The sequence below is a fragment of the Uloborus diversus genome, chromosome 8 (assembly GCF_026930045.1).
Source record: "Uloborus diversus isolate 005 chromosome 8, Udiv.v.3.1, whole genome shotgun sequence".
Lineage (NCBI taxonomy): Eukaryota > Metazoa > Arthropoda > Arachnida > Araneae > Uloboridae > Uloborus > Uloborus diversus.
This window is the reverse complement of record NC_072738.1, coordinates 29,506,322-29,650,500: the sequence shown is the minus strand read 5'-3', so window position 1 is coordinate 29,650,500 and position 144,179 is coordinate 29,506,322. Positions and strand designations below refer to the sequence as shown.

The following is a 144,179-nucleotide window of genomic DNA, read 5'->3' as shown; positions in this document are numbered from 1 at the left end:
TGGGATTATAAATTTGTAACATTAAGTTGTAAAATTAATATTGGATTAACTTGTGAGGATTTTTATATTCAAAAAAGATTCTATTCAGAAAAGAGTTTCTGATTAAAAATTCCTAGGAAACGAAAAGTATATGTAAACATTGTTCAATTTTTTATTCCTCATAACGTTTTTTCTTACTAAAATATCTTGTAAATATTAACATATATAACAAATAAAATGTTTAAATTTACCTGCTTGTGTCCTTTTTTACTACCCTTGTTTTAGGTTCATTATTGGTAACCATTTATTCATAGCATTGAGGAATGAACTGCCCTATAAAACACTCTAGAAAACTACACAGAAGTGTACAGTTTTGAATACTCGTGAGACTGGGAGGACATTATGATGTCCCAAGTGAACATTTCAGAAATCTGGCAAATCTACCAGTAGGAAATCTACTCAACAAATTTATTATTGTGGGATTTTTTGAGAAATTTATTGCTTAACCGCTTTTACTTGAATAGGAATCGTACATAAAATTTTGACTCCGACTTCCATGTTTACTTGTTTATTTTGTTAATTTGCAATTTTACTATTTAAGCTGTCTGTTGTTCGTTCTTGTTACTTTTACTGGATCACTTTACACACAAAAGCCCACTACTTTGCATTAAAAAAGGAGTTCCCTGTGACTCCAAAACACCTGTATGCAGTAAACTGCTGCTTTTACACGTTAAAAGGCTGTTGATTACTATTCATTCCCAATTTTGTTTATCTCAGTACGAAAGTAAAATTTCACCCGTACCAGTCCTAATCACGTAAGCGAGATTAACCCCATTTAGTAAAATCTCATTATAGTGAATCCCAGTCAGGGTTCAAAAACATAATATTTTCAGAAATATTGAAAACATCCGATATTTTGATATATTATCGGATATTTTGATATATATATCCGATATTTTCAATTAGTGCAAACTAAAGCCCTTACAGCCCTTATTTAGTAAATGCATCTTCAATCTCTGTTATTTAGTTTCTTATATTATTGTTATAATTAGAGACGTACCGAGTACTTGGTAACTACTCGGTACTCGGCCTACTCGGCCAATTTACCGAGTACTCGGTACTCGGCCAAATTCTGATCAGATACTCTGCCAATACCGAGTAGTTGCAAAAAATTGAATATTGCCCAAGACAGATACTAAAATGTCTAAAAAAGAGCAAGCATTATATTCTGCAATCATTTACAATTAAAATTTATAAGTCAAATTTAAATTTTGAGAGTAATGCAGTTTGTAATGCTTTAATAGAATAAATCTTTATTTTAATGTCCCCAAAGTAAAGTATAGAAAATATGGAATTTTTATATTAAAAATGGATTTTTGCTACAAACAAAATTAGTTATAAAAAATATAAAAATACCTTTGCTTAAAAAAATAAAAGGAAACAAAACAACGTTAAAAGCACAATGCAGGAACACTGCAGACACGTGTTTTGGCATTACAAGGAATTCCTTTTTCAATGCACAAACTGGGAACGCGTGGATTTGAAGGTATCAGACAAAAGTCGGATTTTTTTTTCAAATGTATTTATATTCTTTAACTCGCATGTTATGCACTGAAAAAGACGTTCCTTGTAACGGGAGGGGAGGGGGGCAGAAACACGTGTCTGCAGTGTTCCTGCATATTTGTTTTATCTGCTTTTAAAAATTATTTATGTTTGGCGAACTAGAACTATGATTGGTATACAGTGAAACCCCTCCTAACAGACACCCCTCTTATGTGGACAATTTTTAATTCCCCAGTTCCAATGCAAATAACCCCCCGGGGGTTATATTATAAATATAAACCCCCGTCCTGCGGACACTTCTCTATTGCGGGCAAAAAAAATTGTCCTGTTAATGTCCGCATTAGAGGGATTTTACTGTTATTTGTTTTAATTCCAACTTGTTTAATCATACCTTTTATTTATTTATTTTTAATTTTAAAAATAATTTTTTTGTAAAATTTTTGACACAAACAAAATTGTTTATGTAATGCATGATTGAATTTCAGCAGGAATTCAGTTTTAAAAACTATTATATGGACCAGGAGGTCTATACTACTATTCCAATAAGTTCAAAATTCATCACATGTGTGTCGGTGGTTCTTCTTAAAACATAATTGGTACTTGGTAACTCGGCGGAGTAGTGAAAGGCCGAGTACTCGGTATTCGGCTACTCGGCCAAAGTGCTACTCGGTACGTCTCTAGTTATAATATATAGACTTAAAGTTAATGTTTCTTTTATTATTTATGTCTAAATACATACTTCATGTAAAAATTTATGTACTTTAAATAGTATTTTTGTATGAATGATAGTTAATTATTTGCAAAATCTGATAATTTAATCTTAAAAAATAGACTCTTACGCATAATATACATTGATATTGGCTGCACAGGGTTCATACTCAATTTCAGAAATAAATTCAAGGAGTTTTGAAGGAGTAAAATGAGATTTTGAAGGAGTACTAATGGGCTGTCATTATATGATGTCGCACTTTTTTCAGCATTTAAGCATGTTTTACTTCACTCATGAAATGTCTCAGAGATCTAATAATATTTTCACCTTCAACTTTTGTGACATAACTATGATCAATTTGAAAATCACATCTTCATGAAAAAAAAATTGAAATTACTACACTAAAACTGCCCTTATACAATTGCCCTTGGGATTAAGTTTTAGATTGAAGTATCTTAAGTTACTGTCACAGAGGAAGATTATGTGGTCTTGAACTGAAAAAGAAGGAGTTTTGAAGGAGTTAAAACCAAAATCAAGGAGTTTGAAGGGCTCTTCAAAAAAAAAAAAACCTAAATGAAGGAGTATTGGAGGAGCGTACAAACCCTGCTGTAATATTGGATGTTGAGATTTTTATTCATATGCTCTGTAAAACTAATTATTATGCTACTACTAACTAATTTACTTGTTCCCTGTAAATATCACTGAAAAACATTGTATCAACTACAATATAAACATATTATATTTATGATAGGTTAATTAATACAGCATATAAATATAGAATACTAGCTGTACCCGACGCCCGTTGCTACGCCAACAAAAAAATACATCATTATACTGATTTTCATGGCAATGATTTATAAGATGTCGCCAAGTTGCCGATGGTATACGATGCTACCAAAAAAAACTGCACAGAAAATGCGTTCAGAATGTCAAAAATACGCACAATCTATACAAATTCTTCACTCTCGACTCAAAATGGCACATATCGTTCGCTTTTTTTTTTTTTTTTTCAAAATTCATGTGACACGTGTCTAAATCGCATGTCTAAAAGTCCCGATTAGCTTACTATACCAAGGCTTCACTCGATACGCGTTTATAGAAACACGTATCAAGTGAAGCCGTGACTACACTCAAATTTTGTACTCATGCAGTTTGCAAGATCAATCAATCGCTAAAGATATCAAATAGAAAAAGTTTTAAATCCCCCCGTAGCATGAAAAGCCATAAAACAATAAAGAAAGAATTTATTTGTTCAAACTCAAGAAAAATGGCAACAGTTAACTTCTTAATTCGCGAATTAATTTCTGCAGCCGATAATTTTATTCGTATTTATCCAATGGATTGTGACTTAAATTGGAATAAAAAGGAACTATCAATCGGATTTTTTTCGAACTGGTCTATAAACATTCCCAGTACCAAAAATAACAAACGGTGAAAGATTCAGCCAAATCTGCCGGGTAGTTTTTGAGTTCATGGATGACAAACAGACAAACATTCATTTTTATATATAAAGATTATTCGTTGGTCATTTAAAATAATAAATGAATACTATTAATATAACTAGTATTATTTTGATATTGAAATCATCATATTTCAAAAAAATAAATATCGAAAATATCAAAATATCACGATATTATCAAAATAAATATCGGATATGTATCATGATATATATCGCTGAACCCTGATCCCAATGCAACAAAATATTTATTTTTAGGAAATAAATAGGCAGTCTTGTGTTAATTACTATCACATTACTTGAATGCCCATTGAAAATTCCAGTTATGATGAACAATTATTGAGGTCCCTAGAAGTTTGTTTTAACAGGATTTTAGAGTATCTATTTGTCAACATTATTTTTAAGCATGGAAAAGCAGATTTGGTGGTGAATACAGGTTTTTTATAACTATCAGGAGAAGATACAACGAAACTTCGGCAACTTGACATGCGGATAACTGGACTAAATGGTAACTTGAAATTTTCTATGGTTGGCCCAATGCTAATTTAAGCTCTTGAACTTCAATGAAACTTCGGCAACTTGACATACAGATAACTGGACTACCCAGGTAACTTGAAATTTCCTATGGTTGGCCCAGTGCTAACTTTAATAGGCTCTTGAGACACATTTTCAGGAACCCCTGTAAGTCGACATCCAATGACTATTCTAGTCCAATTTCCGCTACCAACATTCTTTCATATTGACCTTTTCTCAAAGTTTAACTTTGAGGTTTCTGTGTCAGTCAGCCCTTTACTCAAGAGCTCTTTTAGTGAATTCCATCTTTTATCCATGAGGGTCCACCACCACTCTCTGTGCTGATACGGTAGTTCTAAAAGTCTAAAATAAATGCACCCAAGGGAGTCCTTTAGAGATAGAAGCCATCATGACATGTTTGCAAACTTTTTATCATTAACAAACCTGACTGACAAGAAGCTTAAATATCTCTTTTCAAAAATTGCGGATTTATTCCTCACAAGGTATTCAAATAATAGAAGCGATTTTATTACGTACTTTCCAAAAAATGAAAAAAAAAAAAAAAAAATGGAAATTCATTCACTGGAATGAATTCTCATAATGTGAATGTCAAGCATTCATAAGTGATACAGTATTATGGAACCTCAATAGGGGGACATTCCCTTAAGTCAAGATGTTTGCATACTCTTTTGGGGTGTCGATTTATCGAGGTTCTACTGTATAGAAGTTTATTTTACAAGAGTCTCAAGTCAAGGAGAAATTTCAAAATTGAAGTTTTAAAACAACAAGTCTTTATTCACAATTAAAAGTTATAAATTTATTTTGGTTGGGGCCAGGGACCGTCAGCTCCCTCCTCAAATACACCCTTGAAAACTATGTTACGAAAGTACGTGGCTAAGGTGTATTTCTACGAAGAAAATCGAAGGACGCCTACAGGATTAAGCTAAAGAGCTCTTATGAATATAAAAGAGACATTTTGACATAAAAAGGCGAGGGGACTCCGTCCACCTGCTTATCCCTCAGATGCACCAAACATTTGTATAAAATCTTCCTTGTCCCATTTCAAGATGAATGTACCATTACAAATGATTGTACAATTTTGCATTCAAAGCATGACTACTTTTGAAGAACGTAAAATCACTATAACAAGGCAAAATATACGGGAAAATGTTTTTGGGAAAAGTAACTTACTTGTTTTGATGAATAAGTGAAGATGTCGAGCAAAAAGCAAACTGGCAAGGTACTTTAAATTCTGGCATTATATCAAACAAATATTATTCTTAAGAGAATTTGAAGCTGCTATCTTCTTTCAGTTTAACAGAAAATATTAATGATTTTTTTCAAGCGAAATAATTTATCGGTCTGTTAATAGCAAACCAACAAAATTAATTTTTTTCACTTCGAGGTGGATAATGCATACGACGCTTTTTTTGACTCGGTTACAGGTAAACAGAGATGATATTAGAAACAGCGAGCAATATATATGGAGGAAAATGATGTACTGATTAGCATAACTAACTGGAATGCTATCTACAACGTCGAAATGACCCTCCTTTATGAAATCAGTCCCTGTTCTGGTGAAAATCCCAATTTTTAAAAATTTCTCCCCAAGCTCAAAGATAACAAGTGGAAGTCAGGTTTTCTTAATATGGTTCCACTTTTTGAAAAAAAAAAAAAAGTGATTAAACTGTGTGTTTTAATGACTTATTTTCTGCACAGAGTAAATATACAGTAGTACACCATATCATTTACAGATCCGATTCGTCTGTATTAATGGAAAATTCCTCACCTCCTTGAGAGACCTTATTAATGCCATTATTTCTGAGTTGAAAAAAACTGATGGAGGGGAAATACATCAATCTTAGGCATTCTACCAAAATTATAAATTGCCAGTAATTCTCAAATTTACTAAATACTATTTTTAACGCGCATATAAACAAAAAGGATAACTGCTAATTAAGCCGTACTTTAATTAGAAAATCTTAATATTAGATTCCCACTAATCATTAAAATAGCTCATTGTTTGCACAATTAACAAAATTACTACTTTGATATTAAATTGGTCTCGATTTTTAAGCATTAAAAGTTTTTTATTTATTTATTTATTTATTTATTTTTTGGGACCAAGGCATTATTTTATTTATTTTTTGTTTTAAGTAGAATAATTGGAACTTAGCTGGGCCATTCTTTATGGTTTCTTCTAGAAGGTAAAACTTTCATTTAAGAACGAAAAAAAAAAGAAAACAAAAGGTTTCAAAATTGAAAAATATTTGCGCTCAAAAGTTATGTTTTCTAGAGAATGACTCATATGCGTGTTTATTTTGGAGAGGGCCAATATAACCAAGATTAGCTCCCCTTCCCCACTGTTTTTTTTGTAATTTCAATTTTTTTGGGGGGGGGGGAGCAAAAACGCCCGGATCTTCTCATTTTCTTCGAGGTGGGGCAGCAAGGATTTCATACTGTCACAGAGTGGGCAACCAGGAATAGTTTTAGGAGGACACTCTTAAAAAATTCTCGCTTCTGATAGGGAAGCGGGGGAGGGGGTGTCCGGGAGTTCTCACCCTGAATTTTTTGAAATTGTAATCCTAAGGAAGCAGTTTTCGACGGCATCTGGTGATGCAACGGGGAGAAAAAAATTCGTGAGCCCTTCAACGGAAATATTTTGATATTGAAATCTTAAAAGCGTCGTTACAGGTTATAGTTGTTGACGTTAGGTGAATGAAAGAAATGGGACTTTTTGAAATTGCCCCCGAACAATTTTTTAAAAAAAATAGAGCTAAATCAATCATCTCTACGTCCAATTTTTCGAAATTGAAGTTCTAAAATCGCAGTTTTAGCCTAACTTCAATGTTGTTGCGGGCAGGGTCGTTATGAAACTCTCCCAAAAAATTATTTCTCAATTGAAGTCCTAAAAATGAAGTTTTAAAGACATTCAGTGATAATAGGAGAAGAGATTTAAACGTTCTCCACCTTACATTTTTCAAAATTGTAGTTTTTTCATATTCAGATTTCATATGGGAGCAGTCGGGCCCTCGTCCGAAATTTTTTCGTAATTGAAGTCTTAAAAATGCAACAGTGGTATTTCGTAACGTTAGGGATTCAGCCATTTTTCAGAATTGAAACTCCATGAAGGCAATCTCAAACGATTTTCGATGCTGTTAGAAGACAAGGCGTTTGGTAATTGTCTCCTGGAAATGTTTCGACATTGAAGTCCTGAAAACAAGGTTTGAGGCGCTCTTTAATGTTTTTTTGGGGGGGTGGGGGGGGGGGTTGCGAAGTGTTACATTTCAAAGACGTTTTTATTTTTAAACCGACTAGAAAAAAGGAAAAAAAAAAATGGGACGGGGGGATGAAAGAAATATAGCGGAGAAGCAAATGGTCAAATTTTAGCTTCCGTGCGATTTTTGTGACACAATTATGGAAGTTACATTTTCTGAAAGGTACTGGCACGAGTAAAACGAATTTGGATGTTGCCAACCTTGAAAATATTGCAGGGGAAAGGGGGGAGGTTATAACTGTGCTGGGGGGCAAGTGGTTTTCCGTTAAATTTTTGTAATACAATTACGAGAGTTTGTTTTTCTGAAAGGTATTGGAACGAGGCAAACGAGCGTTGATGTTGCGAACTCCGAAAATGTTGCATGGGGGCAGGGGAGGCGGCGCACAGTGGAGTATTTGACTGAAAATCCTGGCCAAAACTAGTTTGAAATTTTCACCCTTCTGAAGGCGACATCCTTGTGTGCGTTTGTGCGCTGTACGGCGAAGCTATCCCACTTATAGACATTAACCTTGGTATACAAATTGTCTGAAATGTCTAATAGTACAATTTGAAACTCGATTTTTAAAATTTGAATTAGAAAATGAAATATTTAATATTTTATCCACGGTTTAGACTTTTGCATGTTTACGACCGTAAAAACGATCCTAGTAAACGTAGAAAAAAATCCAATGCATCACTAGATAGGAAAAATAATTTTCTTCAAGATTACGGTTTGTTTGAAGTTCTAACGTAATTAACCGAATTTCTAAGAATTTACAAAGGGAGGTCACTTTTTCGACTTTTTTCAATTATTCAATCCATGTAAACTAAAATTCTTGCATCCAATATTCTAGTAATGTTATGGCTCTGAAACTTTTTAAGGAAATAATATAAACACCTTACCTTCATTTACAGCGAAAACGGTGAAGTTATGTTCTTTCACTGATTTATAATGAATTTTTTTTCAATGAGTTGAAATAAAAATTTTCAATAATTTTCACTCGATCCGAAATGAATGCCACGGTTGGCTCTTTGCCAATAATGCTTAGACAAGTGATAAGTAAACATGTTCGATGCGAATTGCTGTTTTCCTTTGAAGATATGTAATTAAGTGCACTGTTCGAGGGGGGAAAAGAGCAAAAAGCGGTTAAAAAAATCCTAGTATTCTGTACAAAACACTAATTTGAAACCAAAAAAATAATCAATTTTATTCTTTTCGTTTGGTTTCAATTATTAAAACCCTGAGTTAATCATGCACAAAAAGAATTAAAGACAAGGGTTTCGGGGTTACAAAGAACCTTTTTTCTATTGAAAAAAATAAATAAATAAATGACCTAGGATATTATAACTGTAAAAACACTCGAAAATGGATATTCAAAAGCTCTTTGTTTTTGAATTGTATATATTGTACTCGTACCTTGGGTCGATCCTTAGTTTTACATCGTGTGATGTGTCCCGCTAAAAATTGTACAAACAAATTTGGAACTAAAATTTTATGTAACTTTAATTTCACAATGAGTAGGTAAAATTTCTTAAATATGGATAGCTCGCTAGCGTAGGAACGTTAGGAGACAATTACAATTGTCTCCTAACGCTAGCAAGTGTGTGTGTGTGTGTGGGGGGGGGGTATTTCCCCCCTTTTGCTACGTATAAGGGGGAAAGACCCCCTCCCCCGGCACATTATTTGCAGCAATGATCTGAAAAAATATAAATATTTATTTATTTTATCTAAAATCTATCTCAATTTTAAGGAAGAGCAAATTTTCTTAGCGAGATCACAAAATAATTTAATTTATTAACTCATTAACGTACATGAGAAAATTAACATAACTGAACGCAAACACATGTTTTAGGGGTGCAGTGAATCTCTTTAGCGATGCATAAAGGTAAGCGTTTTCGAAATTAATTGGATGATTCTCATTCCATAACTTACATCTTTACACATTGATGAAGTGGTTTCTCATAACCATGAAACTCGTGTCTGAAATTTTATTGTTGTTTGTGCGCTCAAACATGTCGATCTTTTCATTCAGTAGTACTTATGATAACTTTTTTGCAAATTTATTAAATCTTTGTAGGTAAATTCAGTTTAAAATCATGATTTGTCACAAAAAGATCGGATTATGCACTTTAAAAAAAAATCATTTTAAAAAAGGGCAGTTGTAGGCGGAAGATTTTTTTGCTGAAATTAGCACTAGAGACTTTGCCAAATACGATGCAACTTTCAAAACAGCCCGACCAAGCCCGACACCCATTTAAAAAGCTTTCTCTAGTTATAAATTAAGGCGAAAAGCCTTTAAAAATCTCACGTACCAAGTTTTCTTTATTTTTTTCACTAAAAGAAAATAAAAATATTTACTTTGATTTATAATTAGCACTAAGCCCTGACATTTCTTTATACCGTAAAATTGGTTTGGTTCAATTCCATTCATTTAGAAAGCCACAAAAAAATCTACATTGAAACGTAATAATTTAGCTGAAACGTAACAAAAAAGCAAAAATTCTTATAGAAATCTCATCTTTCACTGAGGCTATGAGCAATTGTATGTGACTCAAGTTTCCAAAACAGGTGCCGATCGATGCACCAGTTAGTCAACTATCATGGAATAAATTTTCATAAAAATCGGGTAAATTTTTAATTTTGGACTTTTGGCCAGGATTTTCAGTCAAATACTCCACTGTGCGGCGGTTATAACTGCGCTGGGGGCAAGTGGTTGTGCGTTCGATTTTTGTGATGCAGCTTCTGGAGTTAGTTTTTCTAAAAGGTATTGGCGCGAGGAAAACGAATTTAGATGTTGCCGACCCCGAAAATGGTGCAGGGAGACAGGGGCGAGGGGCCGTTTTAACTTCACTGGGGGGGGGGGGGGCAAGTGGTTTTCGTTCCATTTTTGTGATATAATTTTGGAAATTAGTTTTTCTGAAAGATATCGACGTGAAGAAAAATTAGGATGTCACCAACCCCGAATAAATAAAGATGTTCAAATTTCTAAAGGTCCTGATCGTCGAATCAAAGCCAATGCTTTAAAGCGAAAGGATTGAATCTTAATGAATATTATGTAGTAAACACACTTTGTGCGAGGTATTTACGAGCTGGAAACATTCACCTTAATTTCATAAGCTTTGTATTTTTACTGTAATGTGTGAAGATCTATATTCAATTGATTATTAGAAAAACTCAACCTGAACAATTTTTTATTTGCTTCCTGCAAAGCTGAAAGTTTCCAGTGTTTTGACTGGTTTCAAACAGTTTGATTTGTGTGATTAAAATAAAGAACCACTATTCATTACCTCATGAGAAAAAACTTCCCATAGCTCGAACCATTTAGCCCGTCTCTTGGGACTTCGAGTTATTGACGGTACTTTAATATTAGGCGCTCTAATTGTAAACAAATTTAGATATTCGACAATCGGTAAACTCTTAAACATTAATTAAAGTTATAGTATATATCATAGTATAGCTATTGGTATTACATTCAAAGCAATTTTAACGCAGGAGAAAGCACTCGGAGATTAAATTTAAATTTTGTTATCTTTCAATTTTTTTTTATGCCTATCAATCTTGCTACAGAAGCAAGTTGATTAAACAAAAAAAAAAAAAAAAAAAAAAAAAAGATGAACAAATACGTAATAAAATATATTAAATATCAAACCTGAAAATTAGGTAGCAACTGTAAACCAATAAGTGTGTGTGAACTGAAAAGCTACAACACGAGAATTGATTGAATATGACACCAAAACTCCCTGTCATAGCCATTCTGTGTGAACACAGTGCAGAAAAGCTTCCATCTTTGAAAAAATAGCTTCAACTTAAGAATAGGAATTACAATTCACAACGTACTTGCAATCCAGTAGATTTGTGATTCTTGAAAGCAGACTTTGTATCAACTTTATTTCTGTTTAGGAGGTATTCATAAATGCTTATCATTGAAATCACGGTAATGATCGACAAACGAATAAGACTCGTTTTTTTTTTCATTTCTTATTTCTGTATTTAAAGGATCAGGAAAATCAGATCCGTTGATCGACAATTTTTGAGAGTAGCAAAGCCTATTATACTCATTTCATGCATTAAAATACGCAAAAGACATGATTCTACCTAGAACTGAAAGAAAACAAAGTTGCCTGAACACTGTAAACATCAATCGTTAGCAATAGATTCGCCATCCATCTACTAAAGGATCGGTAAGGTCACAGCCATTGAAAGTTAATTTTTAACAATAACTAAGTTTGTCTTTCTCATTTAATGCATTGAAATACGCAGAAGACATTATTCTGCTTTTTAAGAAGTACAACAAAATCACTTTCGCTATGAACACCTATCTCTAGCAATGGAGATTGGCGTTTAACCGGAAATAAGACTCGCTACTTCCGGTCTACGTCAGTGGTTTGTTTGTTTATTTAGGATATTTGGTGAATACGCGGTTTACGATTTGACACCTTTATTTTATTTTACGCGGATGAGATTCAGTTTCACGCGGATGCGGCAATGCAAACAGATAACATTTTCCTCTGTTTCAAAATCCAAACCCCTAAAGATTGCAGACTACATGTACTAAATCGAACTTTGGAACCTGGAGACATCTTATGCGATTGGTTCCAAAACTCTTTCCAGAAGTAAAGTTATTAAACTCATTGGAAGAAAAGCTTTTAGAAGAGACAAAGGAGATCAAACACAACGAGGATACCGACTTCGGTGATACACAACCAAAAACGTTCACATTGAAAATTTTGAGCCATTCCTAGACAATAGAAATGATCTTTCTGATTTTTGGTGAAGGAAGATTCTATCATGGAAATGACACAAGTGATTATAGATGCGTTAATGCTCTGCAAAGAATTACAGAGAAAAATCCTTAATGACTGCCAAAAGACTATCATAGCCAGCTTTTCTTGAAAAACAAAACAAGAAATTAGTTTATGTTTTCTTTATGCATGTTGTGCATAAAAATCGATATAAGTACACATTAAACATATAATACAATTAGTCAATAGAATGAAGTATTTTTTTATCCATTTAGCTCACCCCTATTTTAACACTACTATTAGGTCTCAATTTACGCGGCATTTCCGTGGAACGTAACCTCCGCGTAAAACGAGGGTCTACTGTATCACAAAAATCGCACGGGAAACCATTTGCTCCCAGACTAATAGTAGGTGTTGGACGTAATTACTTGATCAATAGTAAGCAACTTTCAAAAGTTTTTATTTTAATGTTATTTTCAAATGCAATTCAGATTTTCCCCAACATTGGACAATCTTTAAAAAGGAAGAGGTCCAGAATCATCCACTCTACCCTCCTAAAAGGTAAACTGTAATTTCAGGTTGTCTTCGGAAACGTTTAGAAATCTCCTTACGAAATTTTTCAAAATTGAAGTCATAAAGGCACAATTTCAGACTATTTTTGGTAGTAACCTTAGTGAAAGGATGGTGGTTCGGGGATCCTCCGTCAGAAATGTTTAAAAGAAGCTGAACAAGTACAGCTCTGATCAAGTTGATACATACTTTGCACAGTTTCATCACCAAATGCACACACAATACATTAATTTAAATACCTGAAGTCTGTTACCGAGATAATTGAAAAAGATACTGATTTTTAAATGAATGAAATTTTATCTTTTATGATAAAGACTATTTAAAAGAACAAGGAAAAAAAAATACAAGGAATAAAGATTCAATTTTTATTTATTATTCGATACAAATAAAACAATATAGTTTGAACAATATTTAGACGAATGCGTACTATTTATACCTCAGTGTGAAAACTGATACGTCTATCCAATGGTGGGCGAAACTTGAAGGGAAAAAGTCTTTAAACGAAATCACATGTATTACCAGTTTGTAATCAGGGGCATATTTTTTCTGGCTGGATGCAATATCAACAAAATGTGGTCAGATCTTGAAGATCCAGAATAATTAAAAAGAAATTAGAATGCGTGCCTCTGTATCCGCAAGGAAGAAACAGGCCATCGAGATTGGGGGAAATATTGAGGTTTGTCTTTGGCATTTTACTCGCCACATGAAGGTGAAAACGGAAGCTTCCATGGCTGAGTGTTTGTGCTTGCAACGTGCGGTACTGGAGGTCGTGAATTTGATTCCCAATTGTGTGCCCTGGGTGTGATTCCCTTTCTTTGTGTTTTATATCTTCCCTGGGTTGTCTTGTCTGCTAATGAAAGAATTTGGAAAATTCGCCATCACATGTAAAAATGGAGGCGAGGCACTTAGCAAGCAATCCTCTTTAAATTGAGAGGCGAAAGCTTTCTTGTGAAATCTGAGAAGCCTCATGGTGGAATTAAATTATAACTGTTTATTTATGTTTGCACACTCAGCTGAAAGTTGAACGTTCCTTTTGCTAAAATCGAAAGTAGTCAAAACCTTTTTTTTTTTTTTTGTGAACAGGGCGAAAAATAACTTTTAGATCGTTCTAGTTCTATTGTTACTCTATTTGCATACTTCATATACTCTAAACAGCTTAGCTGGCAGAAGGATAAATTCAGATATGAAACCTTAGAAAACGCATTCGAAAAGATTTTTTCTGCCAAAGTGGGCTCGTACAAGTGTTTTTTTGACAGTGAAGCTTCAACTCAAAAAAAAAAAAAAAGTTGTTAAACAATGCTCACAGAAGTGTGATTTTTGACAGCATGTTGTAATGCATTTATGTACTCCTTAATTGAGTAGGATGGATGTCTTTGAACTATGTTCACAGAATGGATTTTGAGTTCTATGCGTTTAAGTGCCGCATAGAACTCAACCGTTGAGTAAGTTAATGCGTGTTGCACTAAATGTGAAGGCAGTCAAAACACCGTTCAAGTGTTTTAACAAGAGTATGGCTTTTCGCCAGCGTGAACTGTCATGGTCCAGAGTAAAAAAAGCTCTTGAAAATGTTTTTAAAGAACATCCACTGAATATGGTTTTTCGCACGCATGGACTCTCATATGGTTTTGCAAAGTTGAAGGCCGAGCAAATGCCATTGAGCAATGTATACAAGAATATGGTTTTTCGCCAGTATGAGTCCTCATATGTACCTTCAAGTGTGAAGCACGAAAAAATGCTTTTGAACAGACTTCACAAGGATATTTCCTTTCGCCAGTATGAACTGTCATGTGATCCTTTAAATGTGAATAAACAGCAAACGCCCTTGAACAGAACTCACAAGAATATGCTTTTTCACCGGTGTGGACTCTCAGATGTCTCTTATAGTGAGTAGAACTAGAAAATGCCTTTGAACATATTTCACAAGAATGTCGCTTCTCGCCAGTATGAACATTCATGTGCTCCTTTAAATTTGAAGCCTGAGAAAACGCCTTTGAACAGACTTCACAAGAATATGCTTTTTCACCGGTGTGGACTGTCACGTGTCTCTTCAAGACGGAGGCACGAAAAAATGCCTTGGAACAGACTTGGCAAGAATATGGCTTCTCGCCGGTGTGAGTTCTCATGTGCCTCCGTAAATCTGTACGCTGAAAATATGATGTTAAACAGAGTTTACAAGGGTATGGTTTTTCGCCAGTATGGTACCTCAAATGCTGTTTTAAGTTTGCAGGACTAGAAAATGCCTCTGAACAGAATTTACAAAGATATGGCTTTTCGCCAGTATGGACTCTTAAATGCATCTTTAAAGCTGACGGGGTAGAAAATGCTTTTGAACAATGTTCACAAGAATATGGTTTCTCGCCAGTGTGGACTCTCATGTGCTCCTTTAAATGTGAAGAAGTCGAAACTGCCTTTGAACAGACTTTACAAGAATACGGTCTTTCGCTAGTATGAACACTTAAATGTCTATTTAAAGCTGACTGAGCAGAAAATGCTTGTGAACAATGTTCACAAGAATATGGTTTCTCGCCAGTGTGGACTCTCATGTGCTCCTTTAAATGTGAAGAAGTAGAAACAGCCTTTGAACAGACTTCACAAGAATATGGCTTTTCGCCAGTATGGACTCTTAAATGTGTATTTAAAGCCGACGGCGTAGAAAATGCTTTTGAACAATGTTCACAAGAGTACTGCATTTTGCCACTGTGTGTCAAAGTTGGCGGACTGAAGAAAGGAAATCGAAAATAAATAAATAAATAAAAATGAAAATAAATTAATTAATAGTAATAACAATGGAAATAAGGTGTTTCACTTAACAATTTTTAACACTTTTTAAAACACTATGGATTTTAGAAAAAAATGGATGTGAGAGAATTGGCTAGATTCCTGAATCGGAACCTAGTAATGCGATTTCAAGAAACAAATAAGCACTCGTTGACCAAAAAGAACACTGCGATCCTGGTGATTTTGGACTGTCGTTTACGAAAGGTAGCAAACAAAACAGATCAGAAGTGAAACACCAGTACTTCTTTGTGTGCGGAGACGCCAAGCTCCTACGACCTTCTTTACGCAAGTCACAAAAATTTCAATTGGTTGGGTGTTCCGATTGCCACTTGTTGTTTTAATGAAGAAAATTAACTGTAGACCTCATCAAAAAAAAAAAAAAAAAAAAAACCATAATGCTGAATTTCTTCAAGACCATAATTTGATCAGAAAATAAAATTGGCTTCTGTGAAAATATCCAATGTTACTGCGGACTCAGGTTTATATTTCTTCAAATTTTCATTTCAAACAGTCTTGAGAGAATGCTTTTACGGAAAGTATATACTACTAATTCAGAGTTAGAAGTCTAGACATCACTGCATGATGAAGGCTGTAACACAGTTCAGATTGGTGCTGAAAAAAAGGAAAAAAAAATGGTAAGCATTAAAAAGTATTGACGGGGGGGGGGACTTAAACACATATTGTATATTTAGTGCACATAAAGAAAAATTATTTAATGGCAAAAAGAAAACAGAGCGACTTTTAAAACTTACGTGAAATAAAGATGCATCCCAAAAACGCACAAACGCAAACTTGTTCTTAGTCAATACAAGTGGTAAAATATCCAGCGATTTAGCACATCTTGTTAACAATCTTATCTTAAACTGTAAACTCGTACTTTGCTCCAAATACGATGGAACACTAAGACAAAATGGTACTTAGGACACTTAGACTTCACAAACAGAACTAAACAATAGTTTTTGAACTTGCAACTGAAAATTGATGACACATCTATTTATACTTTTGCATGGAAGTACTAGAAAAATGTAGTAAAACCTACATTTAGTTAAAAGGTTTGAAGAATCACAAAGACATAACACGCTTTGTTATGATTTCCACTTTCCAGTCATAAAGTTTTTTTTTGCATAAATGAGTATTTTATAATAATATTTATACATCAGTTTTGATGCAGCAGTGAAGTGCAATTATTCTTACAATCAAATAGTAGCATAAAAAGATAATTAAATTTAAAATGTGTGTTAAAATAATTCATTGATACAATAAAACGTAAACAATAAAATATATCAATGCTAAGTTACTTATTAACTAGAGATAATATCAGTTGTAAACATATAAAACATACATTTAAGATGAAACTATGTTGATGAAACAAAATGAAAAATTATTTTGAAAACATTAAAAAAAAAAATCGTATTTACCAAGGTTTAGATCAGATCTCTTAATATACCAATAAAACTAATAAACTTTATTGGAATGACTCTTAAATGAGTAAAATGTAGAATTAAAATTACGTCGCATCTCTCGAAACCTTTCTATACTGACTGAGAGGGGTTTACGACAAGGTGATGCTCTTTCGTGCCTCCTGTTTAACTTGGCTCTAGAAAAAGCAGTTCGAGACTCTGAATTAAATCCTAGCAGAACCATCCTACAAAGAATAGTCCAACTGCTTGCTTTTGCGGATGACATTGATATTATTGGGCGAACTAAGCAAGCTGTTGTTGAAGCTTTTATCTCTCTTGTTGAAGTAAGATGGGTCTAACCATCAATGAAAATAAAACTAAATTTATGATTGCATCAAACAGAAATGTAGATACAGACCCTTTGAAAGTAAACAACTATACATTTGAGAATGCCAAGCAGTTTAAATACCTGGGCACAATGATTTCAAGCTGCAATGACCTATATATTGAGATTAAAAACAGGCTATTCATGGCTAATAGGTGCTTCTATGGCCTTAAAAACCAATTAAATTCAAAATATATTAGCATTAAAACTAAAATAATTCTATATAAAACATTAATAAGAACTGTCGTCCTGTATGGGAGTGAATGTTGGGCTCTCAACAGGGCAGAAGAGCTTTTACTGATTTTTGAGAAAAAATTTTAAGAAAGATTTTTGGACCAATAAAACAAGATAACTATTGGAGAAGAGCTCATAACTATGAAATTTACAAAAGTATGGTGAACCTAACACCTTAAAGGTTATAAAAGCATCTCGCATTAGGTGGCTGGGCCACATATTTCGATATGCAGATGCATTCCCCACAAAAAGTCACCTTCTCCAATATTGAAGGAAAACGCCGAAGAGGGAGACCCCCTGTCAGATGGCTGGATAGGGTAGAAAAGGACTTAAAGTAGTAGGAGTGAACCGATGGAGGGCCATTGCAGGGGATAGGGTTAGGTGGGAAAGACTTCAAGAAAGGGTCTTGGCCTGCAACAGGCTGTAGCACCAGCGAAGAAGAAGATTAGATCTCATCGCAGGAAAAAATAAGGGCAACACATACATTAGGGTGTTTAAAGAATCACTGAAGCACAAATGCAAATTCGGTTTCCTTTTGACAAAATCTTTTCAGTCCTTCACCACTTTCTCCATGAAAGTATATATAAAAAACCAAAAGCTTTTTGTTGCTCGAAAGTTAATTGTACTTTTGATATTATACTTTTTCTGCTAAAATAGGATTTTGAGACGGCAATGTGCTTCACTTGTTTGCCTAACATTGACAGATGAAAATGGAAATTGATGAATGACCAATTCTAAGGATATGGGAAGACGTTCCCAAGGGGCTCTGAGACGTTCCTGTCAAAGGTGCTCACAGGGTACTAATTGTACTAAACACTTAAGATAGGTCTTGATTTATGACTCTCATTTGCAAACAGGCATGAGCCCGGACCACTGCGAATCTTAGTTCCCCCCCTTCATTCTCTCTAAGATTCGCAGCGGTCTCGGATGAGCACTGAAAAGCTTGAAGTCGTTTTCTATATTACTATTGAACTATGTTATCTTTAGATACAATAGTAAAAGGACGGATTAATTTTTTTCACTTTCAGAAAGTTAAGATTACACGATTACAAAACTAGATTACGAATTATTTTACTAAGATTACAGTTACGATTGCGCATGAAAAGCCTGATTATGATTTCGATTACGATTGTGGGAGTATCCCATCGACAGATTAGGATTATGTTTATGATTACACAAAAACGTAATCGATTACTCAGATTACGATTACGTGATCGGTAATTACTTTAAGCCTGATATAAAGCATTCTCTGAAAATTCGGAATAAAGTCTCCTCCCCCCATTCCCTTAAGTTTAGATTAAGTAACTTCATAGATAACTCAAGGTGACCTTAGTTAGACAACAAAATCCTTTCCTCTGACTTTTCCCAGCTAAAATATTCTCCCTGATTTCTTCTATGGCCAAATTTTTGACCTTCTTATGACTATTCAGTAAATTACCGCCCATTTGCAAGGGCTAAAGCAGAAATACGGCGGTGTATTTCACGTATTTCTGCTTTAGCCCTGGCAAATGGGCGGTAATTTACTGAATATCCCTTGCCTCGCTTTCAATCTTCGAGTTGAACCGAACCATTGCTTCGGTCACTCGTCTGGTCTGCTAATTCTATATTAGCTACCAGTTTGTTTCGCACTCTTGGCTTCCTTAAGAGGTTTTCCATCTCCAGCTCAGTCACTTTCCTATGCCGGGCTGATGAGTGCTAATAAGCACGAAACTGCAGTCCGCAGCTGGAAATGACTGAGCAGGCGGTGTATTTCACGTACTTTTTATGACTATATTTCTATTCTTCCCAGCTATTTTGATACACTTGGCCTTTGCCCTTTTTCAGACAAATATTAAGCATTTATGTCCCAAAACGAACGGCAATTGCATAGAATATGTGTTGAGACTGGTGTTCTGTTCGGCGTAAAACAAATTTACACGATTGGTTTGTTTTGTTTAATAACAATGAAAAATTTCTTGAAAGAAAGAAATCTTTTCTTTCTCTGGATCACCAAAGATAACTGAAACGTTTCTAATTTTTTAAGGTCTCCCCAAAGTCACCAAAGATCGTGTTAAAATAGCGATTACAAGATATCAATTTTGAAAGCTTTGAGCGATATTTAACAGCAACATTTGTCCAACATGCTCACTGCTGTTTAAAAATTTTTGATATATCGGAAATTTCCTCCCCCTCCCCCTGCCTCAGTTACAAATCCCGACAGATCTTCTACCGGTGATAGCCAAAGGGGGACAGCGTTCCATATTTTATTTTACCACAAGTGTCCCTTTGCCTTTTAACAGGACTGGATTGACATCTATTTACGCCCTAGGCCAAACTTAGAGATTACACCCCACCTCGCATATCCAAGCTCTATCGATATCGTACCCCCCCCCCCCCGCATGCCATTACCAGAGGTTTAGTGTCGTCCAGTGACAGTTGAAGATTTCGTGATACCTGATTGAGACGAAATGAGGGATGGGTTTCTTTCCTTGTTTTTCTTCGATGTTGTTCAAAAGAGGGGTGTTTAGGGGTGCTCCCCCGGGAATTTTTTGAAATTAGAAACGTGATTTTGGACCATCTAAATCTATTTAACGTGAAGTAATGGCATTCCGAAGTTAAAAGAATTGGTTCGAGGGCGCTCCTGCACAAATGTTTAGAGTTGAGTTCCTATAAACGAAATTGTTTGCTTTCTTCGATGGTGTAAGGGAGAGAATTAAGTGTTTAGGATCCTCACCAGAAATTTTTGATATTTAAGTCCTAAATGTGCTGTTGAAGATCATCTTTGATGACGTTGTGGAAAGGGATGTGGTACGTCGAGTCTCACGCGGAAACTTCTTGAAATTGATGTTTCATAAAAAAAAAAAAAAAAACAAGTTTAGATAATCTTTGAAGATAATAGTGGAAGCGGGTTCATGGAAACCTCCTCTGAAGTTTTTCTATTAAAGTTATGAAAATGTAATTTTAGGCTACCTTTGGTGACATAAAAAGAAAAGGATGGACTTAGAAAACTCCTCCCTCCCCCTATTTTGCTTTGTCCATATTCTTTTTTTTATTTTTTTAACATATGTTGTAAAACATCCTGATCCACTTTTCTTTTCCAAAAACATTAAACTGTTTTAGTTTTTCCATAATGGAATTTTCAAATTTACCTTTCAAATTTTTGTCTGTTTGAAAAACAAACGCTTTTAACACCCCCCCCCTCCAAAAAAAAACTTTTGACACTTTGGCCTGATGTGATATTTAGCAAACATATCTTTTATAATTTTTTCCTTTTTACTTAAATATAAATATCTGGGCTCTTAAATTTTTTGATGCACTTTTGTTTTTTATTCATTTTTTACCTTAGAAAAACATCTCATATATTTTTATTTACATTGTTGTGATCTTTGTGGTGAAATTTTGAATAAAAATACTCATAAAAGTAATATGTTGGAAGCAAACCCTGATAACTTAGTACATCACATACTTAGTACATCCCCTGAAGTACATCACAAGTAAAAATACATAAAATTGTGCATAATAAATTATTTATTGGGAACTTGCATGTAATGCATGTGCGTGTAAAGAATTAAAGCAGTCTATGATGAATATTTTGTACATAACAGGATATATGATTGGCAGAGGTGCCCCAAAGGAGGTCAGGGAGGTCACTGTGACATTTCCAAATTTTCCTTATTTGACAAAAAAAAAAAAAAAAATCTGACAGGAAAATTTGGAGGCAACATGTTATTTTTTTTTGTAAGGATGTTTAATTTTTCTTTTCGTTAGATGTTGGTACATGTGCATGCTCGTATTTTGTCATTCTTTAACCTTGTTTTATTCGGTAAATTAAGTTCCCCTCTCCCAAAAATTTTAACTTTGGCTGTCCCTGATGATTGGCAGTTATAAATAAGTGTGAATTAATAAATTGCGAAACACATACTGACGTAATTTAAAGACATCAAGAGAAAAATAGTTTCAGTAACAAGTTTTATAACTGAGAATTTTCTAGGTCATAGTTTTTACTAATTTTCCAGTGTGCGACTTCTAATAAGTTTTTTCACTTTTGTAAATCCAGGGGCGCCAGCCGGCAGCTAGCATACGAAGCCCTCAAACCTATGTGCTTTCTTTCTTTTTTTTTTTTTTTTGAGCAATCACGATTGCTTATTGTTCTCATTTGACCGTTTTTGGTGTCCGTGCCTTTTTCAACTTGGACCAGAAGCCAGTGCAGCACCACCGCCCACCGTCCTCTGCTGGCGGCGCGGCTGCTCCGGTCCTGAGCTATCCGCTTCTCCTGGTCGGAGGCGTCCATGTCCTACACACACGCATGTTCACACACATACACTCGCACACGCCTACGTGCATACACACAGGTCTACGCACACACACACAATTATGCACACGTAACCGCCCAGGAGGAGAGGCAGGCTTGGTGGGGACAGGAGCCGTTTCTAGAAACAATAACTCCAATGAGTAGGATCCTGTCTCAGTTCGTGATTGCGAAAAACATAATTTGAATTCAAAATTTCAGAATTCAAATTAATTTTTTTTTTTTTTTTTGCGCCCTCGAATTTGTGCGCTCTTTGAGAGTCAAAGTTGACACCCTCTTGGACGACCCACCCCGCCCCAGGAAAAAGCTATGTTTTTAAGAAATCATTGTTCAGATCAGATTATCTGCATTGACCCAAAAAGGAGTTTGACTCAATCATTAAGCCCCTTCCCTATCCTCCAACTGCTTTTTTTTTTTTTTGCCTAACGGGCTGGTTGCAATCTATTCTAGTTGAATTTTGCTTCTTCATATATACTAGCGTACCACTTTTTTTTAACAAGCTGTTTATTACTTATTTTTCTCCATGATGTGTGCCCTTTTCAGCTTGCACCTCTAGGCCAGGTCCTTGGGTGGCCTATTGGATAATACGGGCCTGCCTTTTAATATCCAGAACTCGGCTCTTTCGTTTAAAAACCTTAATAAACATGCATTTAACAAAAAATGATAATAAATAATTACTCCAAAATCTATTAGTTATTTAGTTCCCTAAAATCTATATTTTTAATATCAATTTGAATTTCAACAACATTCAAAATAGCTTCTATAATTCAATATCATTGGGCGATATAGCTGTGTTAAGAGTTGCCAACTTATTTTGGGAAATAAAAAGCAGGAAACTAATACAAAAACAGTCAGCTGAGTTTTCAGTTCAAAGTACAGTACTCTAGTTTTTTCTAAACTCAAACATACTAAAAAAACTTTAGCGTAAGTTAAAGTAACCATCACTGGCTTGGCTGTGACATTGAAATCGTGGACCTTTATGAGAGGATATGCCACTAGCTTAGTGAATGTAGCATGCAGGAGTTGAATTAACTATTTGTGTCCCGAGTTTTTTAAGCAGGTCCTGAAGTGTGTTAAAGCTTGTGTGTTGGAAGTCGCAACATTGAACTTTAAATTTTAATTACGGAAATACAATTACAGCGTTATTTGGAGAAAAACTTTTCTACTTTGACAAAAAAAAACTCTGTCTATATGCAATGAATGATACGACAGTCCTAATATGGAATCAGATAAATAAAATCTGTCCGTGAAATAGTTAAAGAAGATTTCTTATATTCGGTGACACAGAAAAATATCAACAAAATATAACACTTTATTTAAACCTCACTAAAACCAAATATACACTAATTACCTAAAACTCTTCAAACATACATAGATTTCTTCATCATTTTTCCTTCTCGAGTGTAATACCTCTCTTTGTGTAGAAAGCAATGCCTCGCCATTTTCAGGGCATAAACTGTATTATTTTTCCAACCAAACCAACTGCCATTTGCTGACTCCCTTTACAGACACAGAAAACTAATAACAGATTAAAAAACATACCTCTCAACAAAATTTGCATGAATAGTTTTTTTTTTCTTTTACTGCTGGAGTTGACTCTGAAATAATACTTAAAAGCTGAATCACCAGAAAAAAACTTTTTAACAAAATTCAAAAGGGATTTGGTTTTTCGTCACCATGGACCCTCAAATTAATTTTGATTGAGAAGGACTCAGGGTTGGCCAGATTGGACCCGATTGGGTTGGACCCAATGGGTTTTTTTTTTTTTGAAAAAACCCATTATTTAGTCCACTTCTAGGTTTTTTTTTAAATTTTCTGAGAAGTTTTTAAAAAAATTAATTTAAATACTTTCACAATTCAAACTTTTTTAGTTGCTCTTCACCACAGACAATGAACAAAAAAAAAAGAATTTTGAACTTTAATAGTATTTCTTAAGTCTTAACCGCATTAAGAAAATACTTCAAAGATTTTAAACAAATATATTTAACTGTTTTCTTTAACTGGTCAATAAATAACTCAAATTATCTTGATTTGATATTTTCACAATATTTGTAGATTGTACAGAGGAAATTACTCTAGCTAAAAGGCTTTCATGTGAATTATTTTCTGCAAACCAACACGTCACAAATCTCGAATAAACAAGGTAATTTTTTAAGAAATTAACAGGTTTTACAAACGGTTCGACAGAAAACAGAATAGGATGTACATTATTTTCATTATCTTACGAAAAAGCTTAATATTTCTTACTCTGTACACAAAAATAGAAAAACAGGCAACATAAAATTCAAAAAATGTCTTGATTAAGCTGGAATTCAGTAAAAAGGGATTTAAACTACATGAGGTTCTACGTAGTTTTTGCGTAACAAAATGAAATACAACAAAGTAAAATGCAAAAAAAAAAAAAAAATGTAGTAATTAAAAACGAACAGAAGATTTTATAACTCGAGAAGTAACTTTGCCTTAACTGTTGGTAATCATGGAAACTAAAAAATCTAAAACTTCACCATTCTTGGGTTTCGTCATCTTTTATACTTTACTTCAGAAAACACTGAATTTTCCAGCTTTTTTTACCCAAGACAATTTTTGTGCTTTGTACATAAACTTACTCTACACTATGCTACAAGTTTCCCACATTTTCCCTAAAAAAAGACAAAAAAAACCACAATTCTTTAAAAAAACCGAGCTTTAGTTGGGTTTTATTTAAAAAACCCCAAAAAACCCTGGGTCCATGGGCTTTTTCAAAAAAACCCGGGTTTTTGCCAACCCTGGAAGGACTGGGAAATAAATTCTAACAACGATCAAGGTTTTTCACCAGTGTGAACTCTGAGGTGTTGCTTAAGATTTGAAAAAAATGAAAATGCCTCCACACAGTGCTCACAGGAATACGGCTTTTCACCAGTGTGGACTCTTAAATGTCTTTTAAAAGTTGAAGGATCAGAAAATGCCTTTAAACAGAATTCACAGGAGTAAGGCTTTTCGCCACTATGGACTCGCAAATGAGCCTTTAGTCGAGAAGAACTGGTAAATGCTTTTGGACAATGGTCGCAAGAATACGGTTTTTCCCCAGTGTGAATTCTCATGTGGTTCTTTAAATGGGTAGCATAACCAAATGCTTTTGAGCAGACTTCACAAGAAAACGATTTTTCAAAATTGTGGACGACTCTAATGTGTTCATTTAACTTTGACTTTTCAGAAAATCCAATTGAGCAGTATTCACAAGGATGGGCTTTTTCACCAGTATGGACTGTTATATGTACTTTTAAAGTTGAAGAGTTGGAAAAAGCCTTTAAGCAATGTTGACAGGAGTATGGCTTTTCGCCGGTATGGACCCTCAAATGTATTTTTAATTTGGTGCGATCATAAAATAACTTGGAACAATGTTCACAAGAATATCGCTTTTCACCAGTGTGAATTTTCATGTGTCGCCATAAACATGATCTTCGAGAATAAGCCTTTGAACAACATTTACACACATGTGGCTTTTCGCCGCCATGGACTGCAACATGATACTTGAGACCTGAAGCAGTAGAAAAAGTCTTTGAACACAATTCACAGGAATAGCGCTTTGTGTGAACTTGCATGTGTCGCTCTAAAGTTGAAACTTTAGAAAATGCCTTTGAACAGACTTTACAGGAATGTGGCTTTGTGTCGCTATGGCTTCTTAAATGAATTGTTAACTGGAAAGAACTAGGAAATGACTTTGAACATAGGTCACAAGAATATTGCTTTCTTACGCAATGGCTTCCCAAATGAAGCTTTAATTGGGAAGAACTAGGAAATGACTTTGAACAACTGTCACAAGCATATGGCTTTTCTCCGGTATGGCTCCTCAAATGAAGCTTAAATTCGGAAGAACTAGGAAATGACTTTGAACAACTGTCACAAGAATATGGCTTTTCTCCGGTATGGCTCCTCAAATGAAGCTTTAATTCGGAAGAACTAGGAAATGACTTTGAACAACTGTCACAAGAATATGGCTTTTCTCCAGTATGGCTTCCCAAATGAAGCTTTAATTGGGAAGAACTAGGAAATGACTTTGAACAACTGTCACAAGCATATGGCTTTTCTCCGGTATGGCTTCTCAAATGAAGCTTTAGTTGGTGAGAAGTTCGATATAATTTTGAACAACGGTCACAAGAATACGGCTTTTCGCCAGTGTGAACTCTCAGATGTTTCTTAAAAACTGAAGGGTCAGAGAATGTCTTAAAACATAATTCACAGGAATATGGTTTTTCGCCACTATGGACTCGAAAATGAGTCTTTAGTCGAGTAGAACTGGTAAATGCTTTTGGACAATGGTCGCAAGAATATGGTTTTTCGCCAGTGTGAATTCTCATGTGGGTCTTTAAATGGGTGGCACGACCAAATGCTTTTGAACAGACTTCACAAGAATACGATTTTTCGAAATTGTGGACAGCTCTAATGTGCTTAGTTAAGTTTCCCATTTCGGAAAATGCCCTGGAACAGAATTCACAAGAATGAGCTTTTTCCCCAGTGTGAACTCGCAAATGTCTTCTAAAAGCTGAAGGGTCAGAGAATGCTTTTAAACAATATTGACAGGAGTACGGCTTTTCGCCGGTATGGACTCTCAAATGTATCTTTAACATGGTAAGATCATAAAATGACTTGGAACAATATTCACAAGAATATGGATTTTCACCAGTGTGAATTTTCATGTGTCGCCATAAACATGAGTTTTGAGAAAATGCCTTTGAACAACATTTGCACACATACGGCTTTTCGTCGCCATGGACTTGAACATGTTGCTTTAAACCAGAAGCAGTAGAAAATGTCTTTGAACACAATTCACAAGAATAGTGCTTTGCGCCAGTACGTAATGTGTGGGCTCTCGAATGACGCTTTAACTGTTTAACTTCATAAAATGTTTTTGGACATTGAGTACACGAATAGGTTTTTTCATCAGAATGGGTCTCTGTCTCTGTCTTCAAATTTCCAGTTTGAGAGAATGCCGTAGAATAATAGCTATCCGAATATGGTTTTTCCGCGGCATGAACTATTACATGAGCACTTAAATCAGAAGGAGAAGAAAATGTCTGTGAACAACACTCACAAGAATAGCGCATTTTGCCAGTGTATGGCTCTCAAAGTTTGAGAGTGAGGAAAGGACTTGGAACAAAATGAATGTAGATATAGATCCTAATATGCATCTTAAAATATGAGGCCTAAGAAAAAAATTTTGCGCTATGTTCACTGTTTTTTTTTTTTGCCACTATGGTTTCTGAAATGTGTCCATTTAATGTGAAGTGTTGGAAAAGGCTTCTAATCACTGTTTACAAATATTTTTGATAGCGAATCTAAAGAAAATGGATTGCTTTTGATCATACTTGATCTTTACATAATAAACTATTACAAAAGAACACTAAAGTGTGTTTGAACAAAATTCACAAGACTAAGGATTTCGGAAAACATGGATTTGAGACAATATCCAAAGGTGGAAAAAAAACATGAATAACACTCTTTTGACAAAACAAATTCGTACGCATTTACGGAGATGAAGAAGTGGCCCTATCGATTTCGAATTGTCATTTAGGAAACGAAATAGATCACACTGGTACTTTTACCTTAAATGTTTTCACCGACGCCTCACTTCTAAGTTCGTTTTTCAGAAAAGTGGAAATTTTCTCTTAATGTCTTGTTTGAAAGCGATTCAACAGTCATTCATCATGTTGAGGAGCCGAATAAACTGAAGCTGTCATCAAAAAACTCATAGGAAAAATTTCTTCGAGATTTTTTTGATAAGTAAACTATAAAAGCAGTTTTCCTGAATGTATTTATTCTTCAGAACTTCATTTCAATCAAATATTTATGAGAACGAGCATGCGAAAAGTGTTTCTAACAGTGTTGTGCTTCAGAATCAAAAGTTTGACATCATTGCATGTTCAAATCCAATGTAATATACTGCTGAAAAAAAAACCAAAATAATAGGTAAGAACAAAAAAAAACAAAAAAATACAATAATAACTGTAGCACACTATAAGGCAACGGCTAGCAATTTGTTTTGAACGCCTTTCCAGGGAGGCATAAAATAATAAGCATGGCACGCAGCTGTAGTCGACATATCACCTTTAATATATTTAAGAAAAAGAAAAGTAAAAATCTAATAGGAGTCAAAAACAAGAATCATCAAAGAGTCATCCCTCGGGTACTTGGGTTTGAACGCCCCCGTTAAAATCATAGATATATTTTCAATGACACCAGAGTTTGAGAAATTTTAGCACACCAAAAGCAAGCCCACCCATCGCATTAATATTTCACTAACGTTATACATTAAACATATATTTTTCTGCATTTTTGTGATTAAATGCAGTAACTTTATCAATAGGAGAGACCGGGTTTATCTCATACAGGGCAAAGTTAATGCAAAGTTTTTAATCCAAGAAAGTAAGACTTAGGCTGATGTGACCTACGCAAGCAGGATTTTTTTTTTTTCTTTGTGCACCAAAGTAAATTTTTATGGATTGCTTCCCAAGTAGCGTCAACTCATTGGATTTTGCTTGGTCGATCATTGACTCCTCCTAAACTCATCACGTAAAGCATGCTGGATATCATTGCGATCAGAATCCGAAAACCGGTTTTCGATGAGCTGTTTTTCATCGAAAAACGAAATCGTAACGATCAAATTTTCTGATTAGAATTTGCCGGTCAAAATTTCATCAGAAAAAGAGATTGTAACGATCAAATTTTCCGATGAAAATTTGCTGAGCTACATTTCATCGGAAAAAAAGATCCTAACGATCAAATTTTCCGATGAAAATTTGCCGAGCTACATTTCATCGGAAAAAGAGATCATAACGATCAAATTTTCCGATGAAAATTTGCCGAGTTACATTTCATCGGAAAAAAAGTAGGTTGTTTAAATTTTCCGATAAAAATTTTCAAAATCTAAAATTGTTGGAAATCTTCCAACTGTTAAAATAGGATAAGTTTTATTATTCGAATATCTGACTATTGATCAAATGTAAGGCTATACGGATCAACATTCAGGGTTGAGAATTGGAGGAAAAATGACAGAGACTTTGACTCCGAATCCGACTCCTGGATTTTGGAAGGGTTTACTCCGATTTGCTGCAAAATCAATTCAACTTTAACTCCACGATTTCAACCCCGATTACCTCACTGGAATTGCGAACAAAATGAGACTCCGACACTTGAATGATTTCTCCCTATCTCCAAAACAATTCCACTCCGTTCAATTTGACTCCCAAAATTACCGACTCGGTTTGCGGACAAAATGATCGACTCCGACTCTTCACTAGCCGGCGCCACAAGCATATTCACTGAATAAAATTCTCACTTTCCGTTCAGAAATCTGTCATGGCCTTGCCCCCCGATAGATGCCGCCTTAAATGATTTTCCATTTAACACATTATTTTTCTTCTTGGAAAGAGCATTACTTGTCTAGTGGTTAGCATATGAATCTCGTATTCCAGAGATCTAGGGTTCGATTCCCGGCTAAATCGACTTAAGATTGAACTCATGAATCACGTTCATCAAAAGTAAGAAATTAAAAATTAAATAAACAAGTTATTAAAAAAAATTAAAATATATTAAATAATTGTTCCAAATGACGTCATCCGAAAATACCTCTCCTGAAAGTTTTCAAGATGGCCGAAGGGTGATGTTGGTATGTCTAAGGTAGCTACTATAGGTAAACAGTGAATTGACAGTTACAGTTAGCTATAACACTGAATCATTTGAAAATTTAGAAAATTAGAATATTATTTGACCTCTTTTAAGACTTTAATTATTTTGTGCTGTAAGAAATTGTTCTTAAATTATATTTTGCTATACAACTTGTGGGATTTACTGATATCAAATTCTAACATATCTTTCCCTATCCACTGTCATCAACTCAACTAAATTGATGTAAAATACCCGGGTTTTATTTTTGAGGGTAAATATCCAAGCTACCCCCATATACTCAGGTAAATACCCAAAATGGGTATTTATTTTCCAGTGAACTCTATTCTCACAAAATACTCACATTTGTGAATAATGATATTGCAATATGAATCTAGTATATTGAATATAAAAAAAAGGTAAATATTTGAATCCATTTTACAAATTTTTCATTTATGGACCTAGAATAATAAGCCAGAAAACAAATGTTTTACAACATCAATGCATTTTTCATGCAATACTTAGTTTGCACATCTACCTTTTTTCAGTAACTGTATAGTAGTTGCCAATGTTAAAAATAACAGTTGTGGTCTATTCAAAAGGAAAGAAGGTTAAAGTTTGACTTAAAATTGGGAAGAAAGAGAATTGATAGTGGAAACCAGAGTCAATGATGGCAAGAATTAATGGGGGAATTGCGATGCTATTTCAAAAGTCTTCAAAATCATAGCAGGAACACACACACACACACAAAACCCTGTTCAAGTTTTTTTTTTTTTTTTTTTTTGAAAAACTCTTTAAAGAACCAAGAAACAAATAAAATAATGGCAAGAAGAATTGAATCTTTACTGAAATGTACCTTTCTGAAAGTAATAAATAAAACATATTAAGAGATTTTTCTCACTTGAAGAGAAAACTTTGGATCCATTCAAACATTCTTGAGTCAAACTTCTGATTTGGAATCAGACTGTCATCTGAATTGCACAAGTTATCTATTTTTAGGCTAAGAAATTCTTCACTAATAAATAATTGGCTCTTTATTTTGGTGAAAAATCTCTTTCATTCATTTCTAGTTCTTATTCCTTTTCTATTGACTCCCCTTTTCTAATGAAGCTGCTTCTAATTATAGCATAGATAGTTGAGCTTTAGATGCACAATCATTTTTTCTTTTTTATACCAAAACTTCAATAAGTCGAAATTTTTGTTCATTCTGGCATGTTTATCAAAAAGAGAAAACAACATGGTGTAAAATTTACAATGATACAACTTTCATGAGTAAAAATAGTCCATTCAGTCCATTGTGCTGACTGGTATTTTATCAACGAATTTATCTCCAATACATGTTTTTTGCTAGCACGGTTTCTAACATACCTTATGCTTCATTTGTAAAAAAACGCTTTTATACATCATCTACACACATATGACGTTTCACCAGTTTGGGTTCTGAAGTGTCTCGTTAAGTTTGAACTTAAAATGTCTTCAAGCAGTAGTCACAAGAATAGTGTTTTTCGTCAGTGTGAATTCTTGCATGCTCTTTTAAGCCTGAAACGTCTTTGAACCAAATAGCATACTTGTCAGCCTCCGAAGGAAAAAAAAACAGGAGATTCTACTAGAGGTATATAGGTGATTCACCAGCGGCATATCTTCACAACAGAATTATTAAATTATGCTTTTAAATAGAGACGTACCGAGTACTCGGTAATTACTCGGTACTCGGCATACTCGGCCAATTTGCCGAGTACTCGGTACTCGGCCAAATTCTGATCAGATACTCGGCCAATACCGAGTAGTTGCAAAAAATTGAATATTGTCCAAGACAGATACCAAAATTTATATTAAAAAAAAAAAGCAAGCATTATATTCTGAAATAATTTACAATTAAAATTTATAAGTCAAATTTAAATTTTGAGAATAATGAAGTTTGTAATGCTTCAATGGTATAAATCTTTCTTTTAATGTCCCCAAAGTTTATTAAACTTGTTTATTAAAAATTATGCAAAAAAAGGCAAGTATAGAAAATATGGAATTTTTATATTAAAAATGGATATTTGATACAAACAAAAATTAGTTATAAAAAATATAAAAATACCTTTGCTTACAAAATTAAAGGAAATAAAACAATGTTAAAAGCACAGTGTAGGAACACTGCAGATAAGTGTTTTGGAAGTTACAAGGAATTCCTTTTTCTATGCAAAAAATGGGAGCTCGTGGATTTAAAGGCATCCGACAAAAGTTGGATTTTTTTGTTGAATGTCTTTAACTTCTCTAGCTCACATGTTATGCACTGAAAAAACATTCCTTGTAAGGGGGGGGGGGGAACATGTGTCTGCAGTGTTCTTGCACATTTGTTTTATCTGCTTTAAAAAAATATTTATGTTTGGCAGACTAGAACTATAATTGATTGGTATACAGTGAAACCCCTCCTAACGGACTCCCCTCTTATGCGGACAATTTTTAATTCCCCAGTTCCAATGCAAATAACATTATTAAACCCCTGTCCTGCAGACACCTCTCTATTGCGGACAAAAAATTGTCCTGTTAATGTCCGCATTAGAGGGATTTTACTGTAATTTGTTTTAATTCCAACTTGATTAATCATACCTTTTATTTATTTATTTTTAATTTTAAAAATCATTTTTTGATAAAATTTTTGACAAACAAAATCTTAATATATAAAAATCAATGTCCTGAGATAACATATATACATATATATATATATCAACGCACAGCCAAAACCACTGAAGCTTCAGACTTGAAATTTGGCAGGCATGTCCGCATGATTACGAAAGTAACCACTAAGAAAGGATTTTTCGAAATCTCAATTAGTTCGGGAGAAATTAATTAAAACCCATTAATTTCTGCGAAATTAAAACCTGTCATTAAAATTCAAATCCCTTATTTTCGAAGGCTTTCCTCCATTCAAATCATTATTCAATACTTCATCTCAACTTTTGGTCGATAGCGAACTATAAATTTGATATTGTTTTTGTTTCTTGCGTGATTCTTCAAGGCTTTTCTCAAGTCAAATCATAATGTTTCTGTCTATTGCTTTCATTTTTTCAAAACTAGAAACGAAGTTTTTAAAAACATCATCACAGGCGGACTATCCTTTTGAATTTAGAAGAGTGCAGTTTCCTGTTAAAGTTTGCTTTGCAATAACCATTAATAAGTCACAAGGACAGACATTAAAAGTAGAAGGGACCGATTTAAGAGAAGACTTTTTTTCACACGGCCAATGTTATGTAGCTTGCCCCAAAGTCAGTTCATCAAGCAGCTTAATAATTTTAGCACCAGAAAAAAAAAAACTAAAAATGTTGTATACAAAGAAGTTGCTTAAACATAGGCAGGACCGATCCTAGGGTGTCGGCCGCCCGTGTGCAAAGACCTGATGTGCCGCGTCTGAAAAGCAATTTGCATGTTTTGACCATAACGCCCATGAATTTATGTAAAAAGTTAGAAAAAACTCCTTTGGTACAATTTATATCTTTGAAGAAAGTAATAGGTACAAAAGATGTACTAGTCGTAAAAACGCATTTTATAATCTGTCTTTGGTGACATCAGAGGAAAGACGGAGGAGGAAGAAACATGGGGGGGGGGGATCGCCCCCAGAAAATATTCGAAATTGGTGTATGAAAAATAACTGTAATTAATCTTTGGTTGTGTTTGATTGCAAGGACAAAAGTGTCGAGAACATTTAAGGTCCATGGAGAAATTTTCAATATTGACGTCAAAAATTGCAATTTTAGGAAATTTTTCGAGATTTGAGGGGAAAGTAATGTTGAAGTTCTTTCCTAAAATTCTTTAAAAATTGAAGTTAACTTGCAGCTATTTTTTGTGACCTCAGTTTTGAAAGGATCGGCGCTCTTCCAGAAAATATTTTGAAACGGAAGTTTTAAACGAGCAATTTTGGGTTATCTTTGTTGACGTTGCTGGAGGGAAAAAGATTCGGTCGTCTCCTATCGAAAGTTTTCAAAATTGTAATTCAAAACTCAAATTTAGGTTGTCTTTGGTGAGGGTAGGGGGGTCTGGCATCTTTCCTCTGGTAATTTATGGGCACTATTGTTTCAAAAACACATTTTAAGCTAGATTTGGATACGATAGGGGAAACGGGAAAATATACCGAACTGAGAGAAATATTTTTCGGAATTAAAATCAATTTTAGGCTATTTTTGTGAAGGAAGGGTTTTAGGGCTCTAAAAAGCGCATTTTTGTACTATCTTTGGTGACGTTAAGGAAACCGAGAAGCTTCAGCGAATCTTTCTGAATATTTTTCGATATTAATATCTGAAAAATACAACTACAGACGCCTCCTATTGATGGGGGATGCCCTAGCGCCGTGAAAATTTACCTAAGCGATCCGGAATTTTTTAGAAATGGAAGTCCCAAAATCGTATTTTAGGCACTGTTTGATAACGATGGGACAAAGAGCGGTTGGGGATTCGGTATGCCCTCAAGAACTGTTTTTTGAAACTGAAGTCAATTTCAGGTTAGTTTAGGCAGGAAGGGTTTAGTGGCTTCACGGAACGATCTAAAAACAAAAGTTTGAGCCATAGTGATTGCGTTGGAGAAAAGTTGGATCCGCGGTATTTCCCGCAAAGTTCTTCGAAACTGATGATTGAAAAACGCAATTTTTGTTGTTTTTGATTACGTTAAGTGAGAGGGGGTAGGATAGGGGGGGGGCCTCTCTAAAGACGCAAATTCCAACAATCTTTAGTAGTAATCTTAGGGAATGAATTTCAGGTCCCTCTACCGCAAAAATTTCAAAAAGGAAATTTGAAACATACCATTGAGCAATTTTTGATGACGTTGGGAAGAGCTGTCCTCAGAAAAGACATTTCGAATTTAGGAGTCTTCATTTTTAGGCTATATTTGATTACATTAAGGTAGAAAGGGTGAATAAGAGACTTAATTGCATCCTTAAAATCGGTGGTTCAACCTGCGAAATTTTCCGGAATTGAAATCCTAAAAACGCAGTTTGAAGTCTTCTTTAGTCTCGTCAAGGCATCCTTTTGTATCTTCGTTTTGGAGTCTCACTTAAAATTTGTAACCCGGGGCAAGAGCCCTGTCCTCCTGCCTGATCTGAAACCGGGCAGTTCATTCGTAATTTTAATTAGAAAAAATTGCTGTAAAGGGGGAAAATTAAAAATTTTAGTTCGTTGATTATATATGTTTGACTCTCAGGGGAGTTGCAATTTTCCAATGTCTCTCCAGTCTCCATACATCCACGACAGCTGAACACAGAATTTGTTGTCTGAAATACTTGCGAGAGTATTCTATCAGCACAGTTTTTTTTTCCCACATAAAATATGTCTTCATTGTTAAGGGTCAATAAAAGCTTGGGAGGCTGGGGATGAGCATTAGTGGCCTTTAGAAGGCACCCTTTTATGCTTCGGGGGGGGGGGGGGGATTTCCGTCATTGCCCCTTCGTCATTGTTCAAGCATTCCATTTTTCTTAATATGCTATGCTGTTGGAAAATTGACGCCTACTTTGATAACTGAACGTTTAAAGGTCTGCATATTTATTCTACTTATTATGTCAACTTGTGAGAAATTCTTGAAGAATTTTGCTTGATTAAAAGAGCTATATGATGCGCTCTGCGGCCGCCCCTTGCTTTGGCCGCCCTTGTGCGGTGCACACTCTGCACACCTGCTAGGATCGGCCCTGAACATAGGTATATCGATAAAATGTGGATGGCCTGTGTTAGCTAAGATAATCAATACTTTAAAAGGATCGTTAATAACAGTTAAAGATCGGTTGAGGACAAGAGCATATATGTAAGGAGTCCAGGGGCCTCGGGATCCTCCCCAAATTAGAAAAAGTTATTGGTAATAAGTAATTATTATAGGGGATTTTCGAAACTAGGTGCACCAAGCACTGTTAACCTCTTCTAATTCCATTACCCGAGCAATGCCGGGTACGGGAATGCTAGTTGTTTATATAATGCGTAATTAAATTTCACCAGGAATTTAAGTTTTAAAAACTATTATATGGACAAGGAGGTCTATACTACTATTCCAATAAGTTCAAAATTCATCACATGTGTGTCGGTGGTTCTTGTTAAAACATAATTGGTACTTGGTAACTCGGCCGAGTCGTGAAAGGCCGAATACTCGGTAACTCGGTACTCGGCCGAGTACTCGGTACTCGGCTACTCGGCCAAAGTGCTACTCGGTACATCTCTACTTTTAAATAACATGAATACTAAATTTAAAGTGAAATGGGGATTTTTCATCTATGTAAGCAACTTTGTAGCAGCAAGAAAAATATAGTGCAAAGGAAAAACCAAACAATAAGGAGTGAATTAGCTGAAAGTTTTGTACATTCCCCAGTCTCTACCAAAAAAGTAGCTACAAAAATTAAATTTCTAAAATCCGAAAGAAAAAAACAATATTTTATGAAAATAAAATATAAAATAAGTAGGTATAGCGTAGCACATGTTAAAATAACTATAAACTTTCAAAATAATTGAAATATTTTCAAGATGCAAAAGGATTGAAATATGCTACAATTTTTGGCAAAGCACATGCTTCATTGAACATGCAATGTGGAAAGCTCCCAAAAAATTAATTCTTACTAAATGAGTTATTAATTGGAAAATTTTTTATTCCTTGACATTGGTAGGCTAGAAAAGGGCGCCATCTATTGAAAAGAAAGTGAAACTTTTTGATGATTGACTAAAAACACTGCAAAAACAGGAGAAAATCGTAAGAAAACAGGAAATCGGAAGATAGAAGCAAAAAACAGGAGTCTCCCGTTAAAAACAGTAGAGTTGGCAAGTATGAAATAGGCATGAATGCAGGTTTCTGCAAGTATGGACTTTCATGTGATGTTTTAACTTTGAACAAATCAAGGACTTGGAACAAAAGTCACATGAATAGGAATTTTTGCCATTATGATCTCTCAAATGTTTTTTCAAGTATAAAGCTACAGCAAATGTTCTCTGACAAAACTCACACGAATAGGCTTTTTGTCCGCATCGACTTTTTCATGTATCTTTAAACCTGAAGAATAAGAAAATGATTTCGAACAATAATCATACGGATATGCAGACTTAGATAAAATGAAAAGCTTTTTGCGAACACCAATCCTAACTGGAAAATTTTCTGCAAATAATTATTTTGCCTAACTCACCCTTGAATAAAAAATTAATTTTATATTAAAATATGAAAGAGACAATAAAAAAAGTGCTTTAAATCATTTAATTTTTTTTTTTTACAATAACATATAGTTTGATTATTTTTTTTACCAACTGAAGAAAACTGCCAAAACCATTATTTTTTCACACATGTGCCTTAAAAGGCTTTTGGAGAATTGCTTTAACAGAAATAAACTCTGGGATTTTCTTAAAAATTCCCTTAAAAAAATACGGCTTTTGGGCAGCGTGTACTCTCCTGAGTCGCTTAAACTTGGAAACATGCATGCGAGCAATAGTCATGCCGAATCTAGTTTTTCAGCAGTGGTAACTCTTAAATGTCTTTCAAAAATATGACACATGAGAAAAGCCTTTGAACCGAATTCAAGATTCTACAAAAGTACTTGGACCTGACGTTTTAAGGACACAGTTCATAAATATATAACCCAATTTTGAAAAAAAAAATTGTTTGAATTATTATACTACGGATTAGCAATTTCTTAGATCTCATTTAGATATTATACCTATCTTCTCATCATTATTCTGTGCAATAACGAGGAACAGTTAGAAAAACACAGGAAACCAAACAAAAACTTATGTAAAAAGATTAACTACTAGTGAGTTTTGTACCTTCTTGCATAGAAAAGCGGCAAAAGTTTTTCGCAATAAAAGATATCTTTAGACAGGGGTGCCCATCTCGGGAGGGGGGGGGGGGTTATGGCCCGGACTGTGCCATTGAAATTTTTAAGGCGAGGGGTTGGCAAACTTTCCTCTTTTTGGGGGGCTTCTGATTTATGGGGGTCTTTGGGGTTTGGAGGGGGGTTTGCCCTTAATCTTAGAGGGGGAACCCCTCCTTTAGAACAGCATATATTTGTTCAAGCAACAATAGGGAAGTTGCAACCTATTAAATGTTCATATTTTGGCTATTGGATATTGTTAATTGACCCTCAAAACTAAAAAATTCACCATCACTGAATTTTAAAACACCGTGGTTGATTTTTAATGAATTTTAGGGTTGCCATCAAAATTTTGCTTCAAAATAGTTGCTTTAGTAGCCTAAATAGTAAAAAAAAGTCGCCTAAATAGTCTGCTCCGCACAATGATTAAGTTGCTTTTTTCACCCATTTAGTTGCTTTTTCCAATATCTTTTAACTATTTACTAACTCAAAAAATACTTAGTGTAACAAAATCACACAACAAAAAATCATAAAACATAGCTATTTATAGTAAATGCAAAAAAGAAAAAAAATCAAAACTTAATTTCTCAGATCTAACATGTGTTTTAACATCATTCAAAATTTTTTACTGGAACTAACTTCAAAAAAGCAACTCTCAGAATAGTAATGAAGTTGATATTTCCAATATTTTTTAAATACTTACAAATTCAAAAAATACATTGTGTCACACAATCAAAAGATGACTACCTATAGCAACTACAAGAAAATAAAAACTTATTTTCCCAAACAAAATTTTTTTTTTCAAGATTAACTTGGTTCATTCAGCATTTTTTAATGGTACTAATAATAATAGAATTTAATGAAGATTAAACTTTAAATAAAGTAACAAAGGGTCTGTGAGGCTTACTTTATTTTTAAAAGCCCTACTTGAGGCAATATAAAAACTTAAGTGACGCATTAAAGTTTATAGTGTAAAAAATTAAGAATTCTTATTAAAAAAAATATTTCTTCAAAATTTTTAATTTTTGAAAAAAAAGTATTATTTAAATTTCTTGATAAAAGCATATAATAAATGTATTTTGTTCTCTTTTTCATTATTAATAAGTAAAAAATGTAAAACATATTCATGAGTCTTCAAAGTATTTAAGTTGGGGAGACAGTATTGACATTTTCCCATGCATTTTAAATTTAAAATTGTCAATACATATAAATGTTGATTTTTTTTTCAATGCTGATCGTTGATTTGTGTACTTCAAAGTCTAGTCTTTTTTAAAAATTAAGAACTGTGAACTAAAATGACAGTTTTTTCATACTACTTTTTAAATGCAATAATTAAGCAATAGCTATATATGGAAAGTAATTAATGTAACAGGTAAAATGGCTTTTGAAATAAGCAAAGTAAACAACAAACTAGTATAGGGGAGGGGGGGGCACATGTGAACATGGCACCATGACAACGTCAAGCAAAACATCCTTAAAAAATCTTAAATAATGGCAGGGCCAGTTCTACTTCTTAGCCTAACTTTTAGGGCAAGGACCCAGTTTATGTTCCTGTAGTGACAGGTTTTTTTGTTTTAGCAGATGCTGATGTGATGTTATCAGACTTCTACATGTGAAAACATATTTTAAATTACCTAATAAACTAAACTTAATTATTGCAAACCAATACATGAACATTCAAGTAAATTTATGACAGTTGTTAGTTGTTAAATCAATTTTCATTTCATTTTTTTACATTTTATATTTTAGTGCTATAGTGATCACTTGAAGCAGTTTCCAGCTAAAAGGAGTCAAATTTTCATTTTCATATGAATTTCTCCTAGAGTTAAATTTTTAGTTACGTTCATTTCTATGTGAACTTTAAAAACAAGAAAATTAAATTATAGTAAATTTGAAAATATTTATTTTGGGAATAAATTTGAAGATAAACAAGTTCGCTAGTTTGAAATTTCGTTTTTGTACGAAAATACGTAGGTAAGTAATAACAACTTAAGTTTTAAAAAAATAAGAAATTATTGAAATAAAAATCAAAATAAATTGCTTTAAGATAGCATAAGTCAAAATATCTAAGACCATTTAAAAATATTAAAACACTGACTGGATGCTAAAAGATTAAAATTTCGAGCACGGCAAGACATTTTCGGAGAAGCATGTGTTCAACGCTTGAGTGTTTGTTCTCTATATTTTCATTTCTATGTGAACTTCAAAAAACAGGAAAATTCAGTTCAAGCAACTTTGAAAATATTTATTTTGGACATAAATTTAAAAGTAAAGAAGTTTCCTAGTTCTAATTTTCGTATTTTTACGAAAATACGTAACTTAAGAACAAAGTTTGAAAAAAATTAAGGAATTATTGAAATAAAAACCAAAATAAATTCCCTAAGATTGCATAATTTAAAATATCCAAGACCTTTTAAAATAGTTCAAACACTAACCGGATGCTAAAAGATTTCAATTTCGAACACGGCATGCAATTTCCGGTGAAGCCCATGTTCCGACGCTAGAATGTTAACAAACAAGAACGGCTTTTTTTGCCGTACAACTTAGGATAACTTAAGTCAAAGCACTGGAGGTCATTATTAATAATGTAATTTTATTACAGAAAACGAAAATTGAGCTTTAGGGGAAAAAAATCACAATGTGGAACATGTTTTTAGTTTTGGTTTCGCAGAACTTACGATTTTTTTTTCGGACAGGATGGTGCGAGGCATATTAAAGTAATTTTATCCTTAAAAAGAAAAAAAGATGATATTTTAACTTAAAAATTTGATTGATTTGAAAATTTTAAAATTTCCGAGAAAAATCGGGAAAAGGTCTTTAAAAACCAAGACAAAAAGCGGCGATCTATCCCTATTATAATGTATAGTAAATAATATTTTTTAACACTTACTTGAATGTATTTATTTCACATCCGCTGTTATCAAAATCCTGGAACTACAATCCTTGATCAGATTATCTTTCTACCCCCCCCCCCCCCTTTTTGCATTTGAATTCGACCTCAGTAGATCGACGCGTTCACCGCGGCGAAACGCCATTGGCTGAAAACTGTATGATGCAATCTCCATAGTGTGTTGGAATGCAACTGATTGGATCAAAATCGTTCTTCCTTTTTCTTTTTCAATGAATTTCACAAAATATGAAAAAAATAGTCGCTTTTTATTGCAAAAAGTTGCCGTTTTTTTTAAAATAGTCGTTTTTGGCCTGTTTTTTGCCAAAAAAGTCGCCACAGTCGCCTAAGGTTAAAAATAGTCGCAAAAGTCGCCTTTTTAGTCGCTAATGGCAACCCTAGAATTTTTGTTGGATATAATTTGAGGTTAATAGCCTACAGCTAAGCTGAAAATTAGGCAACTCATTTCCAACTGAAAATTTGAGGGAGTGGTCTGCCCGAAGAAAATAAAACATGAATCATTCTTTACACTGAAAAACATTTATTTAACATATATTAAGAAAATGATTACAATACAATGATTTGGTTCTCCGAAGAAAAATTAAAAAAGAGATCTTACAATAAGTCCATGCAGGTATCAAAAGTCCTGTCGATGTTCCATAGTGACACCTCACAGGTAGATGGACGGCATAGCAATTTCCACCAGAATTGCAGGCTGGTCAGTTCATACCTTGTGAGCAAAGTTCACCACATCAGGAAAAAATATCGAAGATGGACACGATCCTTCTCCTCGGAGACCAAACGTCCCACATAGATTCAATTATAACTTTTCACTTTTATAGACGTCATGGCAGCACGCGCTTCCAAAACTAAAGACATCAGCAGGGAATCATTCAGAAAAGATCAGACCTCACCTGAGAGGCCAGTAGCAAAAAAAAAACTTATGATAACATAGATGAACACATTTACAAACACCAACAACACAAGACGAGGAGACGAGTAAAAGAAAAGTAGCAGTGCAGTAGCGCTATGGCCGGTCTGCGTATTTATAGCCAGATTCGACCTTGCTCGAAACAATGTGACGTTACCTTATTTGCATATTGGAAGAACAACACAACTCGGTAAACACACAGCTTGCAGGTTGCACTATTCTTATTTAATTTGACATTCAGCACTTAACACCTCAACATGGTTTCCTCATGTGATCGACATGTGCTCTGTCGGAAGTTTACCGACGTCTGCCGAATGACGGCAACCAATCATAGCGTGCCACATGTTTTTCCGAACACTTCCGATTCAAACTCGGACATTTGAGTGTCGGTAGCAGGTGGATGGGATTTCCTGTGCAAGGTTTTTCTCCCGGAATGGCAAAAGGTAAGTCACAAAATGTTTTTTTTTTTTTTAAACAATATTGGTGAAATCCTTCAAGAAACAAAAATAAAGGCATTTAGCCCAACAATTTTTAAAAATCCACGCGCAAAAGTGCGCCCTTCTGAAACGTCATGAGCGCTACGTCACAGGGCGCGAATAGGCAGCCTTCCGCCGAAGATCCCTTGTTTTCGCTAGGAACATTTTGAGCGAGCTGATATTTTAATTTTTTAGAAATTCAATAATCCTTTTGAACACACTATGGAGGCCGGATTCGTTAAAGCACAATCTAAATAATCTTCCTCAAGTAACACCAATGAGATATTCGAATATTTTCGAGAGGATGAGAGGTTTAATGTTCCAGAAATGCGAGGAGTTAAATGCGAGGAGAAAGTCTTTTACGTTTCGTCTTCGAAGTCGAAGGCGTGACCTTCGCTTCTCCCATATCGGAAGGGGGGATGACGTCACTTCCTATGCCATTTGACGTCACAAGAGCTTGAACTTTAAAAATTAATTAAAAAAAAAAACTACTTATCGTATCGCAAAAAGTTTTTCACCTATGATGTTCATACATGTTACTCTATCATATAAAAATAAAATTGAAAAATCGAAAACTTCCCTATTACTGCTGTTTCCGGACAAAATGTGTACAATGATGGACTCAATTATTGTCAAAATTATGAGGGAATCACACAGAGTTTTTAACAACAACATAACGTACTGCGTACATACACTTTGTACCATTTTTCTAACATCTTTGCTAAGGAAGCACATTGCTTCACTTTAAATCTTAAAATTCAGGAAAATTGAACTGGAGTTTAACTTTGAAAAACTGCATTAGATGCATGTGCATAGAAATCTTTGCATTATTCAAGTACAAAATTGCTACCATACATATTGGCAGGGTGCAAAAATATCTGATATTTTGATATATATCGAATATTTTGATATATATCTGATATTTTCAATCAGCAAAAAACTAAGGACTACAAAGTAATAAACGCATCCTCAAATTACTCTTTATTTTCTTAAATTATTACTACACTATGTAGACTTAAAATTAAGGTTTCTCTCATTATTTATATCTAATATTTCATTTTACATTTTTGTCAATTTTGATCAAGTTAATTTAGCAATAGCTGTTTTACTCATTTTTTTTCTGTTAGCTACTTTTACAGTTATATTATTCAGAAAAAAAAAATGCATTATTTGGTGCACAGTCATAAGACATTTTCTTTTTTTTCCTGATAAAAACGTTTAATATTAATTTAATTAGGCACTTTTTATATGATTTAAATTGTTACATTACTACTAATAATAATGAATATAAAAAAAAAGAATATTACATTACTTTGCTGTATTAATGATGCATTAATGTATCATAAAAAATATAGTGCATAACTTTTTGGTTAGTTTTAATAATAAATGAACAGTATTACTATGATAATGTAATTTTTATATTGAAAATACCGTAGTTAAATACCGTAGTTGAAAAAATAAATACCGAAAATATTAAAATATCATGATATTTTCAAAATAAATATCGGATATATATATCGTGATATATATCTGCGAACCCTACATATCGGTTTGATGCTACTCCAGATTTCTGCTGAAGATATTGACAAGAATTAGCTCCCATTGAAGGGGAGGAAAAATGCCTTTAATCACAATAATCATTTAATTAGTAACAGACGCACAGTCGACGAATATAAAATACTAGCTGCGTGCCCGGCGTTGCACGGGCTACCTAAAAAATGTAAGAGCAGTCCAGTTGATGCTTTTGTAGTACACTGACACTAGTTTCTAACGCGTTAAGGAATAAATAAATGCGCGTAAAGCAAGGTTTGCAAAACACCAGTAAAACATATTTTTGCCAAAACACCTCATCAACGTTAATAATCGTTATCAATGATACAAGTTATGAGTACATTTTCAGTCAGCACAAAAGGGGAAAATATATGCATTATCAACTATAATCTTTACTCACGTTAAACTGAATTACATCTGATAGACTATATCGGAAATATTTATGCACAATAACAATCCGCTTTTTCCATAAAATAGTCTACTACCCGGCGTTGCCCGGGTGTTTATTAATGCAACATACCACTCAGATAAATTTGGATGGATTCTATCCACATGGTCGTACAAGAATTACATCAATCCGTTTTCCAGGTACAAACCCTCAAAGAACTCAAATAACTTGTAAATCACTCATTTACTTTACGACGTGCACGGTCCTCCTCGAAAATGAAAGTTATGTCATGTGACGCGTATTTAACAATCAGGCTTGAACAAAAAAAAAAAAAACAGCAAAATTTTGCTGCAGATTACGGCAAAATAATCGAAAAGTAAACAATTTAAATCCCCTGATTACAGGAAAAGCCTCAAAACAAAAACAAGAATTTTACCTGTTCATATTCGAGAAAAAGAAATGGCAACAGATCTTTCATCTCAATGAATTTCTTCACGCTGTAAATTTTAATAAAAGCGTTCATCTGGAAAGTTGAGTTGAAGCACTGAATAATAATTTGAATGGAGGAAAGCCTTCGAAAAATAGTGATTTGATTTTGAAATCTAAGAGTCATAATTAAAAGTTTTTAATTGATATCTCCGCTAATTATTATCGGAGGATTATGTTAAATAGCCAAACATGAAGACGGGAAGATGACGAATCCATCGATACCTGGTTCGATGGTCAGTTCACTGTCGTTCGGGAGAAGAAGCTTGGACATAGATAGATAGATAGATAGATACTCAGATTTTATATGTATAAGATTTATATGCAGGGAAACTGAAAGATAAGTCTCTTTTGAAAATATCAATCTTCATGAACAAGTACAGCAGAACCGATTCTTCGAAATAAGGGACACGTCTATTTAAGGGACATTCTTCCCGGTCCCAGTCCTTTCAAATACAAAATGGACCTCCATGTATTTGCCTCTAATTAAGGGACACTACGTTCAAGAGACAGTCACTGTGAAAAAAACTATAAAAAATTATGTATAAGCCCCCCCCCCTAAAAGCAAAGGTGCACCCTCCCATAAAGATTACAAAGACCCCCCCCCAATGAGAAAATACCCGTCAAAACACCCCTTTCCCTAAAAATCTCAATGCCGCAGTCTGCGCCATGACCCCCCCCCCCCTCCCCCCAAGTGAGCACCCCTTGTATAAGTGCATGAGAAATAGTCAATTGTCTGGAATTCAAGTTTCTTTTTTCCTATAAAAATTAATTGAAGAAAGTTTGATAGTAATGTACGTGAATGAAAAAAGTATGTAATGCAGAAGTCTTGCTGAAATTTACATGCATGATTTGCCTTTAGCAATTTGTTCAAGTAGGCTCAGGGCCGATGGAGAGTACACAGCAACTAACTTAAGCTTTGTATATAAAACTGGAAATGTAAAAATTGATTGTAATTTTACTTTGCATTGCAAATGACATAATATGAACCCAATTCATGTTTTCAATTGCTTCAGAATAATTTCTGTATGTTTCAAAACTTCGTCATTAACAACTTTTTGATTCCTTTTTAATAAAATAATATTTTAGAAATTTGAATAATTGTGAATTTTACTTTTTAGCATAGATGAAACATTTTCATTATTTCATCTTAAATGTTAATAGATTACGTTTAGGGATTGCAATACCAAACAAAAAATTCAATACTGGTATTTTTGAAATGTGATACCGGTATACCGGTATTTGAAATTTCTGAAAAAATGCTTAAAAACATTTTGTTTTGCTGCCAGGTTTCATAATTTTGTTAAAAATTGCATTCTTTATGAAAACGTATTAAGAACAATTATAAAATTAAGGAACAAATTTCATAATAAAAAATCAATAATAGTAAAAAAACTTAATGCATAGGTTGAATTGTCTCAAAACCTGGAACTTTTCATCTTCAAATAATTCAGTCTCTTGCGTGTTATTTTTGGATAAATCCTTTTGTGTGGGTGTATTGTGAGTATTATTATCATTTTTTTTCCCAATTAATTGATAGTTATTTCTCTTGATGATGAAAATACCATTTGCTATGCTACAAAAAAAAAGTTTTTGTCAAAATTTAGTAAAATTGAGACAGATAATTTAAAACGAAATCCAAGTTTTAGACATCAGATGGTTGGAATAAATTGTTAATGGATCAAATGCATTAAAAATTACATTTGAAATTGACTTTCAAGAAAGGGGTGTGATCAAGGGGAAGTGATGAGGGAAATGGAAAAAATAAAAGTATGGCACACAAAAGCGAAAGAAAATGCGATTCATCTCACCATCGAGTTTCGACAATATCATTTTACAATCTTGCCGCTTCTTTTGTTTTATGATATTCTATTAATATGTGCTTTTAAAGCCTAATTTTTTCAAAAATTGATTTTCGTTCTGTATCATGAAAAAAAATATATACATTTAAAATATAAGTAGATACTTAATAGGTTAAATTAATAATTATTTAATGGAAACGATTTATTATTCAAGGCTAATACCCAAATACCGGTATTTTACCTCAGCAAATACCGGTATTACGAAATTGCATGAAATACCGATATTCGCTATACTGGTATTGCAGTCACTACTTACGTTCATTAGGGTCTGGTGGGGGAAAGTGGTCAATGGGGTAAAGTGGTCATACGTCAAATAAATGACTATAGCTTGGAAATAAATGTTCGAATGAATGTGAAAATTTTATTTTAGGTTCGGGGAGTTCAAAAATACATTTTGAATACAAAATTTCAAAACTGGCAAAATTTTATTTGGTAAAAAAAAAATATTTTGTGTAAATATGAAAATTTTAAAAATCTAAACACCTCTTTTAACTTCTTTGGGAAATTTTGTTTGTTAGAATTATGAACAGATTGACGGCACAGGAAGCTTCCTACATGCTTTAAGATCGCTTACTCATTAGCAGTTAGCTGAATTGTTTTTAGATCCTTTTTTAGAACAATTTCAGTAAGATGGGGTAAAGTGGTCATAATATTAGGCTTAACGAACATTGTTCTTCTAATGTCACTTAATAGATATGTATAAGGCAGATATAAATTAAATATTAATTTCACTTAATATGCATTAGTTTTACCGTAAATGGGGTTAAATATACGAGTATATACGTATGCATACGCATATATTCGTGTAGGCGCGTATATAAACGTATTCACATAAATGCACCAATAAATACGTATATGGGTATCTGCGATCTGGATATTTTTTATCCATACAGATATACATTCGACTAACACGTATATACTTGCCTTTACTCGTTTGTATACGAACACTTATATACTCAGGTATACACGTACGTACTCGAGTAGACACTTACATACAAGCATATGACATACAAGTATACAGAGTGAGTTTAAATTCTTAAGAAATTTTTTAAAAGGTGTTAGAGGGGACAAAAAGAAGCAAGAATCACAAGGAACATATGGTCACAAACACACTGCTGACGCACTACATGCACGCAAAGCCAAAGACTGATGGATGCAAAACAGGTCACAAATTTGTTTCACTAAGACAATTTTGCACAACATTTTAGGTCGTAAGAAAGTTTTAAAGCGATTGAAGAAATTTGTGACCTGCAGCTGTAATACATGCGTCGCAATCACAAAGCACTCTCTGTTTTAATAACGAGACTTTTGAAAAACTTTCATCCGTCGCTGCGCTTTTGTTGCGATGCGTGTATTAGAACTACTACGGGCCGTAACTTTTAACAAGTGCTCTAAATATTTCTTAAAGACTAAAATTTTGAGTAAAATCATCTTTGTGTAAAAAATTTGTGACCTGTTTTGCATCCATCAGTTTCTGGCTTTGTGTGCATGTAGCGCGTCAGCGACCATAAGCTCCTTATTATTCTTTGCTTTTTATCCTCACCTCTCACACCCCTTAGATTTTTGCTCAAGAGCTTGGATTCACTCTGTAGGCATACATGTATATAAAGCGTATATACTCGTGAATACATATATGTACTGGTGTATACACGTTAATGTACGTATATAAGTCTTTTCAGGTTTTTAATTGTGTTCACACGTATACATACGTATATACTCGTGCTTCCACATATACATGTATATACATGAGCAGACACGTACAAACTCGCACTGGATGCATCCACGAATTAACTCGTGTATACCCGTATATACATTTATGTACACTTATGTATATACCCACATGTACACTTGTACATATATGCGTATATACGTCTACTATACATGTAACTACTCAGGTATGCACGGTATCTACTCATATATGAACGTGATTACTCATGTTTACACGAGACGTATATACTCGTGAATACACACATATATTAGTGCATATACTTGTAACCATAAAAATAACTGAAATATACAAGTATTAGGGTCATTTAATATGGTTTTGCATTTATATTTAACTATGACCACTTTACCCCATGCTATGACCACTTTCCCCCATCCCATGGGGTAAAGTGGTCATAAATAAAAAGGGAAAAAACAGTGTTATAAAACTAATTAAATAAATATTTTTTTTCTAATCTTCAACGTACTGTGTTCTTTAATAATGCAATGTTAAATAAAAACAAAAAAAGTTGAAGTGTTTGAATAATTTGTTGCATTTATTATCCACCAAAGTTGAAAACCTACGATTTTATGACCACTTTACCCCACCAGACCCTATAAAGTTACATTGAGTTAACGCATAGCATGCATCAAATAAAATACATCCAAACAAGGGACACCTCTATTTAAGAAAGAAAATGTCCAGTCCCCTTTAGAGTTCGTTTTTGAGGGGACCTACTGTATTTCATAAAAAATAATACTGCAGTCTTTCTACATTTTAGATCACTAGGGTGCTCCACCCCCTCCTCGATGACCCTGACCAACTCCCAGAAGATTGCTTCACAATTTTAATTGATTCATTACAGATTTAAATCATCTATTGGAAAGAAAAGACAAAAATAACTTAATAGAAATGTGCATAACTGAGGTATTAAAAAAAAAAAATGCTTCGAAGAGCACCCCTTTTCCAGGTGGAAATGGAAAAGTATCAAGTATATATTCTGGGTAGCTTGCTTCTGTAACTTCCCCTACTTTTAACTGCAGTTAATTTTCAACAAATATCTATTGTAAGAATAAGTATAAAATGAAGAAAAACTCTCAAAGTATTATATATTATTTACCATATTTTCATGATTTTCATATGTGCTGTAATGTAATATATATTCAAGAAAAAAAGCACATCATCGTAAGATTTATGCAAGAAAGAAAAATTTTTATGTAAAAGACACCTGGGGGCATGCACAAAAATTTTTTGGCCCGTCACATATGACTTTTCCGGTCCCCCCTAAATACTGTTCACCCCTATATTTCACCTAATTAAAAAATATTGAAGCCCCTTCAGGCTTGGACCCGGGCCAACAGGTGTCCCTCCCCCCCTCCTGTGCAAGCCCTTGGCTGCACCCTAAACACAAAAGTCATATCAGCACCTTTTATAAAAACTGAGTTTTCTTCATAACATATTTCACCTATATACAATGCTGCACATGGAAAATATTTTTTCCAAAGTTCTTAGGGAAAGGGAAGTCTAGATCAAATATATCGAGATGTTAAACTTTAAAAAGTTGCTTCTCACTTTCAGCTCAGATGCAAAATAGCACTTTTATACTGAGTACTGTAGTATACAGTTAACTCTTGAAAACTCGAATATTCTCACACCTCGAAGTTTTCATTGGGTCTCATATTCTTTAGAAGACTGAGATAACTTCCCACAGCACAAACTGTCAATAATTCGAAGGTTTTAACTTGTCCCTTCTGACTTGGAGTTATTGAGAGTTATCATCAATCAATGATTAATCTGGTTCAAAGCAGTCCAGCCACTTAGGATGTTTGAACAAGGTGAAAAATGTGATGTAAAATAATTTAATAAAAGCATTAATCAACTTTGAACCAGAAAAACAAAATTTCCTAAATTTGTTATAAATGTCACAGTTCATATGTCTGAAAATTGAGAACAATGTTACTTACTTTAAAAGTTTGACAGGCTTTTAACAATTTCAAATCAGCAACCAAAGATTGCTCCCAAACAGCAACTTCAGAATAGCTAGATGATTTGATGAACTGTGTACACTGTTGTCAACTTATTTTCTAAAATAGAAAGTAAAGAACAGATTTTATAATATTGCCAACAAAGTGCAGCAGTAAGATCTTTTTAATTTTAAATACTGTAAATGCACTTCTTTGGTGAGTCGTAATTTTTGCAAAATTAAGATATTGGTCATTTCCCGAGCTGAAGATTTCATGAATATAATAAATATGAACTGAACCCAAAATTGAAAAATTCGTCAAGAAAACATATTCTGCAAGGCTTCAATTTTCGAAATTATGATGAGCTCGCGAAAATAAATGCTTTTACACTGTATACAAAAAACATAAAGTGTCACAAACTAACCCCACAAGCCTTAAAGTTACCTGAAATAAACTGTAATAGTATTATTAGAGAGACTAAGTATGAAATTAACTTGTTGTTGCAATAATCATAAGATCAATTAACAGGAGAAAAAAATATTGATTTAGTAGATTATTTTTTCAATACAATCAAAAAATCACAATAATACCAGAGCTAGAAAAATCCTAAAATTTTTTACATGCTCTTACAGAGCATGCTTGGCAAAAAAATACATGCCTGAATAAAATTTTTACGTACCCAGTTTCTTTTGTTGTATACTAGCCGCCTGCGCCGACCAGCTGGTCCACCTTTTTACGCCATTCGCTTTTTTGCGTCAGGGTTGCCGCGGTTGCCGCCTTCGGCGGCTGCTTAGACAATTTAGCGACGGTATAAATCAATGTTTTTTTCTGTATATCAATATTATCATTCGCCTTTTTAGGCCAATGTTGCCACCTTCGGCGGCTGCTGAAACAAATTTCCTGGCGGTATCAATCATCTATATCTATCTATTTCATTAGTAGTTTGAAAATATTTTCTAGATCTATCTCCAGTTCCGTCGTTTGGAATATTTTTAAAGAAGGAGGGGGAGGGGAGACATAAATGACGTACTCTTCATGCAAATTTTGTCGAAAAATAACAAAAAGCACTTCCACTTTTATGTGAAAGCATTGTTTTTTCAAAGTCACAGTGTGTGGAGGGGGGGGGGGCACTGACACCCCGTTGAAGTTCCTTAAATGACGGGCATGTCTCTTTCTTGCTGTCTATGTCCCTCTACTATATCAACCTCTATATTTGTCCATCTATCTATCTATACGATCTATGCATATCTACCTCTGACCGTACAATCTTTTTTTATTTATATAAATATTAATTCGAAAACAAAAACATTTTTTGTCTGCTAACCTCTATCTATCTCTGTATCTACCTATTCTAACCGCCAATTCGTAACCGAAAGATCATGCAAAAAATCGCGGGCTTTATTTAATTAAAATGGCCCGCAAAAAAAAAAACCTATGTTTTCCGTAGTGTGCAAAAAGTAGCGCTTGCAAAAAGATAAAAAACAAAAAAAAAGGTGAAGAGAAGGCAAACGATTTCAGTTGGATCACGTGATAAGGTAAGTTCGGAACTCAGCGGGCAAGCGAACAGCTCGCGTTGTGTTCTGCATTAAAAAAATTGTAAAAAAAAAAACTATTGCGTATTTTTAAAAACTTTTTTCTTCTGAAGGGGGAAAAATGTTTTTACTATTACCAACTAAAATTTTAGAATTGGGGATTCAATACTTTTCGCAAGATGGGTTTCGAAAAAAACTAAACCCAGAAAAAAAATGCAAAATAAAGGTTTTTTAAAAATTTCTAAAAAATACAAAAATTACTCTATCTTCAAATTTTTTTATTCATCATATTTAAAATTAAATTTCCTACACTATAGTACAAAAAATACTCATCTGGCGCTATTGGTTCAGGGTCTGTGAGGTTAAAAGTACTAAAAAGTGCTAAAAATAACATAAAACATTTAATAACTTTTTCTAATTAAAATATCAAAAATCGAGGCCCGAGGTGCACATCTTGGGCAAAAACGGCACCTGTATACCAAATTTCATCTTTCTAGACCTTACCGTTTTCCTGGGATGCACGCCACAAACACACACACACAAAAATCTTATTTAATTATTCATAGATAAATAAAATCATTTAAATTTGTCATATAGCATAAATGAAACAAAAATTAATTAAACAGCTTTATAACTCAATCAAGAATTAATTTAATATAAATCATAAAAAAATTAGTTAAAATAAATATAAAGTACATAGTAAGTCATTCATTAAAATTGCATGTCCATCAACATGTCTCGTTCTTTTGGTAACAACCAGTGTCTGATTGCTGCCGAGGGATCGAAATTCTCAGATTACAGTGTGACTTGACTTAAGGCAGTTCGCTGGCCAACTTTGCCGATGATTCCTAGTGATTTTATGTTTGTCCAAATATGATTTTAGCTACCGTTTGAAATAAATTTTGAGCTCCAATAAAGATATAGCCATATAATTTTCGAGAACCCTGAATACATCTACTTAACTTCCATAAAATCGGAACATATTATTGTACTCAAACTACTGATAGTTGAAAATGCTCTTCATCATCTCCAGGTAGTTGGTAGCACTGTTAATGATTAGTGATGCATTTCCTAATATTAGCTTCTATGTCATCCCTCTTCTAAAAAAATTGATCACTCATCTGATTGTTTCCACCAATTTGAGATTTGGTGTAATTCATTGTTGCAACTTTTCTGTTTATCATATAAGTTAATGCTAATTTCTTTGTTACAAAAATGTATAGGAACAGTGTTTAACATATATATAGTCCAAAATTTAGTTTTTGAATGGAAGAGAGTTTCAAGTCCAAGAACGTTAGACCTACATCAAAGTATCAAGGCCCAAAATTTTCTGCGTAAGGACATACGTAAGAAAGAGTCGCTATTATTTAAGTTGAGTCATGCTGGCTTTGGCAGGAAACAGGTAGCAAATGTGTGTAAAATTGCTGCAAAAAGCCAAACATAATATATATGCATTCCATGTCACCCCCATGACCTGGTGGTCCCCATCCAACCACCACCGATTTGGAGGATGTTCTATAGAGGTGCCTTTGAAACTAACCTATGCAAATTTTCAGCTTTCATGACACAAATCATGAGGACCTAGGATACCCCAAAAAGAAACAAAACAAAAAAAAAAGTGGGCTCCAAAATGGCCTCCAAAGGGAGAACAGTGCTAAACATGGCACTTCATTTCAAAGCTGAACCAGCATTTTGAAGCCCTTTTTTCAATCGATCCTAGATCCTCAGGATTTGGGTCTTGGAAGCTGAAATTTTGTATGAGTGAAGGGTGAGTTCCAAAAGCACGTCTAGACCTTTAGAAAAAAAATTTCAAATCAGAGATGGTTGGGTGGAGATAGCGAGGTCACTTAACTTGTAATGACTCAGTTTTTGTTGCAACTTTGCTACCTGTTTCTTGTCAAAGCCAACACAACTCAGCTTAAATGCAGTAAGCCTTTCTTACCTGCTGTGATGTGTTCACCCAGAAAAAATTTTGGACTTTTATGCTATGATATAGCTTCTGTCGAACATGGGCTCTTGCTCTATTCCCTTTAATATAAAAACTGCTTTGCTATATCGAAGACTCCAAACTTTGTGGATCGAGAGGGTCCCAATTTTGTATAAACTCTACTGGCTAATATAATGGTATTAAATAAGAGCATTTTAGTGTTTGTAACATTTCTAATGATATGTTCCCATGCTTGAAATCATGAATTTAAAATTAATAATAATAAAAAAAAGAGCCAAAGCAGTATCAAAAATATTAAGAAAATTCTGATTCCAGTTAATTCAGAGAGGAGTGGCAGGATTCCCATCAAATTTCTTCAGATCCCTTCCTGGAAAAGTTTAGGCAGAAGACTTGGTTGCAAACTTCTCCACTTGGAGCACATAAAAAGTCCTTAAAGAATTGCAACTGAGAACCATAGGTCAATGAACACATAGCTTAAAAAAAAAATGCACAAGTATGACGTCATATCCGGAGTACAAGATAGAAAGCCCCAAATAGAAACATGGACATCAGTTTTTGCAAAAGTTTACATATGAAGATGTTAAAAATATCTTTGCTTACATCAATTACAAGGATTTCATGTATACCTGGTAAGGGCTGATCACGCACATTTTTCCTTATGGATATGACATTTTTGTCATATTTTGTGACCAACTTTGTTGATAACACTACCAGGGATTTCAAACCTTATGTCAAAATATTGATGCTTTAAGGTTTGAATTATACTGAAGCTTTTCGTTCCAAACTCAGTGCCATGCCCAAGGGGAGGGTTTTAGGAATTACACCCTTCACATTGGGAAAAAAATAATAATTAAAATGAAGAAAACTTAATTACCTTTAATGTGAATGTTTGCATACAGCTTTTTTTTTAATAAAAACATTCTCTCCGAAGTTTTTTTGGAATTACGACTGTTAGAGTTTCACCTGCAGAAACAATAGTTTGGAAAAAATATGGTGGAAGAACTGAATAATCTGTCAATTACAAAGACTGCCTGACAATCACGAAAACTGGAAAAAAAAATAGATTTCAGAATTCAAGAAGTATGTTGCCTACTTTTTTATGACTTTAACTGCACATAAGTAGTGTTACATGCTGATTACTGGAACAGTTTGGTTTTGCGGTCGTGACCCTGAAAAAACGATTTCCGCCCTGGTTTTGCGTTCGTGACCTTGAGAAAGTCAACTTCCGCTCTGGATGCCCTGAAATGAACCCCCAGCAAGGAATCTCTCACAAACCCACAGCTGTGGCTGTTCTTGAGTGGGATATCCTCCGACGAAACATTCTGTTTTGTAGGCGATCTGACCTTGAATTTTTTTTATCTCTGTTTGCATAACGAAATCATTTACATTCATTTTATTGCGTACGCACTTAACTTTTCAATCGAGTTACGTTTCTCTGAAAATCTTCAAGAGCGAAAGCAAAAGAGATGTAAAAAATCAAGGTCAGGATCATTTTTACGTCTAGAAAAAGTTTTTATTTTTTTCAAATCACAAGAATTTCGACCCTAACACTGAGATATGGGGAATAAATAAAAAGAAACAGACAAAAATGCAAATTAAATCTTTGAAGAGCGTCCATGACATTGGGAAAATATTCAAGGAGAATAGAATTAGAAAGAAGTTTTTTTTTTATTTTGGTAATAATTTAAGTTGTAGGATGTAAATAAAATTAAGGTTATGTAACTAGTTTGAATATCATTCAGAAGGTGAAATGTTTCTAGATTGATTATCATTGCATTGAGAAGGTGAAATAACTTTAAATATTTAAAGCAAAAAGTTTCCCCTTGATATTATAAAAAATAGTGAAGAAAACCTACGTTTTATGGGAATGTCAACTAGTTTTTGATTATCATTATCATTGAGAAGGTGAAATCACTCTAAATATTTAAAGCAAAAAGTTTCACCTTGGTGTTATAAAAAGTAATAGCGATGATGATCTAAGTTTATGAGAATGTCAAATTGTTCTCGTTAGTTTTATCAGACTTCTTTTAGAGGACATCCAATGATAAAGCAACAATTAAATTTTATTTTATTTCTACTTTATACATCTTGTGTTATTTTACTTACTCCATGACAGTACTAAGTTTTCGACTCCTTTTTTACAAGCAAAGATTTTGCTCATATGAGTAGTATTCAGTGGCGGCTCGTCACTGTGGGCCGGGCCCACCCGACAAAATAGTGCATAATTAGAATATTTAAAAATGTCTTTTGTGTTTCAGTTTTAACTAAAATCATGGCATGAAACTGATTTTAAATTTCTAGCACTCAGCTAATCGCTAATATAAGAAAAAAGTGTTCCTTTCCTATCAAATAGCGACAGCGCTTTAAGAATGATTCTTTAGGCCATTTTAACGGCAGCCCACAACTTAACCAACTGCGAGCATTAAATCCAAGTAACAAAAGCGGCAAGCGACATCACCCTGAACGATGTGTATGGGCCATGGGCCGGCTCACTTCCTGCCCCCTCGAAAAATATCTTCATCCAATAGCAATAGTAGAAGCAAGGGGAGAAATGTGTCTCGTCTTGCATCGCTTATACAAAGTTTCGGTGAGGCGATGGGCAGAATTTTCGGAGCCCACCCCACGGGGAAAGGAAAAGTTCTCTCGTCGCTTTCTCTTTCTCTCTTTTGATTTAATCTATCTTTTCCTTTTCTTCATTCTTAAACGGCTGTTACTATGAGGTACTGGGGTTTACAATATTTTGGGCTCCCACTCGTTTCATTGCATGGGATGTCCATTTTAATTTGTTTATTTTTCTTTATGGAACTTAGAGCGCAGTCTTGAAATTTCTAAATGGACATTTTATTTTTGAAAAGGTGTTTGCCATTTTTTAAGTTTCAGTTTGAATTTAGGTTCAGTTGGTTTTCAGTGTCGTGCTAATATAATAAGACTTTAAATTTTTGAATTAAAAGCTGCACCAAAAATAATCTTCATTGGGTGAGATTTTTTCAATTTTGCTTATAAGCTATGATAATTGGTTAAAATAATAAGTTTTAATCGTGTTGGCCTTATTGTCATGCCTTTTCTATGCTAGAGTATTCTTACGCTGAGCACACCTAAATTATTACACAATGAAAATTAAAAGTAATTTAAATTTCTTATAAAAAGAACATATTGGTAATTAAGTAAATTGTGTTTCTAGAAAAATTAGTTACCAGTTTCGCAATTTGATAAATATCAAGGCGGTGAGAAGCAAAGGATGTAAGTGGAAAAATTAAAAATTTGGAGATAACCAGTACAAATGGTAGGTGAACCTCTCCTCTGTCTTAGGGCAAGAGACAGCACTAGTAGCCCTGGTAGGTGCTGCTCTACAGCATGATTTCGATTAAAAAAAAAAATATGAAAGCCTATGTAGAAAGTTATCTTTAAAGGCATTTCACTGAAAACTTGAAAATGTCCACTTACATCCTTTTGTTTCTCACCATCTCATATAATAACGAAACATGTTAAAGTGAAAGTTAATGCTGCTGCATGATCCCAGTCACAATCAAATTTTTGCTATTCTGTATGGGAAAAGGAGAGGGGGGGGGGGTCTTACTGGTCTTCATTGCCTTATTATTTGGCATGCCCACCTTAGTTCTCTTCTTTTATCTGTTTTCCTTTTTCTTGTGAAAACTTTATGCAATCGTCAGAGGCAACCCGACCTTTTGGGATGAGAGGAGAGTGGTTGAGTTCTCTATTCACAAAATGAAACTCCGAACTTTACCGAATGATATAAAAAAAGCATGCACACATACTAAAACATAATTAGAAGATAAATTAGGCCTGAAAAGCTATATGAGCTCCAAATTTGCCAAACAAAGAAACTTATGAGAGGCCACAATGACCTAAATCAGGGCGCCCCTGATAACAGCGGGCCCACCCGCCAAATTAAGCCACAAGCCCCCACTGGTAGTATTAAATGCTGATTCCTGGAACAGTTTGGTTTTGAGGTCATAACCTTGACAAAATCAACTTCCACCCTGGTTTTGCGTTCATGACCTTGAGAAACTCAACTTCCGCTCTGGCTGCCCTGAAATGAACCCAGCATGAAATCTGTTCAACATTGGTTGCCCTGAAGTAACCAACTCCATGAATCTACAATGATGGTTGTCCTTGTGTTTGGCTCGAAAGTCATTCAGCAAGATGTGTGTGTGTATTTTGAGGTACTTTTCTTTGATATATTCATAGGCGGATTTAGGACCGAGTTCCTGGGGGGGCAGGATTTTTTTTTTTTTTTTTGAGCAACATTTTAAATTGCCCCCTCCCCCCCCCATGTTTTTGGTCTGTTTTCCTGCGATGCATAAGGCCATGCTTTTACTCTTCTTTTCTTTGGAGTGTCGTTTTCATTAATCTGTGTTTTCTTGCTGTCCTTTTTTGAATTGACCTTAAGAGAGGTGACTGGTATCAAGAGAGTGACGCAGGGCTCCCTTTTAAGTGGGATAAAGAATATCTCCAAATTTAGGGGGTCAGGGGGTTTCTCCCCCGGAAATTTTGTAAAATGGATGTAAAATTGTGCATTTTGAAGCCTAATAAGGGTTTTTTTTTTTTAAGTTTTATGATTTAAATGTGCTTTGTGATGTAAGTTAATACTTTAAAAGAAATGCTGTACAGGATTAGAAAATATGTAACATGAGAGTAACATACTACTTATTAGAACAATTCATAATTTATACACTTGATAAGAAATAAAATCGAAGCACACTTTGCTTAGGAGTTTCAAAGACTTGTCTAATTATTTTCAAGGTTTGGTTGGTTAGATTGGATGTTTTAGCCCAAGAGCCGTAGTAGGTTATACTGTGCAAATTTTTTTCGAGGATTTTAGAACATTTAATAATTTAAGGCACTTCATTTGCACTTTCCAATCTCTGAAATTAAGCACTAGATTATACAGTTGTACAGTATTATTCAAACTTTGTAAAAAAAAAACAGCTATTTTAAGTTTAAAAGAAAAAATAAACTATAGAATTCTCTCATTACAACAACCTTTTTTTTAATTATAAGCAGTGCAGAAAACGAAAAGGAATAGAGGTAGTGTATCATTTTTTCCGGGCTAAACGGATTAACAATATGCAGTAGAAGCAAGATAAAAGCGATCAATACAAAAGAATTTCCAAAATACTGCATTCGGGATTAAATAAATAGCAAGATATGAAACATGAGTCACAAAAATTTATTTCAAGTAATATGCTACATACGTAAAAACCATGATTTTTACACTTTTGATGCACGATGTAGCAAGGAGCTAAATTTGACATATTTTGGCATTCCTCCCCCTACCATTTGTTAGAAATTTAAAATTTAAGGTTTGTAGCCATGCTTTTCCAAATATTCAAGGTTTTCAAGCACTTGAAGATGAAATTAGTTTTTTCAAGCACTTTTCATTTCTCAAGGAACAAATCATGCAATTTTTTACGAGTTACGGACCCACTTCAAAGCAGTGGCCCGAAGCTATAGCTTGTTTATCTTATAGGCAAATCCGGCCCAATTACCTGCAGATTTTTGTAATTTTTACGAAAGTTCATCAGTTTTTACAGTTAAAGGATTTTTACATTTTTACCAATCTGAACGTGTGAATCCAGAAAGTTCTTCAAAATCTTTCGTCTGTAACAACACAAAATATCTAGTTTTTGAAATCACGCAAATTGAAAATAAACATTCTGAAAAGAAAGAAAACAAATCATAATGAGCAGATCGTTCTATTAGCGCAAATGGGGGAGGGGGGGTTCCCTTTGTTTTAGGTTCTAATTTAAAAATAATCGTCAATTATTATAAGTGTTGCAGCTAAATGCATAGCTCGTTTTGACTATATTTTCATTTGTATACTTGCCCAAATGGTTTTCAGTCTAAAATAGTGAATTTAGGCATATTTTCAGCACCCCAGTGACAGCTGTACTATTTGTATTTGATGTTTTTTTTCTTTTCTCCCATCAGAAAAGGACATTCACTATCCTCTTCATTTACATTGAACTATTCAAAAAAAGAAAAATAATAATGATTTTTTTGTTTTAAGATTTCGGAAGATGTGTTGTTACTATTTTTTCCACTGCGATGACCTTGCTTTTTCTGATCGTCAAACCGGTCGTTTGATTAAATACATAACAAGAAAATTTACTTTCCAGTCACGTTTTTCTAAAAGTTCAATCTTTGATATTGAAAATTGTTTCATTATTCAAGACACGTTGGAAGAAGGGAATTATTGGATTAATATTAAATAAATTTCGGATTCGGAATGGCAAACGAAGGTTCAGTTAGAGGTTGATCAACTATGGAAAATCCAGTTTTATTTATTAATTTTTTATCCATTTGCATCATATACTTGTTTGTTTTTGTGTAGGTTGAATATTTATTTATTTTTTTAAGTTTTGGACGTGTACTTTTATTTTGATCATTGTGTCTTGTTTTGTATGTGTTTGTACATGTTTTGTGAAAAAAAAAAAAAAAAAAAAAAACTTGATTCTGATTACTTCATGTGTTACAACCAAAGCATAGCTAATAGGTCTATGCAATTCGATCAGGGTACTAAAACTGTATACGTCGCTCGGCAATGGTGCTTCGATTTTTTCAGTAATACATTTAAAATCGGCAAAAATAAAAAAACGGGTGATATTTTTGACATATTAGAAAATTTTAAGTTCAAGTCTGTTGGCATAGAAACTGTCCGAGTATTTTTAATATTCAAACATAAATTTCTGTGTAAATTATATGTTTTTTACGAAAAAATACGACCATACAGGATTTACAAAAAAATTTTTTTACAAACCTTATCTCTCATTAATGCGTTGAAATTTTTTATCAAAAAGAAATGTTTTTTATAAAACAATAAATCTACAGAGTCAACAATAAATCATTTAAAGTTTGATTCTTTATTTATTTTTAATAGAAATATTTCTAAATTAGGATCAGAATCTTCAATAGCAAATACATCGACTCCTATATCATTTAAAAGTTCGAATTTTGGAATATCATTTAATTTTATAGGAAAAGAAATATTTTTCAATTTTAAAGTTTAAAAATACTTTTAATAATGGCAAGTTCTTTGTGTATTTTCATCTGTTGGATACAATTTAGCAAGTACAGCACATAAAAAACATTTATCATCGCGACATTTTATGTTTATTAAATACTTTGTATTTTTTAGCTCAGGAGGCAAAATCACAGTTCTGCAACCACCGACCATTGATTTATATTTGCCTACATGTACATCTATAAATTCAATAGATTTAATAGCCCATCCAGACCCGTTTCTTTAGAATGCTTCAATTTTTTCTACAATTTTTTTTAAAGCATTGATCCATAGTTGCATGTATTTGTTCTCTGTACACAATTTGTTTTACTTCACTACAAAAGTAAATTTTCTCTTTTACTTATTTAGTTTTCTAATATTTTACTAAATAAAATATTAATGCAAATGAAAAATCGTAATCTTATCACATTTGAAACGTTTAATAACTCAAAAATTTTTGCTTGTGAATATTCATAAACATTATAAATATCAATAAAATTATTAAGCTGAGGACGATATTAGTGCACATATCCTCGAAACGCCCTGTTTCGTGAAATAAATTCTACCATGATTAAACAAACAAAAAACACAGCGGAATATTTATTTGTTTTCCTCTTCTGTTTTCAAAAAATACATATATTGAAAAACAAGCTAATATTGAGGCAAATAACACATCTTTTGTTTTCACACAATAAAGTTCACATCAGTAATATTTGAAAAAATCCAGCATCACAACATTTTTAATTTTTTTTTTTACAAATTCAAAAAATACAGAAGATTATTTTATTTTATTTTCAAATGCATACTTTTTAATAGTGTTTATGTTTTTTATAACTTTTTTTTTAATTGGATCATTTTTAAAAGTGTTTAACGCTTTATAACATCTTCCAACTGTTTGAACTCCAAATTAAAGCTGTTTTTTGCTGTTTCAAATCATTTTATTTATAATATTCGATATAAAACTGATTCCTGTACATAGGCCGATTTAGGACAGAGTTCCTGGAGGGGGGGGGGGCAGGATTTTTTTTTTTTTTTGAGCAATATTAGTTGTAATCAAGGCTTGTTTAATTTCCGTGGCCCTAAGCTTTTTCAAGTTTTGGGTCTCTTTTGTAGCCCCCACAACTTTTACCTACCAACAACCTACCCAATTTTAGGGGGTCCAGGGGGTTCTCCCCTGGAGGAATTTTTGTAAAATAGATATAAAATTCTGCATTTTGAAGTCTTATCAGGGGTAATTAGAACTACCAAAATCTCAGGAAAAATAGCAAAATACTGTTTTGTGAATTACGATAATAAACAGTAAAAATTGTCTTCGGGTTGACAAATCAGTGACAGCAGTCCTCTGAGAGAAAAAGCGAAGGAGCTGCCCAGTTGGACAATTCATAATTTATACACTTGATAAGAAATAAAATTGAAGCACCCTTTGCTTAGGAATTTCAAAGACTCATCGAATCCGTTTCAAGGACTCGAGAACTATTAAAATTATTTAATGCACTTCATTTGCCCTTTTCAGTCTGTGTGAATTTTGTACTAGATTGCACAGTTTTACAGTATTGTTGAAGAAACAACTTCTTTAAGTCTTAAAGACAAAAAAATATCGATTTCTAATCCAAACATTTTTTTTTTCAATTACAAGCAGTGCAGAAAACGAAAAGGAATAGAGGTAGTGTTTTTTTTTCCCCCGGGTTGAACAGATTAAGAATATGCAGTAGAAATAAGACAGAAGCAAGCAATACAAAAGAATTTCATAAATACTGCACTGTGTTTGGGATTAAATAAATAGCAAGATATGAAAAATGTGAGTTATAAAAATTTATCTCAAGTAATATTACAAAAACACGAGAACCACGATTTTTACACTTTTGATACAGGATGAGGCAAGGAACTAAATTTAACATGTTTCGGCATTTATCCCTCTACCCCCTTCCATTTGTTATAAATGCTTAAATTTATGGTTTGTATCCATACTTTTTCAATTTTTTAAGATTTTCAAGCACTTTAAAATGAAATTTATTTTTTCAAGTTCTTTCCTTTTTCTTTTTTTTTGCTGAGGAACAAATCATGAAATTCTCGGGAGCTAGGGGCCTTCAACAAAGCAGGTGCCCTATGCTATTGTTTGTTTAGTTTATAGGTAAATCCGTTTTTTTTTTTTTTAAAAGATTTTCAGTTTCTAATTTGTTGAAATAATCGTTGATTATTTTAAGTATTGCAGCTAAATACATAGCTCGTTCAGTGGATATTTTCATTTATATACTTGCCCTAAAAGCTTTCAGTTAAAAGTAGTCGTTTTCAACACATTTCTGCATTCCAGTCAGTTCTTGTAATACCAATGTACGGTGCCCCCCCCCCCCCCCCCCCCGAAAAGAATGGTCGCTGTTCTCTTCATTTTCTCTTCTGAACTATTCAAAAAATAAAAAAAAATTATGATTTTTTCTTTAAAGGTTTTGGAAGGTGTTTGTTGCTATGTATTAAGTTCTCCCAAGATTGGGGGACGGGGCATTGCCCCCCCCCCCCCATAAATCCGCCCATGTTTCTGTGATGTTTAAACTTGCAAATAGTGTTGTTATCGATGTTGATTGCGACTGGTCTTCAAACATATTTTTTTTCACATAAAATAAAACAAAATAGTTCACATCAATAACATATGAAAAAACATGTAAAATTACACAAAACCACTGCTTTTTATAACATATTTTATTACGAATTCAAAAATACGGAAGATCAGTTTATTTTATTTTTATTTGTGTAAGTTTTAATAGTATTCAAAGCTTTTATAGCTCCTTCTAACTGTTTGAACTCTAAATTGAATCTGTTTTTCACTGATCCAAAATCTTTAAATTTAAAGTATCCTATATAAAACTGATTTCTGTATTGTTTGAACTCACAAATGGTTTTGTTTCCTAGGTTGATTGTAATCAGTTTAATATTACTTTTGGAGGATTTGTACTCCTCCAAAAAATCAAAATCACATTGAATGCTGTTTCCTTCACTCGTCTAAAATTCTTTGTTTCCGTTTGTTGTGTTCCTCAGTTGAGCTTTTAAAAAAAAAACATCAATTTATAAAACTGAAAATAAATTTTTTCTTTTGCAAAACTGATTCATTTTAAAATGTATCAAAGGGTTAAGGGAGAAATTTATATTACTTACACTACTTTCACTCTCACAGGGCATGATTTTTAAGATTTGTACACCATTTTCTTCATCCTCTTCCTTCTCTTCTGTCAGTGAGTTAGTTTCAACTAATCTTGATCCTGTGTGCGAGTTTTCTCTTTTGATTGGAATATATCCTTAAAAAAACAAAAAAAAAATAATTTCCCCCTCTTCCGTTTTAAGAAAAAGTTATGAAAAATTACAACACACTCATTGATAAATGATCAAAACCACTTACCAGAGGTGCTTTCTTCACCAAAAGATCGACCAAATCCATGCCAACTTTGATCCTCGTCTAAATTGTCCACTTCACGTTTGGCTAAAAAAAGAAAAACTATTTAAAGTTTTCATTTAGTTGTATGTTAAAAAAAAAACATCTAAGTGAAGTAAAATTTTCTTCAAAAGAAAAAAATAAATAAAAACTTACATTTGTTCTATTCCATAATTGTCTTGATCGTAGTACAAAGTTTGGAAACAGCGAAAGCAAAATCAAGTTTCCTCCACCGACATTTTATACTCTTCACCAAGGTCTTCAGAAAAAAAAACATTCATCTCATAAACGACTTTTCATAATTATAATTTTCATTATCTACATCCTCTGTAACTATTTTATATTCAGCAACCTATCATTCGGCCATTATTTAAGATGAAAAACATGACAAATTCGATATTGCAACATTTTTTTAAACAATTTATATTCATTTCTTACGGTTGCTCCCATATTGATGAGGAAACTTCGTTAAAAAATAAAATTTAATCGTTGCTTTATCATTGGATGTCCTCTAAAAGACGTCTGATAAAACTGATGAGAACAATTTGACATTCTCATAAACTTAGATCATCAGCTTTTGTCGGATGTCTTTTCATCCATAAGCTCATTATTTTTTGCATTGAAAAAGGCGTTCCCTGTAACGCCGAAACACGTGTCTGCGGTAATTTACAAATTTGTGCTTCTACTTACGTTGTTTGTTCTGACTTTACTATTCAGCACAAAGGTATTTATTTATCTCATCATCACTATTACTCTTCATAATACCAAGGTGAAACTTTTTGCTTAAAATATTTAAAGTGATTTCACCTTCTCAATGATAATGATAACCAAAAACTAGTTGACATTCCCATAAAACGTAGGTTTTCTTCACTATTTTTTGTAATATCAAGGTGAAATTTTTTGCTTTAAATATTTAAAGTGATTTCACCTTCTCAAAGCAATGATAATCAAACTAGAAACATTTTACCTTCTGAATGATAATGATATTCAAACTAGTTACATAACCTTAATTTTATTTACATCCTACAACTTAAAGTATTATCAAAAAAAAAAAAAATAACTCTAATTTGAATTTCGAAACTTTGAATTCAAATTATGTTTTTCGCAATCACGAGTTGTGACACGACTCTACTGGTTAGAGTTATTGTTTCTAGAAATGGCTCCCCCGCCCAAGCATGTCCCTCCTCCTGGGTGCTAATGTGTATATAGTTGTGTGCGTGTGGGTGTAGGCTTACGTGTGTGCACGTAGGCGTGTGTATGTGTGTAAAGGCGTGCGCACGTAGGCAACTGTGTGCGTGTGTAGGACATGGACGCCACCCGCCCAGCAAAAGTGGATTCCGGGGGACAGTGCGCATGTGTGTGGGTGCGTAAGTGTATGTATGCGTGTGTGTGAGTGATTGTTGTGTACGTGCGTGTGCGTGTAGGTGTTCGTGTGTGTGTGTAGGCGTTCGTGTGTGTATCTGTGTAGGCGTTCGTGTGTGTGTGTAGGCGTTCGTGTGTGTGTGTGTGTGTAGGCATTTGTGTGTGTGTGTGTGTGTGTGTAGGCGTTTGTGTGTGTGTGTGTAGGCGTTTGTGTGTGTGTGTGTAGGCGTTCGTGTGTATGTGTGTGTGTAGGCGTTCGTGTGTGTGTGTGTGTGTAGGCGTTCGTGTGTGTGTGTAGGCGTTTGTGTGTGTGTAGGCGTTCGTGTGTGTAGGACATGGACGCCACCACCTAGCAAAAGTGGATTCTGGGGGAGAGTGCTCAGGACCAGCCGCGCCGCCGCCGGTGGACTTTGGTGCTGCAGCCCTGGTCCAAGCTGAAAAAGGAACCGGAACATCAAGGACTGTCAAGTGAGAACAATAAGCAATCGTGATTGCTCAAAAAAATAATAATAATAATAATTAATTTGAATTTTGACATCTTGAATTCAAATCATGTTTTTCGCAACCACATGTTTTTTTGCGTGTGTGCAGGCATGTGTGTGTGTGGGTATGCATGTATGTAGGCCTGTGTTTGTGTGCAGGCATGTGTGTATGTGGGTATGTGTGAATAGGCGTGTGTTTGTGTCGGTGTGTAGGCATGAGTGTGTGGTTGTGTGTATGTGTGTGTACATGCGTGTATGTATGCGATGCATGAGTAGGATATGGACACAACCTCAAGACTGTTTTCGCTAGAGGAGCAGCATCGTGAGGCCGGTCGAAGGTAGTGCTGCAAAGGGAGGCGGGGGGAAAATAAAATCAGCATAATGCCAAAAACAGTCAAGTGAGAACAATAAGCAATCGTGATTGCTCAAAAAAAAAACCTCTCTTCTTTCTAATTCTATTCTCCTTGAATATTTTTCCATTGTCATGGACACTCTTCAAAGCTTTAATTTGTAATTTTGTCTGTTTCTTTTTATTTATTTCCCATATCTCAGTGTTAGGTCAAAATTCTCATGATTCGAAAAAAAAAAGTTTGTTTAGACACGTAAAAATGATCCTGACCTTGATTTTTCGCATCTCTCTCTCTTGAGGATTTTCAGAGAAACATGACTCGATTAAAAAGTTAAGTGCACATGCAAGAAAATGAATGTGAACGATTTCGGTTATGCAAACAGAGATTAAAAAAATTCAAGGTCAGGTCCCCTACAAAAGAAAATGTGTCTTGTCGGAGGATATCCCACTCAAGGACAGCCACAGTTGTGGATTTGTGAGAGATTCCTTGCTGGGTTCATTTCAGGGCCAGCCAGAGCAGCATTTAATACTACTCACATGAACAAAATCTTTGTAAAAATTGTTTTGGAATAAGTAAAATGACACAACATGTATAAAGTACAAATAAAAGCATTAAAACAGAGAAAAAACTCAGCTAACAGCTGTTTCGTCGCTACCAAATGCAAGCCCGTCCAGAAAAAGAAGTTCTTTTTATACACTGATGAAGAAGGATGAATAAGGGCGTGGTTATTGTCTTTTGATACATGGCACAGTCCCCCCCCCCCTTCTCCGGAAAATTGTTACATGACTGGCCTAAAAAAGATACTTATGTACGGCAATACGGTTGATTAAACTCCGTCATTGTCGAAAATCTCTCTGTTTTACTAACTCATAAAGATTTATCAATCTAGGACTGATTAATAAAACTATTTATCAATAAATGAATTCAAAACAAGTGTGACAAATTTTCAGAAATAGGTATCTTACATTTTCGAAAGATCATTAATACTTACTAAATAAATGAGAGAGATTTGAAGGAAGCTAACAACTGATTAGATCCCACAGTTGATCAAACATGTACGAAAACTATTATTCCTCAGCACAATTTCTAAATCTTTTTATTCTGGAAATCGAAGAAATAAAAGAAGAAATGAAAACTTCTTGATGAATTCTTTAATTTAGTACTTATGAATTCATTAAGCTCACAAAACCTTATTCCAAAATTTACACTACAAAACTATGAAAACTATCAAACGCCATCATTTTTTGGCGGTTGCAAGTAAACTGCACAGATAACTGACACTTAAAACAGTGAACGAGAAGAGTGGAATACGTGTGGAGAAATACACAGGGATTCAAGTGAAACGCGGCCGATCGCAAAGCACCGATGCGATCGCTATTCTCAACTCCAACGAACTATAGGAGGCACTGTAGCCACTTTCTAATGGCGGACGAAAAAGGTAAAACAAACGCACGTGGTAACGAAGAAAATGCTAATAAGCATAGTGAGTTTTGTTCGTATGCATGATTTTTTCGCTTTTATTCTTTTTTAATTAATTTTTAAAGTCTTGTTGATATTCTGGCCCACGTAGAAAGAAATGAGAATTCAAGAAGCATTACTAAACGTTAGAAATTAATGCAAATTACGCAGTTCATAGTTCTAAGCAGCCATTTCCACGATGTTGAATTCGATATTTATCAATTCTTGATAAAACTAAATAATAATTGTGACCTGACAAGAATATCAATTAATGCTAGAAAATTTAATATGACATTACGAATTATTATCAAAAGAAGATGATACTTCTTTGCCTTGATTGGCTAGCGCTTATTGTTTTGCATTTGTAGCTGAGTTATTTTTCTCAAATTCCCGAATCAGTTAATTTAAAATTTTTCTGTTTCGATTTTTCTAATTTCTGAGTTACGATTTAATTATGTCAAGTTATGCAAATCATCTTAAGAATTCTTACGGATATATGGTGGTAGTTTTCTTTTCAGTTGATTGACCATTATTTCTTCTTACTTATCGAATTCTGTAATCTTTCTACCATTTTATTCCACTCATGATAAAAATACAGCTATGGTTTACATAACATCATTTTAGCCAATTTAAAGCAACTGTTTAATAAGCTTTTGATAAGAGTTACAAGCAATTTGTAGTCAACACTGTCCCAACTTAATCGTGCGTGCAAACTGCTCAACTGCATCTTTAATTCTGAAGTAAGAGCAGTGGCGCACTCAGGAATTTTTCCTGGGAGGGGCTAGAATTTTTTAAAGGAACTGATACGCGAAGTGAGAGGCAACATCAGTAAAATTTCAACAGCATCCTCCCTCCCAGATTTACGTAGATTTTTTTTTTTTTTTTAAATTTCGTATTATTAAACTTTTATTGCAGTTGAATTTTGATTATATTCAAACTTTACGAAATTTCAGGAAAGAAAAAAATAGTGTTCTTTCCTGTTCTCAGTACTTCCTCTCTCCATCTATCGAACTACAAAATCAGTTCAAATTTTTAAATGATCTAATTATGCTCAAATAAAATTAAAAAAAACTTGAGTAAAGAAAGCTGCAGCAAATACTATTTTTCAAAACAGAAAGATGAATCTCACTGGTGGATAAGTCTCGGGAAAAGATTTTTGTAGCAGCCGTATTTCAAGCGAAGTAATTTTTAACCATTTTGTGCAATTTTAAAAAGTTAAGGACCAAGAAACGCATATTTAGACCTTTTCTTTGACCTTGTCAAAGGGGCAATGACCTTTTCTGCATTCCTTGTCTACGGGAGGGACTTAAGCCCCTTAGCCCCCCTCCGTGGGTGCGCCACTGAGCAAGAGAAAACATTATTGAGCAATACGTTCTTTTACCATACATATCTTTAACTCGGAAGAATTAGAGAATCCTTTTGCATAAAACCCGCACTAATAAGGTTTTTGCTGCCATGAATTCTAGAATGTCTCCTTAATTCTGAAGCATCTGAAAATGCCCTTGGACAACATTCACACAAAAATGGCTTTTCTCCAGTATGCTTTCTCAAATGTGTTTTTAAGTTAGAAACTTGAAAAAATGCCTTCGAACAAATTTCACAAGAAAAGGGTTTCTCGCCAGTGTGGACCTTCAAATGTGACTTCAAATGTGAAGTGCGAGAAAATGTCTTTGAACACTGCTCGCATGAGTGCGGTTTCTCGCCAGAATGGACTTTCATGTGTGTATTCAAATTCGAAATCTGAACAAAAGCCTTTGAACAAATTTCACAAGAATAGGGTTTCTCGCCAGTGTGGACCCTTAAATGTGTTTTCAACTGTGAAGAGCGAGAAAACGTCTTTGAACAACATTCACACGAAAATGGTTTTTCCCCTGTATGGACCCTTAAATGGATGTTTAAATGTGAAACAACGGAAAATGTTTTTGAACAGTGTTCACAGGAGTACGGTCTTTCGCCAGTGTGCACCCTCAAATGTTTCTTCAAATCGGAAGCTTTATAAAATGCCTTTGAGCAATGTTCACATGGATGAGTTTTTCGGCCAGTATGCAGTTTCAAATGGCTTTTTAACTTTGAAGATTCAGAAAATAACTTGAAACAGTATTCACAGGAAAATTGCTTATCGCTACTGTGCACTTTCAAACTCAGGTGCCTTTTTAAATCTGCAGATGTAGCAAATGCCTTAAAACAAGTTTCACAGGAATAGCGTTTCTCAGCAGCGTGAGTTTTATTGAGCATTTTTTTGTGCGAAGCGTCAGAAGAGACCTCTACAGAGTTTTGAGTTGAATATTCTTTTTCAGCAATTCCGATTTTCAAATGGCCTGCCATTGCTGAAGAATTGTTGTCGTTGTTCCAAGTTCAGGTCCGAATGGACTTCCGCTTCAATGGATTCACACCAACTATCTCAAACGTCATATAAGTTGCAATTACTTTGGAATCAAAAGCCACAATGATACTTTACTTTTCTCTCATGAACTCTGAAGTTTTCAATACGATCATACTTTCGTATTTTTTAGCATTTCCTTTTCAATTTAGTGAAAAGTAGGACACTGCTAAGCCACAAATGAATTCCTTTTCAGCTGAATGCTACTACTTCAAATTTGAACGCATGTACTATGGGGGACATTTAACTTCTGAGACTTAAAATGCCAGAATATTTTTTCTTTAGGCAATTAGCTCGGTAAAATTCAATTCCTCTGATGAATGAGTTGAAGGCTGTTCAAATCCCATGTCATGCAGTCCAGACTGCTGCTGAAAAGAAATGAAAACAATTAGTGCACTTTAAATAGGTGCAGAATATAGTGTATTCGAAAAGAGGGGGATGGGGAGAACGCATCAAAAGAGAAACTCTACTGACAAACATAGGCTGATTCAGGAATAGGACTGGAGAATTCTGAAAATGGCACCTTGTATTCTTTAAAAAGGGCACGCCTAAACCATGATATATTCCACGTCGGTTTAAAATTTTAACTTAGCAGCATTATAAAATAAAAATTGGTTTAATGCTTCTTGATGCCGTAATCCCTTGTTACATCACGTTTTGAAATATCGTTCTATCCGATATATCGTGCTTTTTGTTCGTCTGCTGAAAATGAAAGATAATAAAAAAAATTTTTCTAAATCTGAGACCATTTTTCTTTTGTGAAAACAGCGCATTTCTTACGTAAATTCTCCTTTTAGTTTTTTCAAAATTATTACAATAGAAATGTTTTCCATTCAGCTGAATTCGCCGCAGTTTGAGGTATAATTGTTTAATTCTTCTTTCACCAAAAAACAACCAAAATATTTTTACTGATTTTTATACTTAAAAGCATTAAGTACGTTACTTTTCTTGTTATTTTTAATTAAAAATCTGTCTTAATAAAATGACTCAAATTTATTCATCAATCGCTTGGATGTTTGATAATTCGTTTATTTTAATGACTACAGTAAGTCGTTGAGTTATGCCGATTTAAAAATGGCTCTAGAAGTTGCGCTCATTGAGAAATAGAGTTAGTATTTCACGCCGAAATCGAAGGACTTAACCACGTGGTACACGGCGGCGAAATTATTTGATGTCGCCTTTACTCCTGCTTCAGTGCATACAATAGCGAATGAATGGGAGGGCTCGTCTAGAGCCCCTATAGTAGGAAGGCCGACCTCGTCTATCTCTCAAATTGTCTAAGACTCCGATAAACTGAAGAAGAAAGGGCGAGAGGATAATAATGAAGATGAGAAATGTTCTGACGTTCTGAGAAAACTAATGGGAAAAATTAAGAAAGTTGGTGGAAGAAGAAGAGTATGTGCAATAGAATATTCCACGGCGATGTGAAACGATTTCCTTAGGACCGTTGGCTCCTAAGCGTTTTTTTTTTTTTTCCGTTCCAAACAATGTTACTAGCTCGAAACATCAACTGCAGATCGTGAGCTTAAATTATTCTACCATGCTTCCTTAAAATGCGATCTGCTTCGGGGTCCATGAGCTGATAAGGCATTGCTTGAATAAGACAAGGGAGGCATATAAAACGAAGTTAGGGGGCCCCGCGAGAAGCAAAAGGCTTACAAAAGGGACGCTGGACGCACCACACTACCAAATAAACGTAGAGTCAGCACAACAAACACAGATACTATATCATAAATAAATAAATACCTTTGTTCAGAAAAGTAACATTAAAAATAACAGCACTTTTTTGCACAAAACTTGCAAATTGCTGCAAACATTCGTTTGACGTTACAAGAAACTCCTTTTTTAATGCAAAAGAAAAAAAGCTTATAGATGAAAAGACAATCGACAAAATCAACGAGGCAGGAAAACAAGCAGGATAAAAAGTAAAAATAGCGAAATAATGGAAACTCCACTTATCGTCATAATTGTTGTGGAATTTATAAAATTAATAGCGATTGCAGGCTTTCCTAAAGAAGACAAACTCGGCGTGCCTTGAAATTTCGTTTGAAAGAGCATCAAAATTATGTGAAAAAGCAACAATTAAATAAGTCTAATATCGTCCAAGATTGTTGGGATTCGAATCACTCCTTCGATTTTAGCTCTTATCACATCATCGGAAAATGCCACAATTTCTTGTTTAGTTTATTTTTAACTTGTTTTCGTTTTTGCAATGCAGTTGGACTTTCCCCAAATTTTTTCAGTTTGTGTTTATCCGAAATTTTGTTTTTTTTTTTCATTTCCCGAAGTTTCTTCTTCATTCTGACTTTTTTCTTTTCTTGCGGTGCACGGTTATTGAAATTAACATTTTCGTTTTAGCTTCAGTGGGTTAACCTTCGGCCAATCGAATTCTTTCTTGCGTAGGTTTCGTACCTGTGAGAAAGGTTTTGAACATTTTTTGCATTCCTATTGGTTTTTTATAAGTTTATAACTTTCTCATTTCAGTATTCGGTGAATCCGCTATTTTACCATGCTTTTCTGTCTCGTTGTTTTTGTTGGATTGTATATTATGCCGATGAGCTGGGTCCGAATGTTTCAGCCGTTCACTGTAAGGTTTTAACTTAAACGCTTGTATAATCACGCTAATTTCACCACAAATGTGTTCATAATACGCTTTTGTTTTTAAGATAAAGCAATAATTAATACAAACAACTTGTTGAAATTAGTTGTGTGTAGTTATTAATACATGTTAGCAGAATGTTTTAGCTTCATTTCGTCCAGTTTACTTCCCTACGAGAAAGAATCAGATAAGCATTTGGTACCCTCGACATTTACAAACACATTACTCTGTGCAAAAAATTCAGAAACGTACCTATAGACAATAATGGGCAGCTGATGTTTCTACTTTCTGTCAGTAACATTTGGCAAAAAACAAGTTTTCTCCCCACCAAAAGTCAGTAACTTTCCTGAAATGTACTTGGAATCTTTCTGAAAAATGCAGGAACCCTCCCACTAACAGCTAGTGACGTTTTCGGAATAAATCAGGAACATCCCAAGAAAACTTGGATATGTTTTTAAGGAAAAGCTTTGCGCCTCTCTGATTTACCGGAAAAGTTCCAAAATAAGCATTTTTGCAAATATGACCGAAGCTAAAGCAGAATTGCATGCAATTACCCAACAAATTATTTGCCTGCTTTCCTGGCAAGCTACCATATCCAGAGTCTACATTTCGCTTTCATTTGGAACAAAGTCAACCTGGATGGGTCGTAGCGGAGCTGAAGGCGAAACACTGAATAAAAACGCAGGGTATATTTTCTCACTAGTAGTTAAAAATATTTTTTACAACAGTGAGAAGCCCGCATTCATGCAACTTGTAGCAACCCGTGAATTCCCTGGACGTTACTTGAAAATAATCTGTGAGGTTTAGGAATTTTTTCTGTGAAAATCATTCTAAATATAGTATCTAAGTTCTGAAGTATTACAGTTATATAATTACTCCAAGGGCATAAGAAAATTACGCTATGAATAAAATAAAGTAAATTTAAAGAACAAAATGGTAACTGACAGGTAGTGATTGCATTACTGATATTTGTGGTTATTTTGCTATTTCATAATACCGGTATTTGATGGGGTAGAATACCGGTATTTTCGGTATAGCTAAAAATAATGAATTATTTTGAATTTAACTAATTGGATATCTACTGTTATCTTTACTAATAATAAAGATGAAAGTCTCTCTGTCTGTCAGGATCTCTGTGACGCGCATAGCGCCTAGACCGTTCGGCCGATTTTCATGAAATTTGGCACAAATCTTTACTAATAATAAAGCTGAAAGTCTCTCTGTCTGGATGTCTGGATCTCTGTGACGCGCATAGCGCCTAGACCGTTCGGCCGATTTTCATGAAATTTGGCACAAAGTTAGTTTGTAGCTTGGGGGTGTGCACCTCGAAGCGATTTTTCGAAAATTCGATGTGGTTCTTTTTCTATTAAAATTTTAAGAACAAAACTATCATAAGATGGACGAGTATATTACGAAATTATCATAACGTGGAACCGTAACATAGACACAAGCCACTTGGCGAGATACGAAATTATCATAACGTGGAACCGTAACATGGGTACAAGCAAACTGGCGAGAAAATTCACCATACATTATTTGTAAATATACAGGCGAACCGAAGGGCCTATTAATTTTTCTATTACGGGCAAAGTCATGCGGGTACCACTAGTTCAAAATAAAGCAATGTTATTATAATGTTCGCTAGTTTGAAATATAAAGTTCTTTTTCGATGGGGCTGTTCCAAAATCAGTCTATTGAAGTACAAATTTGGCTCCAAGAGCACGAATTCCTAGAATATCAATGAATAAAAGTAGCGAAAAAATTGCAAAATGATATTCTCAGCACCAGATCACTAGATGGTGTGATAAATCGTACATTCGTAAGCTTATGTGAACCATGTTTTTACGTCCTCCATTTCCTTGACTTGCCCTCTAGTGAAAACTAGTTGTAAGAAGTGTAATTACGAATGTGTTTCTGCTTTGAACAATTTATGTTTTTAAATATTTGTCTCAACTGTACTGAATTTTGAGAAAAACTTTTTCTATTTAGTTTAACAAATAGTAATTTGTCGTCACCGGTATTAGGGTGCTGTTCTGTCTCGATATTCAGCTTTACACCAAGCGAGATAATATTGATAATACCTTGAACATTTGCAAAGAGGTTAAGGCATAATCAGTTGGAGCATTTTTTTCAGAAATTTACAAAATCGTAAATAATTTCAAAAGGAAAACGAAAAAAAAAAATAAATAAATAAAATAAATAAATAAAGACAGAAACTAACATGATCAAATCAATTGTAAATTTCAAACCAAAGGGTAAATAAAAAGCAAACACTAACCTATTCTGACCAAGAGGAAATCGCTGAAGATGATGTTAAATAGTGGAAAAGAATTGTTCCTCGAAGAACAGTTTTTATTAGATATATAATAGTAACTGCTCAGTTATAAATAATAATGATGGAAAAGAAAAATATTCACAATACAGTAGAAACACCTACACTCACAAAAATGATTTTTTCAAAACCGACAAGATCAAGACCGAATTATTTGAAGATGGACTTCCAGGCAACTACAGGAGGTGTATCGCGCATTATTAACAGTACCATCGGCTCCGTGAATTCAGAAAGATTATTTTCAACTGCAGGAATTTTTTCACTGAAATAAGTTCCAGGCTTAGTGACAATTAAATAGATGCATTATATTTCTTGCTATTATTGATTTTTATTATGATACTAGCATTCCCGTACCCGGTATTGCTCGGGTAATGGGGCTCGGGTAAGCAGGGGTTAACAGTGCTTGGTGCACCTAGTTTCGAAAATCCCCTATAATACACAGTCCAGTCACATTAATGTGACCATCTGTCAAAAGCCAGAATAACCACCTTTCGCAGAGCGGACTGCAGCGAGACGTGCAGGAAGAGAGTCACTTAGGTCCCTGAAGGTGTTCCCTGGGATGTTGAGCCATGCCGACTCTAATGCCATGGCCAGCTGCGCTAGATTACGCGGTTGAGGACCCATGGCGCGAACAACTCGATCGAGATGGTCCCACAGATGCTCGATTGGGTTTAAGTTAGGTGAGTTTGCTGGCCAGGGGAGGACGGTAAACTCATCCTGGTGCTCTTCGATCCAGCCACGTTCACTGGAAGCTGTATGGCACCTCACATTGTCCTGCTGGAAGATGCCATCATCCTGAGGAAAAACAATGCGCATGTAGGGGTGGACATGCTCCGCAAGGACAGATGCGTACTTGTATTGATCCATCGTGCCTTCCACAATGATCAGTGAACCCAGAGAATGTCAGGAAAACATTCCCTAGATCATAATGCTCCCGCCTCCAGCTTGGACCGTTCCGGCAATGGTTGCAGGGTGGTTCCTTTCAGAGGTTTCACGCTTTATACGCCAACGTTCATCTGTCCGATGGAGCATAAAACGCGATTCATCTGAAAACGCTACCTGTCGCCACTCAGTGGACGTCCAGCTGCTGTACTGTGTGCAAATTCTAGCCTTCGTCGTCGATGAACAGCAGTCACCATAGGTGCACGAACCAGGCGTCTGCTTCGGAGGTCCAGACGCAGCAATGTTCGCTGAATAGTAGTTTGGGAGACACTTTTGGTAGCCCCTTGGTTCATTTTGGTGGTCAGTTGCTCAACGGTAGCCCGTCTATCTGCCCGAACGCATCTCCGCAACCGTCGTTCGCCTCTGTCATCTATGGCCCGTGGTGCACCACATTTGCCACGTCGCTGATTGTGGACAGTCCCATTTTGCCATGCACGGTACACTTTTACCACGGCGGCACGCGAACAGTTCACAAACTCGGCCGTTTCGGAAATGCTTCCACCCTTGGCCCGAAAGCCAATGATGATGCCCTTTTGGACGTCGGATAAATCGCTTCGTTTCTGCATCACGCCAATGATTGAAATGTTTTCCGAAACCTTCACACACCCTTTATATACGCTCAACTGCACTGTGCTGCCACCTGCCTTCTGTGATTGGTTATTTAACTCTGACGTGGAAAGTACGTGGAGGTCACATTAATGTGACTGGACTGTGTAATTACTTATTACCTATAACTTTTTCTAATTTGCTAAGGATCCCGGGGCCCCTGGACTCTTTACATATATACCCTTGTCCTTAACCGATCTTTAACTGTTATTAACGATCCTTTTAAAGTATTGATTATCTTTGCAAACACAGGCCATCCACATTTTATTGATATACCTATGTTTAAGCAAAAACTTCTTTGTTTACAACATTTTTAGTTTTTTTTTCTTCTGGTGCTAAAATTATTAAGCTGCTTGATGAACTGACTTTGGAGCAAGCTACATAACATTGGCCGTGTGAAAAAAAAGTCTTCTCTTAAATGGATCCCTGCTTCTTCTAATGTCTGTCCTTGTGACTTATTAATGGTTATTGCAAAGCAAACTTTAACAGGAAACTGCACTCTTCTAAATTCAAAATGATAGTCCGCCTTTGATGATGTTCTTAAAAACTTCGTTTTTAGTTTTGAAAAAATGAAAGCAATAGACAGAAACATTATGATTCGACCTGAGAAAAGCCTTGAAGAATCACGTGAGAAACAAAAACAATATCAAATTTATAGTTCGCTATCGACCAAAAGTTGAGATGAAGTATTGAATAATGATTTGAATGGAGGAAAGCCTTCGAAAATAAGGGATTTGAATTTCAATGACAGGTTTTAATTTCGCAGAAATTAATGGGTTTTAATTAATTTCTCCCGAACTAATTGAGATTTCGAAAAATCCTTTCTTAGTGGTTACTTTCGTAATCATGCGGACATGCCTGCCAAATTTCAAGTCTGAAGCTTCAGTGGTTTTGGCTGTGCGTTGATATATATATATATATATATATATATATATATATATATATATATATATATATATATATATATATATGTATATATATATGTTATCTCAGGACATTGATTTTTATATATTAAGATTTGTTCTATCATTTGTTCGCAATAAGTAAACAATGCTCTTTTTCCAGAAAATAATAAGCAAAACATTATGATTTGAATATTTTTTGAGATATTTCTTACACCGGTATTAATACCTGTACTCCCGATATCAAGTTAAAAAAATACCGAATACCGTTATTAAATTTTTGGTCCGGTATTGCAATCCCTAGTGACAGGAATTATCTGGCTTTGAATTTGATCCACCATACAAAAAATACTCCAAAAGTATTCAAACTTATAACACTGTGATTTCGTGTAGAGTAGTGCAATTTTTAAACTATCCAAACTCTTTAAACAACCCTCTATTATCATAAAATACATTTCACTGCTATATTCTTTAAACAAAACATAAAAGTATGATCAAAATAACGCGCAAACTGTTAATTAAAAAAAATAGTTTGACTTTTTTTAGGAAAAAAAATTTTTTTTTTTCTTTTCACAATATTGGAATTACTATAATTTGAAGCCATACGCTAAGTAATGTATTGTAGATTTAATAAAAGACACGTTTGTGTGCAGAAAGTAATCAGCAATAACAATTATTTTCACACAAAAAAAAAAGGTTTTATTGCATGGTTTATTCTGCTACAAAGCAATACATTGAAATTAATATTATTAATAAATTAACACAGCAGTACAGTATTGAATCTTTCAGCCTGAAACTGTCCAGACAATTACACAGCTGAAATAAATCATCTCTTAAACTTCATTTTGAGACAAGACCTCAAGAAACACCTTCAATGATAAGGTAGTTTTCCATTGCAGACATGAATTATGAGTTGCATACAGCGCTTATCACACGATGCAACTTTTCACCCTATTCCATCCAATACCGGACTAGTCCAATATACCTCAGGTGCTTCGGCCAAGATCGACGTCATCATTTCTATTGTTCCCCCGTACGCGAGCTTAGTCCAAGATTATAGCTTCCGAGCAATAAAGTTGAGTAGAGTTGGTCTTTCGACCAATAGGAAAGCATCTGAGTGCACGGGCAAATCCAACATGGCTGACTGCTTGAATCCGAAGTAGAAGACTAAGAAATTTATTAAATAATGGACTTTATTAGCGAGAAAAAATGTCTATGGGATGTTAAAAGTCCCTTGTACTGCATGAAGATTTATAGGATATGGTTAATGAGGGAGTATTTTCAAGGAATTGATCAGCGATTGCCGAAAGCATGCATACTCCTTACATACGGTAAAGATATCCTTTTCGATGTTTTTTTATTTGCTTGATATAGTGCGTGAAAGAAAAATCTTAAATGCTGTGATACCTTTAGTTTTATTGTTGTTCGTGCTGAAATTTCGCCTGTAAATTTGGCTTATTCTTATATTAATTCGTAGTTTTGGTTAAAGGTACATTGGCGACAGTACCGGTACATATTGACGCCAAATGATTGTTTACATTTTACTGAATCCTTGTCAAATTACTGGAAAAAATAACAATCTTAATTTGATTATTTGCCGTATTATTTCTCATAGTGCGTATGTGCGAAATGTAAAACTGTTTACATAAAACAGTATCATATAAAAAGTAGGCTGATGCTTGATACATAATTTTTACATTAAATGTTTGTAAAATAGTTTTTGAGGTGTTCTAGAATAGTGAGAAATTCTTAATTTCATAAGATTCAAAAACAACTTTTCATTTTGCAGTGCTAATAAATCAGTATTAATCCTGCTTGCAAATAATTATCATTTTGTCTTGCTTTTAGTGTTAAAAAGAATTAAAATTAATCTATGTTATTGCTTTATCATGATTTAAAAGTGAGTTTCTGAATCATTTTGTAAGAGAGCTGTACATAATTTTTGCTTCTCAGTTACAAGGATCCCTTTCAGCCATTCATCTGTGCAAATGAATGAAGAAGGATATGAGAAAGACCTTTTAGTGAAATCTTACCATTAAACGCTAGCTGGTTTGTCGATATTGACAGGTTGAATAAATTAAATTATCTGTCATATTGGTTAACTTGCTGGTTAATCTTTTCATCCTTTGAGTTCCGGTGCCAAAGTAATTGAAGAAAACCACAAGTCACTGAGGCATTTACTATTGTAATAGTTCAGTTGGTGATGGCTATGTTTTAATTCAAGAAAAAAAAACCAAGTTTTTCCTATTTGAAGAGAATTCATTGCATTTAACCAAGAAGAAATGAAGATTTGAACCCAAGCATCATTACTTTGAAAAACCTAGAAATGTATTCCCTCTACCAATTTTTATTACGATTTCATAGTATTTTTTTTTATTCTGTTCTTTTATTATAGTTTATGCTATTTTTTTAACGAATAGTTCTTTACCTGAATAAAGCATGATTGGAACATTTGCTATAGTTTTTATATTTAAAATAAACAAATTTTATTCAATTTGGTGTACTTGCTGTTCATGTCATTACTTTGCGAATATGTTAACAATGTTGCACCAATTATTTGGGAACTATTCGGTTTCCGGCTATTTTTTTTTTAACAATACGGTATCTGATCCAGCCAGCCCACACCGTACGAGATATCTGACAGATTTTTGCAGGATATCCAGTAGTTAATCTGATATTGATATGGGGGTTATCCGGTATATATGTGGGGATTATCCGGTATGAAGTGGGGTTTGATGGAAAATTTTCAATTAAATGGGATGATGTAATAACTTTTCATGTTTCCTTCATCAAGTTTTGCCTTTAGTAGTTAAGATAATAATTTGCATTTTTAAAGACTCTACCTGAATTTTTTGAACACAGTAAGATTTCTTAAAGTTGATTTTTTAATTATGAGTTTATTAATTTCTTTTTTAAAAAATAAACATTTTTAGCACAACTCTTAATGATGTATTTTAGATGTTAATTTGCATTTTTTATGACTATGTAGGGGAAAAAGGGGCACATTTGAACATGGGTCACATGTGTACATGGCATGTTTTACTAAGATAACATCAAGCAAAAAATATTTAAAATTCTCAAAATATGACAGTACCAGTCCTACCTCTTGGTGACATAATCTTTGTTTTAGCAGGTGTTGTATATAATTTTACCAATATGTCCTTTCTTTGTAAATACATATTTTAAACTAATTATGGAGCTAAACTTAGCTGTTGCAAACCATTATATGAACATGCAAGTGAATTTATGACATAACTTTTTAAATTGGATCAACTTCTTTTGAAAGTCAGCTGTAAGGTAGATAAGATGGGGTTACTTGTGAATATAACATCTTCCTGCATATATGAACACTTTCCATACCTCTTCCATAATACCTGTACCTCAGAGCCAGACTGATGTAAGTCTAAAAATTGTGATTTTCAATTCGTTCATTATTATATTGTACGTAAAATCCTATTCATTCCGCATCGAGCCATGTGAATGCAATTCTAAAAAAAAAAATTATATTAATTTGTATTTTTGGCATCTTGAATTCAAATTATGTTTTTCGCAATCACGAGCGTGTGTGTGTATGAATGCGCGTGTGTGTTTGTGTAGGCGCATGTGTGTGGGTGCGTGTATATGTGTATGTATGCATGTGTGTGCGTGTTGTGTATGCAGTGCTGTGTGTGTAGGAGTTCGTGTGTGTGTATGTAGGCATTTGTGTCTGTGTTGAGCGCATGTTCAATCTTTTGCATGCGGCAGACAAAAGTTTTTCCTCTCGCCTCTAAAGTTACAATTATATGACTTACGTTTTTCTGACCTGAGGTACAGATATTAATATTAGGGTTGAAAACACTACGTACTGGTGTCGGAGTACAATTAGTTTTGGGATACAGGAGTCAGAGGACGAATGTTTTCAAAAAATTCTGTGTACAAGCATGGAGAAAGAAAATCATTGAATTAGTAATTTAAACTTTTTCATTTTGTAAAATTTTTGACCTGAATAGGGAAAAAATTATCTTTTACTAATAATAAAGATGAAAGTCTGTGTCTGTCTCTGGATCTCTGTACGTCTGTTACGCGCATAGCGCCTAGACCGCTCGGCTGATTTTTATGAAATTTGGCGCAGAATTAGTTCGTAGCATAGGGGTGAGCACCTCGAAGAAATTTTTCGAAAATTCCGTTTTGTTCTTTTACTATTCCAATGTTAAGAATATTTTACCAAGGAAATTATCATAACCTGGACAAATAAAATTCCAATTTATCATAACATGGAACCGTAACATTTGAGAGCAAATGAACACAGCAAATTGGCAAGAAATTCATCATCCATTATTTGTAAATATACAGGCAAACCAAACCACCTTTTATTTTTCTACTACTGGCAAAGCCGTGCCAGTACCAGTACTCAATAAAGTAAGACAAAAGGGATGAAAATAAGGAATTTCTGCTGAAGCTGCAGAGTGGAAGTACGACTAATTTTGGGGGTGCAGGAGTCGGAGTTGGAGGCCCTAAAATTTTCTCTAGCATTTCTTTGTACATGCATGGAGAAAGAAAATCATAGAACTAAATTATTCAAACAATTTTTCATAATGTACATTTTTAATCTGAATAGGGAAAATATAATAAATTAACTTATGAAGTAAAAAAAAAAAAAGAAGATGGAAGTAATGAATTTCTACCACAGCTGGGGAGTCGGATTACGACTAATTGTATGGTACAGGAGTCAGAATTGGTAGCTAGGCATTTCTCTTCAATTCCGCAGCATTAGTAAAACCATTTGCATTTCATATTCCTTTCATTTTGGTTCAGTCATGTTTATCTCTTGTGTCAATATTCAGGTCTACGAGATATGGCATTTCAATTTTAGTGATAGCTTTTTTATCTATTCCTTGATACCAAAAATTGAGAATGTATTCAAAATCTGCACAAATCCCCCCCCCCCCCTTAATTTTTTTAGGTGCTAAAAAATAATGTTTTCTGTCATTCTGAATGTTAAAAAATTTTCAGTTGTTCAAAAAATACTTTTAAAATAGTTAAATTGACAAATACCTTTTCTATATACATGTTCATCACCAAGAACTTTTTCCAACTGTTTGTTTGAAGCAAATTCACCTTTAAGTTAGGGATTCATCTTTGCCTTAAATTTTCCCTTAGAGGCTAATGTTACATTCCTTTGATGCGTAAAAAATGGAACAAAATATATTTCAAATAAAAAGGAAATCTGGAAATGAGGTGTGCTCGCTGAAATTTTTCAAACAGAAAGTTTGTTCAAATCTGACTATTCACTCAAAAGTTATGTGTGTGTGGGGGGGAGGGGGGCAGCAGATTTCAAAATGTATTCTGTGGGAAAAAAAGCCTTTTTGTTATTATAAAATTGATATAAAATTAATTTACTTCAGCTGTTAGTCTTTAGTTAATTAAACCTACATTAATAGCACTTTTTTAGGAAAATTTTAAATTCAATAAATTTCTTCTGCATTTCTGCGCACAAACGAGATGAAAAAAAAATCATGGAAAAAAGCCATTTTTCATAAGGCATTATTTTGAATCTGCATAGGGAAAAATTAATAACCAAACAAATGAAGACAAAAAAGACAATTTTTATGCAGTTAAAATTTAGCACCTTTTTTTTTACTTGAAAGTAAACAATGACAAGATTTTTATTGAAAAAAGGAAGGAAGTAAAAAAATAGCATACGGAACAAAAAAAATGTATCAAAATAAAGTCCTTTTTTTCAAACATTATTTACTAAAACTATCGGCGATGAAACAAGTAAAAAAAAAGCCCGCATGAAGAGATAAAAACTTATTTTAGCAAACCAAGTATTTGTTTTGAGAGCAGACGATCCAAACTTTTACGGCAACCCACAATAGTAACGATGACGTCATGGTTTAGAAACAAGTCTGAGCTCTGCCAGTGTTGGCTGGTATAGAGGATAGCTCGAACTTCAGCGTTGCTTGGACTTGTCTCATGTTGGATCGTGTGATAAGCGCTTACCGACAGCCCAGCTATTCCATCTGGAGACTGCAGTTTCGTCCTTGTTATGGACTTATTATCAGTTTGGAATAGAGGATGACCAAACTGTAGGTACATGTCATCTCCCTGAAGCTGAAAGTGCCAACATGCTGGTAGATAAAGTAAATTTATCTCACCAGCGAGAGTTTGCAGACATGGTGCTGCTCAACTCGTAATGCCTTTGGGTATGCTTAGATAAGGGAACTTACTGCTTATTACCCAAGCTTTGCTTTCAATTTATGAGTTGAACTGCACCATGTCTGCGGACTCTCGCTGGTGAAAAATTAACTTTATCTACCAGCTTGTTGGCACTCTCAGCTTCAATGAGATGACATCAACTTCCAGCTCGGTAATTCCTTATTATTCAAGATTGATTAATCCAAAAGAAGGACGGAACTGCAGATGGGGTCAGGGCCGGATTTAAGGGAGGGCAGGCGGGGCTACTGCACCGGGGCCTCCACAACAAAGGCCCCCCCCCCCCATAATAAAATTTTTACAAAATATCTTAACTTTCATGGGTCAGCAAAATTTTACGTTTTTTCTCCCCTATAAATTATAATAATAATAAAAATATAAAAAAATAAATAGCAGTAACTTCAAGATGTATTTACTATTAAAGTGCTGATCGAAAATATCGGATATACATATATATCAAAATATTCGGATATATATCAAAGTATCGGATATTTTCGAAAATATGATGATCTTTTCGAACCCTGATTAGGAGCCTCCACTCCTTCGTTGCCCCGGGGCCTCCACACTTCCAAATCCGGCCCTGGATGGGGTAACTGGGCTGTTGGTACATTGAAGTTCTGCCTTAGCCCTGGCTTAGGGGCGGTAACTTACTGCTTAGTGAATAATGAGTTTGACTGCAAGAGGCATCTTTAAACACATTACAACAAAATATAGTTTCTCCCAGGCTATTTTCCTATGAGTGCTTCCAGGTTTAAAGTTTAGGAAAATTACCCAAAACAGATTTAGCAACAAAACCGTTTCTTCACCAATAGATGATCAAGTGTCTCTTCAACTTTATAAATTGAGTAATGACTTTGAACAAAACTCAACAGAAAATAATCTGATCACGTTTCACGGGGCAAACTGGCAAGTGACTAATGTAATAGAAGGGACAGCAACTCAATCAGTCATTTTATTTCAGTTGATAATATGTATCCAAAATTTGTGAAGACATAGTATTTCTGATAAGAACAAAATGGCTGAAAATTGAATAAAATGGTTTAAGGCTATTTTAAGGCCCTAGAAATTTATTTCCTAATGCAATTAAAACTTGCGAAGCAGCAGTTTTCAGCCATACAACCAACCAACACGTGCATCCATATTTGCATAGAAACAGGATATTTCAACTTTTTATTAAATTGGCGATAAAATCATAGTCTGGTTTTTCAGTAATTCTTCTTTTTTTCATATTTTCCAATTTCTGAAGCATTAGAAAATGCTTCAATTCGCAAGCAAAAGGAATGCTAGGACACATTCAGATGTTGCTCTCCATTATTGTCATTAATTAAGAGAATCCATAATAACAAATTTCATAAAATCAATACTCACATTTTATTTTCCTGCACGGAATCAAGTATTGGATAGTAAATTTAGAAACTTGAGCACATTCTGTTGAACACATTTTACTAGGTAACTCTTTTAGCCAGCATGAGTTCGCAACTTAGTTTACAGATATCTTTCTGGAGAATATGGGTGGGACGAAAATCAACAAGAATACGATTTTTTCGGCTACTCGATTTCCAGGTATGGTGTTAGGTTTCAAATTTTGAGCAAATATAAATTTTTGCCTGCATGGACTTTCATATGTTTTAAATCTGAAGATCTGAGAAAAAGACTGGAAAGAATATTTACATGTCCATGGTTTCACGCCATAAAGTACAATCAAATGCTTTTCAGATGTCAAGACTTAAAAAATGTAACGTTTTCGAACAGTATTCCTACAATTATAGATTTCCTCCAGAAAGGATCCCATTATGTGACTTTAGCTGTTCAGAATCAGAGAATGCTTTGGAGCAATATTTATAGGTATTCGAATTTTGGCCAGAATGGACTTTCATATGTTGTTTTAAATTTGAAGAATCAGAAAACGACTTTAAGCAGCATTCACATGAAAACGGCTTTTCGCCACTATGTACTCTCAAATGTCTTTTAAAATTAAAAGATTTCGAAAATGATTTTGAGCAATAATCACACAAGTAGGGCTTTTCTCCAGCATGGATCCTTTTATGTGCCTTCAACTCTTTAGAATCAGAAAATGCTTCCGAGCAATAATCATTTGCATGTGAATTTTCCTCAGAATGGACATTCATATGCTTTTTCAAATGTGAAGAATTAGAAAATGACTTTAAGCAATGTTCACAGGTAAAAAGTTTTTCGCCAGTATGCACAATGAAATGCCTTTTCAAATTCCAGGATTTAGAAAATGCTCTTGAACAATAATTACACAAATATGGCTTTTCTCCAGTATGGATCCTTCTATGTGCCTTCAATTGTTTAGCATCAGCAAATGACTTTGAGCAATAGTCACACGTATATGGTTTTTCGCCAGTGTGCACTCTCAAATGTGTCTTTAAGTCTGGAGCACCAGAAAATGCTTTTGAACAATATGTACAGGAATAGGGTTTCTCGCCAGTATGGATTCTCAAATGTGTCTTCAAACTGGAAGCATAAAAAAAGGCCTTTGAACAAACTTCGCACGAATATGCTTTTTCGCCATCGGTATGGACACTTAAATGTCTCTTCAAATGTGAAGCACGAGAAAACGTCTTTGAACAAATGTCACATGAAAATGGTTTCTCGCCAGTATGGACGCTCATGTGTTTTATTAAATTTGCAGCTTTTGAAAATGTCTTTGAACAACAGTCGCACACATGAGGTCTTTCGCCAGTATGAACCCTCATGTGTGTCTTCAAATTGCAAGCTTTTGAAAACACCTGTAAACATGTTATACAAGTATATTGTTTCACAGTTCTCTTATCAACTCCGACTTTCAAATGACATGCCATTGCTAAAGAAGTTCTTATTGTTGTTAAAGTCGGTGGTTTTCAACTTTTTCACTGCTGATGTTCCAAATCCTATGCTGACCACATACGATAGGGATGATAGTCTCACAACAATTTATATTAGGTGAAATGAGATGAATCCAAAAAAATGTCATTTAAAACATTTAATTACAACTGCAAAAATGATATAGATTAAATATCACTAGCTCTTTGCGGACCATTGGTTGAGAAGCACTGGACGTGAGCATCAGCTTTGCATTGATGAATTCATATTCTTTCTGAGATATGCATCTTTTGCTGGCAATGAGATTGGAAATACAGTTTAAGAACTAAATGACTACTTCAGATGTTGTTTTTGTTCACTGCCAGTTTGTTCAATAACGAGGAATCAATTTTAATCATGAGCTACCAACGATTATTAAATGAGAACTTGCTAATACCGTTTGAATTCATCTTCGTATACAGGTAAAAAACTGACAAACACTTATTCGGGAAATGGACTTTTGTCTAAATAAGTAAGTCCAAACTACTTCAAAAATTGATTCTTGAGAAGTTTGAGACATTTATTTGAGGCTAAAAATAAAAATTTCACGACTTTGGTTGCATATCTTTAGGCATTTCATTCGGTAAAGCTCTTTCTACGAGTGTTCATGCGGAATTGCGGTTTAATACAAATTCAAAGGCTGATGATATATTTTTTCACATTCCATGTCATGCAGGTCAGATTATTGCTGAAAAGAAATGGAAGAATTAGTGTTCGTTACAAAAGTTGTACAGAATATCGTAGATACGTGTTATTTTTGTTTTTATGTGTTTAATTGTTTGTAATCGTGATTAATTACATTTTTTAATAAAAATTTCCCCACTTTTTGAAATCTTTTGTTGTATGTTGTTTTCCTTGTTTAATCAACAGCTGGCATAGCATTCTATTGGTAATTGGTCTGGTGAGACATTGGTACTATATTGCACTGGCATCAATTTTGGCAGCAAATTTGGTGAGAAATTACCAAATGTCAAGAAATTTTGCGAGTGTTGTAAAAATTACCCAGAGTGTCAGTTATAGAAATCTTCCATAGAATGGTCATTCAATTATGTGTGAAAATGGTTGATGGATTTTATAAATTTAATCTACATTTTACTTCACGACCATTTCACTTAGTTTTTCATAATGAATACAAGGCGGAGAACCCTTCGAAAAAAACCAATTGATCGAACGTAGAGTGGAAATTTTCACCTGTCATGCCATAGCGGATCATTCCCTAGGTTTGGCAGAAATGTTATGAGTTTCAACTGCAATTTCCTGAATTGTAGCTAAAAGTTTCTTTTTAAATTAGGGCAAATGACCAGTTGTGGGCAAGGTTAAGGATTTTATTTTTATTCGGATTATTATTGAACTGTGTTCCAGTTCATGGAAGTAACACATTTTCAAGGCGTTAGAACTAGAAATAGCACTTTCATAGCTCTGAAGTTCTCATTAATTTTCAAATATGATAAAAATATTCGCTTAGTTACGAACATGAGATGCTTAAAACTAATTATGGTCATGCTAGCTAAATTTAGTTATCTTCAGGAAATACACAATAAAGTATTCAATCATATTAAAACACTTAACTTTCTTGCAATAAAATCAAATTTCAACTAACCAATTCGAACAATGTTGAAGTTAAAAAAATGGATCACTGTGCTCATCACACTTTTGAAAGGTTCGTCTAAACAAAAAAAAAAAAAAAATAATAATAATAATAATAAATAAATAAATAAAATAAAAAATAAATAGAACTGTTTTGCTGCTGCAATTTTTATTTATCGTCTGCCAACTTTAGCTTATGTCATCAACTGTAAATAATTTTAAGTCAAGATGGCCAAAAAATGAATTTATGTTCATTTGTGCCCATAACTAAAATACTTAATTTTACTTAACTAGTTATGGGCACATTAGTTTGCAAGGACCTTAGGTATCCTTACTAATGACGAAAATAATTCCTTATATGATAGGGTAAGAAAGCTAAGAAATGATGACGTACCAATAAAACTGGGTGTCTGATAAGAAACATCAATCTTAAGCGCTTAAGAAAAAAATCCTTCAAAAACTTCACTGCAAAAAAATTTTTGCCTTTTCTTTCTTTCGAACATTTTCTCTCACTGTACAGTGAAACCTGTATAAGTTGGCCACTTAAGGTACACTACTTTAGTGGTCAACTTAAACAGGTGGTCAACTTATAGAGGTTGAATTATATGATACAGATCTAATTCTGTGCCTGAAAATAGCGGTCAACTTACAAGGGTGATCACCTTTACAGGTTTTACTGTGCACTCAGATGGATTTAAGTGGAAGTTTAGTTGTATTTGTCTATTGCGACATGTCCGAACAGTTGAAATCCAGTGAAACCAATTATTTTAAAGTCAACTGTCAACGACAAAACAGTCTACTTTGTCAAATATGTTTAATTAACAGACAAAAATATCGGATAAAATATTAATGAAAATTAGTTAAAACACTGTAACATAACAAAAAAGAATTAAAAATGTAAATTTCAATGAAATTTCGCAAAACGTTTCTTATCGGTTTAGCTACAAATACAGTCAAACCCCGTTATAACGAACCCTCAACTGACCGACTTGAGAGATCGCTATAGCCGAGGGTTCGCTACATCCGATTTTTAAAAAAAGTCTAAATTCACTCAATTACTTCCATAATGGACATCCTAATTACACAATGTTTCTATCAGTAGTTAGGTTCACAAAAAGTGAAATGTATTATTTACATTGTACTCAATAAAAAGCAAACTATAAAAATTTACTTTTTCTATGAAAAAATTCTACAGCATGGACGAAGGATGTTATTTTAGGTTGCAAGCATTTTGATTTTAAACGCTTTTCACCACTTTTTTAGTCAGCTATTGGAAACAAATCCGCAACATGTTTCAGTTGCAAAAAAAAAAAAAAAAGTTAAAAACATTGACAGTTGCCTTCGGAGCTGAAATTGGAGGTTCGGGATCTCCTATTTCTTCATCAATATCAGAAGATGAGTTCACAGTGAAATTGTTCTTGTGAAAGGTTTTTGCAAAGATCAGAAAATACTGAAGTACATGAAACCAGAAAACTTCTTTGCACATGTTTAAAGTCATAAATTCTGTCCAATAAAATTTGTTTGAAGTGTATCCACTTTTTGGGTCAGGAACGTTTACGAATGAAAGGATTCCTTTCTTACTTTTTGCACCAAATATTGAAAAGCTTGAAATTTTTGAAAATTTTGGTTCACTATAGCCGATTTTCGAACAATTGGGGATCGTTACAAGCGTTTGAAATTGCATTAATGACATAGGACTTCAGTTCGGACCATTCAAAAGGATCGCTACAACCGGGGGATCGCTATATCCCGGGTTCACTATAGCGGGGTTTGACTGTATTACAATTAATCTAAACAAGCTATAGATTTCAACTTAGACGAATTACTAATTAAAATCATTAACCATAACAGAAGTAGATCTGCTCTTAACTTGACCCAAGTACAATTTTTGCTGCCTGTTATTAAACTTCGCTGTGTGAAGCATGTCCCCATGTCTGCAGAGGGCTCTCAAGTTCTACTTTCTTTAGGGCCTAGCCTGCGGAGTAACTGACACGACAATCAAAGAAAGCCAGTCTACATGAATGTTCAAAAAAGAACCGCGGGTAGCGTTAAAATGCTACATAAGCAGCCTTTTAAATATTGATGTTTCGATATGCTTCAATTGACTTTGAAACAATCACATCCTTCATAACAGCCTTCTCAGCCATTGGTCCCTTATTCCAACAGTAAGGGATATGAGCGCTTTAAACAAATGTACTTCAGTGGTTCAATTTTCTTTTAATGATGTGTCTGTTATTGGATCTGGCAGGGCCTGACTAACTAAAAGTGAGGCCCTAGGCCCACAACAATTTCGAGACCCCTTGAAGATAGATTTTTTGGGGCCCCTTTGTCTATCAGAGAATTATGTAAATCATTTATCATGTGTATTCATGAATCCCCTCCGGGCAGCGAATTTAGAAACACGACCGCATACGCAGGTCGCACAGGTGGCGCTACGACCGCAATTCATTTGGCGCGATTCGACTCCTCGCGTAAATGCGCCAAGGAAGCAATATCGCTTTTGAGGTACTTGCGCGTGCGCAATGATGTGATGTCTGTTTATTTACCTTTGTTGCTGGTATTTCGTTGATTATGTGATATGAATGGGTGTGTGGTCAAAATCATTTGTTTTGCTACAAACTTTGATGTTTTTTAACCTACGAATAAAACTTTATTGACATTGTATTTCCGAAATATTCTTTTGTGAGTTTATTCTTTGCATCTGAAAGTTCTGTGTTAAATTTAAAAATTACACTATCTTCGATGATCTTAGGAGGGGGGAAGTTCTGGGGACCACCGGAATTCTTTCGATATTGGTTTTTATCAACTTATTTTCTTTTTAAAATGAGGGGACCGAAACCGTGAGTTTGTACAGCGTACAGAATACTTTATGTTTCGTCAAAAACTGTTTGAAACTCGCATTTCGGCGGTCTTTGGCTTTTGATTTGATAATCTTAATAATGTAGAGTCTTTCATGCTCCTCAGTAGTAGTTTAAGATTGAATTTTTTAAAATAATTTTACGGGAAAAATATTTTGTCACTTTTATTCCAATTGTTATAAACAGGGTCGCCGAGAGCAAAAGCGGATCCAGGAAAAAAATGACGCAAGTCAATTTTTTTCACAGGACCCCTTCTAAACTTTTCACCATTAAAATATTTTATCCTCTGCGCGAGTTCAATTCCAAGTCGGGCCCCTATTCTCCGACAAAACTGACATGACCTCACGTGGGTCCTTGTTGTAAGTTGCATTTTATAGCAATTGAGAATTGTCGTTTATAAATAAAAGCGTCAAAGAGACCAAAAGTATTTTAACTTATTACGACCCCTAGTTTCCCTGTGTTTTTTTTTTTTAATTTATTCATTTATTTTTTATTATACCACTAAAAATATATTGGCAGCCCCAGGGCCCGACTAACTAAAAGTGATGCCCTAGGCCCACATTAATTTGGGGGCCCCCTGAAGACTATGCAGTGTTTGGTTTACATTTTTAAAGCACGAGTGTACTTTTGGAGGCCCCTTTGTCTAATCACACAACTATGTATAAATCACTTATGTGCATTTATGAATCCTCTTTGGGTCCCCTCATAATCGTGACCAAATAAATTCGTTACTGGCAGCATGATTAAAAATTCCCCTTTAAAGAAGTTTTTTCCAATTAATAAGCCATTTTTTTCATTTTAAAAAAAATATATTCTAAGGACATGGGGCCTCAGGCCTAGGCCTAGTCAGCCTGTGTGGTAATCAGGCCCTGGGCAGCCCCATTTCAGAAATTCCCCTCCCCCTTCTTGGTGACGGCCCTGCCTCCCTCCACCCGCAAGCTTTAGCTCATGCTTAAAGAGGAGCTGAGGCTGTATTTTGCGAATTTGCGTTATTCTAAACACATGCGTGCAAAATTTACATTTTGCTGTTAGTTGACAGGCCCGAAAGAAATTGCTTTTAGTTGATCGGCCCGAAGTATGACCGGCCCACCGGGCAAATGCCCAGTTGCCCGCCGGCTGTATCCGCCACTGCGTATGAGATAAAAGGAATATTGTTTTAAGTGTAAATTCTACTTGCAGTAGGTTTCTAATTGATATCTATTATTTGAGAGTAGAGAAGTTAAAAAAAGAACTCTTTCATCTCAGATGCACAGAAGGAAAGAATGGGATCCTGATATCATAGGACGAAAGAAACAACTTGCTAATTTTGTTCAAGGTTAACTGCTAATGATATTTGTGTGTGTACACCTTCAACTATGATTTCCAAAGACAATGAACACAAAATTAATTTGGTGACCTGTTCTGCTTATGCTAAAATAATAAAATGTTTTGACATTTATGTATTGATGCAACCAAATCAAATTTAGGGTTATGGTACCAGTACCTCTGAGCCAGACTAGCGTTAGTCCATTTTCGTTACTTTTCAAGAGAAAGCGAAAACGTTTGTGTGAGACATAAGGATGGGACTTGCGCCCTTTTAACGCAGCTAAATATTTGTGAAGGAATATCTGTCATAGAATAAGGATCTCATATGTTGACACGGAATGATAATTCTTTGTTCAATGCAGCAATAAAGTGAAGATTGCAAATTTTTGGACTCATGTTAGTCTGGCTCTGAGGTGTAAAGTTACGATACAAGACATACGACATACAAGGTGATCAAAGAATATGGAAAGGTTTTGAAAAGGGTCAGAAGGGCATATATAACAGCATCACAGTACAGATATGCCATATGAAAGAGGTAGCGGGCGACATTGTGTAGGACAGTTAAAACACGAAGGATTTTTGTTGCTGTGGATTCATAGAGCATGCTGTACTATAGTATAAACATCTCATTACTATTCAATAGAGTGCAATCTGCACCAGCATAACCAACATGTTCTGCATTTCTTTAGCAGTATTAAATCACTAGGTGCTTTGCAAAATCTCGATGCAGACAGCTTCTAGGTATATTTCTTCGACTACCCAGCAAAGCAACCTCTACAACTTTGAGCCTGTCACAGCACACCACAGATAAATACAAGGGGGCGGGGGGTACATCCCCACTGGTAAATTTTTAATATTGAAGTTCAAAAAAGGTCCTTTTAGGCTATCTTTGATGCTAACAGAAGGGAGATTACCAAGATGTATAATAAAGGATACGCAATGAAATCAATCACTCCTCCCTTGAAACATTTGTCCTTGCAACATGCTTTTTATTGTGCAGTGTGCTCGTTTCAAGCGCCCCCTTTTTTCATTTCACGCTTCATTCAAAACTTCGAGATAAAAGAATATTCTAGTAATAAGTTTCGAGTTATCGAGACTGTATAAGATATTCTTACAGCCCATTTCTAACCTTGGAGAGGATTTTCATTTATTTACTGTCACTATGTTTGGTCATTGTCCGATCGAAGTTACTCACAGTCGAGTCTCTATAACTTGCAGAGTTATAACTCGAATATACCAGGGGTGCCTACCTAGGGCAGGGGGGGGGGGTGATCATGGCACAGAGTGCGACATTAAAATTTTTAGGGGGTGAGGGCTGTTTTGAGGGGTAGTTTTCACTTTTTTTGGGGAGGGGGTCTTTCCGATATTTAGGGGGAGTGCGTCCTTGCTCTTAGGGGATGGGCACCTCTGAATCTACCTTCACCTCGAACTTTTCACTGGGCCCCAAACTCTTGAGAATACTGTAGGAACCTCTTATAACTTGAGCTACCAATAACTCGAAACTTTCTACCGGTCTTTTGAGACTTCGAGTTATCGAGATATGACTTTACTTAAAAAATACGCACACAAAAAAACAGTAAAAAAAGAAAGCAGTTAAAAATACAACTAAGGGTTTTAATTCAACCATTTGAGGCTATTGCTGAAATGTATACGATATACATAACCAGTTGAATACCTTTAAATACTAATGAAATATGTCTACAAACTTGATTAAGATTTTTTTTTTTTTGACACCTCAATTGTACTTTAATTGCTGAAAATTCTACTTTCAGTTGACACTTTGACACTTTAAAGGAATAAAATCAAAACTTTTGATAAACCAAGCAAGAATCAGTAATTAAATTAATGAAATATCTGCAAGTAATTATTTATTGCATACATGCAGTTTAAAACGTGGTTTTGAAGAATTAATTTCTAATGTTAAGCAATTTCCATTTTAAAAACTGAAACATTCTTGATTTTCATCGCAACGGCAATCCAACCCAGAACTTTCAGATGCAAAGAAGAAATTCTCAAAAGAAGATTACAATGTCAATAAAGATATGTCCGCAGGTTTAAAAAAAAAGCAAATCTTTGTTGCAAAATAACTCATTTTGACACCACATCCATTCAAACGTGGTTTGAAAGTATTAATTCCTAATGTTTTGTAATTTTTAGTTGAACAAATTGAAACATTCTTAATTTTCATCTCAACGACAGTCCAACACAGAACTTTCAGATGCAAAGAATAAACTCACAAAAGAATATTTCGGAAATACAATGTCAATAAAGTTTAATTCGTAGGTTAAGAAACATCAAAGTTTGTAGCAAAACAACCGATTTTGACCACACACCCATTCATATCACATAATCAACGAAATACCAGCAACAAAGGTAAATAAACAGACCTCACATCATTGCGCACGCGCAAGTACCTCAAAAGCGATATTGCTTCCTTGGCGCATTTACGCGAGGAGTCGAATCGCGCCAAATGAATTGCGATCGTAGCGCCACCTGTGCGACCTGCGTATGCGGTCGTGTTTCTAAATTCGCCTCCGGGCATCTCATAATTGTGACTTGTTGAGCTCACTACTGGTAGAATTCACAAAAATTATCCTTTAAATGAGTTCTTTTCCAACTAAAAAGTCATTTTTTTTTTTAATTATTGCTTTAAAAATACATGTATTTTTCGCATAGTTGTAATGCTATGCATAATTCTTTAAGTAATCTGGGGCCCCTTAGGATGATGAGGCCCTAGGCCAAGGTCTAGTTGGCCTGTGCGGTAATCAGGCTCTGGGACCTGGGAATAAATAACCTTTATTAGCCAGCATTGTGTGTAAACCAGATGGGGCTATAAACTTTACTTCTGATTCTGGGCTTGTACCTCCAAGAGACAAACTGCTATCGCTCTAAGTAGTCATTGCCAAAATGCTTTGATCGGTGCGAAATCCTATAAAATGGCAGCATAGTAGCTCCTTTATTTCTTCCCTGAGCTTCTTCTTTTGATATTGAAACTAAACAGTTTTTGTCTTGAGAATATATTTCCCAGTATTTTTTTAAACGTTTAAATATAACAACACTAGTACAGGGTGTCTACATAAAATTTGCATAAGACTTATATTTTAACAATCTTCAAGGACAATACTGCAGTGTGCAGGTAAATGGCAGTATCTGCAGAAATGAGTTTGTGAGATATTTGAAGAAATGCGTTTTGGATTCAATACTAATAATAGGAAAGGTTGGAATTAGACGCCATTTTCGCGAGTTTTTTTTCAGCGGAAACCAAATAAACGAGCTTGTACAGTAAAGATAACGTAAAATAGATGACAAAAATGCAAGAAAATGAAAAATTTGCAGTTACTGCCCTTTACCTGCACACGGCAGAATACATGATACAGTCTGCAATGATGTATTAGCAGCTTTTGGGCCAAATACTAAAGCACTCACATTTTTCCTTGAGTTCAAATCATTAAGCCGTTAAGGTAAACAGTAGCTTGCTCCCAGCCAGTTCATTGGTGAATGTTACGCGTTCCGAGTAATTTCTCGTTCCTTTCTCCAGTGATAAGTATTGTACCAAAAAGTCTTTTAAAGAGTCTACAAAGAGTAAACTGGAATAGTTGGTTTATTTCAAAAGGACCTAAACAGCGAACTTTTACGCGAAAACTAAAATTTTACAGCTTTCGTTACTGGCCTCTAAACATTCTCCAGTTGATTCAAATTTTAGTTTGATTATTGGCTTCACATAGTGGAATAAGGGCAGCAATGTGGCGATAAATATTTTGAATTGTTTAATTTTTCTCATAATACTTTGAATCACCTTCACCTTAATGGGTACAAAATTAAAATTAATATTTTAGAATTTGGTTTTCCATACAAAATTTTAAGATGACTTTATTTATGCTTGTAATGACATGTTTGTATGTCGGTGAGTAATGATTCAACAAATTAAATGTGATAAACCTTTCTAATTCATTTTTTGTATTGCAATGTGTTAATGATTAAAAAAAAAAAGTCTACTTTACTCTCTCTCTCACACACACATAAAATTTGCTAAAATTTTTAATCAATGCATTAGAAATTTCATTACTTATGGTTCCTTACCAGTATGGGATCTCATATGATTTTTTGGGTATGGAGCTTGAAAAGCTTCTGAATATATTATCCAACAATAGTCACACAACTAATGGTCTTCCATATGCTCCTTAATGTTTTTGAGCTTAGATTTTGGCTTGACTTGCAATGGACTTTCTATTGTGTTAATAAATTTAAAGCACCAAAAATGTCTTTTGAACATCATACACAAGAATGCAGTTCTCTGACAGTATGGGATCTCAAGCCTTAAGTAGCAAAAAATGTTTTTGAACGTTTCTGGCACGAATTTGGTTTTTGCCCATATCAACACTCAAAGGCATTTTTAAGACGAACGACTTTTTACAAAATTTACACGATAATACCTTCTCAATAGCAGAAAGACAGATTTCTTTTCTTGAAATTTTAATGTAAGGAAATGCCTCCGAAAAATACTCAATGACACATACGGTTTTTCGTCAATACGGGTTCTCAAATGAATGTTTTAGTTCAGGGGTGCCCATCCCCCTTGAGCTCAATGGCGCAAAATCCCCCCAAAAATTTTCTCGCTTTTGAATAAGGTTAAAGGAAACTTTTTCGAGTTTCTAATTCCCAGGCAAACTAACAGGGGGGGGGGGGAGTAACGCTAACTACTGCCATCTTAACCAAAATACCGTTGACTTGTTGACACGTCTCACCTCAAACTTACAATATGGCCCTTGAGTAAAAAAGTTTAGAGATTTTTTTCTTTTTTCAAACATAAGTGAAAAAATAAAGAGAGTGGATTTACCGTTCTGGTTTGGGATAAAGTCATTACTGGATGTACGCAAGTTGAACTCTGTCGGAAGTATAATATTCAGTCAGATAGGGGGTCCGGGGGTTTCTCCTCTGGAATAATTTTGGAATTGTAGTTATAAAAACACAGTCTTAGACATTAATTGGAATGGTTTGGTGGAATCGATTGGAACGATTCGGTGGACAATCCTCGGAATTTTTTTTCGAAATTTAAATATTAAAAAAGTACTTGTAGATACTCTTCTATTATGTAAAGGAGAGTGGGCGGGTTCGGGGACTCTCCTCCGAAACGTTTTTAAAATAGTAGTTCTAAAAACGCAGATTTAAACTATCTGTGGTAATGTCAGGTACATAAGAGATTCGGGAGGTGTCCCTCTGAAAACTTTTGTGATTAAAATCTTAAAATTGCTATATCAGGCTATTTATGGTTAGGGGACAGGAATTTTTTGGAAATTGGAGCTCTGAAATTGCACTTGTAGCCGCCCTTTGTGACGTTAGGGAAAGGAGTTTTCGGAAGCACTCCCCAGAAATTTTTTTCGAATGGCAGCCTAAAAACCAAATTTAAGACAATCTTTAATGATTTTGATGAGAGTGGGGGAAGGGAGAGGGGCGCTCCACTTATATGCTGTTGATTAAGAAACGCAATTTTGATAGATCTTTGGTAATGTTAGTGGAAGGAGAAGTTCGGTGGCATTCCAATTTTTCGAAATTGAAACTCCAAAAAGCAATTGCAGATTGTCTTTGATTCTTTTAAGAGGGAAGGTTCAAGGTCTCTCCCCATAATTTTTTCAAAATTGCTGTTCTGGAAACTCAGTTTTAGATGACTCTTAATGGCGAAGAAATTAAGGACTCGACCGATGGTTCAACAATTTAGCCATCGGCATCGGCGGCCGATGCTAACTTGGAGGAAACATCGGCCCATCGGCATCGGCGGCCGATGCTAACTTGGAGGAAACATCGGCCCATCGGCCTCAAAAAACATCGAAAAGCCGATGGAATTGGCCGATGTTTTCGAAAAAAATGACCTTCGTTGTTTTACTTTTTAATACAAAGTAAAAGGAGTTATTGTTTTCATATAAAATTTTTTACTTGAATTTCATTATGAATTTTCGTCACCCCTGAAAGAATTTTTAATACTGCATTCAGGTACAAACAAGTTAATTATTGCGTTGTTTTTTGCGGCTAGATGTACGTATGTATCTTTCATAAGTCATAACTCAAAAATAGTAAGCTCTAGAAGGTTAAAATTTCGTATGTGGGGTCTGCGTACGTTCCAGTTGTGCACTTCCCTTTTTGTTTTCAATCGGGTGTTCCAAAAGGCCTATTTACTCATTTTTTGTGGCTATCAATTACTTATTTCAATGCAAAACTAATATAGTGTCTTAGACTGTTCATTTGGTGATATATTGCCGAATTGGAGACCAACTTAAAAACAAATAGGAGGGGGTGGCCCAAAGCGGGTAGGTTTTCGAAGAACGCTCGAAAGTTGTAGTTTTTTTGGATTTTTATCGCAGCAATTTCGGTTTTATTTCCTAGCAGGGTTCTTGAACTTCAAAATAAAAAGTGATTTTTGTATTATTTCAAACCCAATATTTTATTTATTATCAATTTTTCCAAACATTGGAAAAACCTGCTTTGCGCCTACCAGGGAGCCCAAAGGCGTGTAAGCTTAACTAATTGTGGTTTGGGACATTTGCCAATCAAATATGAAGTTACTAGCAAAAATACCCGGCGTTGCCTGGGTCAGTAATAATTGTGAGAAACAATCGCTACTTTCTTTCGTTTTCTGTTTTGACAGAAAGAACTTAAAACGCACCGCTTTGACGTGATTGAAAATTGAGCTTCTTCCTTACCCATAAAAGTAAAATAGCAATAAGTATAAAGAACGAAATAGTACTCAGTTAGAAACGAAAGCACGACATTTAAGCATATAAAAATTTGAAGAATTTCCAAAATATAAACTAACAAAAACAAAGATCACTAAAAAAACCGTTCGCTTTAAACCGGCACTTTTTTAGTGGCGGCAAATTTACCCTCAATATTCTGGAAAAACAAACGTATTTTCCCAAAAAGTATAGTATATTTTTAATCTATATTTGCAGACTAAAAGAAAATCTCTTAGAAATGTAAGTCTTGTATCCCTTGTTTTTCTGTCAGGGGATGGCAGAGGAAAAACATGGGAAAAAAAATTTTCTACTGTAGAGGTTAACTCGAGGAGGAGGAAAACAATGAAGTTTTCCTAAATTTCGTTTTTAGAAAAAGTTAACACTTGATTATAAGAGAGTTTCTTGAAAACCTCCTAATAAAACAAAAACTTCCCTTTTTTTAACATCAGGAAAATGGTGGCAAGAGCGAGAAAGGAAGGGGGAAGGATCCTTCAAATTCCTGACAATTTTAGAAATGTTTTTCCGCTTATTTTTATTTATTTATTTATTTTTTTTGCCATCGGCCATCGGTCATCGGCAATCGGCCATTTGGAAAAAACAATCGGCCATCGGCCATCTTTGAACAATCGGCCAACAATCGGCATCGGCCAAAAAATGCCATCGGTCGAGCCCTACAAAGAAAGCGTTTTTTGGGGCGTTACAATGGAGGAGCTCTCCTGGAAGTTTACCGAAATTGAAGTCGCATAGCCAAAAAAAGATGGATCACACACAAATTCACTATGACAGATATATTTCGGAAATCCTCAAAATTGATTCAGCTATTCAGCACACATCGAAATTCAGAACTCGAAAATTTTCACGAATCTAATACTTCCTTCTATAACATATCACATACAGTAGAAAATAAAAATGATTTTAGAAAAATAATTAAAATACCTTAACGTCATTGAAAGTTTTATAAAAATCATCTAATCATAAATTGAAAGAACAGTCAATTTGAAAATGGTAAAAAAGACGAGAGTAAAGTGAAATGAAAAATTCTACATAAACTTAAGCTAATTTATGAAGAAAGTATTAATTTAAAAGTGATGGACTAAAAAATATGTTACAGTGAAACCTGTATGAGGTAACCACTTGCAGTGCACTACTTAAGTGGTCAACTTAAACAGGTGGTCAACTTATGAAGGTTGAATTATATGATACAGATCTGATTTTGTGCCTGAAAATAGCGGTCAACTTAGACTGGTGGTCAACTTAACAGGTTTTACTGTATTCGAAATTAGTTTTAAACGATTGTTTTGGTGCAAATGAATCCATGAAAGGCTAGAGCATAGTGGTCAAAATTCTTACAAACAATAAATAAATAACAGGGGGAGAAAACAATTAAAAAGCTTTTTATTTTAGCCATTTTTGACCTCTTTCTCATCATTGTCACGCGTATTTCTCATACAAAACTGTGCTACTTCCAGAAAATCTATATAAATAAATCAAAGAATATATGTGCATATATCTATGCATGTTCCCCATACAAATCGAGTTTATGTCGGATCTAGACCAAAATTGACAGGGACATACTTGGGCACCCGAGAAGGAACGTAGAGGGATTTTCAAGCAGCAAAAAAGCATGGATGTAAAGAAGTACCGAACAGTTCGAATTTTAGTTTTAGGACCCTAAATGGCATTAAAAGACTCTTTCTACCCAAAATAATTATCCGATCGGTTCGATTTTAGTCTCATTCGAAAGCCCGCAAAAATACCCCTGAAGTAGATTTACTTTTTTTGGATTTCAAAACCATCAACAAGGCTGTAAAGTCAACAGGAGAAAAGTTGCACGCATTTTTAGGTAAAGGAACACCAAAATAAAATCGGAAACTTATTGTCTACTGCGAGCTCAGTTTTAATTATCGCCAATAAAATCACTGAGAAGAAAGATCTATTGCCATTTTTTTCGCAATTGTGAACAAATGAAATTCTTGCTTTTGTTTTGAGGCTTTTCCTGTAATCGGGGAATTTAAAATTTTTCCTTTTTGGTTATTTTTCCGCGATCTGTCGGGAAATTTTACAGATTTTTTTTTTTTTTGCTCAAGACTTGATTGTTAAACACACATCACTTTACATAACTTTCATTTTCGAGGTAAATTTTGCAAAGCTGGGCGACGCAGCTAGTTTATGATAAATTAAAAAGAAATCAAATCGTCTGATCCTGATTTGCAACGGACATGAACTCCATCTCGTCTTTGATGATCTCTTTATTGAAAAAGAGACACGGATAATAAATTTTGGAATGAGTACCTCAAAAACGTAATACTTACATATGTAGGGGAGAGTGGCCCAAAGCGAGTAGGTTTTCGGAGAACGCTCAAAAATTTTAGTTTTTGGATTTTAATCGCAACAATTTTGGTTTTATTTCCTAGCAGGGTTCTTGAACTTAAAAATAAGAAGTGATTTTTGCATTATTTAAAACCCACAATATTTATTTATTATCAAACTTAACAAACATGTGAAAAACCCGCTTTGAACCTACCATTGAACCCAAAGCGGGTAAGTTTAACTAATTGTGGTTTGGGACATTTTCCAATCAAATATGAAGTTATAAATGATTAAAATAGTTGACTAGCTACCTGCCATTATATAAAAATATATAAAACAGTTGTACTTATCCAATTTAAAGTCAGTACATTTGTTTATAAAACATAAAGAAATAACTGAGTTGATTAATAGACTAATTAATTGCTAACCTAAAGAATACCTTCTTAAAGTTATACTTATCCTTTTGAAAGAGAAAATCTAAGTCAGCACACGAGTCAAGAAATTTTATATAAATATATGATTAAATCCTATACCTGCTTTGCACAAAGGCACGTTTTTTATTTCAATAATTATAACCTTAAATTGATTATTAAAAAAAAAATGGAATGACCATCATAGTTTTTATAGGTGGATAGCAACAGAATATTGACAATAAAAAAAATTAGCTGGTCTTCGACTAATCACAAGTTACAAAACTTCCTTTTCTTTTTAAAGTCTTTTGTCCAGACTGATAATAACTCGGCGGTGTCCGGGTAAATACGACATACGTATTTGTCCCCACTAACACACCATGGGAGGGGGGGGGGGCATACGAAGGCCTACCCGCTTTGGGCGACCTACTCGATTTGGGCCACATGCCCCTATTTCTTGTTGAATAAGTTTAAATATTTTTTAAATCCAAAAATCAAAAATTTCATGCTCTAAAAAAAAAAGCTTCTGGACCCCCCCCCCTGTTTTAATTAATAAATCTAATTCTTATTTAAATAAAAGAAGACATTTAATTGTGTAATAAAAATAATTCTCTGCCAACGAAGGGCGAGAAATAAACAACATTCACACTTCCATCACAATCAATAAAACTGTTCTGTCACATTTCTATTGCTGTTGCCATTACAAAAAGGAAATATAAAGCGTAGACAATAAATATAAAAATTTAGTAAGATCATTGCAGATGATAATAAAGCAAAATTAAATTAAAGTCACAGCAGACGATAAATTAACACATGTCGTAACCACATGTTTTTGATTGTTGTTCAGAGATTTTCTTGTTATCATGGGCTTTCTTATGCGCCGTTAAGGTTGAAGATTGAGCAAATGTCTTTGAACAAATGTCACATGAAAAAGACTTTTCGCCAGTATGGACTCTCTTATGTGCCTTTAAGACTGAAGATTGAGCAAATGTCTTTGAACAAATGTGACATGAAAAAGGCTTTTCGCCAGTATGTGCCTTTAACAATGAAGTTCGAGCAAATGTCTTCGAACAAATGTCACATGGAAATGGTTTTTCGCCAGTGTGCATACAGATATGATCCTTTAAGTTTGACGCGTTAGAAAATGCCTTAGAGCAGAATTCACAAGAATGAGGTTTTTCACCGGTATGGACTCTCAAATGTGTCTTTAAGTGTGAAAGGTCGCAAATTTTTTTTAAACAGCACTCACATTAATAAGGTGTTACACCAGTATAGATTCTTAAATGTCGTTTTAAATGTGATGTGAAGTAAAATGCCTTTGAACGTTTCTGGCCTGAATTTGGTTGTTGCCCATATCAACTCTCAAAGGCCTTTCTAAGAAAAACGACTTTTTACAAAATTTACACGATAATACCTTTTCGACAGCAGAAAGACAGATTTCTTTTCTTGAGATTTTAATGTAAGGAAATGCCTTTGAAAAATACTCAATGACACATACGGTTTTTTGCCAATACGGGTTCTCAAATGAATGTTTTAATTAGAAGTGGCCAGAGATGTTATTCTTCTTTTTCACTTAGGAATTCCGTAAATAAATAATTCTAGACTTCAATAAATAAATCTAATTCTTATTTAAATAAAAGACATTTAATAGTGTATAATAAGACATTTAATTGTGTATAGCAAAAATAATTCTCTGCCAATGAAGGGCGAGAAATAAACAACATTCCCACTTGCATCACAATCACTAAAACTGTTCTGTCACATTTCTATTGCTGTTGCCATTACAAAAAGGAAATATAAAGCGCAGACGATAAATAGAAAAATTTATTAAGAAGATCATTGCAGATGATAATAAAGCAAAATTAAATTAAAATCACAGCAGACGATAAATTAACAAATGCCGTAACCACATGTTTTTGATCATTGTTCAGAGGCTTTCTTGTTGTCATGGACTCTCTTATGCGCCGTTAAGGTTGAAGATTGAGCAAATGTCTTTGAACAAATGTCACATGAAAAAGGCTTTTCGCCAGTATGGATTCTCTTATGTGCCTTTAAGACTGAAGATTGAACAAATGTCTTTGAACAAATGTCACATGAAAATGGCTTTTCACCAGTATGGACTCTCTTATGTGCCTTTAACCATGAAGCTTGAGCAAATGTCTTTGAACAAATGTCACATGAAAATGGTTTTTCGCCAGTGTGCATACTGATATGATCCTTTAAGCTGGAAGGGTTAGAAAACGCCTTAGAGCAGAATTCACAAGAATAAGGTTTTTCACCGGTATGGACTCTCAAATGTGCCTTTAAGTGTGAAAGGTCAGAAAATTTTTTTAAACAACACTCACATGAATAAGGTGTTTCGCCGGTATGGATTCTTAAATGTCGTTTTAAATTTGAAGTGAAGTAAAATGCCTTTGAACAATGCTGACAGGAATGTGGTTTTTCGCCAGTATGGGTTTTCAAATGGTTTTTTAAATTTGAAGGGGTAGAAAATGTCTTTAAACAATAGTCACACAAATAAGATTTTTCTCCAGTGTGGGCACTTCTATGCCTCTTTAACCTTGAAGGTTGATGAAAGGTGATTGAACAAATGTCACACGGAAATAAACGAGGTTTCTTAACATTATGAACGGTATTATGTGCATTTAAATTTGAAGCATCAGTAATGTTTTCTTGGACAGTATTCATATTTTTTTTGTTAGTGCGGGCACTCATGTTTGGGACGCTGTGAAAGATGCTATTGAAGAATATGTCCCAGTACAGCGTTTTACTGGTAAAAATTTCAAACTGCTTAGTCAGGTTCGAAACTCAAGAAAATTCCTTTACAAAACTGGTTTCCCTATTTTCTGATATTGATGATGAAAATTAAAACACAGCTGAGCAGACATGAGAAGTTTCTTATCAGATAGCAACTTTATCTTCTTTTGATCAGACGAAGTATGTTCTCAAAAGACTATGTTTTCCTTTTTGTTTGGCATCACATCTTCATACAAATTTGATCTTTCAGGCAGGAAGAATATAACATTAGAGTTGGAAGAAATAAAGAGAGAAACTTGTCAAATTGTAATTTTTTTTCATCTACCACCATTTGGTGCAATAATGAGAAACTTATAGACTACCATAAAAAATATTGTTGACTGTGCTAACTAATGTCAATTGTTCACTGTCTCTATTGTATGTATAGGTGAAAAACACTTATCCTACAAAAGAGCATAACAAATAAATTTGATTTAATAATATTCAAATGAATGAATTCTTTCCCTAACAAAGTTTCTGCTTCTCAAGTTTGAAAAAGTGTAATATTTGACATAATCAATACATAACATGATGAAAAGATAAACTGAAACTTGATCCTGTTGTATACCACATTTTCTTCTACACAATATAATTTCATGCTTTCCTTACTTCTTCACTTCATTTCTTAATCTTAATTGAAATGCTTTCTACAATCTGCGAGTGAATTCATCTGATGGTGAATGTTCGCACAAAATTATGTGTTTGATAAATTCTGATGCCATGCAGTCCAAACCACTGCTGAAAAAAAGAAGTAGTGCACATTAAATAACGTCCTTAAATACACGAAGCACATTTTATTTTGTGGGGTTTTGGGTGTTAATAGAGCTGTCACTAAATTATAAAACTAAAAATAGTTTTGCTAGTAGCTTGTTACATAAAAAGGCTCCAAAAATAGTCGCAAGGTGCAAAAAATAGTTTTTATTGAAAAAAAAAATCAATGCATTATTTTTGTCAAAATAATGCAATCATATGTTGATATAAAAATATATCTTGATTGGGTGGTACTTAGCTCAGAGGTGGTGTGCACAGTGACAAACAATGCACTCTTTTGATGCGCCGGTACAGCAATACGTGGTCCTGATTAAGCTATTAAAAGTGGTTTCTCACCAAACTTGTTTCCATAATATTGGTGTAAAAGGTATATGCATATTAGAAATAATAATAAAACTCTGAAAGAAGTACAGCCTAAAATGTCTCAAAACAGGGGCGCTGATAAAACGAAAAAAAAAAGAAAATTTTTTTAGATTAAACTCATTTTTCAAGTCCTAAGGCAGACATTTCTAAATCTTAAGTAAAGGAACTTAATATCATTACTAAGCAAAATATATACCAATTCAACATATGGCCCTCATGGCAATGCTTTTGCCCCTTTCATTAAGAAATTATGATAAGACAGGAATTTTAGTTCCATGAAATTGTTTATAGGGAAAAAAAAGAAAAAGAGCACCTGTTCAAGATTATTGAATCAGCTTTTTAAAAATCGACCCAAAATTAATTTGAAGAATGGGGAATGCAGTAGGAGGCCTCGTTTTGCATTCCCCCTCCCCATATCTATTCTTTACTAATAATAAAGCAGAAAGTCTCTCTGTCCGGAGGATGTCTGGATGTCTGTAGGATGTCTGTGACGCGCATAGCGCCTAGACCGTTCGGCCGATTTTCATGAAATTTGGCACAAAGTTACTATGTAGCATGGGGGTGTGCACCTCGAAGCGATTTTTCGAAAATTCGATGTGGTTCTTTTTTTATTCCAATTTTAAGAAAAAAAACTATCATAAATTACGAAATCAGCATAACGTGGAACCGTAACATGGGCACAAGCCAATTGGCGAGATACGAAATTATCATAACGTGGAACTGTAACATCGGTACAAGCCAATTGGCGAGAACATTCACCATACATTATTTGTAAATATACAAGCGAACCAAAAGACCTTTAATTTTTCTATTACGGGCGAAGCCGTGCGGGTGCCACTAGTAGTCAATAAAAGCTAAAATTAGCTATTTTAAAAAAGCAATTACTTGATCTTTTTCAATTAAATTTTACTTGTTGTTTTTAATAAATGTTAGATTATTTTTCAAATCAGGAATTATTTATTTTAAACAGATAAATACTCAAGTCATTTAATTAACTATTTAGTTCAGAATTAACTTTGAATTATTTCATTTACTATCTTTCTCAAAATTAATTAAATATTGAATGAATAATTTACACGGTTTTATTGTTCATTGGAGTTGCCAGTTTACCCTGGATGCCTGAGTCACATTCTAATCCCAGTCATTTTAACGATCCCCAAGTTCATTATCACAGGTTTTCTCATGACATCTGTATGTGCGTATATGTTTATATCTCACATAACTCAAAAACGGTATTTGGTAGAAGGTTGAAATTTTGTATGTAGGCTCTGAGTAGGTCTAGTTGGGCACCTCTGCTTTTGGTCGCATATAAATTGGCGACGATTAGGAGTTGTATTGCCAAGTTTTTATCACTAAGTTGACGACAAATTCGGGAGAAAAAAATGATTTTTCGAATTTGGTTTCAATTTGGCACTATTGGCGATATTTATTCAGATATCCATTGAATCATGTTAAAATTGTCAATATTTTGAAAATGAATCTCCGTAAAACTTTTTTGCATTGATTCGACAAACTAGAGGTGTAATCATTTAAAGTGCTTTCATGTTCGCTCTAAAGCACTATTATATTAAATTTTTGTTCTTCATGCACGTTCAATTAAGCTTTTATGCAATTTTAGATCCAAGACGTCAATAAACATATAAGTTTTCTTTATGTTTGAAAGTACAATTCTCTATGATATCTATACTCTTTGCATGTGCAGAGAAGTGTCTAAAAAGCTATTCTTTCAAGAATTATTGCTTCTAACACTCGTACATGAATACAATCAACCATTCTTCTCAATTATTAATTAAAATGCATCATTTAATAGACGTAGGACTGTACCGAAAATTCATTACCAGTATTCGGTACTTTTTAAATCGTGATACTGGAATACCAGCATTAATACCGGCATTTGAAATTTCTCAAAAAAGGTATGAAAACATATGGTTTTGTTGCAACATTTCATAATTTTGTACAAAAATTGTATTATTTATGAAAACATATTTTGAACAAATATAAAATAAAGAAACAAATGTCATAATGAAAAATCAATAATAGTGAAAAACATAACGCATCTACTGAATTGTTTCTAAGCCTAGAACTCATTTTAGTGCTCTCTTTCGGAATTCACGCAGGTTGGTGGTATTGTTAATAATGCGCGATAGACCTCCTCTAATGAATTGTCTAGAAGTCTTTCATCTTCAAATAATGCGGTCTGTTATGAGTAATTTTTGGATAAATCAATTTGTGTGTAAGTGTGTTTCTTTTGCATTGATTGTATTATTTATTTATTTTTTAATTTATAGCTAGTTGTAATTTTTTTCTGAGAAACAATACTTTTCCAATATTAACACCATTTTCTCTCGAGCAGGAATGGTTTGTGTTTGCTTTTTATTAGTAACCTTTTGGTTTGAAATTTACGATTAACTTGACTAAATTTGATCTCGTTAGTTTCACTTATTTGTTTTTGCGTTCTTTTCAAAATTTTTTACAGCTATAATTATGTAAATATCTGAAAATATGTTTCAACTGATTATGTTTTACCTCTATGCAAATTTTCAAGGTACTATATAAGGCGAGACAGGACAACAAACCAATCCTGGTGACAACAAATTACCATTTGTTATGCTTACAAGAAAAAGTTTTTGTTCAAATTTAGTACAGTTGAGACAAATATTTTTTAAAATATCATAAATGTTTTTTTAATATTCTATTAGTTTTTGCTTTTGAAGCCAAATTTTTGATTGATTTTGGTTATGTATCATGGAAAAAGAAATGTACATTTGAAATATAAGTAGGTATTTAAAAAGTTAAATTAAAAATTTTTCAATTGCAGCTAATTATTATTTTCTGCTAATACTGAAAATACCGGTATATTACCTCGGCAAATACCGGTATTACAAAATCGCTTGAAATACCGGTATTCGGTACACTGGTATTGCAATCACTAAAGAGACGTAAAAGAAAGTAGTGTAGGGTCCACACCAGATTTTTAAATTTAAATTTGAAGCAAACCTTTTCGCACAAGTTCATAACAATGTAGTTAGGTTTAAATCCCGTTGTTTCAAACCATGGATTAAACCAAACCTTTTTCTTTACATAGTGGGATCATTCCACGTAAATGTCAACCTGACGGTCGAAATTTCAAACTCAATCTATATTAATATGTTATACATCATTTTCAATGTAAGATTCTGAATTATTGAATGAGATAGCACTTTTTTCAAAATAGATGACTTGCGCAGAAAACATTTATTGAAATTCTATAAAAGAATACTTTAATTACAGTGAAACCTCTGAATAGCGGACAGTCAAGGGACCAGAAGTTTTGTCCGTTATTGGGAGGTGTCCGCTATTAGGAGGAACTACTTAATTTACTTTTTTCAAAATGAACTGTTGTTCCCTTTGTAGAGCACAATCGAAACAATTGCGAAAGGTTTACTACATTTTACGTCAAGTGTAATTAATCTGGTTTTTCTTAATAAAGGTATACTATTACCCCCGAGGGTCCCCTGTTCCTGTCACTGACGTGACATACCAGATGGGAGTCCCTTGGGAAACTAATAAAGGTATACTGACAGCACACACTTGTCTTAAAAAGCATTTAATCAATTAAAGTAATCAATTAAAACAGTTTGACATCTCTTTTTTGCATTACCAACGGCCGCGATTCGGCGGAGCAACCCCCGTCCCCTCACACACTTTTTATGGTTAATTTATTAATTTTATCTCGAGTATTGCATGATTGACAGTTGCCAATATGACCTTGAATATGGGCAAATCTTTTTCATATCTAAAACTTAAACAATCCAACGAAACCACGGCGCCATAAAGCCGACTACTACCGGCGCCGGTCTGCTCAATTGGAACTCCCGAGAGCCCCAGTTAGAAAAAGCGCCCAGTTTCCTCTTTTTTATCTTAACTTTTGAATAGTTATTGTGTACAAAATTCATTAAAATCTTAAGAAAAACGTACGTTAATTGTCAGACTGACATCAGTTTTCACTCTGCTTCAATAAACTCAAAAATAGCCGTCACAAAATCATGACTTTTATTTTCTTTTGCATTTTTTGCCTCCCGCAAAAAGTACCATGCCTTTTAGTTTTTTTTTCTGCCCCCAACTTTTAAGCCCCAATCGCTGCATCTGCCCATTAGCACCCTTTTAATTCCAAGAAACAGTGATAAGGAAATGACGGGGGGGGGGGGGGGAATATCAGTTGTGGAGGATGAAAAGCTTTGTATGGCAAGCAGTTACTAAGATATTCTGTGAAAAGAAAAAAAAAATCCGAAAGTGCTACGATCGCTAGGGAATTTTTTTGTGAAATAACTGTCCGTTATTCGGAGTGTCCGTTATTCAGAGTGAATTACATGGAATGGCCTATATTGAGGGACTGGGACTTGCAAAAATGTCCGTTAATTAGAGGTGTCCGTTATTCGGGAGTGTCTGTTAAGGGAGGTTTCACTGTATTTAGATTTGTACAGTCAAAAATAAGAACTAAATTAGGATTGGAAAGTACATCAGAGCTCGGCTAAGCATATGAAACGAGGAGAAATAATGTCTGCAGTGAAAAACAATGATTTTCTTAAAGCCTAATCCTCCAAGGTTTGGAAGGCTTATCAAACAAAGATACTAACAATATGGCAGCACCGTCGACTGTAGTTTTGTTTCACAGAGTTTCGACGTATGTCCTGTCGTGATGCGGCAATTATCAGGTCTAAAGTCTACTTCTAGTTTCACTTGTTGCAACATGTCACGATCAATGGCTGTTCATTTTCCAACAAGAAGGGGCATCCCTCCATCATCTGACCAAAGTTCGCACATTTCTTCAATAATGAGCTTCATGGAGTTGGATTGGACGAGGTTCTTATGTCTGACGATGACAAGCGCCTTCTTCCGTGGTCGCGGCATTCTCCAGACCTAACTCCATGCAATTTTTTATAGTGCTACATCAGAGATTGTGGGAACTCCTCTTTGAAGCCACATGGTTTACAAGATTTGCACCAAATGACTACAACCAGGGTCGCCGCTAGGTCAAAAAACTGAGGGTGGGGTGAGGGGGTACACATTTGGCGGCCCCATGGTTGTTTCAAACGCATGTTCTAATTTGCAGAGAAAGAGAGAGAAGATTTAGTAGGGATAATCATATTACTAGACCTTAGTAGTATCTAGCAATATACGAGGCGTGTTTTTAAAGTAAGTTCCGTTTTTATATAAAAAAGGAACGAGTACAGATAGAGCTAAGTAATTTAGTGCACAAAAATCTACCCCCCTTACGCTATTTTTCGACATTGCTCCCGTGATTTTCCAAGCATTTGTCATAGCGTGGTACAGGTTTTTGTATACCTATTCGTACAAAGTTACCGCCCGTTTAGTCAACCATGAGGACTCTTACAGGGCTTTGGCTGGGGCGTTTTTGAACATCCTCTGGTCTGCCCTCACCTCGCTCGCAGCATCTTTCATTTGTTTCGGCATCTAAAGTCTTTCCAAGGTGGTCTGTGGCACAACAGCAATAATGAGCTCAGAGAACATGTTATCCCTTGGCTGACTACACAGGCGGCAATTTTCTATGAATAGGTATACAAAAACCTGTACCATGCTATGACAAATGTTTGGAAAATCACGGGAGCAATGTCAAAAAATAGCGTAAGGATGGTAGATTTTTTTGCAATAAATTTCTTTGCTCTATCTGTACTCATTCTTTTTTTATATCAAAACGGAACTTACTTTAAAAATACGCCTCGTAAATTCAATCCTGAGGATAATATTCAGTAGGGATTCAATCAGAAATAAGGGGTGTCGGAGGGTTTCCTCCTGGCATTTTTTCAAAATAGAAGGCATAAAAACGCAGATTTAGACTATATTTTAAGTTGGAGATAAAGGGGAGAGGAGGTCCGATAGCTTCCCTCGATAATCCCCCTCCCCCAAAATTTTTAAGTTCCCAAAACACAATTGTACATTAGATTTGATTATATTCAGGAGAGGGGTTACGGGGGCTCTTCCCAAGAAAAATTTCAAGATTGTTAGTTGAAGAACACAGATTTAGACGATCTATAGCGATGTTAAGGTAGGAAGGGACTCGGGGTCATCCACCGGCAAATTTTCAAACTTCAAACTACAAGAACGCAGTTGTGAATTATTTCTGATAGTAACAGATAAAGGGGGGGGGGGCTCTCCCCAGGGAAAATCTGAAAATTGTAGTTCAAAAAATGCAGTTTTAGAGGATCAATGGGGATTAATTAAGGAAAAAAAAGATGCGGGTGCCATCCCCCCAAATTTTTTTGAAATTGAAACCTTAAAAACGCGGTTGTATGCTTTTTGTTAAAATTGAATGCAATGCCAGTTTCTTGAAATTAAAGCTTCAAAAACTTAATTTAAGCCAACCGGCGTTGAAGGGGAGGGGGTGTTTTGAAGGGGCTCGCGTAAAGAAATGTTTCGAAATTGAAGCACTAAAAACGAGATTTAAGATGTTTTTCGATGATGTTGGCCTGAAGATTTTTAAACTGATAGGGGTGAAATAAATGCAGGGACATAGAGGTAAAGAATATGGAGGCAGGCGAGTACAAGTCATTTTTGTGGTGGGCCCCAAAATTTCTTTGCACACTCCCGACGATGCCTAAATAGTGGAGGCTTAGCTGACATCTCTCGAGGTCGAAGTCAGGCTCCATTTGAGGGATTCACTTTCTCAGAAGCAACCCTCAAGATGGCCTTAAATCTATACTCAGTATATGAATAGGATTTGGGTCTCAAGTGGCAATTACCTTTTCTGGCATTTTCCTTTACATACAAAAAGTATGGTAAATGTAGATAACTGTACTTTCAGATGTAAAGAAAAGTAACGTTTTTCTTTTTATTAGAGTCTGTGACCCAAAAACTTTAACTGAAAGCATGTAAAAAACAAAAACTACAATATAATACTGCTTCAGAGTGAGTAAGAAAACACTTTAAATAATTACAGCCCTAGCTTGTCATGAATCAAAACAAAAAAATGCTTTACAGAGATCTATTTTCCAAGTATCAATAATTTTAACATGATTGAATGGATATCTCGTTATACATTGTCAAATTGAATCCTGATTCAAAAAATAATATTTTTCGCCACATTCGTTGACAATTTAGATATATATTAGCAAGTTGACGACAAAAATGAGGATCAAAAGTTTGGTGATGTATTGGCAAGTCATTGCCAACAGGGGCGTAGCTAAAGGGGGGGGGGTTTGGGGACAACCCCCCCCCCCCCCCCGAAACGTTAGTCTCAAAAAAAAAGAGGGAAGAGAAAGAAAAAACGAAGAAAAAGAGAAAAAATCACTACAACTTTTTTTTGTGTAACAAAGGTCAAAAATTCACTTCGCTCCCCCCCCCCCCCAATGCCATTGAAAATCTGCTCCATGAGTGACCCTCAAGTATAAAGACGCCTCCCTCTGCTGCGACAATTTTTTGATAATTGAGTGAAATTCGACACTTTGCTTCAGAAATGAGATTGTTTGTTAAATCCACGGCAGCCTTTCTTTGTCATAGATTCTGCAAATTGTTAAATATGTTTAATTTTATGAGCCGCGCAGTGGGAATATTACATACAGTCGAATCTGTATATTTCGAATTTCACATTTAAAAAAAATCGAGATAAAGAGGTTTTGAATTACGGAGACTTTAAGAAACTTTTTATAGAAATTTGAAATATGATGGTGAAAATTTGAAATCAATACTAAAGACAATATGGGCTCTTGATTAAAATTCCTCTTTATTAGTTTTGTTAGGTATTTATTCTATTATTACATTATTAAGTGCTTTATTGCGAGTTTAAGGAATCATTTTGACAGTAAAAGAAACTTTAAGCATATCTTTTTCAAGAAAAGTCTTTTATTGCTTTTTGGTCCCTGATTTTTTTTTTTTTTTTTGGATTCATTATTTATCCTCTTGAGGTTAGCAATTGCAGCAAATCTAACTTGGCCAGTAGTCTACGATTTTCCTATTTTCATCACTTGAAAAAAAAACTTATACTTTCTTTTCACTCCTATCATTTCGGTTTTCTAAGGAATCACAATTTTAAGAAAGAGAGCAACCAAAGAACAGTACTAATCTAGATAACAGAGAGAAATGCCTTTTAACTTGAAATGACCTTTAACCATGAACTTTAATGTTCATCTTAACACGCCAAACCTGTGAATTTCACCCCTTAACTCTTCTTCCAAGAAAGTGCGCGAAACGACTGTCCTTTGGTTAATCTTCCTGGGAAGCCTATTCGTGGAACGCATTTACTGCCTCCTCAGCTCTTGAAGACAATTCCTCTGTTTCTGAGTTGAAGAAAATGTTTTTGTTTGCTGCTTTGAAGATCATTGTTCTTCGAATCCGAACCGTAATAGTATAACCGTAATTCGAGACGATAGAGGTTTTTGTTGGTCTGGTCTCGTGTGTGTCATAGGTCATAGTCAAAACTACCTTTGCTAACCAGAGTATTCATTGCAATCACATTGATTCTTCAGCCAGTATTTACTGCATATTCTTTTGGAAACGTACAGTCTGTTTAAAGTAGTACATTCTAAGTGAAAGTTGTTGCATAATGAAACGAACAAGACCGATAACGAGCTTTTTTCAACTCAAAGAAAAAAATTTAAATGACGAGAAGGATTGCTCTAAAAAGAGAAAGTTAACGTCGTCTGAAGAAAACGAAGTACAGTCTGCAAAGCAGCGTTAGTCCCATCGGACCGTTCTGAAGGTAATTTTATTTTAATTCAAATTAAAAACTGCATAGCATTACATGAATAAAATGTTTAAAAACGAGATGAATCTAGATTATTTCTATTAGCTTGGTTCGGATTAAAAAGTAGAAAATAAAAAAGACTTCTGTTTATAATACCCGAAAATTGCTGTTGCTCTCTCAAATAGATATTTATGTAAATTCTAAAGCAGCTAATAAAATTAAAAATAAATATCTTTATAGATATATCTTTATAAATATAATATCTTTATAGTCTGACCACCGATGAGATTGAAAGTCAAACATCCAGTTTACAGTCGGAAATGGAAGTATCTATTAGCTTTCAGGGATGCCAGCTTTTGTAGATGTGTGTTAGCCTCTAAATTAAGCAGTCACACTGAAATGAACAGAATACGCTCATCAGATATTTGATTTCCCCCTGATTTGGATAGACTGGTTTTGACAAGACTGTTGCTAGAAAATTTCACTTTAAATTAAATGGAGGGAAAGGAAAAAAAAGTTGAATTTTCCATAACATTAAAAAAATAAAAAATTCTTTGCTTTTGTTTTGTTTGACACAAGTATCGGAATTGGGGCACCCATTCCAAAGTATGTAAGATTCACCTCCCTCTAATTTTTATAATACTAAAAAAATTTACACACACACACACACACACACACACATATATATATATATATATATATATATATATATATAAATAAAAGAAGAAACCCCCCCTCCCCCCCGAAAGTCGGGTCTAGCTACGTCTCTGGCTGCCAAATATTATCATCACTTAAGTCAGCATTCAAATAAACAACAATTCACTCCAAAAAGGAGTAAAAGAGCCCTCTTAGAACATCCAAGGGCAAACAAAACGAGAGGTGCACAACTAAACCCCAGTCAATGTCTACATACAAAATAACAACCTTGTGTGTCAACCTCTTTTGAGCCATGCGAGATATATAGATAAGTACGTACATACGCACTTGCACATACAGTGTGAAAAATAAATCGTAATAATTAACTTGCAGATTGTCAAAATGATCATTTTGAAAGCCTGTTCATACATTTTTAGGTACAAATGCACAGGTGGATGGTCCGAAAAAACTACTTAACTATCATTTGAGGGTAAATATAAGGCAAATTTAAGCCAAAATTTGAGGGAAACACTTTTCATAATTACAATACTTCCCTCACCATGTAAAACGAAGCGAAAAATTATTAGAGAAAATATATGGTAAAAGACAAAAATGGAAAATTACACATTTTCAAACTGAAAACCAACCAACTCATGTTTGTCACCTTTTATGAACACCCATTCTTCATGAATATATTTCGAGAACATCAAACGTTTATGTATGTTTTTAACTTTATCTTCTTGACATACATTATTTTGCGAACTGGGGGTCATTTCATCAACTTCAAAATGTCACAAAAATATGTGTTGGAAATATCGATTTCAAATTAACTCATTAAATATCAATCAATTTTAAACAAAAGACAACAACACTGATCAATTCCAAATTGATACGGAATCCAATAAAGAATGGGGTTGTTTCCGAATTTTTAAAAGTATTTTTTTCTGAAAGAGCATGCTTAAAAACATGGGTTTCAACCATTTTTTAAACAATTTCACAAAGTTTAATGTTTTTTTAAAATTATTATAATTTGTGCACAGATTGAAATTCATTTTTTACGCTTCTGCACACGATATCACAAGTGATGAAATTCCATTCACTGATGCCGTTAGCACACACTGCAAAGTATCATAACCTGACAATGCAATTGACAGCAAAGCTTAAAACATTTTTAGATTAGCAATGGAGTCGAGTGCCAAAGTACATCATTTGTCACATCATGAAGACCATGCCATATTTTTAAAATCGGGCATTTAAAAAAATTAAATAAAAAATAACTGATGAGAAAATAAAAAAAAATGATGGCTCCTTTTTTTGTTTTGTTTATTCTATCAACTTCAGTGACTAAAAGTCACTGAAGTTGATAATAGTACTTTTGACTGAAGGAAACAACCCCAAAGAGTCAAATTCAACAGAAAGCAATAAACTTACCTTCATAAAATAACTAGGAAAGAGGAACACTTGTCTCATCGGCACTGATTTCAATTCTTCGGAATTTTGGGATTGTAAGAAGCCAGCCCTGTAGGATCCCGGGATTACCTTTATGTTTTAAAAGCTCTATTTTAATGTCAAATATTTTAAAATACTTTTTTAGAACGAAATGCTTTTGATACTTGGACATATTTTTATCATTTATTCATTTTATCTTTTTTCTTTTTGTGAATTCAACTGAATTCACAAAAAATAAGCAGATAGTTGAATTCAATATTTTCAAATAAGCAACACTATCACTAGTTATACAAAAGCATACACTTACAGGGGTCTGGCCAGAGCAAATTTGGGTCCGTTAACGGACCCTTCACAAAAATCCGATCAACCAAAACGGACCTTTCACAAAAATCCGATCAACCAAAACGGACCTTTCACAAAAATCCGATCAACCAAAACGGTCCCTTCACAAAATTCTGGTAAACAAAAACGGATCTTTCACAAATTGTTTATTGAAAGAGCAAATCTCAAAAAAAAAAAAAAAAAAAAAAAAAAAAAAACAGCATATTTAAAGTTAAATTAAAGGAATCAACTTATACAAAATCAGCTAATTTTGCAAAAGGAAAAAAAAAAAAAAAAAAATCGGCACTCTTGTGATGCTCCTGCAAGCCATAAATAATTACTACCGCCAAATAAATATAATGCCTGTTGTTGGTTTCTTTGAAAGAAATTAACAGCTGAAAGTCAGTTTGGTTTATAATTTTGCTTGTTTGTTTTATGCAGCGGTGTTGTTGTAAACTTCTTTGGAAAAGCGTCAACATTCTCTGAATAGGCGTAGTATGCACTTTTCTCCCCACTCATGATTTAATCATCAATAATATACAGCGAAATGAATTTAGAACTGCAAAGGATAGTATGGGTGGGGCGGATGTGATCGCTTCAGATAGGGTTACAAAATGTAAACTTATCGTCACTTAGTGTCTGGTGGTGCGATGTTAAACTGTTATTTTGGGAGAAAGTTATATGGGTTTGGTTTTTCGATACTAAAAAGGATAATTAACTTTAAATAAACTTTTATTTACCGTTATTTTTTTCTATAGATGTCTACATTTTGAAAAACGCAATCTTTTTACATCCAATATGAGAATCGTATTTTATTCTTTTTTTCAAGCTAACTTCGCTTTATTAGGATGCAAATAAATGAAAAGTCTCTTTATTTTTGTAACAAAGCTTATTTCAAGTTTTTAAAGGGGAATTCCATTTTCTTTTATGAGTCAATAATTAAAATGCTGAATCGATGGTTTATTTTTTATTTATTTATTTATTTATTTTTGCTCCAACTGTATCCAGATATTAATGATATGTTTATCATAGGACTCTAAAATGCAATTCAAAAGTAATTTTATCAAAAATATTTATTTTACAAGCCGTTTTTATACTTTTGATTCCTTAACTTTGAGGATTGCAATCTCTTTGCATCCGCTGTGGAAATCTGATTTTTCGAATTTTCGATGTTTAGTACGCTTAGTTAAGAGGTAAACAAATAAAATATTTTTCATTTTTGTGAAAATCACGGAGTTTATAAGGTTTGAACGAAACTCTGCTTTTAAACAGTGTCTTGGGTTAAAAAGTTAAATGCTGAACCCCTGCCTATTTTTTTTTCTTACAGTTATTTTAAATACTATACAAAAAACATTTCTAGTATAATTTAACATGATGTAGAATGTTAGATAAATATTGATACTTGAGGGGTGCCCATCGCCCAGGGAGCGATGCCTCCCCCCTCTCTTCAAATACTAGAAAAACACTCAAGATTGATATTCTCAACAGAAAAGAGAGAAAACACTCAACTTTAAGTGTCAAATGATGCAGTTTCCACCATCTCAAGAGTCTAAACTTTCGTTTTTACAAGAAATTTTTTTTTTTAATTATTTGATTTTTCACAAAAATAATTGATTTTTCACAAAATTATTTTATTTTTCACAAAAAACGGACCCTGTGAAAAATCCTGGACAGACCCCTGACTTAAAATATCCAACTTGCCTAACAAATCAAAAGTTCATACATAAACAAGTCCCAATACAGGCTGATTTTGCTACCGTTTTTCGGTACCTTCACAAAAATCTTGTTTTGAAATCAGTACTTTCACAAAAATCAAGTAATAAAATCAGTAGTTTCACAAAAACATCGAAAATTTCACAAAAATTCCCATTTTGAAATATAAAATTTGTTTCTCTGTTTAAAACAAAATTTACTCATAAAATAAAATTCTAAGCAGGTTTATATGAACAATCGCTTAAATAGCAACCTTTTTGTGGTATTTTAACTAATTTCTAGCTTTTTCTCGCCTAAGTGTATTTATGCAATTTTATCGCAATCTTTCAACATTTGTTTTGGGAAACCATTTTTCTCATAATTTCCTATATTGTACACAGTACATAGCCTATTAAGCTGAAATTACGTTGGAATTTTTCATACTTCTTAGGTTTTTAGCTCCCCCTCCCCTCCCCAAAAAACGAAATCTGTTAAAAATAATACTAGATGACATTTACACTTTTCGAACTAAAATTTCACTTGTTCCACTACTTCTTTTACAAAAATTAGGATGCGTCTAAAATTTCACAAAAACAATGCTGATAAAAAAAACTTTCACAAAAATAGAATGACGCAATACTTTCACAAAAATAGGTAGCGAGAAAAAAATCCTGGATTGGCCCCTGATAAAGGTACAATAAGCAAACAATGAAGTTCATGCAAACAATAGTAATGTGCTTGATGCAGTGTCAGCAACTGAGGCCTACATTAGTGGAGGGAGGAGAGGGCAAAAAATATTTTGGAAATATACTTTATTTTAGGATATTTTGAATGATTTACGAGGAAAAGATTTCAAAGGCTACCCCCAAGTAATATATAGGAATTGTAGTTTTAAAAATGCAATTATAGGCCATGGACGCCCATACGCAAAGCTGCAAGGGGGGCTCAACTATTTTCCCCGTGGTTTAGCTGGATATTTTCAACGTGAAAACTGATTTCAGGACAGATAAGAGTCATTAAAATTGACATTTTTGATAACTTATTCATAAATGGGTGGAGAAAAAATGTTTTTACATTTTTGCAAAGAAAAAAGTACTAAAAGCAAGGAAGTTCTAATTTCAAAGGGGGGGCTCGAGCCCCCCTTGCCCCCCTATATGGGCGCCCTTATTGTAGGCTACATTTATCAATGTGAAAAGTAGGAGCTTAGAGCAGGGATAAAAACATCCCGGAGTCAAAAAAGAGGAAAAATTGTGAGACTTAAAATTTGAATATATATATAATTTACATTACGGGAAATTATATTGATATTATACTGTGGGAAACCCATAAATTCATCAGATCAGTTCATGCAAAAGGAGAAATCCCAATTGCGCAACTATGGAAACCCCAACTGCGCAACCACTTGAACTCCCACAAGGCTAACTGAGAATCAGCACTGGCAGTCAGAGCAAGATTGTCACTTGAAGAGTGAACGTGGAAATATGTGTATCAAACAGTAATCAACTAAAACCGAGTTATGTAGTAAATATACCACCACTACAATACTGCCTTTTAAATATTAATAGGTAAATGTTCTTATGCTAACAAATGAATAAATAAAATAAGCTTGAATTTATTTAAGATTTTAACAGATATATCAATTCAATTTATAACTTTCAATTTCCCATAGTCCACAAATCAGGTGAAATTAAAACTTTATAATGTGACATTAATGCTATAAAACTTCCATAGAATTAAACACTTAATACAAGCTGAATCATTAGACACCATAATTACAGAATGATATCAGTGTGGCTAACTTTGGAGAAACAATTTGAGGAGCATTTTGAAATTTTGTGAAGCAGCTGGGTACATTCTATAAAAATTATTAAAAAACTAAACCCAATCTAAAACTTTTTGAGCTTTGATGGTCATTTTAAGCACTAGCATAAAATGATTAAACACTAGATTTTTAAACACTATGTCATGATTTGAGAATATAAGCAACTTTAATTTCCTATATTTACTTTGTCTGTCATAATAAAATAGCACAGTATAATAAAATAAATGTGAATTTAAGATCTTCAAAGGCTATATCCTTGGTAAGGCTGATAAGCATTAAAACTAGATTTGAAGAATGATGTTGGCTTAAATTCACTCAGATGGAACAGGATCAACATTTTTGGATGGGCATGGCAGTCTTCATAAAAAAAAAATAATAATGTATAAGAAGGGTTGAAAATATTAGTCTACAAAAAAAGTATTAATGTCTAAGCAGTATGGCATAGCAGATAAAAATGAGATAGTGTTACAGAAGCGAGTGCAATTGGATTTCAAAAGCTACATCTAACGATTGCACCCATCACCCACCACCGTCACTCTCCTGCATTTCCCCTTCCACTCTTATTTCACCAACAGCAAAAAGTTCCTTATTTCTTTCTACTTAAGAAAGAATGTGTGCCTCAGCAAGAAGCCTCATGGGAAGGTTGGGGCAGAAGAGAGGTGAGGGAGTATTTGCGCGATTGCTAGAAAGTGGCTGTGAAAGGGGCGTGGCAAAACAATGAGTGTACAAGTCTTCAGAAGAAAAAAAAAATACATTCAAGGGGTTGAAAATAATAGTCTACAAAAAGTTATAAAGGTTTAAGTGATAGGATGGCATAGTAGACAAAAATGAGCGTATGTTATGGAAGCGGATGCAATCGGATTTTGAAATGCATAAATGCTGACACTTTCTACGTCATTCTCGATCCTTCTCCCGCCCCACCCACGAAACGAAGTTTCTTTCTTCTTTTTACCTTACAAAGAACATGTGAGTCAGCAAGAGTCCTGACGGAAAGAACGCGATTGATCGCTTAAAAATTGAAAATGCTCGGCGGCTGGGAACTGAAAAAAAAATACAAAAAGCAGAAAATCGCGGATACACATAAGATTTTCATCCCTGTTAGAGGGCTTAAAGCAGTTTTGCTTAGGAGAGAAGGCAGCACAGATAACATTTTTTAAAATTTCATACACAAAGCTAATATGTTTATGTTCTTAAATTTTTTTACTAACCATAATCTTACACCTAATCCTTTCAAATGTGCATGCTCAAACATTATGAGATGTGATAACATTTTTTAAATACATGATACCGCAATACTGAATAAATATAAGGAGAGTAATACCATACATACTTAAATATAAGTTGAGAAATTTAGTACAAAAAAGAAGTCAAAAGTTTTGCAGCGATTGACTGATCCGTAAGGCAGAATTTCTGAAAATTTTGGCTGAACAATTCTAACACTCCAAAACATGAACATTTTAGATCAACACTTCAAAGCAAATGCCAAAGAAGTAAATACTCACACGTTCTTCTTTAATTAAAAACAGTCTGACTGTGAAATAATGACAAACAAGGGAACCTTGGGAGTGACGTGATGATGTGAAATAATGACTAAATAATTACAGTAAAAGATAGACTATGCTAAAAGTGTGGGACAAACCATTTTGCGAATTTTTCTGATAGTTAGTCATGTGGAAATTAAAGCTCATTTAAAAGACGTAAATGTAATATATCTACAGTGCAAAACTTTCTTGATATTAATTCAAAATAAAAGCAACAAGTAACAAAAATTGTAACTGCAAAAATGATCTCTTCAAAAAATGAGCTCACAGAAATGAACATATTTTGGACCAAAGGATAAAAATCAAACATTTTCAATCATAAGAATATACTCATTACGTTTCATTTTCAATCTTTTTAAAACATTTAGTTTCAAAAATCGCTCAAAAAGTTCCCGATTTTTTTTTAGAAAGTGGAAGCTCAAATTATGCGTGGGTTTTCTATTTTTTTCTGATTTACAACCTAAAAGTAGAAAGTTTGACCAAAACGCAAGTACGTTAAACCACATCCACAAAAATGGAAATGCATTGGTTTCTCAAAGCCAGGGATTTGCTTACCTCTTAATGATAGGCACGCCTGAATGACTAGAAATTACTAACGAAGTACAAATAAGGGACCAAACTCGGCTACTGAGAAGAAAAGAATGAACTGTTGGCTATAGGCTTGCCAGACGTCCCGGTTTTCAAACAAAATCCCGCTGTCCCAGCCGGTTTACTTCACATCCAGCAAAAAGATAAATTTGATCATAAATGACCAAAACGGTTTAAAAATATTTAACTGTGATGGATTATTTGGGATAATTATTTTATCATTAGTAACAATGGCTTGTAAAAATAATACCGGATTAGCTTGTGAGGATTTTTAGAACAAGATTAAAACCAAAAAAGATTCTATAAAAAAAGTCCTATAAAATAAAAAGTATGTCTATATATTGTTCAATTTTTTGTTCCTCATTCAAAGTGTTTTCTTCAACTAAAATAAATTGAAAATACAGTTGAACTTGTCTAATACAAAATGTAAAAAATCCACAAATTTGCTCGTTTTAGCCGTTATTCGTAACAACCGTGAATGAGTGATGCTGTGATACAAAGAAGAAATGCTTACTTATATCTTAAAAACATTACTACTGATAGACTCATTGTAATCTAACCAGGGTTGGCTTTCTGCCGGCAGAAACTAGTTTTTGCCGTGCCAGTGGCAGAAACTGGTTATAACCGGTAAAAACCGGCTAAAACTGGCAAAAACTTAAAAATGTCTTTAATAACTCAAGTAATTAGTAAATGATATTTGTTTAAGCAAACTAAAAAATTAAACATAATTTCATCATTTAAAAAAAATAAAATTTCATGCTAGAGCCCTTGATTTAGTTCAGAAAGGGAACTTTCCATTGCAGAGGCTCGTAATATTTAGATTAATTTAACAAAGGATAAAAAAATCAGGGGTGCTTAGGAAAGAGGAGTGACATACAGAATTAAACAGGCATAACTGATTGTAATTTGCTCACTTATATGCTTCCTCTTAACTGTTTGTGATTGAAATTATCATGTCATGTGCTTCAAGAAGAAAGTGACAGAATTTTACTTGCGTAAATTTTGTACCTAATGTCACAGCTTTGCAAAACAAATTGGCCCCATTTCTCAAATTTTTTCTTCCAGTCAAATTTTTACCACAACCCCAGTTACTACATGGTGGCCAGTTAGACAATAGATGAACATTGCTTGCTCCTTGATGCATTGTCTGCTAACTCTTCTGTTTTAAGAATATTCTAAAATTTCTCATTTGTGCATAGTAAATTGAGAACCTGTTTAGATTTTTGAAAATACCTTTTCTTAAGAGACAATTGCAGGGTCCAAACAATGTAACACTTGATTTTGAATGGTGATAATTTTGTAATAAAATTAGGTACAGATGTGATATACCCCCCCATTTGGCGGCATTCGATTTTTTTGCACAAAATTAAAATATTTTTCTCGCCAATGAGGCGATAATTTTTTATGCATGGCATCCCTGGCCAAACTAACCTGTGTTTAGCAACCCGAAGGCAATCTTACAGATCTGTTCAAACTTGTTTACTTGGGTTGTTTGGGTTTCACGCAGGAGAGATACGTGGTGTTGTTTCGTGCAATATACCTTACAGGAATGCTTATTTTGTGTTAGTTTAAATTCAGTAGTTGTGTTTTGAAGTAAAAACATTAGAAAATGCCAGTTTCTTCAAACTTGAAGGTTAATTAAAAGTTAACTCCAACGTGGTGTGTATCTGTAACGTGCCATTGTCATATGATGTATTGTTTTAGACTGAGTGTGAATATTTATACCATATAAAAAGGTAAGTTCTTTATTTTAGAATTCAAAAAAAACCTCTCACTTCCAAAATTCTTTGTTTTTACAAATCCTTGAGGGGTTCTTGTAGTTTTTAACTTTATTTTTACTGTATGTAAATTAATTTTACAGAAATAGTACGGTTATTTTGTTCTAAAAGTTAATTCTTATCGATGCCACGAATTATTTAGACATTCTATTAACGTGCCTCCTTTAGGTACTGAATTTTATGTTAACAATTGAAAGTTCTTTCGGTTGTACTCTTAAAAATGCTGAATTTTATTAATAAATCTGCACAATAATGGTGCATATTTCACACTTAAAACTGTGTCGTTATTGTACACTGAACGGAAGGAGCCACCCTTGGGTGTCTCCATGAAAATATACATAACTGTGACCATACTCCGACTCAGTGGTTGGAAGTAGCGCGCTACAAGTAGCGACGCAACTGTAGTAGCTACATTTTTTAGTAGTTTGTAGTGTAGCGCACTACTTTTCAAAAAAAGTAGTGTAGCGAGTAGTTCGATACAAAAAAAAAGTAGTTTGTAGCGATTTCTAAAAACTACTTTTAAATAAAGTTTCAAAAAAAAAAAGAAAGGAATGGAGGTTTTAAACGCATCTGACTTGTGCAAATTTTACGCGAGTAAAATTTGCACCAATCAGATTCGGAACCCTGAAAATTACGAGCTGACCTCAAATTGACGCCATACGTTCTATCTGTTTGACGCCATTAGTTTGTTTAGCATCGAAATTTTCACATTTCCCCAATATTCACCTTATGGCTTAGAAAGAAAAGAATAAGAGATAATTGCCAATGTAGTACCCCGCGTTTCATGGGCGCCGATAGAGAAGGCACGTTTTGGTTCAAGCCCCCCCCCCCCCACCTGCTTTAGAATTTACTTCTTTCTTATAGTACGTTTTTCTTCGCAAAAATGTAAAAATATTTCTTCTCCAGCCATTAATGAATAAGTTATTAAAAATGTCAATTTTTTGATAATTCTAATCTGTAATGAAATCGGTTTCCATGTGAAAATATCCCACTAAACCATGAGAAAAATATCTGACCCCCCCCCCCCCCGCCCCCCTAAAACTTTGTATATGGGCGCCCATGCCGCGTTTGTGTTTTCTGGCAGCTGAGAATGTCCCGTGGATGAACATTTTAGATTTCAATGAGAGTATTGTGCCAAAATATCCACCTAGTATGGAAGCTACTGTAAATGTTATGGAAGATGATGATATTGAACTGCCTTTTTTTTTTGGCCGGCTAACAAATGTTACAGTATTATAGAAATATATAGTCACGGGAATTTTTCGTTTCTTGTAAATTTGCTCCTTTTTCAAAAAGCTTACGGTATCAATGTCACCTGCATATTACTGTCGAATTTCAACGCGAGGAATGCGTTCCAAGGCTCCTAGCGTAGGTGTAAATTTCGCGTCGTGGAAAAGTTTATCTATACGATTTTTTATGAGTATACCAATCATTTTGAGACATTTGAAAACGTCCTTCAAACTATTTTAACCCATTTCTTAACTTCCTATTACCGAATTTAAACATAGGACATAAAGAAGTGAAATTTCACTGTATTTTTTAAAAAGCTGTGTTATTGAATAAAAATACTGTTAGGATGCACAAAATCAGTGGGAGAGAATGGCATAAAATGAAACGGTACGATACCGTAATTATATTCGGCACATTTTTTAACTGTTCAAGCATATCGAAAATCTTTAGTTGTCAAAGATTAGTATTTTTCCTTCCATTTTCAAACTTTAGATAAACAGCTGCTTATGTGAAAATATGTTTCATCAAACTCATATTTAGAATGAAAAAAATGCGGAGTGGCGATTTGTAAATTAACAAAGCAATGTTCCGACTAGTACGGTTGGAGAACTTCCGCTTTCAGTGATGCTAAAGGGAAAGTCCATTCACGAAGCTAATATTTAGTAGCCAGCAGAGTAGGTGATACTTAAGCTCCACGATTCCCACACGAAAACGTTCGTGCTACAGGGTGAGGAATTCGCGTTAGCTCTAAAATTCATTACTCGAGTAAAGCTCGCTGTATAGACATTTCGTGTAAATCGAATCACGCTACTGCGCGAGTCCACTGTAGTTTAAAATTGCACATTGAAGTAAGCATTCTTAGTTATCTTTCATATTTCAGATATTTTTTAATATTTGACTATAAATACTAGTACAGTTTGGGGTATTTTCCCATTTGTTTATTTTTTCTTTTTCACTGATTGAATGTTGATATATTAACATAATAAAAGTCGATTATTAAATATTTAAGTTTTTGAGGTTATTCGGTAAATTGAAAAAATGCTCTTATTTCATTTTATGAGTGGCGTAAAAAAGGAGATGTTGTTTTAGTCCGGACCTCTAGCTTGAAGCTCAAAATCAGTTAATTAGTTCCTCCAAAAAAAAAAAAAAGTTCCTATAAAATTAACTGATATAATGAAAATTAAAGTTTTTCTCTTTTGTTTAAAATATGATTTTCATGATCTAAATCATTTATATATATATGTATGACTATATAAAATTTAAAACAAATTATGGACTGCATCCAGGGGCGTGCACAGAAATTTTGAGGCCCGTCACAAATGACTTTTCCAGGGCACCTCCATATTGTTTACCCCTATATTTACCCCTAGATTTATTTAAACCCTTATTTTTTAAAAATATTGGGCCCCTTTCAGACTGGGGCCCGGACCAAACACAACAGGTGTCCCTTCTCCTCTCCTCCCCCCGTACACGCCCCTGACTGCATCTATTTACACTTTCAAGTAGCCGAGTTGCACTTCTTGTCTTGAATGAAATATTCACTGATAGGAAAGGATTAAGATTTTTAAGGTTGATTTCCTTCAACTTTGAAATCCTTTCTTGCAGCGAATATTCGTAAAAATCGTTTAAAATATTTGGAATGACAAATTGGCTCAGTAAACGACGGAAAGAATAAATAATTCTTGGTGATATTCCATGTTCAAATGATTCAGTTTATTATTCTAAATCATTTTTTTGAATCTTCGTTCAATTATCAAATCGTGTATGCTTTTTATTTATTAATTTTTTTTAAAGTAGCTAAAATGTAGCGAAGTAGCGACTACTTTTCAAAAGTAGTTTGTAGTTGCTACATTTTGGAAAAAGTAGTTGTAGTTAACTACATTTGTAATAAAGTAGTTGTAGTTCGCTACAAATAAAATGTAGTTTTTCCAACCACTGCTCCGACTGTAATGTATATTAACAGTCGGAGGGATAACTGGCGAGCCAGAGGTCTCATAGTACTTTCGTAATGAGACCGAGGCAGGGCCGGCGAGCCGAGGTCTCATTACGAAAGTACTATAAGACCGAGGGCTCGTATCCCGGAGAAATGATGAAAAAAAAATTAATGCATTAATTTCGACTTGTAATTAATACAATAATTTATTTCATTGTATTTTAATATGTTTACAAAAAACCCCGGCCCTGTACATTTTTGAAGCATATATTCGTGATGTTTTTTGTTGTGCTTTTATGTTGTTTTTATATATATTGTGTTCTGAAGTGCTTTGACCATGTTTTTTTATCTGATTTTTTCCTGTTGGCGCTAAAAAAGCATCGCTAAGAACGATGTATGACATATGTCGTCATACATCGTTTTCTTGGCGACGCTTTCTTGGCGCCAACAGGAAAAAGTCGCCAAGGGTGGGGTATATCACATCAGTTCCTAAAATTACAGTACTTTGGTTAACAATAAATTATTTTTTCCATGCATTTTCTGTTGTATATCGATAATTAATTTTTCATTTTGGAGTTTTTGCCAGTTTCTGCTGCGAAGTGGCAGAAAGTGGTTTTTGCCATGACCGTTTTAACCAGTTTCTACCAGTGGTTTTAACCGCCTCGGCAGAAACTTGCCAACCCTGAATCTAACTATTAGTACACTCAGAAAAAAATCACTTATTTCTTATAATGAATAATTTTGCAAAATATTAAAGAAGGAAAATGATAATCCACAACCATGGAATAGGTAGTAATCCACAATGGAACATATAAACAATTATCTCCAAGTAAATAGAAATGTCCACAGGCAAATGTGCGGGCTTTATTTTCTATGTAAAATATTTAATATTTTCTTCTCTTTACACAATAGGACTTTTAATACCTAACAAAAAAATAAATAATTTCTAAAAAAAGAAAATTATAGTATTCAACCACGAATATTTTAAGTAAAGATGTCAGAAATTTTTGTTTGTCTTAGCCGAGACTTTCAATTTAATGTATATATTATGCGTGAAATTTTTAATGCAATTAGATAGCGAACCAAACTTAAGGAATGAAATGTTCGTTTTAGCCGTGATTTCGTATTACATGTGATCTTATTAAGAGAGCTCAACTATATTTACATCTTGGAGGTGAAATGTTCCAATTTTATCTGCTTACATCATTTTTTATAACCCCTGTTGTAAGGTTCAAACTTAGTAACTATTTATTTATATCATTGAGAATAAACTGCCCTATAAAACGCTCCAAAAATTAGCCAGGGGTGTGCAGTACCCATTTGAATACTAACGTTGATGGGAGGGGGGGGGGCATTCCGGTGTCCCGTTTGAACATTTCAGAAATCTGGAAAGCCTACTGTTGGCTAGCTTTGAAGAAATTATCCAGAGCTTGGGGACATAAAATGAACCCTTACATCCTCCTGTTTTAACATGGGAAATGCGATTTAACGATTCATCCGGTACATTCATCAGCATGTTCTAGTTATCATTTGCAAATGCAGATTTGGTGAATAAAGGATTTCATAAATATGACATAAAAGATATCTTGAATAAAAAAACACTTTCAAAAGCTTATCTCCCTGACATAGCTTTTGCGAAACCACAGTAAAGTTTTTTTTAAAAATTCTGCACTTTGATTTTTTAAAAGGTATTTTTATAGTATTTACTAGTCACCCAGAATAACAAACACAAAAAGACGGAAAATAAGATATTTGAAAACTAAAACTTACTTGCTTTCATGAACACATTAAGATGATGTCGCGCAACACCTTCTCAGATTGACGCAATTTATCAAATGTTACCTCTAGACTGAATGTTAAATCACAGTCAATCTGCAGTTCAGATAAACAGAAAGAAAAAATCATATTTTCAAGCGCAGAAGTTCAGTGCTAGCGTATTTATCAATAGCAAACACAAATTTCATCTTTTTACTTATGCTACATTTCATTTTGTTAGGCAGCAAGGCGCAACTTGCATATGAGAATAATGTTTATAGAGTCTCTACTCTCCAATTTGCATATTCTGTTCTCCGCAAAACATTTTGCTCTTTCTTGCATCTCTACTTCTTACCTGCAACCGTTAGAAAAGCTTGATCTTGGAGGCTACTCAGCTTCCTGACATCAGAAAGATTTTAGGATTCATCTGAATGATAATATTTTTGTTATGTTTTCACTAATCGAAAAAGTGTATTGACCAAACCAAGACCAACTTACGTAGGATTTATACGGGTCTTGGTGGTGACTTTCGGTTTTATTCAGATTTTTACATACTCCAACCATACAACGCGGGTAAGTTTAAATTTTTACATTAACTTTTTTACACAACATTTTACACATAGCAAAATAAATGATCTTGAATTTAAACTTTGACCCAATCGAATAGTAACCCTCTGCTTGGCGCACTTTCCAAGAAAAATAGAAAAACAAACTATATTTACACACCTAATCAAAAACGTATTAGATTTGGCGCAAAAACATACAAGAAGCATAAGAACAAAGGCGTAACCAGTTCAAGACAGAAGGGGGGGGGGGGCGGAATTCCCCCAGATTTTGGAAACTGCAATTAAGCATAAGTGAATGTAATTTGTTGTTTCCCTTATAAAATGCATTGATTATATATCCTTTTGCCCTCGCCCTCCCCCGAAAATTCGAAAAGAATGGCCTTGAGGAGGCACTAAGCTAAATTTTAGAAGTTTTCACTGTAGAGAGAGTTATGGTAATGACACACTTTTGCAAAAGAGCTTTTTGACTTCAGCGATATTTATTGAACTAACTTGTTTCTACTAAATTGAAGTAATATAGCTAAAAATAACAGAGTCATTTTGTAAATGTGAATGTGTTTAAAGCCAGAGTTAAAAATTTCATAGTATCCCTTTTGTCCAAAAAAATTTGATTTACTGAAGGTTATACATGTCTTGAGCACTTAGACCGGGTTCTGGTTAAGGAGAGGGATTGTAGGATTTCTGCTACTTTTTCTGAAATCCTATTATTAATAAATATCTCTATGTGTACTTTTTATGCTGTTCACCATTAGGAGACATAACCACATACAGTACAAAATATTGCAAAGTTTCTTACCTCATTTTTTTCAAATTTATTTTAAGAGTTCCAAGCACTCTTGGTACTACTCATTTTATCAACCCACTAAATTGCTGAGTCAACTGTGCCCGACAGGAATCTGTGACACGGAAGTGCTACCACTTAGCTACTGGACTTTGTATTACACTACTATGACAGTTTTACATACGTACTACATGACACTTTAAGGTACATAACGTCATAGTAGGATAAGATTGTAAAGTATCTCTGCACACAACTATCTGCAGGTATGAAAAACAGTTCTTAAGTTTTAGTTACACACTTTTGCCTGAAAGCAAAAGATGAACTGTTTTTACTAATTTATCTATAGATTATGCGTCACATAACATATAGTAACTTTTTGCATAAGTAAAAATATTTTCATAAATTACTATTATTATTATTCGAAAATGTTTTGATGAGATGTTCTACAATATGAACAAGTTGGGCACGGTGGCCTGATCGGTAGGGCATCAGACTTGTGAGCAGAGGGTCCCAGGTGTGATCCTGGCGGATCAAATATCCACCTTCTTCAATAATGGTGACTGGGGGACATTAAATATGTTCATAGTCACAAAGTCCTCAAAGTGAAACAATACCTCTGGAGGTGCTGGACTAGGGATTGCTCGTCTTCTGGTCTGAATTAAAAAATCAGAGCTGTCTTCAGGGTCCCATCCAACTGGTTAAACCACAAATAGTGATAAATATGGGAGACCCTGGAGTAAAAAAAAGAAATTGAACAGGTTTTGTCTGTTAAAAACTAGTGATGGCCTATAGTTCATTTTTATAAGTTTGCTTGTGTAGTTTTATAGTGAAATAATATATTTCTCAATGTGTTATTATTAAAAATCATAATTAAGTTCATCTGCAACATCAACATCATGTTGTATCTAAATGGATATGCGTTCATGATTTTAAATTCAAATTGAATGTTTTTTTTTCTCTGTTACTATGATTTTGTTCCAAAATTTTGGAACAAGTAAACATTATACCTATCAAACATAATTTTCTTATGCTAAAGGTTGCACAAACAGAATTAAGGATTGCAGCAATTTTTCAATCCAAAATCAAATTTGCCCAAGTTTTGGATGCATGTCTTTTCATTCATAAGCTTTTTCATGTTTGAGTGTTTTGAAAAAAATGTCTTGTAACCTTAAAACCAAGGAGGGATGCAAGAGAGGGGAGTAGGAGGTGATTGCCCCAAGCACAGTTTTGAAGAAATAATGCAAAAGCACCTTTGTGCATTTTATCGTTTTCCTAACCCCTCTCCCATAATGAATTTTTACCCTTTACCCAGACTCGTCATTTGGCGGTTCAAATGGGCCCCTCGAATATTTTTTCATATACATAGGCATTGTTCTTGTTGTTTTCTGATCAAGGGAGATTCAATTGAACGATAACTTGTTTCTCTTAACCAGCAATTTCTTCATTATTTATGCATCCACAACAATTTTTCATAGCTTAAGGCCCTCCTAATGAAAATTTATACAATTACAACTGTGCAAATTACATAAGCCACTGATACTCAACCTGCAGTTCGTATTCGGTCCGCCTTTCAATTGTGAATGGACTGGAATATGGCACCTCAATTTTCAAGTTATGAAAATGAGAGAAATATTTTTGAAGTGTATTCAGCCAAATGGTAACATAATGATAAATGTATCTATTAGTTTTTTATGGGCTGTTTAATATTGTGCTAATTTTTGTTGGCCTGTTTGTTTCGGTTGCAGATTATAAACAGTAATTTTGAACGAAACAGCATTCATTGAAACTGCAATGGTTTTTTATTATGTAATTTTAAATTATATAAATTTAAAAAAGAACAGAAAAACACTACATATTTTTCATTACAATCATTTGCTACTAAAACATTCAAATAAAAACAGGAATGTAGAATTATATTTTCAGATATCAACACATAGGCTATCATTTGCCAACATTTTAAAGAAAAGAAATGTTTAAATTTAAATTAACCATTGAAATTTTTTTTTATGTGGTTCATTCTCCAGAAAACATAATTTTTGAAGGCAAATATTTTTCAATTTCAAATCCTTTTGTTTTTTTTAAAAAATCTTACATGGGCCCAGCTAAGTTCCAATTGTTTTACTCATAAATGAAAAAAAAATAAATAAATAAAATTAATTTTAATTTTGATATCTTGAATTCAAATTATGTGTTTCGCAATCACGAGTGTGTGTGTGTTTGTGTCTGCTTGCAGGCACGATTGTGTGGGTGCGTATGTGTGTGTGAGTATATGTGTGTAGGTAGGTGTATGTATGTATGTAGGTGTCTGTTTGTAGGTGTATGTATGTGTGTGTTTGTGTCTGTGTGCAGGTATGATTGTGTGGGTGCGTATGTGTGTGCGAGTGTAGATGTGTGTGTAGGATCAACCTGGAGACGGTTTTTGTTTAGAGGAGCAGCATCGGGAGGGGGCCGGTCGACGGTGGTGCTGCAGAGGGAGGCGGGGGGGGGGGATAAAATCAAAGGAATGCCATTCAAAGGCCAAGCGAAAACAATAAGCAATGTGATTTCTTTTTTAAATAAAATGCCTTGTTCACAGGAAAAAAAGAAAAAAGCTTTTAATCTTTAAAAATCGAGGCCAATTTAGTGTCAAAGTAGTAATTTTGTTAATTGTAAAACAATCAGTTATTTTAATGATCAGTAGGAATATAATATTAAGCTCTCTTAATTAAAGTACGGCTTAATTTGTAGTTTCACATGTATGTTAAAAAATAGTATTTAGTAAATTTAAGGATATGCTGGCAATTTATAATTTCGGTAGAATGCCTATTATTGAGGTATTTCCTCTCCATCAGTTATTTTCACCTCATAAATAATGACATTGAGAAGGTCTGTCACGGAGGTGAGATTCACGGAAGTGAGGATCTTTCCATTAATATAGGCTTAATAGATACATTTTTCACGGAAATTTTTTTTTCTTTGTTGCTGCTATATGCACATGTAAAGCATATGAAAACATATGCACTTCTTTTTTTTTACAGTAAGTTACATCCCTGAAATTCAATTTCACGGAGGTGAGAAGTCAGAATAACAACATTAAGTTTTTAAAATCTCACAACTTCAACTATGGCTGAAAATAAAAAAAGGGGCTCCCATCTATCACGGAAAATAAAATTTGATGTCATTACTGCCACGTGTTAATGAGGAATGGCATTTTGTGTTTAGGTAACACAGGTGAGAATTTATTGTGTGACATGACTCCTTGTCCTTCAAAAAAGAACTAAAACATAATATTAAAAAAATTAAATAATATACTAAAACAATTAGTATTTGAGACACTTGTGAAATGAATAAGTATATATTTTTAATTAAACAAGTTATTAAGCAACATAAACAATCACACAAGGTGTGTGACATGCCACAGAGGTGAGAATTCACATGTTGTGAACCAAAAGTATACTAAAATAAAAAATTTTACAAAGATATTGTTGGCTGGTTTAAAGAGATATATTATTGATAAAATTAAAAAGCATTGATAAATGAATTGTTCCTTAAAGTTTTTTCTGTAAAAATCGTGCGACAGAAAATTTACACTTTTTGAAGAATGACCCATATACTAAACCATTTCAGAAGAATGTAATACAATAAGTTAGCAAAACAGTAATAAATAAATAACACCTATTAAAAAGCCATTTCACTTTCAGATTCATCGCAAATACTACATATTCCCATTCCAGTTAAAACAGTAATTTGCATCATCGATATCTAAGCATTCGCACATGTCCGTGCTTGGAAATCCGCTGCGTCTACTTTTGCATAAAAGTGTAGAACATTTACTTTTTTTCCTTGAGTATTTTACCAGTTCTAGAATCGTGTGTGGGGAAGATTCAGCGTAATCGCGAAAATGAACTCATTCATAGGAATTGCGGTCCCAAAACAAATAATTCTTTCACCATAGAAGTTAAAAAAAAAAAAAAAAAAAAAGAATTATGATCGATATTCGTTCTTTGCATTTTATTAAAATCTTTATTTCCCACTTTGATGCTATTTTTAAACCAATGCTGTTTCAAAATGGTGCCTGATATTTAGGTTTGTATAGTAGTTAAAGAATCTTTAATTCTACAAGTTTAAACTAAAATGGCCGGAGTAAAATAAATAAGTTGCAAAAAAGAGTAGAAGATGAAAAATTTCTTTACAACAGATTCTGCTGATTTATATGACACTAGCATTCCCGTACCCGGCATTGCTCGGGTAATGGAATTAGCAGGGGTTAACACTGCTTGGTGCACCTAGTTTCGAAAATCCCCTATAATAATTACTTATTACCTATAACTTTTTCTAATTTGGGGAGGATCCCGGGGACCCTGGACTCTTTATATATATATGCCCTTGGCCTTAACCGAACTTTAACTGTTATTAACGATCCTTTTAAAGTAGTGATTATCTTTGCAAACACAGGTCATCCACATTTTATTGTTATACCTATGTTTAAGCTAGAACTTCTTTATATACAACATTTTTAGTTTTTTTTTTCTAGTGCTAAAATTATTAAACTGCTTGATGAACTGGCTTTGGAGCAAGCTACATAACATTGGTCGTGTGAAAAAAAGTCTTCTCTTAAATCGATCCCTGCTACTTTTAATGTCTGTCCTTGTGACTTATTAATGGTTATTGAAGAGCAAACTTTAACAGGAAACTGCACTCTTCTAAATTCAAAAGGATAGTCCGCCTGTGATGATGTTCTTAAAAACTTCGTTTCTAGTTTTGAAAAAATAAAAGCAAAAGACAGAAACATTATGATTTGACTTGAGAAAAGCCTCGAAGAATCACGTGAGAAACAAAAACAATATCAAATTTATAGTTCGCTATCGACCAAAAGTTGAGATGAAGTACTGAATAATGATTTGAATGGAGGAAAGCCTTCGAAAATAAGGGATTTGAATTTCAATGACAGGTTTTTAATTTCGCAGAAATTAAGGGGTTTTAATTAATTTCTCCCGAACTAATTGAGATTTCGAAAAATCCTTTCTTAGTGGTTACTTTTGTAATCATGCGGACATGCCTGCCAAATTTCAAGTCTGAAGCTTCAGCGGTTTCGGCTGTGCGTTGATATATATATATATATATATATATATATATATATATATATATATATATATATATATATATATATATGTTATCTCAGGACATTGATTTTTATATATTAAGATTCAGTCATTAATTCTTCTCCTTTTTCAATGGCGCGTCAGCCCAGGGTGGACCATGGCCACATGGCCTTCCGCAGAATCGATTTCCAGGTTGCCGTAGAATAGACTCCTCCAGTTTTTAATTTTAAAAATCTTCAAGTCTGTTTCGAGACTGTCCTATCCACCAAATCCTAGGTCTTCTCCTTTTTCGGGTTCCCGATGGCTTGGTGTCAAAGTTTTTTTTGGTGGGAGCCAAAAGCGCCCATATGGGAGGCTTAATATTCTTGAACTTAATATTCTTGAATGTTTGGTGCTTTCTCTCTTTATTTTATGAAATGATAAGCAAGTACAGAGGAAGGGGGGGCTTTTCTGCCCTTTTCTAATCTGGAAATAATAACTCTTTGCAGAAAGTCCAGACAAAAATGTTTAATGACAATCAGCAATAAACTAGTTTAACAAATAAATTACCTGACACAATATTCTTCATTGGTTGTTGCTTTCTCTTTATTTTATGAAATGCTAAATGTGTCTGGGGGAAGGAACTTTTCTGCCTTTTTATCTTGTTTAGAAATGATAATGATGACCCTTCGGAGAAATTCCACTTGAATACCAAATGAATGAGTTTTTTCTATATTCTCAAGATGAAATTATTGTATTTCTGAAAATTTTTGTCCTCGCCACCTTTTACCGCCAATGTATGTATTAATCAAAATTTGTCTTTCTAAATTTCCCTTAAAAGGCAGCAACAAAATCAAGGAATCAATACGTATTTAAACCTTCACACTTGTTGGTTTTCAACGTAAATTTTTGAATTAATTAGTTATTGAATGATACGATATTCTTAAAACTTTATTCAGTTACCATTCGTAACTGTGTTCTAAAGTTGTGGCAATAGGTAAGTTTGAATTCGGGTTATTATTCTTTAGTTTTCAATAAAAGCTTTGAAAAACCAAAGATTCAGCTCTCAAATCTAAATTCCCTTAAAAAAAAGTCTTTCTTAAAAAAAAACCACTCATTCCTTCTTTTTCAAACTTTTTTTTTTATTGTTATTCAATTCAAAGTATGTACCTCATGCATTTTCAGAATATTTTTATAAAAGTAATCTAATTCTTTTTTTGCAGTATTATTCTGAACTACATGATGTCAGACGTTTAATGATGTAGTAACATTCAATTTCATTTGCATTCATCCAAGACCATTTCATTCAAGAAAATATTTGATTTAATTCAACCCCCCTCAAGTTTTCTTACCGTCAAGAAAGGAAGTTCAAAAGAAATAAAGGTGGTTGATTGCAATGTATAGAAGGAAAATACAAAATGCTCTTGTTCATTTATTTTTACGTTTTATCATCAATAATTGCATGAAATATTGCATTTATTCAAGCTTATGAAGCAGAAGGTTTAAGACGGTTTTAAAAAAGATTCATTCTTTTGAATGTCAGTGAAACAAGTTCATTATGCTCGTTTGTATAGTCGGTGTTCTTTTGCTAAACAACGAAAAAAGATACAATGAATCTGCCATCATTTAGTACGTTTTTAACAAATGTTATTTTTTTGTTTTCGTCTTTCGACAGTGGTAGTGGATTGAAATAAGTAAAATTGTAATAAGTTGTCCTTTTGTACCAAGTCTTCTATTCTATAATCCATGTCTGAAAAATATATGAACGGTTGTAGCTAATCAGAAAATCTAACTTCCTTTAATAACTTAGTCCTGCTAATCAAAAGAAAAGGAAATTTCCTTCCGATAAGAAGCTTTTATCTCTGAAACACTTTACCGCGTTTTCGTTTGACAACAAAGTCATGAAATAAGAAGAGGCGCTTGTGTGAACACCGTAAAAAAGTGTTTTTTGGAAATTTTGGGTATAACACAGCATATAAACATTCATACTTGCAAAAATCTAGATTCGCGTCAATATTATTCAAGTATCTTATATAGCTTCACCAACAAAGAAACATGAGTGTCCATGCCAGCAAAAAATCCTATTCATGTGAATTATGTTTAAGGACTTTCACTAGAGTTTCAAATTTGAAAGCACATGTTAATGTACATGCCGGCGGAAAACCATTCGCATGCGACAGTTGTTCAATGACATTTACCGTGAAATCAAGCTTGAAGAAGCATAAAAGAGTTCACACTAACGAAAAGCCGTATTTATGCCAGCACTGCCCAAAAGCATTTGCTGGTCTTTCAAATTTAAAATCGCATTTGAAAACCCATATTGGCGAAAAATCTCTCACGTGTGAGCACTGTTCAAAAACATTTTCTGATGCTTCAGACTTGAAAAAACATATGAGCGCCCATACTGGCGAAAAACGATTTTCATGTGAATTATGTTCAAAGACTTTCACTAAAGTTTCAAATTTGAAAGCACATGTTTATGTGCATACCGGCGAAAAACCGTTTTCGTGCGACAGTTGTTCAATGAAATTTACTGCGGAATCAAGCTTAAAGAAACATAAAAGAGTACATACTGGCGAAAAGCCGTTTTTATGCCAGCACTGCCCAAAAGCATTTGCTCGCTCTTCAAATTTAAAATCCCATTTGAAGATCCACATTGGCGAAAAATCTCTTTCGTGTGAACACTGCTCAATAACATTTTCTGATGTTTCAGAGTTGAAAAGACATGTGAGCGCCCATACTGGCGAAAAACAATTTTCGTGTGAACACTGTTCAAAGGTGTTTTTTCATAGTTCAGACTTCAAGAAACATATTCGAGTTCATACAGGCGAAAGGCCATACTTGTGCGAATGTTGTCCAAAAGCATTTCGTCAAGCCGCGAGCTTGAAGAGTCATATGAGGACTCATACTGGTGAAAAACCGTATTCGTGTGAGCTTTGTTCAGAAGCATTCTCTCATGCTCTAAGCTTCAAACAGCATATGGTAAGCCATACGGGTGAAGCAGCTCACTTGTGCCAGTACTGTTCGAAGTACTTCCCATCAGCTTCGAAATTGGACAGACACATCAAGACCCATACTGGTGAAAAGCCATTTGCGTGTGACATTTGCTCAAAAGCATTTTCCGTTGCTACAGACCTGAAGTATCACGTGAGAATCCATACCAAACCCTTCGCCTGTGAATTTTGTCCGAAAGTATTTCGTAGGACTACAGAGTTAGAGGCTCATAAGAGGGTTCATGTTGGTGAAAAACCCTTTTCCTGCGACCGTTGTGAAAAAACGTTTTTTCGACGTTCGCAGTTGAATAAACATGCACTAGAAGAAAATCATATTTCTCTGAATGCGGCACAAAAAGATCCGGAACTTGAGAACACACACGTAAATGTGCCGGAAGAGGAGACAATATTATCGTAAATTTTGTTGAAAATTTTTTTGATAGTGAGATTGTTGCGAGGTGCTGTTGGGGACTTCCAATGCAGCCAAAAAATCTTTGCATAATTACTGAAAAAAGGATTTTAGATCTCGATTGAAGACATACAATATGCGTCCACAAAGTTTCAAGACTGGTGTCAAAACAAATATGTATGTAACCTTTTTTCTGCAGCATACTAAAAGTCTTTCAAAGATGGCCCTTGCACATCAATGCACCGCTGCCAGCGTTTTCCCCGTTGTCCGTTCATAGGCTAGTCTCCCTTTTACTCTTCACGGCAAGGGACCTCTGGAATCATGCGAATTACTTCCCATCCAGCTATTTTTTTGACTTGGGAAAACAATGAGAAGTCGTTTGGAGCTAGGTCGGAGCTGTATGTTGGCTGTAGCATTGTTGCCATGTTGAACTTGGTTTGAACACGACGTGCTACATGCGAAAGAGCCGAAACGCAATCGTCTTTTCTCTTCGAACCTTCTAACGGCGGAGGACTCCAGCATTTTCAACTCTGAGTTATTGACGAGGGTCATTGACACCCGCTCTCACCGCTAACGATCTTCTCACTCCAATTTAACTCCTCAGAGGCAACTGCCGCTGGTGCCATCAGTTCATTGACACCCCCCAGGCTCACTAAATCGCCCTGTGTGAATGGTCTTTATACCTGTTTTTGAAAAACTACAGTAAAGAAGACACATTGGTGACTTCAATCCTGAAAAATGACTATATTCTTAAAGTAGGTGCTCCAAAGCATTTTCAGACGCTTCATGGGGTCGTGTGAAACTTTATACTGGAGTTACATATTTTCTAATGAATTTTGGTTTCAAGGTGCTTCATTCATGTGTCAGAGTATATCCTGATGAAAATTCATGTTTATATGATCTGACACTAGTTTTGCTTTCAAAATATTCTCTGTTTGCTGAAATTACAAATCATAACCAATGTTTTGTATTTTTGTGTTTTTACTTATTTCAATGAATATATTCACATATGAGGCAGTGAGAAGTAAAGGGATATAAATAGTCATTTTCAAGATTTCAGTAAAATGCGTTTGAAGTTACTATTCTAGGTAGGCTTTCATTGAAAATTATGCTGTATAGCAGCACCTACTAGGGCTACCAGAACTAAAATCTTGCCCCAAGACAGAGATGAGGTTCACCTACCATTTGGACTGGTTATCTCCAAATTTTTGATTTTGGCACTTACATCCCTTTGCTTCTCACTGTCTCATATGGTTTTGGCCGTTAAACTTTAAATGCATTGCATAAAACAAAAGCACAACATTTCTTTTTCTCCCTTGTTTATTATCAAAAGGTTCACATTATTCAAGAGCATTAGAATCAGGTTTGTGTCATAATGTGCCTTGCTTTGTTGTGTGTCATAAAATACTTTTCTTTTAAATGTGCTTCTTTTTTTTAATTTACATTTCACGTTCTGTAATTTTACCTTTGCATTTTTTTCATCAATGATAGTAAATTTTGAATGTAAAACTAAGCATTCAGATTAAATTTTTAAAAAACTTTTCGGAATATGTCTATTTGTCTATGGAAGGAATACCTTCTTTAAAAAGTAACTTAAACGATTTAAAATGAATGTTCATCTAAATGATTTTCTGTATTATTTGCTTGGTAAGCATTAATGTTTATTCCTTTCTTTAACTTAAGTTGTTTTAGAAATCCTACTAACAAGGACACCTTAATGAGAACTATATTAATTGATGACTTTGAAGGCAAAAATACGTTGCACGCAAGTCCTTCTCTCTGAAAGTTCTTAAAGAAACAAAACGTTGCATCAATTTCCACACTACCTTACAGTGGCGTCTAGACTGGAGTATGGAGTAACAGCTTCTGCTTATGACCTGAGCATGCAAGCAACCATTGGAGTGCGTGTGGACACACTCTATCTTTTGCCTAAAATTTTAAATAAAACCAAAGAACAAAAGAGCAAAACATTTATTAAACTTCCAATGAACAATATATATTTTTTAAAAATAAAATAATGTAAAAAGGTACAAATTTTGCGAGAAAGCTACATACACGCGTTTCTAGGTTATTATTGCAAAAGAAGTGAACTTCCATATGAAATTATCTCAAGTCTTTTCATCTATAATCTCACTTCGTTTGCATTGAAAAAGGAATTTCTTGTTACTCCGTGTGCAGTTTTCCCGCAAAATGTGTGCCTTTTTACTTGGTTTTATTTTATTTTACTTTCCAAGCACAGAGGTATTTATTCAACTCTTAATGTATCACTTAGTTTGACTTACATACTAGCTTTGTATTTGAAGTCAAGGAAAAAAAACAGCGATATAGGTGTTAATCATTTTTGTGGAAAACTTAAATAAAATAAAAGTTAGATAAACAGGAAGAAATATAAGAATTCAAAAATTATTTCTAAAATGCTGAAGAGTAACTTTGAATGTCTAGTAGGTGGAGGGGGGTTGCCTTTTTACGTCTGCTTTCAAAGTATATTAGTGCCTAATATTTATGTACTTAGAATTCTATTCATTGCCCTGAAGAGATCCTAAAAAAATTAAATTAAAAAGCAAAGTCACGAAAACTTTGTTTTGAGCATCTTATGTGGGGGGGGGGGGGAGGGAGGCTGCTATTCAATTTCCCGCTCCCCCTCCAAAAGATTTTTCTGTCTCCACTCCTGACAACATACCACTATGAATAAAATTTTCAACTCAAATGAAAACTTCGTGAAAATGCAAAAAACTTATCAAATTTTTATTTATATAATCAACCTTGATTCAGTGGAATTTTCAGCTTGCAAAATCACCGATATCCTTATTTTTGTGGAAATTTGGAGTCGCAAAAATAAGTACTTTTACAGTTGTTACTAGAGTGTAAAATACCCACCAAAAAAAGACTACCAAGAGTTTAGAAAAGTAGCTTTAAATCGGCACGGCAACATACTGAAAAATCCATTATGCCTTAGTCACTTCAAAAGGTTAGGATTATTGAATGGTAAAGAAAGTAAAGTATGAAAAATATAAGCAGGGCCCGACAAACTAAACTTAAGGTCCTAATGCCCACAATAATTTGGAGGCCCCCCCTGAAGACTATAGTGGCATGCAGTGGCTGATTTATCAGTTTGACGCTCGCCGGAATACATTTTGGGGGGCTATCACAGCTTGTCTATCACATGTAATATCTATGTAAATCATTTATCATGTGCATTTATCAGTCCCTTTCGGGGTCCCTCATAATTTTGTCATGGTAAATAACTTCTGGCAGAATGAATAAATGTTCTCCTTTAAGGAAGTTTTTTTCCAATCGACAAGTCATTATTTCTTTTTATTATTTCAAAACTACATTTATTTTTCGTATAGTTGAAATGCTATGTATAATTCTTTAAGTAAGTTGGGGTCCCAGGTCTTGTTGGCCTGTGCAGTAATCAGGCCCTGAGTATAAGGCTCATAAAATTGAAGAAAATTCACGACTCTCGAAACGGATTTTCACTTGCTTATGATTAAGAAAAAGAAAATCACGCAGGTTGACCCTAATGATCTTCTATCATCATTCACAAGAAATAAATTACCCGACAAGGAAAGATGAATAATGGAGTTGACCCATAACATTGGCGTAGTCAGAAAAATTTGGAGGGGATTTGTTTGAACTACGGAGGGAGGGAGGGAGGGGAAGTTTGGTTTCAGCTGTTTTGTCTGGTCAAGGAAAAAAAAATCTGCATTTTAGAGGAGAAGATATATTTTCAAGTGGATGCGACACTGTCTTATTACATTATCCATTATAATCAATTTTGTTGCCGAACAGAACGACGAGATAGTTGACTTTGAATTGCAAAACGAAAGCAAAGATAACTAGATTATCCATTTTATCATAAAATCAAAGTTTTAAAACTCTTTAATACATAGAATATTGCCAATAATATAAAAACATACGTCGAGTAAATAAGAAGTCTCATGCACTATTTATTTACATAGATCAATAAACAGCTTTATTAAAAACATGTTGATTAGGAACATAAAGTCAACAATTTCGTTATCACATGTATTTCATTTTTATTTCATTCGTCTGTTTGTTTAGTTAAAACACTCAATATCATATGCTGATTTTCTGCAATGCATTAAAAAAAGTAAAAGAAATATGGTGAAAAATTTGAGGAAAAGTAATTTTTTACTATTTCCATAAGTTATGTCCCCACTTACCGACTTACCTGCTGCATAGAATGTTCGAAACAAACTTTTCTTTAATCGTCTGCAAGTCTATCATTTGTTTTGCAAATCATATTGATTACATCGAAAAAATTTTGCTCAAGTTATCGGGATAATCAACTTTCGGTTATACTAAATATTTCAAATATTACGGCGGGATTCAAATGCTCGTTTACCCAATTTTTCACCGGCAATATGATAGCAGGGCCGGCTCTAGTAGTTTTGCCACCCTAGGCGATATTAACAAATACCCCCCCCCCCATTCAATGATAATAATATAATATAACAATATATTAACAAAATAAAAAGAATAGTAAAGTGCTTAAAATAAAAGTGAGTTTCTAGTTAAATTCCGAAATGGGTTTTGTATATCCAAGCCCTGGTAAACCCTTTAAATTATCTTTTTTAGCACTAAAGTAGTGCATCTTATGGCATTGAAACAGAATAGACTTTTAAATCACGCAATTTGCTGCCTCTAAAATTAAATTGAATACCTAGTTAAATTCCCAACAGTGTCTTGCATATCCAAACAATGGTAAACTCTAAATTTTTTTTTTTTAGCATTGAAGCTAAGAATCTTATACCGCTGAAACAGATATTCATACTTAAAAAAAAATGTTTTTCTTTTTCGAAATTTGCCGCCTCTAAAATCTGCCGCCCTAGGCAACCGCTTAGGTCGCCTACTCTAAGAGCCGGGCGTTTAACTTGGTGGTCAGCAATGGCTTCCAAAACAAAACAGCAAAGCTGCATAGATCACACGTCAAAACTAGAGTCCCTAGATGAAAACGTAGTTTTCAGAGTTGCGACAACAGCTACGCTCGGAAAGCGCTACCGGTTACAGGGGGAAAATAGGGTTGCCGCCGAGCTGCAAGATTGGCTCCTTGTTCGCTTTCGAGTTTCATTTTAAAAAATAGTCGCAAACGGGAGCGGAAAGAGTGGCTGAAACGGGTTCTGAAGGATGTAAGCACGCGGATTCGAAAATGCATGCTGTTCAATAAGTGAAACGCTCGATTTTGATTCAAACATTAAAAAAAGACAAAATGGCCCTGTGTTAGCAGAATTAAGAGCAGATTTTTCTAAAATCTTATTTTCTTTAATACGATCAATTTTAAACTAATCAAAAGATTCCGAGACAACGAAAATTATATAATAATTTTAATTGATTCAAAAGGAATGAAAGAATAAAGACTGATTAAGAAAATGAAAATAAATAAATAAGCAACAAATAACGAACATAAAAAAATTGCTTGTTTTTGATACATTAAATTAAGCTTTATAAAGATTTTTGAACATAGAAATATTTCTTATATTGATATCAAAAGCATTACTTATTTTTTTTTCTAAAAAAGGAAAAATATACAATTTTCTGATTTAAATGGAACAAAGTTTAGCATTAGCTTAAAAATTCCGAAAGGAAATATATGCCTGGGATGCCCACATACGGGGGGGGGGGAGTACTGTTAGGGGTGTGGCACCCATGTATATGCAAAGGAAAGTTTGAAAGAGTAATACTAGAAATATGTAGAAGCTTAAAACAAGGTATCCTACCCAGGCCAGGATCTATACATTTTAGGCCTCCTGCAACAAAATCTGTATAGCCCCTCCCCAGAGGCCATCAGTGTATATTTGTAACGTTAAATAAGTCTTAGTGCTA

At 34.2% G+C, this 144,179-nt stretch overlaps 3 protein-coding genes and 1 long non-coding RNA gene across 4 annotated transcripts; 1 reads left to right on the top strand and 3 right to left on the bottom strand.

The window, feature by feature from the left end:
- Positions 1-13,140: 13,140 nt before the first annotated feature.
- On the bottom strand, positions 13,141-15,479 carry LOC129227995 (zinc finger protein 271-like). The gene has a single exon (XM_054862623.1). The coding sequence runs from the start codon at positions 15,477-15,479 to the stop codon at positions 14,361-14,363; it is 1,119 nt and encodes a 372-aa protein (XP_054718598.1). The 3' UTR covers positions 13,141-14,360.
- A 54,331-nt stretch (positions 15,480-69,810) lies between these two features.
- Positions 69,811-102,418, bottom strand: LOC129227994 (zinc finger protein 271-like; the record flags this gene model as incomplete). Its single annotated transcript, XM_054862622.1, has 3 exons — positions 69,811-69,891; positions 85,616-85,845; positions 101,980-102,418. Coding segments are annotated over 3 exons (750 nt in total), but the record flags the coding sequence as incomplete, so codon positions are not given.
- A 2,097-nt stretch (positions 102,419-104,515) lies between these two features.
- Positions 104,516-128,653, bottom strand: LOC129227882 (uncharacterized). The gene is made up of 3 exons (XR_008580880.1): positions 128,539-128,653; positions 115,846-115,953; positions 104,516-104,702 (listed from the first exon to the last, which is right to left on the bottom strand). It is a non-coding gene; the product is annotated as an uncharacterized LOC129227882 (long non-coding RNA).
- Positions 128,654-137,321: 8,668 nt separating this feature from the next.
- On the top strand, positions 137,322-139,840 carry LOC129227993 (zinc finger protein 678-like). The gene has a single exon (XM_054862621.1). It carries the CDS (start codon positions 137,322-137,324, stop codon positions 138,339-138,341), a length of 1,020 nt encoding a protein of 339 aa, XP_054718596.1. The 3' UTR covers positions 138,342-139,840.
- Positions 139,841-144,179: the final 4,339 nt, after the last annotated feature.

Excerpts from the sequence above, each read along its gene's own strand:
- LOC129227995 (XM_054862623.1), bottom strand. The coding sequence starts at position 15,479 with ATGCAGTACTCTTGTGAACATTGTTCAAAAGCATTTTCTACGCCGTCG.
- LOC129227993 (XM_054862621.1), top strand. The coding sequence starts at position 137,322 with ATGAGCGCCCATACTGGCGAAAAACGATTTTCATGTGAATTATGTTCA.